Raw genomic sequence first — 144179 nt, 5'->3', positions numbered from 1 at the left:
ATCGGCAAATGTCGAACTCCTTTTATTCGCTCGCGTTCGCATGCTGCATAATTCAGGATTGAAATTAGACGACGCATGGGAGACCGTTTCAGGCAGATAGGAAGCAACAAAGATTTTCTAGGTGTGTTGTCTATAATCCCTCGCTCACGTTCGTCATTTGTCAACTTCCCCTGCCTAGCGCTTTAGTGACGGCACATATCAATACAAAAAGAAATTTTTATTTTCTATAAACACGTTTAGAATAAGCGTAATCTGCGAAAGAAAAAAGAAGATATCTGACGAAAACTTTTTCAGCAATAGGAGGGAGGGGTGATGCCAAGAACAAAACTGAAAGTGGCCTTCACCCCAAACCACATATGACTTCGTTTGGAATTCGTACGGACCGCTATCTTTATATGTTAACCATAGGTGTAAATTTAATTTCAATTCCATCACGTGCGTGGCACCACCCCAGACGGAGAACTTGCATCGGTCTGTCTCCTCTGTACGTGCTTTCAAAACAAAGTGAGTCGTGTGCCGAAATTCTTCTTTCTCGTCCTATGTTTGTGGTCTAAAACGACAAATAACATTTTCTACGTGTCATTCAGTGTTGGTTGAAGGCATTTATCAAGAAACTCGTCACTAAATTCCGAAAATCAGCGAAAAAATTTTTTTTCTGGTATGTTGCCTGTAAGCAACGCATGTCAATGAAGGCTTAAGTGAAATTGCGCGGTTTGTATTTGTTTCAGGGCATGTCCCTAGAAGGAGGCAGAATCCGCTTCAAAACGAGGAGCTGAACGCTTTGTAGATTTCTTTCATTACAAATTGTAACATTCATCGTTCGAAAATGGCACAGTGGTGCCGTGCTGGAGGCGGCCCCCGGAAGGTGATTGGTAGTTTCGGTTTCAAGGAATGTGCATGCTCCAAGCGGTTGCCGAACACGCTAACTTATTTTTTTTTATTCCTCTTTTTGTGAATTTTAAATTCCGTGATGTGCCGGAAGTGGTTGTCTTCGTGCATCCGTCGACCTTGCCTCCTCTCGCCCTTTCCACTCGCTCAGCAATATCAGAAGTCGGATCACGCTTGGTCGTCGGCCTCGGTTGTCGTTCCAAGTATGAAGATGGGAAAGATATGAGAGAGAAGCTTGATCAGCCGTGCGGCAAACGGAAGACGCAGGAAGCGAGGTCAACCGAGCATTAGACGAAGGTGGCTAAAACGGGGCATCCCATGTGTTGCGCAGTTTTGTGGTGTTCTGACACGAGGAATTCCAGTTCTGCGAAGTTTTTCAGGTTTCCTAATGACAGCAGGTAAGCACAAGTATTTCACTTTATTGTTTGAGCAGGTATTCACTTTGCCTGAGTAAACCAATTCTGGGCAATCCTGAGGGGACTGACATAGGTGCAGTGTCGCTCGACCCATTCGTCGTGACGGCAGCTGATCTGCTGTCGTGAAATACTTGTACTGAAGGTCTTTAGTGCGTGTTTGTTAGGCTATACATTTCCTGCACGCTTTGTCGACACGTACATGCAAGGCTAAGGTAAAGAAAAAATACACAGCCGGGAAGTTTTATCAAGTTTGAAGAGTAATGGTGGCAAACGGATGCATGCAAATAATTTCTTGTTGCGCCTTGATGCACCATTACTAAGATATCGTACTGAAGAAGGTTGAAGCTCTCTATTTTATCTGAATTTTGGAGCGTAGACGGTATCGTAAGCTCAGTTACCTTGCTTTAGGCTCAGCTTCGGTGTGTGCAAGTTTTTGAGCACCTGCATTATAGACCAGGCACAATGCTATTTGCTTTGCCAGGAAAATGTATATTATGATACCTGTAATACAAGTATAGAGTAATAAACGCTAATTAAGTAGGAACTGGTAATTCCTTTGCGATGAAGAGTGCTATTAAGTTTTTTTTATTAATGCTTGGCTACTTGCGCTGTTGTTGCATCAAAATAGTGCCCTAATATTCGCCGTGCTTTTCTGTATAAATGAAAATGACGAAAAGTGGGACGAAGGCAGATTATCTGCGCTTGTAAGCGCTGTAGAAGTATGGTTACTCATAGGGCATCTAGATCAAATAATGAGAGCGATCATAGGCTACTTCTTGTCCATGCAGATGCATGTAGCCAGTTTAAAATTTTGTGAGTCCTTACTTCTCATACTGTCAATGAAGGACGTGTATTGCACTGTACCTTCTTTCTGTAAGCCACAAAATGTGCGCCGTCATAACATACGTGATAGACAAGTTCCGTGTTTCCAGCCCGTGATGGTTAATTTTCGCATTCGTTTTGATCTTCAGAAATCTTTATTCGCTAATAAGTACAAATTTCAGTTGAGAATGAAAATCGTTTCTGCAGATTGACATTTTCACATTGCGTGGAGGTTTGTCTTTTTCCAGAACGGAATGCTTGTCTTCTTCCAGAACAAAAACGTTCGACATTTACTTGTGTTGAATTTTTACTGACTGACATCGGCCAGCTTTAACTGACCCACTTTACAACACACGAACAAAATTAACGATTGCTGGCTCCAGGAAGTTATTTTCTTTGCAATACCCCCCTATATCTGTAGACTAGTTGAACTGAAGCCCTAAGCTTAGCCACAAGTTAGGAACGTCAAAGGGACTACTTTCGCGAAATGACGAAATGTTGTTACCGGCTAAGATTGGTGGTTAACGACGGTTTGCTACATAAATATTTTTCATTGTATTTGCTTGGCACTGGTGTGTACAAGCGCTGTCCCATTGCTTTACAAAACGAATAGAAGCTTCCAGGGTAAACGCGGCCGAAAAAAAAAGCGCTTCGTAAACACGGCACACTTCAGCGGCTTCTGCTCCGTGATGTGGCCAATGTCGCAGTGCGGCCAGCGGACCGCCAAGAGAGCACGGACACAGCCCGCTTGCATGCGAAGCGGGAAAGGAGGGCTTCGCGTCAAGCCTCCTCCTCCAGGCGGCGCGCCCTCTCCTTCTACCTACGACCTCATCAGTGACGTCACGGAGGCATTGTTTTGTTTGTGAATTATTTCAAGTCGGATATCCAGCGACCGCCAGGGGTGGAAACGGCGCTGCCTCTGCGTATTGGTATGGGACCGAGTTTCCCGAGGGAGGTAGAGGGAGTGACCGCACCCTGGTGGGGGGCCCCTGATTAATTTTCACCAGCTCGGGTCCCTAACGTGCAAGCAATGGATGGCGCACAAGCGTTTCTGCATTCCCACTTTCATCCGAATGCAGCCGCTGCGGACGGGGATCGCACCCATGACCTCATGCTCGAAGTCATAGCGATTCAGTTACCCCTGCGTGTATTTTCATCTTACTGTGGTCCCAGGCATTATTGATGAATGAACCCCCTTTCTTCTCGTTATTTCCCAAAGTGTGGGACCAAATTTATGGACGTTCCAGTTCCTGTTGAGTTTCACTGTACAAAATAGCATTTTGTTAAAAAAGTAGGTGGAACAAAAGTGCATTTTCACGGCGGCTTTAATGGCGCGCATCTGGAAACTGGGGTCATTCTAGAAGTTTACTCCGACTGGAAACGCTGTGCAAGCTCTCCAGCTACAATTTTTAACGTGTAATATGTACCGCGAAGTAACTATTTATTAAGCTAATTAGTGAATATTTGTTAATTAGGTTTAAATGCAATTCCATGTCTTCTGCAGGAATTGTCCGCCTCTCAGAATAATCAAGCTCGAGGTCCAGAAACATTATTTTCAATGCATGATTTATGAAAACTCCCTAAAACTTAAAAATGACCGCGCCGCATAGCGGCCACGGTGACAGTCATATAGTTACCGCTTTCTTTGTATTCTTAATTAACCTGTCAGCGCAAAGCATCCTAGAAACGAACCGTATTGCGAAAAGTACCATTAGATAAATCTGGTCGCTCTCCCATAACGAGATTCTCTTTTTTGTTCAGGCTGGCTAATTGTGGCCTTTCAAATACGAGACAGGACTCACTCCTAACACTACATCCCTTGCGCACCAGTGCTACCACGTTTCTTTTGGTTTCTCTTGCACATGGGACATTGACATTCTGACAGCTCAATTTTTGTACTTTTGAAATGTTCCTTAGATCGGAAGAAAATTTGTGCCAGCCGTAAGGGTGGCGGCCAGTGGGTGGGCTTCAAATTAATGCGTTGCTGCGTTCCTTGTCCAGTCATGGTCTCCGGCGGCCGGAAGTTTTTTGCTGGTGAATCAGTGCTTGTACCGTGTTTATTCTGTTCTGTATGTCGGTCAAACTCAGAGGGGTATTTACGTAACGAGGGTCTTTTCTATGTTCGAAGTGTCGTTGTCGCCGTCATCATCGTCCTAATCATAATAATAATGTTCAATGCAGCACCAAGGCCTCTCCCAACGATCTCCAATTGCCGCTGTCATGCGCAAGCTGACACCATCATGTGCATAAACGAAGTCTTGCATTTCAGGTCGCTGTCAAGAACAACGAAAAGGCGACAAATTACGGTACGTCGATAGTCGTAAAATTAGGCGCGAAAGGCTAAAACTGGTGGGAGGGTAAAACAGCTTTACAGGAACAGCCACATTAAACCGGTTTCTCACCAGCTTTGGCGAATTCTTCATATGAACAAGAATGGCAGTAGAATTCTGGCAGCTGGACATATCTATGTTGGCATGATTGCGTGTTCATGTACTAAGACATATGCCAACGGACGTTAGGCTGTTCCCAGATTATCGTGGTGGCTCTGTTATGGTTAATCTATAGATTAGGTGGGCGGATTAGATTAAGAAGTTTGCAGGCGCAACATGGCCACAATTAGCACATGAGTGGGGTTGTTGCAGGAGTACGGAAGAGGCCTTTGCCCTGCAGCGGGCGTAGCCAGGCTGATAATGATGACATAATTGTCTGCGTTATCTATCTATCTATCTATCTATCTATCTATCTATCTATCTATCTATCTATCTATCTATCTATCTATCTATCTATCTATCTATCTGTCTATCTGTCTATCTATCTATCTATCTATCTATCTATCTATCTATCTCTGTCTGTCTGTCTGTCTGTCTGTCTGTCTGTCTGTCTGTCTGTCTGTCTGTCTGTCTGTCTGTCTGTCTGTCTGTCTGTCTGTCTGTCTGTCTGTCTGTCTGTCTGTCTGTCTGTCTGTCTGTCTGTCTGTCTGTCTGTCTGTCTGTCTGTCTGTCTGTCTGTCTGTCTGTCTGTCTGTCTGTCTGTCTGTCTGTCTGTCTGTCTGTCTGTCTGTCTGTCTGTCTGTCTGTCTGTCTGTCTGTCTGTCTGTCTGTCTGTCTGTCTGTCTGTCTGTCTGTCTGTCTGTCTGTCTGTCTGTCTGTCTGTCTGTCTGTCTGTCTGTCTGTCTGTCTGTCTGTCTGTCTGTCTGTCTGTCTGTCTGTCTGTCTGTCTGTCTGTCTGTCTGTCTGTCTGTCTGTCTGTCTGTCTGTCTGTCTGTCTGTCTGTCTGTCTGTCTGTCTGTCTGTCTGTCTGTCTGTCTGTCTGTCTGTCTGTCTGTCTGTCTGTCTGTCTGTCTGTCTGTCTGTCTGTCTGTCTGTCTGTCTGTCTGTCTGTCTGTCTGTCTGTCTGTCTGTCTGTCTGTCTGTCTGTCTGTCTGTCTGTCTGTCTGTCTGTCTGTCTGTCTGTCTGTCTGTCTGTCTGTCTGTCTGTCTGTCTGTCTGTCTGTCTGTCTGTCTGTCTGTCTGTCTGTCTGTCTGTCTGTCTGTCTGTCTGTCTGTCTGTCTGTCTGTCTGTCTGTCTGTCTGTCTGTCTGTCTGTCTGTCTGTCTGTCTGTCTGTCTGTCTGTCTGTCTGTCTGTCTGTCTGTCTGTCTGTCTGTCTGTCTGTCTGTCTGTCTGTCTGTCTGTCTGTCTGTCTGTCTGTCTGTCTGTCTGTCTGTCTGTCTGTCTGTCTGTCTGTCTGTCTGTCTGTCTGTCTGTCTGTCTGTCTGTCTGTCTGTCTGTCTGTCTGTCTGTCTGTCTGTCTGTCTGTCTGTCTGTCTGTCTGTCTGTCTGTCTGTCTGTCTGTCTGTCTGTCTGTCTGTCTAATCTGCTGCGCGCACACAGCTAGCGCTTAAAACTGGCCATAACGAGTTTAATGTCTTGTCGTAGCCTATTGTCAAGGTAACCGACAAAAAAATTAGCCATGACATCTCTAATGACAAATTGTCGCGAAACGTGTTACCAGTATTGGACCAGTGCTCTGCTTAATCTCCGCATGGTGTCTCCTTAGAGCCCCCGGGTTGGCAAAAAGAAAAAAAAAGTAGGTTCACTGCATGTCCCCGGCTCGAGGTTGGTACCTTCATAATAGCCTTCATTTAGGAAACGAAAAGAAAAAGTTTGCGACAAAATAAAGAGAAGCAAAAGGTGGGCAATTAGGGAAAGTAGTCACGTAGGCTGAAGAGGCAATAACTTTATTGCTTCTGGGACCTCCGCCGAATGGGACATCGCGCCGAAACTATCCCCCGGAGGTTAAGAATGCGGTCGTTGGCAGTTCGGGTCCTGTATAGTGGCTGTCGATTGGATATCCCCGAATCCACGATTTGTATGAGGCTAATAAAGTTGCGCTGTGAAACTTGGAGCGGCATGGCGTTACGTGAGGGGCTGGAGAAGCAAGCCAGAGCAGACCCAATGGACCTTTTCTCATAATGTAAAGATAGCTTTTCTGCGAGGCAGTGGGCAAAATGAATGGTGACGTAATAACTTTTGCAAACAGCGAGCCCGAGAGCGCAGTTTGCATGACTTTCGACACGGGAAATGATGACGTGGCTGTCGGTGTGAAACGATCCGGAAGATATAAGCCTCAGCTTGTCCAGGGAGCGGATGGTATTGATTTTAACTATTATTGACGGTGCCAATAGCCGGGCTGATAGGGGGACATTAGAAAAATACATTGCGGGGCTCGCTGGTGCAACAAAATGGGGTAAAAGGTGACTGGTAGGTATGTGCTGAAAAGAACCAAGAATAGCACGGGAAAGACGCTCACTTACGAGGGGGACTTTATCGCGAAGTACATGCACTTCTTCGAAAATTGAACACGCTGTGGCTAACAGTATTCGATAAGTATTTCAAAAGGCCAGCTGTTGCTAAAATAGAACTCTCGTTGGGTGATAGTTTGCAGCGATTAACTGTTAAGCGTATATAGGCAATAATAGTAAACATTTGTGAAATGGCGATGACTATTAACTGCTGTGACGAATAGCGTTCTACTCTCGAATAAGTGGGTCAAATGTATCTTAATGTACACTAAAACAATTCGAGAACACTGAATCTTATTATGTGTTCTTCTACATAAATCTGGTGTATTAAAGAAAATGTGTCTGATTATAAAGTACAGAGTAATACCGGTTAAGGTAATATTTTTTCGCTGCACTTCCTTTGAAGCCATGACGGTTAGCATACATGTGGTAATCGCCAGTTGATGAACTAATTTATTTAAACTAATGCTCACTAAATTTAAGCTTGTGAGAACATAAACCAATACATTTGAATGAAGTGCAGTGCATACTACTTACCTCGAGAAATATGCCCTAAACAGAGCTGCGAAAAGCATGCCTGTGACATTTAACACTAATCGACTTAACAAAAATCAGCGCTGCATTTTATTTTATAAACTAGTACAACACTTCATTTTTCCGGAGATATTGAAGGCACTCGGGTTGCCCCAATAAGTGCAGTACTTCTCGCGCGAGGACACGGAGACAAGGAATTACGACACCCAAGGCGTGCCGAGAAAAGCCCGACGCTGATTGAGATGAAAGACTTGGCGGGACATCTAGCGCTTAGTCTTTTTGACATCTTTTCTTTGGATGTTGCCTGCTTCACTTTGCCGTTCCTTATCCTCTACTTCCCTTGCATTCCACGCCTTCTGTTCGTTTTCTTTATTCCTTCGTTCATCCATCCTTCCCCTTATATTACATGCTTTATTTTCTTTCGCTTGCTTCACCTTCACTTGCTCCTACGTTTCATGCTTTCCTGGTCTCATTCTTTCGTTTGCTTGGCCCTTCCCGCTTTAGCGCCTTCTTTCTTTTCCTTCTTTAATCATTCTCTCATTAGTTGCTTCCTTAATTTCAGCTTTATTCCCTCTCTGTCTCTTTTATTTTATTGATTCTTTCTTCACTTCTTTCTTGTTTGATTTGTTTTCTTCGTTCCTCTTTTCTGTTCATATGCTTTCTTTAGGGCTTTTGCAGGTGTCAGTGTCCCTGTGCGACGTCTTCACTTTTTCTAGCCCCTAATAAGTCCAACACAAGCAGCGGGTACAGACGCCGTGATGTCTCGCTTCGACCGTCTGCAAACAGATCTGCAGTAACCAGGCCCGACTATGCTTTCACTGAGTTCTACGCTCTGCGGCGGGGGGGGGGGGTCGCTTGAGGTGCACTGGTACGTGTGGATCTGCGGCAGTGCTTGTCGGTACTTTATTCCAATCACGGTTACACAAAAATTAATAATCTGAGGTTCGCAAGTCTATCGTCTCAGAAGCGGGGTGCTGTCAACAATAACTGGTATTGCTAGGTGCTATAGGCTGTTGCCTGCTTTATTTCCCACTCATCGAGGAAAGACACATGATTGAAACGAAAGACGCCGTGACTGTGGGACTGAGCGTCAGCTAACGCCCGCAATGGACATTTCTGCCCTTCATTCTCCCATATCGGGTGGCGCATCAGCGTGACATTACGTCATGTGGGTCCGCGGTGAGTGTCTGCTCATCGAATGCTCACCATTTTACAGCCAGTGATTTAGTCTGTGTAGCCGTTCGAACCTTCTAGATGGCCGCTCTTTATTCGCGATTAGTGCATTTGGCCCTAGGTGATGCTTTGCAATGAGGTCATTTGGTGGCTCTCCTAGCGTTCTTTGTGCAGATGTCTACCCAGAAATGCGAAACTTGACCGAAAGCTGTGAACGACGAGACGATTGTATCGCGAGAGGCGTTTAATTAGTGCTGTAGAATTTCTTGCTACGCCTTCGTTCCTAGTGCTCTCCCTGTGGTTGGTTAAGTCGTTAAGAAAGACAGAATGTAAGAAATGTTAGGCAGATGCTTTGAGTGGCTACCGTGGCATAGAGAGCCGCTTGATTAGTGCCAAAGTCTGTGGTTGGTCTGAGTTTGGTGTTAATGTCACTAGTTTTTGTGATGTGGGAGAATGAGGCAGTGAAGATGTGGCTGGTTTTCTATACAACATTCGGTATTTATTTAGTTATTACACTTTTACGCATGGCTTTTATACTTTGTGGCACTCGTATGAGTAAGAAAGGAAGGGAAAGAAGTCACAAGTGAGGGACAGGGAGATTAACCAGGTTGAGCCCGGTCAGCTACCCCTCACTGGGCAAGGAATAAAGGGGGCTGAAAGGTGAGAAGGAAGAGATAAGTTGATACTTTGGACTGGCATAGACACACAAGGGCATTAGTGTTTTGCGGCATGTTGTAACTTCAGACGCGATCAGTACTTTCTGTCGTGGTGCCTGCTTGTGTGTCTGTGCCCGCGCGCGCACGCACGCACGCACGCACGCACACACACACACACACACACACACACACACACACACACACACGCACACGCACACGCACACGCACACACACACACGCACACGGGTCCAAACAGTGGCAATCGAATTAGCCTACACTCCTCGAAGACGTTCAAAGTTCGCGAGGGCAGTGCCTCTTGAACTACCTCGGGAACGGATCTTCAAAGTTGGACGCGACGCGTTTGGAGGGCGCTCATTAAATATGCAAATACTTTGCTGACTGAAAGTAGCACTCGGGTTTAAACGTGCTTGACACCTCTGAGCCTGCACTGACATTCCGTTTGCGCCTCGAATGAGATACGCAAGCGTCAATTTCTCAGGCAAGTTGTCCTCGTAACTCGTTGATCGCCCATCGAAGTGTCGCAAGAGTTCGCGCGCGCACCGTTTGCGCAAGAAAGGTCAAATGACGTCACGGCTTCTCCAAGGCACGTTGATGACGGCGGCAGCATTCAAGAAGCACCCTCCACTTTGTTCGAACACATCGATCGAGCCAAGCCGTTATAAATGATGAGCATCTTTCTGAAAGGAGTCCGGCTTCGCAGGCACACGATGAGTGCAACGTATGTCGTCGATGCCTGTGGGAAATCGCGTGTGTAGCGCACAGAACGCCCCATTCTATGACGAGGCATACGTTCCGTGACTGTAAAGGAGTTTGTGCAACTTTAGTTGCACGTAAGTGTTTCGCTGTGCCCATGCGGAGTTTTAAGTGCTGCTACGTGGAAAGCATTTCAGACGTTACTTGAGACTCGGTGTTACCCGCTGTCGGCTCTTCCGTTTGACTATGCACGCTGACTGCGCTGTAAATGCAATGCAAGCGAGCTCCACGGCCTTTTCGATGAACGGGGTTGCGCACAGTGGCGACTAAGAGACGGATACCCGAGAGCTGCAGGAACAAGGCACTGACCTCCGAATGACAATTATTCTGTGTCTCTGTCTCGTATGCGTTGATGGAATGCCACTACACGGCATATATTAATCGGCATGTTTAAAGGATCCGCGCTAGAAAAATACGAGAAAAAGAAACACGAATTGTTGTGAATGCACTGCGACAAGCTGCCCCGCACAGTAATATGCCATCAAGGAAAGGAACAGAGGCGTGAATTAAGCGCCAGTTGATGTATACACGCAGAACCCCGACGTATAATTTCAGTACACATGGTTTCCGCGCAGTGATATTTATACTGTCCGAATTGCCTTTATCAAAATTTATTTCTTTGAAACCAAACTTGCCTATACGGCTATGGGTCTTCTCAACGTGTAGAAACTTCTTGTGCGCAGCGAGAGTAATAAACGTCTCAATGTCTGCGCCTTGTAGACCTCGTTCTTGAATACTTCTCCATCTTGCTTTTTTATGTCGCTAGTGTTAATTGACCAGTACCAACTTGCTCGACATACTATGCTCTCAAAGGGAAAGACATTAGCAGAAGGGACGGGGGTCCAAAGCGACGGCATTACGATATGTTTAGGTGCAATACCAGCCGTAGTAGGAACGACCGACTTGAAAAGCAACTATTTATTCCCCGATCTCTCTGGGAGCACGATAAGGAGATTGCTAACAGAACTCATTCTACCCCTCTATCAAAGCAGCTCACAACCTCCAGGGCACTGCATTTTGTCCCGTAAGAATGATAGTCATGCGTCTTGCTTGCGTTTGCTTTCTTCAAAACTCTGCGCTCGCATATAATTTCCTGTAAAGAATGCTATGTCACGCTGATAACGCGCATGCTGTTTGTGACCCGGATTTACCGGGCGCGCAGTGGTAAAGAGACGAAAGGCAAGCAATTTGAACGACGATTACAGTTGAGGAGCAAAGGTAAGCCCCAAATGATGTAAACAGCTAAGTCTGCCGTCGCTCTTTACCAAGCTCACTGCGCCATCCGGCAGCCTATGCTGCGTCTCACGCATGATTCAAGCAATGCTATAGAAACGCTAGAGAATACTTCTCATACTCTTCGCATTCGCGACAAAAAAAGAAAAAGAAAAAATAGCACGCCAAAGACGAACTAAAGGTACAAGTGTGCGTTTTGTAATTCGATGTCAAATAAAGTATCATACTTCTACTTCGTGAACTATGACGAATTCGCTGGACGACAGGCGTCGGAGATTGGAAACAATTTATCACCGCACGATCGGAGTGACACCTATTGAGGAGCCAGCGGCCATAGCGCGCCGCGTGCCCTCCGCGACAAAAACATAGTACGTCGCATACTGGAAGCATAAAGCTGCGCCCCTGGGTAATACTTTATTCTACACAATCTTGCTCGCGCAAGTTGTAGTTGTATAGTATGAAGTAGCTCTTTTCCGTAGAAATCGCCTAACGTCAAAAAAAAAAAAGAAAAAGAAAACTCATACACTGCGAAACGCTCTCGTATGACCGAACTATACTTGCATGACTTCAGCAGCATTGCATGTTACATATGGACCAGCGTACGCATGACCTTAGCGATTCCCGGCTCCCGTAAGATGTGCGGTCGGCTGTATATGTGCCTGCCCGTTCGCTGCCTGCAACTTGGCGTCCATCAACGCCCCGAATGGCACAGATAGGGAAACGCGGGGAGAAGTTGTGGAGATTGGGGAGCGATGTGCCCGCATTCCCGGCGGTGGCGCAATTTCTGCTGCGTTCGCTCCGCGGCCGCGAGTATAGCGGCGAGAGGTGGACACGTCGAACGAGACGTCTACGAACGGCAGCCGTCTAATAAATCGCGCTTTAGCGACCAAGGCCCAATGGCGATGCGCACAAAGAAACGGCGGATTGTGGTTGTAGCGGTTGCGTGGTGGCAGAGTGGAGTTGGGGAGGGCTATCTTAAGACTCGGCGCGTTCGCGAGCCTCCCCGCTCGTAAAGTGGAAATTGATAGGCCGGAGAGGAAGAAAAAAAAAGAAAACCGGAGAGTAATGGATGATGCAATGGGATTAGACTGACAGACTTGCTCATTGGGAAGGAATTCTATAGGCTTTTGCCTTTTGTTATGTTGTTGCTGTTTTGTGGTATTTCGGAAGAACGCGTGTGCGGTTGTACATTGCCACGTGCTTTCTTTATCCGCTTGTAGGTTTGGCTGTCTGCTTTGGCACCCGTGGTTGGTGCTGAAGTGCTGCTTGCAGCACCAAACGTTTGCTAACGTTGGTGCACGTAGTCTCACAGTGTCCTCATTGCCGGCTATGGTGACTCAGCGTAAAGTGGAGGCCAGACGTCAACAACAATAAAAAAAATGTAATGTGGATTATGTAAATATGAAATCCTTAAATATATGTGTGTACGCGTGTGTTACTACGTAACACGATCGTGCCGAGAAATGCCTGAAAAGGCTATCGCTTACAGAGATGTAAACCCAAGGTTGGTTCTACAGGAAATTTTTTTTCGCTTCCGTTGGCTTGCGTATGTTAACAGCTTCAATTATTTGCTTGTTCGCCTTGTTTATACTAATTTACTGTTCTCTACTCTTTAGCGCTCTTGCAGTGGCCCTATAATAGGACTGCAAGATAAATGAATAAATAATTAAATAAAGTTTGCGGCCTCCGAGAGAAATGCGCACAGCGTTACATCTTCTACCACTTTTATGTTTACTTCTGTTTCGTGTGGTTAGACACGTGACACACACGAGGCTTTAGACAATATACAAGTGCTGGCACTATGTATCACAATCGTAGAAAGGTGGGCTGGTTGGTGCGGAGTCATAGCTATGCTTGGGAAATGTGATGCAACAATGACAAAAAAAGTAATGGAAGAAAATGGGCCGGACATTTGCTGTTATACTGCTGAAGAAAGAGGCAACACTGCGTGGCCTGACTATTTTATTTATGCTCTATTCTTTTGTCCCTATTACGTCGCGCTCTCCCAGCATCACTACGTATAATTTGAGGACGTAAAATGTTTCATGACTGCGCATCTCGGAGGCACATATGACCAAGCAAAGGTTTCTGACAACAGGCTTCCGAGCGAAGCCTCCTATGAAGCGCAGACGTTTATAGTGATTAAGCGATGACATCAAGAAGGCTTGCGTTCTTTATTTAGTGCAGACCAGCTAAGAGGTTGTCTACTGCAAGAATAAGACTCACTCGGCTGACGTAACGCAGGGGCAATTGGAGATAGCGAGGAGGGGCCACCTTCGTTCTGTAGTGAACATATTTGGCACTTAATTAGAGCAATAATAATGCATGTATAGTTATCTGCATAGTTCCATCATACAAGATATATGTACTTTCGGCTATGGCAAAATCGGTTGAAGTGTACCGTTAAAAAAAAAGAAAAGGGGCAGAGCAGGACCAACTAGCGCGGATGTTTTTTTTTTGTCTCAGGTCAGAAAAACAACAGCAAAAACCGAACTTCCAAGTAATGACGGTTGTCTGACGGTTACCATGCTAAATAACTGTCGCCAAGCTGATTAGGTTAGCAGTTCCCACCTGAAAGCCAGGATCCTTCTGTAATTGTCGTCCGTACGGTCGTTAAGGAAATAACGAAAGCGTCACGCGCACCCCGCATAAAATGGGGGCTCTTTACAAATGCACCAAAATACGCTGAGTTTATCAGCCATCTTTCATTGTTTCTCGCAGTTCTTACGCTTCAAAGATTTGATTGAGTAGAGAAAAAGAAAACAGACGGCATTGTCCAGCTTACACTTATTACCTTAGTAAACTATTAAGAAAGCAAGTGTGGGCCATTTTTCTGACTCTTAGAAACACACAACCAGCCACGGTGGCTTAGCTGGTCTAGGGCTGTTAAGCACGAGGTCCCAGGCTCAAGTCCGGGCCACGGTGTGTATCTGTATGTTCATTGAACTTTTATTGAACTTTTATTGAAATGCACACGCAAACAAGCTTGGAAAAGTAATTGGAAGGAGAGGAAGCACAAAGCAAGCAGGCGACGACAGGGAATATAAAAGGCGTAATGGGATTGGGCCTGCATTCGACAATCTTCATTGTATATTCGGTCTCCAGAGCGGATGAATTGATGACAAGTGTCGTTTGCAGAGTTGAACACGACTGCAGATCGTCTCTTCTATTCAAGCTGGAATCGAGACATGAGACATAGCGGGAACGCAGCTTCGAGCGAGGACAATACTTGGATAAAAAAAAAAAAACGAAGCACAAATGTACGTAAAACAAAAATGCACCCGTGCGCTTAAAAATAGGATCGGTCTAACCCCCTTTCTCTTAAGCCTTACAACAATTTTTCAAGGAACGTTTGCTCTCTTAAAATATATACGCACTCGCAGCGACATCCGTTCGCTGAGCTTTGATATCTACGCCTTTGGTAAGCAAGTTTGGGGTGCATTACCAACAAAAAGCAGCGTGAAAAAAACATTAAATGTGATTCTATAGACGAAGCGTCGGCACTGCTTCACTGATTGGTTGCTTCATCGCTCTTACTGCAAACCGCACTTTTCAGCTGGGGCTGAACGCGTCTCTCAGACATTTCGAGCGAGTAACAAGCAACATGATGAGGATAAGAACGCTTTTTTTTTAATAAGGCTTCGTTCGAAGGGTTATTAGGTAGGTTAGGAAGGGTTGGGGGGAGGGGCGTATTTAGAGCTGTCCTACGTGCAGCGCTTCCTTCGCAAAAGCCTATGGCTGAGTCCAAAGAAAAGCCTGCCATGGTCCGCCGATCTGGTCACCGCGTCCTTATCGATTCCTCGTACGACGACACTCGCAGCGCCTTCAGAGGGTGGTCCCCGTGCTTAGCGTCACGTTGACACTCTCAACAGACATCAGCGGCGGTCAGTCACGTGGACGTAAGAAGAAAGAGCAATTTTCTCCCACAGGCGTAGCACTGGAGCCATGAAAAAGTTGAGGTTAAATTACGGGGCTTTACGTTCCAGAGCCACGATCTGATTATGAGGCCCGCCGTAGTGGAGGAGGCCGGCTCAATTTTGACCACCCAGGGTTTTTTAACGTGCACCTAAACTTCATTACACAGTTTTTTTTTGCGCTTCGCCCCCACCGAAATGCGGGAAATGCGGCCGCCGTGGTCGGTATTCGATCCCGCGACCTCGTGCTCAACGAGTGGTAACAAAGATCATCGTCATCAATGGTGTCATCAGAGTCTTGTATGACGCCAGTAGTAATGCAGAATTAAAGTTAGAGCACGCTAGAGTAAGCTGACTTGAGGTGGCTTAAAGTGAATTAAGGTCAAGTAAAGTGAACTAGGCAGCTGTAAAATAGGTTAAGGTGAACAAAATTGGATTAAGGGCGGCGCAAATTAGTGCAAGGTGGATTAAGGTGGATTAAAATAGAGTTGTAAGAATGTATTATGTCACGCATCGCGGACGTAAACATTTAATTACAGAAGGCATACTGCCATTGCATCTAAATCACGCACGTAAGAATACCTCAGCGACTCTTTTCTTTTTTACGCAGTAAGGCGTTACTGCACAGTGAACAAGTCTTTGTCTTGTCCTGACACCTTTCCCAGAGCCGACGCATAGAACGTTGATGGCTTCAGGTTCCCACGCAAGCCTTGGTGTTGCTCCATCGTACCCGTGCATGTTTACGTGGGAGCTGCAAACGGGTAGGGGTCGGTCAACCTAACCCTATCCATTTAAGGCAGATAGTTGGGCTAGTTGGAATTTATACGAAGGCTTGTTCCAGCGCCTAAAAAAATGAAAAGAGCTGTTCCAGTGCTCTGTCTTGTCTGGGCTTCTTTTGTCTCTGCACCATTTTTAAATTCTTTTCTTGCGCGCTGGAACATGTCTGGGTCTACTCCGTACAGTCGGGCTGGCTCAGCACGACTCAACCCTCCTTTCACCCGACCGGCTAGCGTTTACCAAAAATGTACAGGTTGATTCCAGCCCGACAGGTTGACTCAACCCGCTTCTCTAGGGTTCATGTAAACGTCCTGAATGATTACGGTGCAGTTCGTGATCAGCAGATGCATTGGAAGTCATTGATGCCAATAATGGCTGTGTGAGAGGTAGCTTATGCCAATGTGCTTTTGGAAGCCACATCAAGCAATATCATTTCGGACAAAAAAAGAAGAAAGGAATGCATGCGCCAAAATGCAGAATGTAAATACCACTAAAAGGAATACTAAAAATAACACATTTCTTCTCGGCCCGTCAAGTACTCTGTGTTTCCCACGGAAATTAGCAAAAAATATTCACAAGAACTGCATGTAACCTGAAGAACTGCTATAGTTCTGAAAGATACAGCAAAAAAAAAAAAAAATAACCGCATGAGTAATCCACTTCAACAACCGCTATTGTTCGCTCGTTTTCAGTGTATATGCACAACTCATAGCATCGCTACAAAATTCCTCAAATTCACGTAATTATTGCACATAACCATTACGTACATTGCATATATTGAACATCATTTTGTGTAATGTGACAATTATTTTACGTGTAACTGTGTGCTTCCGTAGGTCTATGTGGTTATGTGCCAGTGAGTGTGGACTCGGAGAATTCTTTCGAAATGTGCCATGCATACAATTCCTAGAACTTTGTCCGGGTGTTCGGATCATCTTTGTTGACGATACGGACTCAGTGTCCATATCGTCTGTTGAAATAAACGTTTCGTAAAAACGAATTTGACCGCTTTTCTCATAAATAAATAAAAAAGAAACACGTAGAATCTCCTCATTGAGTAACCTAAATAATGCGTAAGCACTTCGTGCTAACAACGTGGTGTTGAGTGGTCCAGCGCTGGTGTGTTTGGTATAACTGCGAGAACGACCGCGAAAGAATCATGAAATGGAGAAGCGCGGTTTCGACACCAAACTGTTAAGCGTGACTTGCACGAGACGGCGTAGAAGAGACGAGTATAGAAACAATGTTCACTCGTGTTATAGAAAGCCCGCAGCGGATGTGGACGTGGGGTGAAATGACGAGGGAGATGTGGGAAATGAAGGAAACGTACACAGCGTTCTCTGGATCTTCGGTAACGGGCGGTGTCGGCATGGCGTCGTTCCTCTTGTTTGTTGCGTTCGGCAACGTGCTGCTGTATGAAGATGAAAATATTTTTCAAAGCGAAAGCTTTACTGGCCGCGAACTTGTGATTTCGCCGTTGCGGTGCTCCGAGGAGGCACATGACGTCAAAACGCACGCCTCTTCGCGGGTATTTCTGTGTCCCTCTTTCACTTTCTCCCTATTCACTACTGCGCATGCGCCACTAGTAGCACCGATCCACAGATATTCCGCCGCTGCACAGCGCCGCGCCTTCCCGCCGCCGCCGTTTTGTATAACGTCACACCGCTTTCCTCGTCGTTGCGCTCGCCTCCCCTCGCTCCGCCAGCTGCGTCGCATGCCTGATAACATGTCGGAGGACTGAAAAGGAGAGCTCGCGTACTCCGCAACCACAGTTGAGGCGTCAGTATGGACGGCGAAAATTCTGATAAGCTGGAGGAGGCCTGGAATCGACATCGGAACGAGATGAAGAGGAGACGAATCGCCCAAGAAACAGACGAACAGCGCGCCGAACGACTGGCTAAACGCCGCAACTTAGCTAGACAACCAGGCTAACCTGGACTTGCAATCAAGATTAACCAAAGCTAACCACGCTATGCCTTAGCGTTCGCTACGTATATCTTGGCATAGCCTATCTAAGCCACTGCCAATTTTTTTTTATTGACAGGTAATGGGAAGTTGGGAAGGCTGCTCATAGTCCGGTGCTCCTATGACGTCTTCGGCCATGATCCGTGCCCGTTGGATAAGTGCCCGTCGGACCTCGGAAATGCCATCGCGAAGGACGCCTTCCCACTGTTCTGTAGTGCGGGTTGCGAGAAGGATACGGGGAAAGGATGGGAAGCAATGACCGGTGCATTATACCGTAACTTGCAACGTCGTCGGGGGAAACACCATCCTGGACTAGCGTCGGGTTAGCGCGTATAGTTCTCTGCTCTGCGTAGCGTCGTTTATTTGTTTCTGGCGTAACCTGTATCCACGCTGATAACTCTGCATTCCTGTGTTTCCATCCTTCGCTAAGCGGCTGCGATCGACTTGGCGCCATTACGGTAAATGCGACAGCGCTGCGGCGAGACGAACTGCTGCGGAAGGTGGCGCAACGTGAACTGACGAGGCTGGCAAACTACTGCAGGTGGTCACGCCAGGTACACGCTGAGGGCGTTCCGACAAGAAGCCACGGCTGCTCCACAAATTTGGTGGGTGCTCGATTACGCATGTCATGTGGTGACACAGACGCGCTCGTGAAGTTTCTCGCGCCATCGTCGTCGTCCTCTTCCACAGCTGACTGACTGCAACTTGAAAGCGCTTGTCTTACACGAAGGAAGGACGATTTTAAAGTTTTCTCGTTGGGTAACCAGGGAAATGCTTGCGCACTTAAAAGAAAAGGCGATGCAGATCCCGCGTGCTCTGGTAAAGGGTGTACGAGAGACCTTAATGAGCGAGCAGAACCAATGGCGCTTTACTACAAGAGACACACTGTAGATTTCAGTGACGAGCGCGTCCCTCAGCTACCATGGTGGACCTTGCAGAGAAATTAAAACATTTATTCATAATTAAAAAAAAAACAACGAGAAATGTTGTATCCCAATACACGACGTGTTTGACTTTGCACAAACGTGTTCACAGCTCCCCAGTGCGGTGAGAGACCCACAGCGAATTTCGCGAATGAACGCGTGCCGCGGCTCCTATCTTCATTGTCAGCTAGAAGGTGGGCACGAGCACCTTTCAATGCGTTTTCGGAAATACGCATATTTTTTTGTCTGATCGTCTAGTCTTTGTCGTAGGCCGATTCTCAAGATAGTGTCGGTTAACACATTGATAAATATCGCCCGGTGGTACCCGCTCTCTTGTTCTCCTCTCTATGTATAGATATTGTTACGTAGCAATCTGTACGTTGATGAATGCGGTACGGGACAGAGCGGCTCTTCCGCCATCATCTCTCTCGGGCTGGTTTTCATTATATATGTATATATATATATATATATATATATATATATATATATATATATATATATATATATATATATATATATATATATATGCAGAGTGTCCCACATAACTTGAGCCAAGAATTTAAAACTGAAAGGCGTGTCGGAAGCGAATTGAACCGAACGCATAGTGTTCCCGATAGCCTACAACTCAGACAACTTCTTATTTTCCCCATAAATCACCAATTATCTAAGTTTAATTACCCAATTTTTATTTATTGGTTGAGGACTCCAAGTTTGATACGCAGATTTGTAGAGCACCTTCAGAAACCAGCGATCGAGTTGTTCCCTTTACAATGCGTCTCACGTAGTCCTTTTTCTCCGAATTGCAAAGAAAGCCCGCGAAATATGAAAAAAGCCACGTAACGGGAGTATTTGCGCAGTGGTATTGTGCTGCTCTCAAGCGTGCGTTCGGCGAACAACGTCGGCGGCATCGTGACTGGCGTCGAGGAAGCGGCAGGGCATTCTTTATCTCGTCTGCAGTGCTCGGCCAGCCGCATGCATTTTCCCTGCCTTCCGACGGGGCGATATCTCGTCACACCACTTGGGGGAGGCGGGGAGGGGGGTTGTCAAAGCTCGCTTGTCAAAGCAATGCGAAAGCAGCGCCACCCCGAAGAGTCTCGGCACAAATGACATCTCAAGAAGGAATATAGCAAGGCGTTCTATCTATTAAGCACCTCTTTGCTTTGATCCCAAGTTGTGACTCAGTCACGCGTTTCTCACTGTTTTGAAAGGGTGAGTGGTCGAGCCAGTGCTGAATATTGGCAGAGAATTCCAGGCTAAATATTCCGAAGCGTTTGAAGGAAGTACGAGGCCTATAATGAACTCTTTTGACTGCTTTTTAAAAACTATTGTGGCACCTATTGGATTTTGGATTTATGTAGCTCTAGATTTAGTAGATTAGTAGATTTAGTAGCTCTTGGATTTGTGTGTCAACCTTGTTGCGACTGCTGCAGAAGTCACCGTGGAACATTGCGACGCAATCGATTCGGATAAAAACAGATCAGTACTTAGCCAAGCAAAGCCACTTTCGAGTCGATGGCTCGGAGATCCCGCTGGCGCTCGGTTATGTTGGCTGTGAAACGATTTGCAGTAAAGCCGCCCCCTTTCGCTTATGTAGATCTAGCTATTATTATTCAAATCACCTTCGCCTGCACTAGCCTGCGATTTTTTAGCTATTCGTCACAGAAACATGTGTGTTTTGTTTTTTTCTTACAGTGTTTGTTCTCCCCAGGATGAAATAACGAGTTTAAAGATGCTTCAGAAGCACTGTTATAACTGAGATTACATCACATTTTATTCATAGTGTCACTATTTCAGCGAAAGCAACTTTCAAAGATGAAACTCTTTCCAACTTGTTTTGTAGTAATGTAGTATGAACTCAGAGAACTTTGCAACAACAATAACAAAAAAGCATGCAATTGCGTTAAATGAAATAACTCATGCTCAGAGGAAAAGGTCATTGGTGCATAGGTCATTGATGCTCATCATCAGCCACAGTATCTACGACTGCATTGGAGAGCGCTTAATGCAGGCGGTGCTTTCCTTTTTCCTTCTTTCTGTCCCTGTTCTCCCATGTAGGATAGCCAACCGGATGTAGGTAGAGTGAACCTGTCTGCCTCCTTCCTTATTCTTTTTCTTTTATTCATATAGCAACTTCATATAGCGAGTAGGGTATCCTCGATCATAACTACAAGCTAAAATGTTCACTTGTTTCTTTCTCGCCCATTCATTCATTCATTCATTCATTCATTCATGTAGATAATGCGCACTAAGGTATTCGCGATCACAAATCTCAATTTATGATTCATTAATTCAATCGTTCGTATAGCAAGCTCATACCAGGACATCTTTGCTCATTCCTTGCTTAACTGTTCAAGGTACAACTACCCGTTGTGGCTCTGCTCAGCAACAACTGATATTCCAGAGAGGATACGGAGAGCTGCCAAGCTGAGATTACAAAGATAGTTGTAGGCGTTCGGTCTTGCACGACAAGTTCGCTATGCCACTGCTCTAATTCTGATATGTGGAGGGCCTCCAGGCTTTAATTTAGATTCACACATAAGGCCCAGGAAAAAAACTCAGTGCCCTTCCACTCTGCGAAGAAGGATGACCAGCGAATCCGTGTATGTGGGCCCCTTAATGGCGACCTGCACCTACACTGCGGTTCGGCCCGGCATTGCACTATCTTCGGGATCGGCCCACACGCATACGTGTCCGTGTCTACACAAGGACACGATCCTGGAGGAACTAGTCTGTAAGAGCTTTGCTGTAAAAATCTTATGCAGCCCCAATGCACATGTCGGAATCTATGCTTCAGAACACGCTGCGCTGCGGGCTCATGTTAAAGAAACTCCAGAGGGCGACCAACTACACACTACAGCTCCTTCGCCGGGTGGCTAATAGGCACCACGGCATGGGTGCCGATGCCTGCACAAGTCGAAGCAGATCGCGAGAGCGATCTGCTTCGACTTGTGCAGGCATACATAACCAACAGACCCATGTACTCGACACCATATGTCAAACTCGCAGCCACGGACTTAGCCAAATTAAACACCATGATCCGGCGAAGCACAAAGGCAGCCTTGGGCCTTCCGGACCACGCGGCCACCGCAAGGCTAGAGGCCTTAGGCATGCATAACACGATCGAGGAGCTCTTAGACGCTCACCACACAGCCCAAGTCCGTCGTCTCTCGCTAACCCCGGCTGGCCGCACAGTCCTCCGGAAGCTCAGTCTCGAGGCTATCCCCGAAGTTACAGAGTACGTGACGATTCCGCGAAAGGTCAGGGGGCATATTTATGCCCCACCTCTACCCCGCAACATCGACCCCGAGTTCCATCAGGGCCGTCGGCAGGCCCGTAGTGAATCCATTTGGCGACGCTACGGCTCGCAAGATGGAGTGGTCTACACAGACGCAGCCAGACACCCTCGCGGCGACCTCATGACCGCGGTGGTAGCGGATCACAACGGAGGACTGATAGAACATACAACAATCACGGCTGGGCGAGTGGTGGAAGCGGAGGAAACCGCGATTGCCATGGACATGCATGCGGAAGCGAATACCGTCATCAGCGACAGCAAGCAGGCCATCGGCAATTTCGTCCGTGGTAGAATTTCCAAACAGGCGTACTATGTCCTCACACGACGCCCCCTAAGCGGCTTGAAAACCCTCGTGTGGACCCCCGCTCACGCGGCTGTGCCCGGTAACGCGTCGGCTCACAGTCTGGCTCGAGATCTTGCACGCCTAGCCTCGTCCGCGGATGCGGACGGAGTGAATGAGGAGGAGAGACACGAGGAACCCTGCGAGACTTATTATGAAATAGCCCATCGATATCGCTTAAGGCGTCGCGCGCTCCCACCACCGGCCAAGCAACTCGACAAAAGACAAGCGGTCGCGTTTCAGCGACTTCAGACAAACACATACCCACACCCAAAATACATTAACAAAAGCACAGGGGGCAGGGAAAGCGACAAATGTAGGCTCTGTTCAGAAACAGGAACACTCACACACATAATGTGGGAATGCACCTCGCTCCCGTTCTCTCATCCCCCCGTCAGCAGCGAGACTGACTGGACAGCCTGGCTCAGTTCCGGAGACGTCGACCGACAACTTGAACTGGTGGACTGGGCGGAAAAGGCCAAGCAGGCCCAGGGCCTTACTTGAGCCCTAACCCTCAGCCACGTCCCTCTTTACCCTTCCCCCTTTCAATAAAGTTTATCACCACCACCATGCGAAACGAAGCCTTACTGGAGCTAGTACTTGGAGGCAATGCGACTAATGGCGATGTGTAACCATTAGTTTACTTTTATCCTTTGCAACAATGTCCACGTATACCCCCACAAATGGCAAAACTTTACGCTCATACACCTTTTATGTTTAGGGACTGCACTACTTGCAGGAAATGTCGAAATGAAGAAACAAATCAGACAGGCGCACAGTCTGAAACGCCTACCCGGGGATATCTCGAGGACCACGGCAATCTATGACGCTTTTGTTAAGGGAAGAATGGCGACGGCAGTTGTATCCAGCGGCAGATAAGTACGGCACATATCTATTCGTACGTTTAGGCATTCTGTACCTCCTCTGTCACAGTGGCACATACGTGTTTTGGAGGGTTCACCAAAAATGGTTAAGTACCAAGCGGCACCCACTCAATGGCTAAATGAGAAAGAAATCGAGTAGATCAAGGCATCTATTGACCATAATGCGCTGTTTCTTTGTTAAGCAGCTTTAGAGATGCTTGTGAGCCGGGACAATATGCGCAGGATTTAGATAGAAATTTGTTTTAATCATCATTATCTTTTGTTACGTGGAACAGAGGTGCGCTTGCTGACATTACTTTGTCGATCAGTACGCAGGGGAAATGACATCTCGTTGGCTGTTGCTCGCATTTGGAGGCCACGTCCCCGTCGCATATATATATATATATATATATATATATATATATATATATATATCCACATACATATCAGCATCTATATCAGCCGCTATATCAAATCGACCAAGCTATAGCAGTAGCAGCAGGAGTGGCTGCTCACACCAAACGCGAGAGCGTAGGCGAACAAAACTTCGCTTAGAAAAAGAAAGTAAAAAAAAAACACTATAAGAAAGCGGTTAACGGGGCCACAACTGGAGGTCGTTCCACGCCGCTGCGAAGTGACTCCGACGAAGCGGCTGGGGAGGCTCATGATCGACGGTGCTTACCGTTCATGCGAGGGAAAACTCCGCGCGAGCGAGGGGCCATTCTCGGCACTGGCGCCGGCTGGGTCATTTGTGCGGGGTGCAGAAAGGACGAACCGAACCGTGCACCGTGGCTACCGTGCTGCGGCCGCAAAGAACGCTGCTTGGCTCTAATTCGTTATATTCGCTTTTTCATTGTAATGAGATCACTTCTTTTCCCTATCCTTTGACTTATTGTGTACCGTCTTAAGGGCACAGGAGCATCGGCGAAACACACGCCATACTTGGATTAGTCTTTTTCGTATCGTTGTATTTATTTACTTGGTTAGGTAATTTGTGTGTTAGCTAGTTAGATACTGTTGGAATGGCGCGGCTCAGTCCTCGCCAGCAGGCGCTAACCCTTGCCGGCCGTGCCCAACAGCGTGGAGCCGAGCCTCGAACCCCAGCTCACGTTCAAGGGTCATTTTATCCTCCCATTCATCGACTGCTAGCTCTAATGCCGGAGTTCACGTAATACTTAATTAGTAGTTAGTAGTTAGTTAGTTAGGGTTGTTGATAGAAAGGGGGAGAACAACCTCTAGGGGAAAGTAATTGTTTTTCTGGGTATGACAGGTTGGAGGCGACAGATGCCTGGTGAGTGTTCGGGTGTGGAAGTCACGTGGGAGCGACGTGACCAAGTTACGTGGAAGCGCCATTTGGAGGGCCGGGACAAGTCTCAAGATGATTGTACGGGCAGGTCACCGCTAAAACTGAGGTATAATAGCCTCTTCAGGAATTATCTGTTATAAATTAGTCGTTTTCGAAACTGCCATAAAAAAATAAGGGGGTTCACTTTTTTCCGCCTTGTTGTGTCTCATATGACTTCACTCTACATTCTCTATGTTTTTTTTTCTTACTGGGCTCCTGTTTATCTTTGGTATCAGAATTAGTGAAATATTCTTCGTTTAAGAGAGTATATATGTTATCTTGGGTTTCCCTCTAATTATGTCTTCTACATTCTCTAATATCATCTGATGATGTTATCACTCTGCTAGCACATATACGATGGTGTTTGCTGAACCTTTTCTTTCGATCTTGTGCCCTGAATATACCCATATAGTCTGTTGCCTTACACGTAAACGGGACTAATGGCCTAAATTTCTAAATAAGAAATAATCAGATATCTTTTAAACATGGAAGATCAGTGTGAACCAATAGGACGAACAGCACTGACGACCCAGAGCTGCCCATCTATGAACACTTGCTTTTTCCTCAGTACAATAGTGCTGTAGAATTTCTTCCCCAGTCACATAGTCTTATGCATGGAACGGGGCGAAATTCCGTCATAAGGTATCCATTCAGCTTGTGGGAAAAGACACCTCTGCATGTTTATTGTCGCAGAGCGCCAAGCCATCCAAACTTAGAGAACGCAACGTTCTGAGCCTAACACCGGTGGTCCGCCGATTTCGAGCGAAATCTTCACCTCGTCTTCCTCTATGCACCCTAACATAGCACACCTCTCATAACTTCAGGGGCCCACAACTCCCAAACATGTATATCACGTATACTCTTAAAACATGCTTATAGATAAGCTACGCTCCTGAATATTTTATTTATTTGTTTAATATTTTTATTACGTTTTATTTATTTATTTGTTGGTTGATTAGTGGACATGACGTGAACTTTTGTTTTCTGCTGTTGTTTGCCATCATCAGCTGTGTTAGCCTATGTATTTATCTTCTGTGTTGGTTTATTTTTGCTGAGTATTGCTACGTTTGTTTTTATTTTCACAGCTGCCGTATTCGTCTTTCTTTGTCATATATTAATTTCTGTAATTATCTTATATTTTCACGCCTCCATGTCCCTCTCCCCCATTATGCGATTTATTTGGCTCTTGAAGCAGGAAATAATGAAATAAGGTTAGACAAGGAGATAATGCGGTTTCAGCGCAGAACCAACGTTGCCCAATATTGGTTCGGTACGAATGTATGATAAACCAACCTTGGCTCAGTTTCCCATTCTAATCTTTGCGAGGCTTCTATTGGCGTACTACGTTGAGCGTCATGAGTCTGGCTTTGTCTTCGCATATTGTGAGAGCTTCTCGACTTTTAGAAAGGCAAGGGGTGTTGTGATGGAGTTGACGATAGGAAACACATAGCGAAAGGCCCATGTTGCTTTTGTACGTTCGCGTCGGTCTCCCTTTGCGTGCCAGCTCAGCTGTGCAACCATACCACTATACAGTCATATCATACCCACCAGACCCCGTCGAAGCACTTCTGAACGACGTATGCGTGCGTAGGACTGTATGTAGTTTCGTAACATTGTATTATAGTTGAAGAGTCCACCATTACCGCCAATACAGGTTGTTGTGGTGCAACGTGAAAAGGGGTATAATTTTTGAACATTCAACCTGTATACCTCCCGTTATTGTAGCCTTGGACAGTTGTAACGGTTACAAGAGAATACGATGCAGTGCTGGTCGTTTCTGATTAACTGTTGTGATATGCTTGTCCCTTTCTCGTGCAAGGTACAGCAATGTGTCTGAATGAGAATATGACTCATAATGCTATTTATTTTCCTCCAGTATTCTTATTGTTGAAGTATCACTCGATATGTCATTTCATCTTAAAATATTGTAAGCTTAAAGATCGAGGTTGCCGGCTTTAGTGTCGCCGACCTCCTAAGAGCGGTGTAAGCGACCAATTAACATTTCTTCACACCGTGTCCAGCCTCCGAAAAATATGCCACTCACCGGTTGGCGCGGACCTTGACCAAGACGCGATCCTAGGATCGAACAGACTAAGCGCAGAGCAATTTATTGCAGTTCAGCTTCCTCCACAGCGGCATGGTTACCCAAATTACTTTCAACCGATAAGTTCTCGTACAAAAATGAAATACAGCGTTAAAATGGTGTAGCTGTTACGCGAGCTTGTACGACGTATGCAGGGACTTGTCGCTACTAAGCGCGCACGAGGTAAACTGTAAAGTGCACAAGGTTATAGCTCGTTGGCCACTGGTGCTCAGAAAGCTTTTCTTTTCTTGTTTGAGCAAGCTGTGGGAAGTTTCTTGTTTTGTTGAGCAGCATACGTTGACATTAAAGCAAGAATGGAGCATCCTTTCTCTTTTTTTGGGCTAGCCGGCAATTCCTGTTCCGTCCTGCCTCTCACTGTTCTAATGAAAAGGGAAACAGAAGGGATTCAACCTCGGAAAAGGACTAATTGTTGGTCGGACATGTTGTTTGTAAATCTAGGCGCAATTAAATTACACAAAGATACATGGAACAGGCCAGGACAAGCAGTCCTACCAATTGCTTATTCATGTCGACACTAACTTACACTTTGTACACACACACACACGCACGCACGCACACACACACACACACACACACACACACACACACACACACACACACACACACACACACACACACACGCACACACACACACACGCACACACACACACACACACACACACACACACACACACACACACGCACGCACACGCACACGCACACACGCACACACACACACACACACGCACACGCATACATATGTGTATATATATATATATATATATATATATATATATATATATATATATATATACATACATATATTATGTACCTCGCATCAGATGCAGTTTAGTTTGGACAACCAGGTGGGTTATCTTTTAGCAGCGGGCACCCCTAAGTCGGTTGTCGTTGCCCTGTCTAAATCTCTCTTGCACAAGGTGTAAATCAGAGTTGGAAGAAAAAGGAATCACCTCCAACGATCGATGGTGAGACCTTTGGCTATGCCTTATACACACAATACCTCACACAATCTCAAGAAGTACAGGAGCATGGCATCATATTCCTGTGTTGTTTCTGATCCCTAACAAGTTGTTCGAGCTTTTTCCTCAGATATGCGATGGCACCCAACGAAGGTGCCAAACGAGGCATGAATCACTCTTTGTTAAATGCTCATCGGGGGTTGTACCTTCAGTTCCAATGGCGGGTGGGAAGGTTTATATCGGCCAGGCCGAATGGTGTCTAAATATTCCACTAAGGGAACCTGCTCGGAAAGCTAGGAACAAAAGAAGACGGGAAGCTTGCGCATTTGGTAGTCCATATCACGTGGTGAGGATGCAAGGCGCAGTATGGCGAGACCAGAATTTTAAGGAGATCTGCAAGTCACACGGGTGATTTCGCTTCTAAAGGCCTTCTTCGTTGCCAAGCATTCAACTATCTGCATAAGTGAGGTGTCTGGTGTTTTCCACTAGGCCGAGATTGATTTTCTGGGTGATCTCTTCGGACAAGCCCGATTGTTCCTGCTGGCACGGCTTCACAGTTTCGCTTGAAGCAGCGGCGTGTCGCATATGCTCGAAAGAACGTATAAATCCGCAGACTGTTCATAGGAATAAAACGTTTCTAGCAATGCTTGCCCTCGTCTGCTCCATCTGCCTCTGTAATTTATTCGGGCTTAGTTTTCCAGTCAGCATTCAACGTGGCACGTTCTTTCATTTGGACGCACCAATGCGCAAAGCCTATCGCCACCCGGGTCAAAGCAGACGACGTTCGCTGACATTGTTCGATACTGAATGGTCAAAGGATCTCGAAGGAAAATAGAATTTGCATCTAGATTGTTTCGCCGCAAAGGCGCTCGGTCGCCCCTCACTTCGATCCTGAGAGAAACATCCCTGCGCAAGCAAAGGCGACCCCGGAGGGGCGTCTGCCTCAGCAGGCGCTTGGTGTGGGCGACACGACGTACCTGAGCACATGAGGGTTGGACCTTCCTGAGTGTAGCCGTCCGCAGCTTAGCCGCGTGCGGGGAAAGAGGGATTCCATAGGGGTTGAGCCGATGTCGGGTGTTAGGACATTTATGGCGCCTCGGCTGAGGCAACACGCCTCTTTGGCCTCCACTTCACGTAGATGGCACTCCCGGACTAACCCACCCGGGGGAAATCGGTGGTTGCCTTTTCCTATCCTCCTTTTCAATCTTCCTCATTTTCTCTCACTTTCAGTCTTTCCTGTCTCCTTCTCACTTCTGAATTTCTGATCCTCCAGATAGCTAGGGTTAACTTTGAGTAAAATAAACAGCCTTGGTTATATCATATTTGGTTATAGTGGTTGTGCACAGCTGGCGTTGGCAGGCCTTGTTTATTTACAAAGCCTGTCGCGTCCCCTTGTAGGGCTCTTCGGTGGGCGGCTAGCACCATTGCCGAAGACGCCCCAATTTGTATGGCTTCCTCTTTCCCCAGACTTGTCATAAAAAGAGGGCGTACCGATGAATCTTTCGACTTTTTTACTAAGTCCACTGAAATTTTCCCACGTTTCCACGTGATTCACAGTGAGTCCCCCGACAAGACCGTAAGAACAGCATCACCTTTCATAATCGCAATATGCCTGACTGACACTAAGCCCTCGATACAAAGTCACGAAAATGGCCAGTGGGCACATCCTCCTCTAACTCCGCGATTAAGCTCAATATGAAGATCAGCTAAAACTCGTCTCGTTTGGCGACACCAAAATTTCTGTAAGCACTCATCGTTCAATGAATGTACGAGAGAAGTAGTATCAGGTCGGGGCCTGCGAGAGGTAGTATCAGATTAGGAATTAACTGAGACAGAGCTCCTAGAAGGCTGGAAAGAGCAACATATCACGAATGTGCAGCGAATTAAGATCCGACGAGATGACATGGAATTTCCGACGAAACACCTCATACTTGCTTTCTTTATGAGCACGCTCCCAGAACATATCGAAACAGGTTAGGTCAAAATGTGAGACCGTACATTCCGAACCCTCGAGGCTGTTTCTAGTGTCAAAGATTCGGTGACGGCTCTGAGAGCTGCCGGGGCCATATCACCTGTGCAAAGTGCGCGTCGCACGACCACCCTACTGATAACTGCAACAATTCACCCCACTGTGCAATGTGACTGTGAACACCCGGCGTATTCTCGCTCCCGGCTCTCATGGAAGGAGGAAAATAAATTATCACGCTCAAAGTAAACGAAAATATTTCCTTCAAAGAAGCACGAAAACGCCTTTCATTGATGGGGCCTTCTATCTCCGAAGTTGCACGGCAGGGCTCAGTGTCACAACGGTTCTCGGCGGCCATTCGGACCACGCAAAGTAGACCGGTAGTAGCAACACTCGCCCCCACTGAGGGATCAGCTAGTGCTGTTCCGCCATCCAGCAAGAAGAGCCAGCATACCATCGGACCTGCAGACTTTAGGACTTCTGGGGCTTCTGTTCGTGTAGAGAAGCCCGAACCACCCGAGAGCGTACACCGCGAACGGGCATTCAGCGCCTCGGTGGAGGTGGTTGATACAACACCAAGTGTATCGGCGTTTCAGGCGCCAAAGGATCGGCGCAGCTCTGAGGAGCGCGCCAAAGAAGAGAAACCCCGCATCACGGGGTCCTGAAGGTGTCCTGTGGGCTAACATAGTTTTCCTCTCTTAAACACATAGCACAAAACACTTTCACTATGGATACACAAATACTATATTGGAATGTTGGAGGTCTGCTCCAAAGTCTTAAGGACGTTAAAGAACTCCTACATAAACATAGTTCAAAGTTGCTGTGTGTTCAAGGGACACATCTAAAACGCACAAAACAAGCTTTCTTCGTGAGTACGCCATCTTCAGAAGACACCACCACGAGGCTAACGCGTCGTGCGATGGTGTGGCAATCGTTGCAGACAAGTCTGTGGCTTGTCATCATGTGGCCTTGCAGACAGCCTTTGAGGCAGTGGAAGTGCAGGGAGTTCTTTTAATAAGTTGGTTACTGTTTCTTCCATATACATACCCCCAAACTATCACCTATAAAAACAGGTTTCTATAACTTCATAAATCAGCTTCCTGAAACCTACATACTCCTGGGTGGTTTTAACGTCCACAACACCTTGTGAGGAGATCCCTGTTGTGACGCGAGAGGTCGGCTGATAGAACATTTCCTTCCGAGATCTGTTGCATGCCTATTTATTAAGAAGGAGCCTATCTATTACAATGTACAACACAACTCAGATTCATCGACAGACTTAGCAGTTGGCACTTCTTCTCTTCTGCCTGACTTGAAATGGAATGTCGTCAAGAATACTTTTGGAAGTGACTACTTCCCAGTCACTCTAAACTGAACTGTACAATGTGAGTCTCCACCGCATATCTCTCGCTGGAAGTTATCCTTAGCCGATTGGAAACGTTTTAAAGAATGTACTTATTTATTACGACATTTTTAAGAAATTGCAATATAGATGATGTCATATAATATTTTACTCATTCTATTATTTACGCAGCGCAAAAGTGCATCCCACAAACAAGTGGTTTTTCATGCAGGAGACGTGTGTCCTGGGGGAACGAGGGTTGCAAAGAAGCACTCCATCATACTTCGTCGATCACCAAATGCGGAGAATCTAATCGAATTCAAGCGTATAAAATCACAAGGGAGGCGCACACGACGACAGGAAGAAAGAGAAAGCTGGGTGAGATTTCTATAAGGTATGACTTTTTACACAAAAGAGAAAAAGGTATTGGATGGTGTAAGAAGCCTAACGGAACAGCAAATTTAACCATTACTATTGGTGAATGATAAAGGACATAGCCTGAAAGACCAGACCAACGCTCTCGGGGAGTATTTCGAACGTGCTTCCAGCGCCATCTATTATTCGAAGTCATTCCTAAAATACAAACAAATAGCGGGAAGTAAGGCACCTGATTGTAAGTGTACACAGAATGAGCCATATAACCATGCTTTCAGTATTGCTGAGCTGAGAGCTGCCTCAATCGCATGCAAGAGCTCTGCACGGGGATCTGATATAATAATGTAGGAAATGATTAAGAACGTACACGCTGATATACAATTGACACAATTGGCACTATTTGACACTATTTGAGTTGCCGGGCACCTTCCCTTATGGAAAGAAGCGATTGGGGTCCACGTTTTGAAGCAAGGTAAAGATATTTCGTCGGCAGCAAGTTACCGCCCAATAACTCCTACAGGTTACCTTTGTAAGCTGTTTGAGAAAATGATTAATCAGCGACTCAAACATTTGTTTGAACTAAAGAAAATGCTTGATCGCTATCAATGTGGCTTCCGAGAAGGGTGGTCCACAATCGACCATATTTAGCGCATCGAAGGAAATATCTGTGACGCATTTGTAGAGAAAAAGATTTTCTTATCCATATTCCTCGATACGAAAAAGGCGTAAGACACAACGTGGTGCTACAGAATCTTGAGACAGTTGTAGGAAATGGGCATCCGAAACAATATGCTAAACCTAATAGAAAGCTATTTGTCCAATCGTACCTTCCGCGTCAAAATCGGCAACGTTTGTCACGTCCACTTATCCACTCAAGGAGGCGTGCTCAGTCGCACACCCTTTATAGTTAAGATGACCACACTGCATACTTCATTACCACTGGCCATTTTTTATTCCATCTACGTGGAAGACATTCAAACGGGCTTCAAATCCTGTAACCTTGCAGTGTGCGAGAGACAAGTACAGCAGAGCTTAAGGTGTCCACGTGTGCAGACAAAAATGGATTTAAAGTAAACCCCCATAAAAGGTCATTTGTTTTTTGACAAGAAAGACAAGCTTGGTTGGAGATCCTTTTGTAGAACTGTGTGGACAGCAACTACCTGTAAACAAAAGGGACAAATTTCTAGGTGTTACACTTGATTCTAAGTTTACTTTCATTCCACACAAAATATCTCAAGGCGAAATGTTTAAAACCAATGAATTTATTGAAAATACTGTCTCACAGAACATGGAGTAGTGACAGAAAGTGCATAATGAATCTTCACAAGAGCCTCATTCGATCACGATTACACTATGGTGCGATAGTATGCTACTCTGCCGCCCTGAGCACACTAAAGATGCTGGATCCCGTCCACCATCTGGGCATATGCCTAGCCACAGGCACCTTCAGAACAAGCCCCATCGAAAGCTTACATGTAGAATGGAATGAGTGGTCACTTCATCTGCGGAGATCATGCATCAGCTTCACATATTTCCTCAAAGTGCCCTCCAATCTTGAACATCCGTGTTCTAAAACCGTTAACGATGCGACGTGCACTGCACTTTTCTCTAATCGACCCTCTGTGAGGCAGCCGTTTTCGCTTCGTGTGGGGGAGCTTAGCGCGGTAATGGATGTCCGACTCTTCTAACATCGCTTAATGCCTCCAGCGAAAGAGCTACCGCCTTGGGAGTGGCAGGCGATAGAATGCGATATATCTTTTGTAAGAGTTACAAGTTACGCACCAGAGCTCGAAATTTGAAATGCATTTCCAAGAACTTCAATCGGAGTGCTCTTGTTCTGAATTCTATATCGATGCATGAAAGTCGCATGTTGCCATGTGATGCACGGCTGTTGGTTCCTCCCCTCCTTTTCTGAATCAGGTGGATTGGGCACCCATACAAGTATCTTTACTGCAGAAGTCTATGCAGTACTGTCTGTGGTGAAACACATAGAGACATTAAAACTAGAGAAAGCAATAATATTCACGGACTCGTTTAGGGTTGGAAAACACTAATGCTCCTAAGAAAACACAAAATTTCTGTTTTCATAGAATTTTACTCATACTTGTGCAATATTTCATCTCGTAGGCGTGTGACAATACGCTGGGCTCCTGGCCATATATGCATGGAAGGTAATGGGCTAGCAGACCAAATGGCCACATCAAATACATCGCAAGCTATCAAACCTACCGCCGCTATTCCTGCCACAGAGCTCAAGCCTTTCTTGTGAACCAAACTGCGAAGCCACTGGCAACCCTTGTGGGACATTGAAAGAAATATTGAGCTGCACTTGATGAAGCCAAAGCTAGGTTTCTGGCCCTCCGTTGCAAAACCACGACGAACTGATGTCGTATTCTGTCATGTGAGAATAGCACGTCAGCATACCTAGCATACCTCTAGCATCCTTCTATTGTGTCCCTCTCCATTCCGCTACGTTTATAGGTAAAGAACCCGTTTTTAACACCACAGCTGTCTTAGGTTTCTCGAATGATGTGGTCTTGCATGTCAGTAGCCCAAAAGTTTCGTAGCACATCCTCTCTCCAGAGGATGCTGCCATGATAGCAGTCCTTGTATAGAACACGCATTCAGGTCTTGCGCTTCAAGGGCTCTGTTAAGGCAGTAGTGCTTTTTCGTATTGTTTTGCCTCTGACAAATTTTAGTATATCGTAATTCTTTAACAATGTATCTTTCGTGTCCTTGACATGCTTGATAGTAATTGCCATAATTTTATTAGACGTAGCTTTTACGCAGTTTGCAGCGACCGTCTTGTAGGCCCCTTTACAGCCCCGTCGCATCCATTGCTCGTTATTCATCGTTTCTCTTCTAACTCATTACCCCTGGCCTGGCGCTCCTTGGTCATACTTGGTCCTTGCGCCTCGAAACACTATATTGATCATCATCAACTCAAAGGCGAATGAAGCTTGCGAAATGCGCTAGGACATGTACACTCCAATGTTCATTGAAGTCGCCCATACGCTGTTAAGAAGCCGATCCCCCATTGGGTACATTCGGTTCAACCAAGTTCGCCTGCACCTACTGCACCTATTCACCCAGCGCTGCACCTAGGCCTTCGAGTCTCCGAGTTGGAGCGGTGGCCTTGCACCTGCCGCCCTCGATTGCACGGTGTGCCAGGCCAGCTGTTGCCTCGGTGCTGGGCACCTTTTCTGAATCCAAAGAACTAATTACTTCAGACACCGTTTTCCTTACTGCCTAATTTGCCTATACAAGCAAGAAGGAAATAAATAAATAAATAAATAAATAAATAAATAAATAAAAAGAATTAAGGAAAGACAGGAAGAAAGGGAAAGGCTTCAGTAATACGTCCGTCTCCGAATTTATTGATTGCGACTGCTGTGGGTTCCTTAATCTATATGCTAAACACACTAAACAGCGACATACTAAACGTATATTTAGGCGCTGGACGAGGTAGAAGGAAGCAAGTGCAACCCACTTTTACGCGCCTAATCTCGTCCCATTTTAGTTCCAGTTATACTCGGCAATGTTATGCGAATACTTACCACTTGCTCAAATAGAACACGTTCCCAATAAGATCACGAAAATGTAAGAACCGGCTTTCCGAACGTTCGGACCTTTAACACGGTAAATTTGCATACCGATAAATATGTGATAAGACATCCTAGTGAAATACGACGGTTACCAGAAAAGTGCCGTTACACCTGCACCAACATTTTGACTGGAACAATATTCCACTCCCGCGAAACATTTCATATGGTACTTGCGTTTTATATTGGTATACGTGGACAAATATATGTTTTGTTATCAGACATTCTCGCCTTTATTTTATTCTTTATTTCAGTAGAACCTATACGTGCTCCTTTTTTTGACCACACAGCGGCAAACGCAAACACCCTATGCGCAATCATTGTAAACAAAAAGTGTGCCAAGCAGTAGCAAAACAGGGACGTGACATCTCCTTACGGTGAAGTAGATTGAATATCTTTGGCTCCGCACCTTCACGCTCGAGAACGAAATATTGAGTGAAATTGCTTGCGAAGTGGCTTGCCCTGAAAAAGTTTGCGCTTCTTCCTGGCACGTGGGTTACTTGACGTTTTCGAGATTTCGTCTTCCGTCGAACCAATTTTACTTTTTCACTTCGAGGTTCCCGAGCCACTCGGGAGGAAGACGTTAAATTTAATCACCTTCCACGCGAGGAGCCGAAAGTTTGCGAAGTTGGGTGGTGTCCCGGCGAACTCGAATCTTTGAAGCAGCAGCAGAGTTTGGGGAAAATTCCGTTTCTCGACCGCGGCATTTCGCTTCGAGAAGCTATGTACTCACTTCAGGAACGCGTTCAAACTTGGCACTTCGGGAACATTCTGCTGAACGCTTCTAGCTCCGTCCCATTCTGCCTTATGGTTTGCAAGGGTAATTTCACTCAGAGCGCCTTGCATTTGTTTAAACCGGAATGCGTATTTTGGAGCTGCGCGAATTGGCTGTGGAAAAAGAAATAGGAATTGAAGAGACAGCAAGAAAAAAATTACAGAAGTAATAAACCATTATTTCCTAGAGTAAAAAGAAAAACAAGGCCAGTTGAAGTCATCAATTATTCCTGCTCTGAATTCATTTACTACGATCGCAGCGGGTTTTTTTACAGCGGGCACAGTATTTTGTTAAAGAAAACGTTTCGTTTGTGATGCGTGTAACGTTGTTTCCGAGCTGGCAGTCGCCAGCGTGCTCCTCCCTATCCCATTTCTCTCTATCAGGCTTACATATGATTTGAAAACAAATAATAGTAATATTCGCTATGGCATTACCATCTATTTCCTTCGCTATTCCTGAACGGGCACCACCGCTCTCTGAGTCCTTGCGACGCGCAAGAGGTTTAAAATACGCGAACGTCGCGCATTAGCTCAGTGGTTGTATCGTGGTTCAGTAGTTGACGCCTTCGGCTGTCAATCACATATTGCCCGAGGTGTAGAAGGTGGCGCTGTATCTGAGTGCCACTATTCCGCGTCATGATCGTAAAAACAGTAGAGTTTTCTGCAGGAATTGTTACAGGAACTTCTAACACTGCAGTCTGACTGTCTCCGTTACCCCGGGAATGATGGTTTGTACGCGCATTTAGGCACTCTTCGTTCTTGCGGCTTGAAAACATTCTTTTGGCGTTAAAAAGGTAATAACGCTTTATCCTTTTAAATTTCCAGGCACTCATAGTGCTCGGAATCATGTCGCAGCAAGTCAACCACTTTCTGGGCATTTGTATAATAATCGCGAATATTTGAATTTATAACTCGATATGATATCAAAAAGGGTCAATCTCCAAAGTGACAAAGCCATTCAGAGTCAGAAGGACGAAGTTTAGGCAAATCAATGCAATGTCCATTAGTTACATGATAACTGTAATTTTCACCACAAACGTTTTTTTTTTTTCATTGATGTATAATTCAAGGAGAGATTTACGCATTTAATGCTACTCCTCTTTCGAGCCCAATGAATACTAAAAGCACGAAAACTCGCCGTAAATGCAGTAAACTATATGGTGTAAACAGTCCCGGCGGCGAAAACGACGGGTAGTTGATAGCTGCCTCAAATATGATACTTACAAGTGTGGAAGGTATGTCGAAAATTGGGCTTTTGTCGGAAAAGGAGGCCGAAAATATCCACGACGTCAGCGCCAAAAACTACGCAGCAGCCGCAACTCAAGAATTACATTTACACATTGGTTCACACGACTCACAGACGCCAGTTGCTCTTTATACAGCACTGCGAATGTACAGCAGCAGCAACAACAACGAAAAATGCTCTTCCACACTAATATCGAATGTGGTACTGAATCATTTCTTTAATGACAGCGGTTGTCGAAAAAAAAGTGTGGCCTCTGAGATGAATAATTCTTATCCATGGCCATGAAAATCAATTCACCGATGCTTACAACCATATCATGCAGTTTAATGCTTAATGCTACTCTATACCACAGAATAAAGCAGTGTTCATTACAGAAAGAAAGATAACGCCCTATAAGTTACCTAAACACCGCTATTGGGTCATTATCATCGCGAAGTATATAATCATATCTAAGAACATTATTTGAAGCATTCCATTTTTCATGTATTTTCGATACCAGCCTCCTTTCCCAACTACCCACAACCTCTGGGCCCGAAGTGGGTAAGAGCATGCAGTCATTTGACGTACTATCCAGATGCTTGGACACACACATCTATACAAATGAATATATAAATTTGAACATATTCTTGCACACTTTTCGCGCTACAATAAAACTGACGTAATGCAGCTGTTATAAAACACGATTATTGTAATGGAACTGATGGCACCCGAATCACTTTGGCGTTGTTTCACGATTGGAACAAATGCCCCAAAAGCCCGCGAACGTGCTAGCTCGTGGCAAATTGCGGTATAAAATTCGCGTGCAGATTGCCAATCTGATCGCTGCTTGGTCATTGCTTATGCACATCGGCCAGGTGTCAAGCATTGGCAGTGTCGGGGATTTTTCACATTGCTTGCGAGAACCGAGGAGAGATTTGACGGCAGCAATCCGTGGCCCGACGAACTTAGGACAATCCCCAAGTGCTGCTGTACACTCGAGTGAGAACTGACAATGCCGTATTCTTACCATCCTCGTTTGTGTGCCTATTTGCACATATCGCGTGTGTGTTTTGTGACGTGTTTACGTTCCCTTGCGCATGCGTAAACAACAGCGCTTGCTTGCCTTTTCACCTTTCGGTGAGCGAAAGTCAAACACTGCCGGCTTTGGAGGCTCGAAGTGTTATTCTTGCTTTTCTACGGAAACGTCCGACGACACGCATGCGATAGGATTAGGGCAAAGTTTCCAACAAAAACACGAAGCGTCCATAGTGTTTACGCGGGCCGTATTTGTATGCGGGGGCTCAGCTTGTGTTCGTATCCAGGGCGCTACGCTTGCAACTTTGGACGTGAGCACTAATGGGCCCAAACTTTGCGGAGCGGTCGATACAGGCGAGGTCTTTGGTTGGTTGGTGAGATACACGGATCACGGCTGGTGCATGTGTTCTGTGTTTTGTTGCTTGGAGGCGTTTTAATTAGGCTTAGCTTCTATGAGCTTGATTATCAAAATACAGTAACACAAGAAAGCTGCAGTTTCGTTCCGGCGAAAGCGCTATGGTTAGTTTACGCACCAGCACCAGCGTTAAATCAGAAAAAAGATACACGAGAAGACATTTCTGAAAGGAGGGATAAAGCGCGCCTTATTTAACACACATTTTCAGAGCATGAGGTGTCTTTTTCAATAGAATTCTATGTGAGCCCAAGCTTAATGCACAAATGTGCTCAAGGACTTCATTTACTCCTCGATGACTTCGAATGAGCAACTTGCCTGTTTGTGCACCTTGTATCTGGAAATCTTCCATTTTTCCAAGTGGCTTTGTTGTTTAAACGAGCGGCTTGGAACAAGCTGATTACATGGAAGAATAGAGATATCTTAAGACCCTCAAAAGAAACACAATACAAAATAAAGTTTGTGTCAACGACTCCTAGACAGCGACTCTTCAATGAAAATTTTAAGTGTGGGTAAGAGTAGAAACACAGAGGTGTGTATCCGACGATCTGAGAGCCGTGACTGCCGTTCTAGTCCATGGCTGCTTTGCTGCTAATGCTATTGTGCGCCTTTGCTCAGAGAAGTAAGGCAAACAAGGCGTCAGTAAGATGATGTAATCTTATTCTGATTCAAGTGTCAACAATTAAGGCTGAAGTCAAGAACATTAGTCAAGTATTGGTACTGTTTCAAAAGAAAAGTCATTTGAACCTGCAAAAGACAGGAACGGGACAAGAGAAATTGTTCGGTTATTATATTCCTTCCCTATGGTGGCTCTGTCTTCAAAACCACAATTGTTAGATTGAAGAGGCAGATAAAAAGTGGCAGAAGAAGATGGGATAGATGAAAAACGTAAGACAGATACTCCCCCAGAAGCATAAACGGTCGACCGCAAGTTAAGCAGGTCAGCGAGGAAGAACAATCGTCCTCAGAAGTTGGGGAAATAATGAAACTATTTGCCATTATATGCCCGTAATTGATGACCAGATAACTACTGGGCGTTGTATCCCCCAATCAATGACCAGAGTAGTGTTTATAGCCGCTCATTCTGAAATAGGGATGAATAATTTTTTCAAGTGTATGTATCGGATAGTTCCTGTTTATATTTTTGCTTTTAATTTATATATTTTTGTCACGTATGAGCTTTAGTTGCTGCTTATTACCCGAGTATATCAAACCATATAAAGAACTATTTGTTTGTGGACTGGCGCATAAGTATTCTAATTATTTGATTCGCCGAAACTCTGATGAGAGCTGACTTAAATGCCAGGAGCTTCTCGGCTTCTGACGTTCAAACTGAGTGAAATTGGTGCAAGGATTTTGCTGTAAGTTATGTGCTACATTGTATATATAAGGGACATGAACTCGCGTAATCGCTGCCGCGATAACTTTGTGCAGGCGTAAGCGAAATGAGAAGGAACAACGAATTACTTTTTAAAGAAAGACTGCTTGCGACACATGGATTTGAATATCGCTAGTTAATTGGTAACGACTCTATTGGATCTTGAACATTTAACTCTAATAAACATTTTTCTGCATAGCATGTGTCGTTAGTCATCGCAGCTTTTTGAAAACAGTCTAGTAGTTCCTTGTCATATTGCCCAAGGGGCCCCAGCTAGCACTTCGAAAATGTCTGGTTTATCTATGTCCGCAAATCTGCAGCAACACTGTGGCAGCTGTGTTTTTCTGATTTGCTCTAAACAGGAATAGGACAGATGTTGACAATGGCACGGAGTATGAGTACACGTCGGATCACTCCGTTTTGTAAATCATGTCATCAGCAGGATCAGCAAGTGCATCAGGACCCTGAAGCACATCCGGTAATACGGTTCTGCCCACTCTTGCAGACAACTTCCGTACATTGCCGACAAAGAAAGCCGCACTAGCGCATGATTTTTTTGCCATGTCATGGGGCACTCGGTCCGCTGAGATCCAAGAAAAACGGTGACCAGGATTGGAACGACATTGTGTACTTCCTACCTGGGACGCGTTGCGTCAACAAGACAATGATTTGAAACTAATCAGTCTTTGCTTCTGTTATCACTCGCTTCTTTATTATATACACGTAAACACACACAGGCGTCCTTTCCTTTGTCAGGGCCAATGGCGACGTGCGGTACCAGTTTAAACGTCCACGCTTCGAAGTGTCTTAGCGCGCACACACTCTCCATCCGATAAAACTACACTGACGTCAAATCTTGCAGCTTGCCTCTTCAGGAGTGGCCGAACAAAGGAAGCCTCAACTAGACCCGACATTTCGACAAGGCAACTTGTCTTCCTCAGCCATCCGCTCAACACTCCACCTCGACTCAAAAACGTAAACTGTGGTGCCACCTCTAGACAGAAACCTTCACTGCGTTTCAGTGGCTCAACCGCTACAGATATTGCTCAAAGATTAACCCGATAGCTTTAACGTTCCCGTGTCACAGAATATCTGGTGTCGGTGCCGGCATCGGTGGTGTTGTCCCTGAGCGACAATTTGCGTATATATTTAGGTACACGTATACGCCTCGCCTAGCTATATGACATGCGGTATATGCGGCTTATATTGCCGCAACATTCTATCTCTAAAGTTGCTCATACCTTCTATTACAATCTGGACAAAGTTATTCTTCGGAATTTTTTGAATGACAGTCTACAGACAAATGCCATCAAACAAAACACCGAAAGCGCGTGCCTTTCATGCTAAATGTTCTCAGGCTTAAATATTAAAAGTGCGAAACAATAACAGAGACCTGAAAATGATATTTTTTTGGCGTGGCTTTGCACTACCTCCTGTATCAGCCAATGCAAGAGGCCGCGCTTCTACCAGAAAGCTTGCCTTCGTGCATGCCGTTCGTCACCAGCGTTTCCCGATAAACAATACGGTTACATAAGCTGCAGTGGCCGGGAAGTGTCAGAAGTAGTTTGAATGCTATCGCGTTCCACTCTAAATGGCGAAGCTAAAGCGACCTCCAGATTTTTAATAATGAGGTACTCAAAGCATCTACCCGAATGCGTTGGAGTTATTGTCACTATCAGCTCCTTGTAGGTAATCAACGGAGAACTTTCTTCAGATTTGACGAGGACCAGTGCCCTTGTCGACACGTTGGCTCCTGGCTAATACTGATATTCCCAAATGGACATGGACTGGAAATTGTATCTCTACTGTGCTTCAATAACACTCTACAGTGATTCCGTACGGAAAGGAGTTTCTTCAGAGGCACATTTTAACTCCAGTGCATTCGAGTAGACACCGAGAGCATCTCAGTCAGTCAGTTTTATTCAGAAATAGTTGTAGCTAATCAGTGACGCCCAGTGGCAAACCAGTATAAAGGCAGCACTACCATCAAAGCAGTTCGGTCGAGGTGTTGCGTCGACGGAGCCAACGTTCGAAAATAAGGAGGTAATGTTTTCCTCGTTCACCCATTATTAATTACCTGAGGTTCTTGGCTTCCTGTGAACAATCTCTTTCGTTTGAAGCACATGTACCATACATGGAGCACGCGCACAACAAATGGATTGTCCTCGGGGTCGTCCCGGAGTCTCTCCTTGAAAAAGATGTAGTCTTAACGTCACGCCTTTGGCTGACCATTGTATTTGCATACTGTCTCGATTCCGCCTGCTCAGCTCTCCTGGAAGTCACTTTGCCTGCAGCTATTGTTGGCGCTGTTCTTTTTCCCCCACCATTAGTCTCTCTGTTGTCTTTCGTCAGGCATGATTCGAACAGCTCCTGACGTCTTGATAAGCTTCTCTCATTTTACTTTCTGGGTGCATTGTTTTCACAGGCTTTCCTAGTGATAAAAAAACGTAAATTTGCATCCTTGAGTCTTGTTCATCAGGAGTGGGTCAAATCACCAGCCTCGATCCCACGTTCCAATAAACTGTTGTTGTCCTGACGAAGGCAAATGCCACTGTTGATCGCTTCCACTATCGATTGAATTGCTAATACTATCCTGTTTGAATAGGAGCCGCTTTAGGTCCGTACTTGTATGCTTTTTGCAGGATTTTATGGAGTTCATGCAACGATAGTGTCAGATTTCTGATAATAAGTGCTCTGTCCAACCGCTCTTTCATTCAGCGATAAGTTAGTCAGTAGTTCAGCTGGTTGTCTGCATAGATGGTGAATAACCCATCGTAAAACATCTGGAAGTTTTCTTCTGAATTTCTGAATAAATATTTCGCGATTCGCAAATATCGATTCAAATGTTTTCCAGAAAAGTCATGCTAGAACGCCCCTTTAGCTCTATGCCATTGCCGCTCTTGTTACCTTTAGCCTCCCTTTCTCAATGCCCATAGTCAACCGACTCGGCTTCTAGCGCTGCTGTGAACAGAAACATTTTCATTTAGCTACGCTTACTATTCCCTGCACGTTGTGCTGCTACATAACAGCGGGATGAACAGTCGGTAGTTTTGTCATCCGGCCTTTGAGGAACTGTGTTCAATGGCTATCCAGGTGTCAGGCTCGAATTAGCGCAACTGCAAGCCTATACACTGAGCCAATCAATCACTTCCAAAAGCAACAAAGTCTGTGCGGTCTCCAATTCACGCCCGTTGAGTCACATACTATTCAACGGCAACTTCGTGAAGTTTCCCGCTTTAAATACGGCTACATTGTATCGGCATTCAGTTTATTTTTTGTTTTCGCAAATCGACTGACTTGAGGAAAATAAAAACACAAACACTAGGGAGGAACCATAGTATGCACCACGAAAGCAGAAAAATCAGAACTATTTGGGATTTAAATGTGAAGGATGGGTTATTTTTGCAGTGTGCCGCATTCGAATTGTAGTACTATAGCGCTAGATATTGATATATTGTTTAGATAATAAGTAATGTTTCTTTTTTGTGGTATTCCGACACAAGTTGCATGACTAACGCATTTGTGCGCACCTTTTATTGCGTTATCGCGTAGCTCTGACATAAATTATTTATGACCTTTTGAATAACCAGGCTGTGTCACATTCAAAGTGAAAGACACAATTTTAAATGCACTCTCTCGGTAAGAAGGTACAAACAGTAATACTTATAGGCTTCTTACACTTGTCTCTAGACTGTAGTGCCACTGAATCTATCTCCCCAATTGATGCACACACTCACGGGAAGCTAGCTTTGTTATTACGCTGCTTATGGAACAGATTAAACTTCCCTTTAGTGAGTGACTTCGCAAAACAACGGTATTTGATACTGGTACCACTGGTAGAATCTGAAGTACTCCGAATTACTTACGACCCGTGGCCGTATCACAAGAAAGGCGATCGAGAACGGCATGTAGCCGTGTTACCTTTCACGTAAGGAGATGGCGAAACGTTATTTGTCAAACAATGCTGTATATTATCAGATGCTACACAGACGTCGTTGCTTAAGATGAGATGATTTCTCACGCACGCGGCATAAGCAAACAACTATGATGTAGGTTGTACCTGTGGGGCATGCTTCCGTCAATATTTCTATCATCTCGGCTTGGAGAAGCTGGAACTATCGGAACTAAGGTCCGCACTTTCCTCATTGAGAGTTACTACTTGAGTGTTATGTCCGTGGTTGCTAGGGGTGCCATTGCTATGAAAAAAAAAGAACAAGCATCTCGGAGTGCACAGGGCTTTAACCCGCCGGTGTGTCTTCGCTTAGCGCTGGTGGCGGCGCTGTTCGCTATATCATGACAGAGAGAGAAACTACATCGGTGACATCTCGTGCGTTCTTTTTGCAGGCATGACTAGATCTCATTGATAGACTCCTAGCTAGGTCCTGCTTCTAATAATGCTGGAAAAGTATATTTAGATTCTCCGCAAACACCAAAGGGACATCTCAAATTCTGTGGTACTTCCGGCAATGTTTGATGCTTCATAGCCGAAAACAAGCTGATCAAGGCCAATGTGCGCGGCTAGTCTTGGATCTTCCAGGTCTGGAGCGAACTATCGGAATGGAAACCATGGAAACCTCTGGGTAATCTAGTCATACTTGACCATCGCTGAACTTTTAGTGCACTATTTTCAAAGGGCGGAATAAACCAGTCATGAGTGTCATTGTTCTGCAACTGGGCGAGGCATCTACTGGTGGCCAAGATAGCTCACTTAGGTCACTCTGCTCACGAGTGACCAAACATTTCAAACACTGTGGTTAGAAGTCCGGCTTCGCAAAACATCAATCTGTCCTTGTTGAATTAGGCCGGTCGGCTCCTGATGGCTAACACAGCGGAATTAATTGTTTTGACCATAAGTGACAGTCACCAAACGTTTAGAACACCATGCTGAGAGCACCGAAAGCATCAGGTATTCTAGTCTTTCTGTTGCAACGTTTCCTAGTTCTTCTGCTACACTATATGTGTGACGTGTATCGGCCCCAAATATAGCGTATGTGTTGAGGTCAGGCATAGCATTCGCCATACCTTTGGGACATCATAACTAAAGGCAGACTTGAACGTGCCCTTGGTACTGGAAATAGGTCCTGACGGGTAATCATCACAAAGGCAGGATGTGTCTCGTCATTCCTGCCATTCATTGCCATCACCGAACTTTTGGGTTACAATTGCCTAAGGGCCAAGTGACAGGGCCTAAACGTGTTCTTCGCGCTTCAGCCAGGCATGATGTTTCTTGGTGGAGAATGTGGCGTTTCGAATCATTCTGCTCATACATGATCACAGTAAAGCACTCCAGCATGCTTTTGAAATCAGGCCGTCTGCAACACATTTCCGCCTCCCATTTTGCAACCAGCCATAACGTATCTTGGTGACAAATATGGCAACTGGGATCATTCTGGTCAAATGTGGCAGTTGCTAAGCCCTTGGTACGCTACAACTAGAGGGCCCACATAAGCAAGTCCTTGTTTTTCAACTATATATGGTGACAACGAGGCGCCTTTGGCTATCTTGGTTATAAATTACCGTCACCAAATTTTTGGTACAGTATAGCCTAAGGGCTGACTGAGAGGGCTCTAACACGTCCTTAATTCTGCAACTATGCATGACGCGTCTTGGTGACAACGCACTTGTGGTCATTATGATCATACGTGACCATCTCCAAACGTTTCGACACTGCGACCCGAGGGAAGTCTTGAATACGCCCTTGTCTTTCAACTATGTTGTGGCAAAGGTGGCCTCAATGGTCATTGTCGTCATACTTTGCAATGGTCGAACATTTTATGACACTGGCCGTTGGACTGACTGCAACAGACTTGAGCGTGTCTTCCTCCTGCAGTTAGGTGTGACGCCTGTTGGCACGGTGTCTGTAAGGGAACGGTGTCTTGTCATTCTGGTCACACGTTGCCGTCGCCAAACTTTTGGGACACTATGGCCAGGGGTCCGACCGAGCCGGGCTTGAACGCATCCTTGTCCTGCAGCGCCCTCGGTGGTAGCAGCATGGGAGCACCACCGCGCTGCGCTGTCTCGTACAGCTGTTTTTGCATGATGGCCAGGGAGACCTTGTTGGCTCTGAGCAGGTCCGACATGCAAATCAGCTCGCCAGTGTGGCCTCGCTCGTTGTCCGAGTCGTACGTTGAGTCGGCGTCCGAGTCGGAGTCCGCGGCCGCAGTCGTGTCATTAGCCGTCTTTCCGGACGACCTCCGGGACGACTTGACGCCGCTCCTGGCCGCGGCTTTGGCTTGCACGCGAAGTTGAGCCGGTGTCAAGGCGTTGCGTCGGAACCTGCATGTGCAAGGAAGATGTGCCGCTCAAATTCGGATTTCATTCGAACATTGCAACGTCACGAGCTTTCTACTGATACGTCACCAGTTAATTGCTGAGAAAGCTTTATAAACAACGCTTTTCATTCGAGAGATCAATGTATTTCCCTTGCGACGTTTTGAAATACTTCGTGCACATTTGCTACTGAGAAAAGCAAAGCTACAGGGCGCCCATTGGCGGCGATGCGGCGTACGGTGAAGGTCATTCAGGAATGAGACATAACTGCAATGTAATCGTTGTGAAATTTGCGTGTTTCGCACGATAACGAACTTGGAAGTGATAAGTTCAGTGTTTAGGTACGTGTGTTTAAAACAGTTTAGTATTCACAGCAGCAATAAAAGAAGCGTGGTAAACAGAAGATATAGGTGTTATTTTCCCTGGTCATTTGTCCTAATGTGGTTTCTTTCATTCCCGATAAATAGGAAGTACAAAAGAACGAAGCTAAGTGTACCTGTTTGGTTTCTGTCCCGTCTTGCGCTTTAGTCTGCAGGTGCAGTCAAGCCTGCGGATAAGCCAATTCAGTAATTGCTTGATGACGATGGATGTGACGTTGAAGAGGCTGTAGATACAGCAGCAACCCGCTGATAAGATGAGGAAATTTGCCACGTGGTACCAGCTTGTCACCTGCGCCAGAGAAGCACAGAAAAGATAGAAAAAAGCAAAAAATGGGAAGGATTAGAATTGAACACGGGGGAAAAAAAGAAAAATAAATGGTGGCGGCGCTGCAGGTGGCGGCGCACCTGGCGCCGCCACCTGCAGTATACTTTGCTCGCGTTATCGATGCACGTTGCGCCACCGTCCGTACCAGGTCTTGTCGCCACTGTGCTGTCGTTAGTAGTGGTCTGATCAAGTTTCATGACATTGATAATGACACCGGGCTGCGTGGAGATGAGCACGTGGCACAATGCTTGCGCATACTTAGACCACTCCCACAGGAGTTTCTGCATAAGTTTTCTTCTTTCTCTTTATATGCGATAGTGTCATACAGGACCGTAAGCGGTGTTCATTGTTGTAAAATATAGTGGCCTGATTGAGCAGGCCGTGTAGTCAAAGGCATGCTTGGGCTAATCCTTATATCTATGTAACATGATAATCCGCGAGTTTTGTCTCTTTATCTTTGAAGCAGTTGAACTTTGCGAATAACTGTCCAAGATATCGAGAATGGCAGAATAATCTAACAATGTATCCGCTTCACAAGGAATATTTTACCCACTGCTTACCTATATTTACACTCCTGAATAACCTTTTAGTGCTGGCTAGATGATAGAGCAGTCACAGGTAGGTCTTAACGGAGGTGCCATGCTCAATATCCTACAAACTTCACTTCCAACAAAGTGAAAGGGGCTAGGACATTGCTAGTCAATGACAACAAGCAGGTACTCTCCAAAACTGTAGTGAAACCATTGAAAAAGGACCAGAAAAGTAAGTTTTGAAAGGACAGAAAATTAGGGCAGTTTATTTTTTTAAGAAATAAAAGTGATTGTAAGAGTAGCGAACATCACATCTACATTATATTGTGCTGCTTCTTTTCCATCTTCACGCTTTAATTTTTTCGTATGCCAACTCACCTAGAATGTGAATTTTATGAATTTCCTCCTGGCCGTCTCAATAAACAAAGGAAACCGTCAAAGTTTTCAGGGTTGTTCTTTGGGACCGTGACAAAATTATATTTTTCTAAGTTTTCGACTGACTTCATTTAATGATTAGTGGATGATGCTCCATGCACTTGTTTTTAGGTTATCATTAGATGTCATCACTTCTGCTGATCCTGCACCTGATCTTCCTTCTAATCAACAGTGTAGGATAATATTGCGTTTACCTACTGGGCATAGAATGTTTGAAAAGTGCTTTAACATATTCCTTGCAAAATCTTTCCGCTGTATTTTGAAAGGAGAGCAAGGTAGCATTTTGCCACTTTGTTCAAATGTAGAAGGTAGCCAACAATTTAGTAGCCAATATTTATACAATTCATAAAGATGACATTTGGGCTGTTTGATTGGTCGTCCTGATTATACTGAATGGCGGAATGATAGGACGGGAAATAATTCGGGTCGACGAGATGGGGCAGTGTGGCCATATGCGTGCAAGTGTGCCATTGTTAGCGCGTACCGAAAAGAAGTGAGATTGTTTTAACATTTCAGGGGCCCTTAATGTGACGTAACATAATTGCTGTTTTTCTGTAGTGCAATTTGGTACGATCTTGCTTTCATTCGTCTTTTTTTATTTCGTATTGTGTTTTCACATCGCACAGTCCGTATATAAATGTGCATTCTGTGATTAACAAAAAACCAGCTGGAAGTCAGAGCTGTGTATGTTGTTCCTCGCTTCCGTTCGTGCTCTGTTTTACGCTGTGAGTACAGTCATCATACCTAACCCGAATAATGGAGTAAAAACTCTAGTGACCTAATTTAAGAAAAGTGACTGTAAAGAGCCAGCAATAAATGGTTTCCATGGACGACCCATTAGGCTAACACATTCAGAATGCTTCGACCAGCAGACTACAGTGGCGTCCACAGAAATTTCCAGGAAGGCGCGTAAGGGAACTTCATGTTAAGTATGATGGAAGCTATATACTCAGAGTTCCCATACGTGCGCAGAATTTTGTTCACCCATAGTGAAGAATCTCATATGCGCCATCAATCCCACGTCCAACAATTCCACTGAACAAACGGTCATACCACATAAAAATATGTACTTTCCCATTTGTCATGTGGGATTGCACATCTGGGTATCAAATATAGTACAATTTTCTGCTGCAAATACGTGACAACAGAACGTGCATTACAATGCGAGAGAGAGACAAGACGAGACGGAGATAATACAGCGTTTCGTCTTGTCTGTTTTGATGTACCGTATTTCTGCTCGAAAATAATACCGCAAGTCTAACTAATTGGTCCAACAGCACAATTTCAGCACGTCCCATCTGCATGTGTACGTGAATGTTCCCATATGGAGTACGGAATTTTTTATAAATGGGCAATATGGGTGTTTATCTTATAGGTGTGATCCTGCTCTTTCACCGTATTCAACATTTTTAGGTGCTTTTCGTCATTCCACTTTGGTTCGCCATGCGACGAAAGGTAGCCAGTGCCACCTAGAGGCACCAACCTGTCCTTTGGAATTATGTCATTAGGAAAGGAAAAAAAAATACCTGCAGCTCCAGAAGTCCAGCGGCATCGGTGACCTCGGCCTCACTGGAGACGTCGTCATCGTCCTCGGTAGTGACATTCGCCGTCGCGGAGGACGCCCTGAAAGAGAGCTTCTGCCCGGGCACCAGGTCTCCGAAGCCGATGGTTGAGAAGGCGACGAAGCAGAAGTAGAACGACTCCAGGTATCCCCACTGTTCGGTGCGAGCGTAGAGCACCGACGCCGAGGCCGAGAGCAATGCAGTGGCCACGAACAGGCACAGCATCACCCAGTACACCGAGGGCTTCCAATCGTCCAGCCGGTCATCGAAAGACAGCTGCGATTTGTGTGCGTTGAAGTCGAAGAGAGAGAGAGAGAGAGCGAAAGGCAAAAAACAAATTAGTGGTCAAGCATATGTTTTGTAAATACGATAGAATCTGGCCACATGCTCATTTGCTACGACCTCCGTAACACAAAGCAAAATACCGTGTTAATTTCCTGAAATAACAATAGGATGGATTTCGAAATTGCCCATCATCGTTCGAAACCATTCGTTGGCCTCCTGGTTCTCTATCGTTTTATAAACATCAGCTTAGCCTAACTAAAATTTTGGCGCATGCGAGGAACGCGCTTCTTGTTTAGCGACTATTCGCAAGCGTAGCCCAGACGACAAAATTATGTTTTCACCCGAAAATGACTCACTCCATGTAAAATTGCAGCTCTCCAACACTGCAGACATGCCAGACGGGAACCAGAGTCTATTTTTCACCATCTATCACAGATGGTGAACCAGAGTTCATCATACACTGAACAAAGCTCGCCCTTCGCGTAGCGTTTCCCGAAGCAGTTGCATGCATTTGTAAGCGACATGGTCCGCATTGTCTGCTGTCTCGTGGCTGCATATCGACCTTCCCCGGCTTCGCGAATTTGAGCAAATCTCAGCTCGCGTTTCAAGCCATTCTTTGCTTTCTTATAAAAATGACTATTGAAATGGTGTTGGCATATCGTTGATGAATTGTTGACTCAATAGCCTTTCAACGATACGTCAACAAGTATTGAAAGCACACAGCAATAATTCAACCATAAAGTTGTTGAGTAGTTCACAACAAAAAGCCGTTAACTAAATGCGGTTTCCGCATAGTGGAGTACTATTGAGTATTATTAACCAATTGTTGAGAAGTTCAGAACAATATATCGACTAAGCCTCGCTTCTCGTTTCTGAGCGAAATGTTCACCGCTTGCTTTGGTGCTCATCACCGCCACTAGATGCTGCTTCGCTTCGCGCTTACGAGTCAACATGTGATGACGTTCTAAACCGTGTATTCTGAACCGTTGCGTTCAACCGAGCCCACCAGCCAAGCTTAACTGTCGCACAGCCGATCAGTAGTGATAATTTGAGCCCTAAGTCATCGTGATCCATCGTGCAAGGCAGTAGTCAGCACCCTTAAAGGGGGGGGGGGGGGGGGACCGACAGAAAAGAAGCTTCGCTGGGAAGTGAGTACCCTTATCATTATTGTGTTTGAACATTATTTGTACTCTTACCTATTTTATTCTTTTCCTTCCTTTGTAAAGCTGCATATACTGTGATCATATTCATCAGCCTTTTTATGTTAATCGGATAATGACGGCTTGTCCAAGGGATCTCCGATTACACCTGTCTAGCGCCAGTGGACCTCATCATACGAGCATTTTTCTTCTAATTTCATCGCACTAGCTAATCCCTTGTCATCCTCGACTGCGCTTTCATCGTGCATGAATGCACTATGTAACTAAACAAGATCACTATTTATTTGTCTTATGCGTTGTTACGTAGGCTCCCAATTCTACTTCCTGTAAGCGTCAACTAGAATATCCGTTACGCCCGTTTGCTTTCTATTCCACATCGTTGCCTTCCCGTCTCTACACGTTACGGACGTGCCATAGCAGTGATATAGGAATATTATTTCGCCTGTTTTCAGGAATTGGCCCCGGTTATGCCTAGAGTGTCACGGTACCCCGATGGTACGAGAAAACACTCGCCTGTGAGTCTCTCCGGTCGAGCAGCCCTCGCCTTCGTAAGTCCCTTTCGTGCAGAGCCTTGAGCAGGCACGCAAGCAGCGTGATAATGCGCTCCAGGAACAGGTTGAAGAAGAGAATGGCGCCCGAGCAGCCCAGAAAGCCGTACGCCAGCACCAGGCTCCGGCCGGCCCACGTGCACGGAGTCGTCATGCCGAAGCCTGCGAGTCCGGAAAAAAACGAGTCAACAAAAAGATGAATTTTTTTTCTGATACGAAGAGCCTTTACGTTACACTTTTGAGACGGAACGTCGACTTTAGCACACGTTAGCTGAAAATACAGCGCTGAAGTCGTTCACTGCAACCAAGGTTGTCTTCGCCTGTCTTCGCCTCGGTGCTGTCTATCTTCGCCTCGCCACTCTCTTCGCCTGGGTAGAGTGTTGTGTACAAGGCCCACATTAAACGTCACTTGGGAGTGGGCTGTCGCCTGGTCAATATTGTCTCCGAGTTTCAATTGTTTTCACGCTATTTGTACTGAACACAAATTTTTGAGCAATGTTCATCACCCTGCATTCCTACATATATATAAATATATATATATATATATATATATATATATATATATAGTTGCGGCTGAGGAAATCACGCTGGCCCCGACGTGTGTTGAATTTCCACATGTTCCACTGACGTTTCGGCTGCTGGACCAGCGGAAACGTCAGTTATGCCAAAGCCACATCCAAATCCAAAACCAAATAAGTCAAAGGTAACCGCGAAATTGTGCTTTTAGCCTTTCCCTATAGGCCGACCGACGACTTATAGACAAAGAAACGCAGGCTAGCGATTCTTTCCTCAAGAGAACGCTGCTCTTATAAGATGCAAGCGAAGACAAAGAAAATGAAACGACAGAAATTCGAATAAAGCAAGGTATACCTGAACTAGTCACATCACAGACAGAGCACTACACAAATTCTTCTGTATGAGAAGAATTCTGACACTGCTTTGTGAGGCATATTATAAAAATTTCTTATATAGTCACGAATGGCAGACACTTGACGTACTGCATAATTTAGGCCGCTAGGAATTATGAAAGAAGAAAGTCACTGGGACGTAAAGCAGTGATTTGGGCTTGTTGGTAAGACATCGTGAGGCTTATAGCGCGTGAAAACGCGCTATAAGCCTCTCAGTGTGACGGACTCCAACTTCTTACAGATAATGGAGAAGAAATTAGAATGGCTTGTTTGTCAGTCCGAAATCACGTTCGCGAAAAGTATGTTGTCAGATTTTACAAATACTGTAACATGCTATTCTATCGTATTGTCCATAAAAAAAGCTCGACAGCGGCTAATTATGCTCGCCATCAAAGATATATATGCTATCTAAACTAGAAATCCGGTGTTCAGAAAGTTAAAAAGTTACATCAGTAGGGCTTTAGCATTAACTTGGATTCGTAGTTAAGCAGGGTTAATGGCGCAAACGCAATATGCCGCAACAACCCCCAAGTGATAGATGTTAATGAAAGATGGAAGTATACTTGTTGCATTACTCGAGCTTGCTTAGAAATCCAGTGTCATTTCGAAATTTGAGAGCGTCCACCAGACACTTGACGCAAATTTAAAGAGAAACGCAGGGAGAGATACAGAAGACAGAAAAGGCACGAAGGTAAACCAGACGCTCGTCCTTTTCGCTACCCCGCATAGGGGTAAAGGGATGCAGGAATAAAAAGAGAGATAGAGAGAGAGAGAGCAGTTTCATGCACAGGACAGTTGAGCGTAAAGCTATACGCAATGTGTACAATTTGTTAACCTATTTTCCTCTTCGCACTTCAATAGCACGGTACATGTAATTAAAATTTGTGATAATAAAAGTGGTCCTTTGCATTCATGGTGTAGATGCGGTCGTGTTTATTGCTCAATGAATACTTCTTTGTTAGATCGCCATGTCGTATGCGCAGACAGTGTAGAAACACTTCATCGCTTCGGGATATCCAGTTCAGCGCAAGTCGTAGCCGACCCAACAGTGCACCCTTCTTGGTGCCAGATGATTCCCGAGGTGCCGTAATTACAGGCAGTCATTCCGGGTTGCCAACCGCGCTCGCTTCCGCTTCCCGCTGCGAAACTTCCTGAAGTCGGACGTGACGAGGTCCCACACACCATTGGTGGCACGAAACGCTTCCTGTCTGCTCGTGTATGCGTGTAGTTTGAGTGCGCGTGCGCCGTGGAGGCGGTGACGGATTCAAAGCCAAACACGTCCGAGCGATGCAGTCATGCAGTGCCACCAGCTTGATGGGGCTTGACCGTAGACGGAGCATCCGAAATGGCCAGCGGGGAAAGAAGTCCTTTCTAACAATACTCGTGAGCGCTGACATTTGTTTTGCCCTTGCGCCTGCGAGCTAGCGACTTATTTGTTTGCCATCGTGAGGCTTTTCTATTGGTGTATCTAAAATAAAAAAGAAAGTTCTTTGTGAGCCAGCGCCGGTGAGAGCATTTTTTGTTTCTTCGTCCGTCGAAAGGTGCCATGCTTTTTTTACGCCAAGCTTCTCGCGACGGGCGACTTCACAAGCACCGTGTGGAATTTGACACCCCAGGGAATGTCAGACATCCAGTTCGGCCAAGACCCCACGCTTCTCCGCTGGAGCTGCGTCTTGTGAGGCTAATGAGTTCGTGCCGATGTTGTCCGTGCTTCTCCCTTTATTACACCGGCGCTGTGAGCTGACGCTGCAAGTGTCTCTCTTTCACGTTGGCTCGTCAGTCGCAAGTCCTCGTGAAGTAGACTTATGGCTGATATATATATATATATATATTTTTTTTTTTGAAGTACTTGTTCTGTTTACCTTATAGCATCGCTCAAGTTCTTTACGTTTCAGAGGTAGTCTACAGAATTCCTAACTATATCTGTGTATGTCTTCGCAGTTTATATATACAATGAATGATAAAAAAGGAAACAGAGGGGCCCAATCTTTTATTAGTCATATGCTGAGAAGTCAACAAACACTGACACCAAGGATAGTATAAAGGAATTTATGTGCCGTTCTTAAGTGAATTCGAAAAATGATAATAAATAGAAATGAAAGTGGATGGTAACATAACTGGCCGCAGGTGAGATAGCAACCCTCGTCTTCGCATTACGCGTGCGATGCTCTTACCTTTGCTTATCATTTCTTTAATTCAATTAGGAAGTGCAGAAAAATTTCTCTATGCTAACCTTGGTGTCACTGTTGGCTTCTTATGCTATGATCAATAAAAATAGGGCCCGTCGGTTTCTTTTCTTCTCATTCGTTACATAGCGAGGGTCTCGAATGCTGCAGCTCTGATGCCCTCAGGTAGCATATGTGCGGGTTTATTGACCAGCTGCCTTCAGCCAAAAAGTTCATGTAGACGTGACGCAGAAAAAATTTGCCACATCCGCCGCCAAGGCCGGGAGCGGTGGCGCTGGCTAACACCCCCAGTGTTCATTCTAGTGGCTAAACCTAGATACTCAGAAAGCGGATAACGAAATGGCGCCGCGGTAGCTCGACTGGTAAGAGCATCCCACCCGTAATGCGAAGACGCGGGTTGGTATCCCGCCTGTGGCCAGTTATTTTTCATCCATTTCCATTCATTTATAGTTACTGTAATTCAGTTAAGAACTACAGATAATTTCCGCTGTGCTGCCTTTGGTGTCACTGTTTGTTGACTTTTTGATGCGACTGTATATATATATATATATATATATATATATATATATATATATATATATATATATATATATATATATATACACTGCTCCGCCATTCAAAGGAGATTGTCGGCCCTCATACTGGCGGGCGCAAAAAGCGCCGGCCGACTTGAGGGCCGATTACCGGGAAGCCAACACCAGTCATTACGGGTCACAAAGCCCTCGCTTTCATTTTATACCACAATGCATCATCAGCTCGGTGTCTCCAGCCCCAACCAGTGGCGCAGGGAGGCGGAGTCTGCCATGAGGGCCTACACTATCGCGTTCGAATCGATGTGCACCGCACATTGCATTCAGCCGGGTGCGCTGCCGTTTCCGGGCGGCGTCGGAGGCGCTGGCTCGGCGCTTCCCACTCGCGGTGGTTCGTGATAGCGACCACCAGATGGGGCTACATGCAGCGTCAAACTTGGCACGTTGGAGAGCGCCGTAATCGAGGCAGGCAAGTGAGTGTACCACGTGCGTCTTCCATCTTTTTTTTTTTTCGTACATCACGGTCCTTTAATAAGGACGCCGACAACGTGATTACGTAACTAGTGGGAAGTTCAGAGGCGTTGATTCGGGATGTTTCCCAGAGCACTCTGGATTTGTAAATTTTGGCCCTAAAGTTATTACTTGCGACTGTAGTTAATTAACTTTGACTATGTAGTTATGCAATAAGCAGAATAAAAAATATATATTCTGACTTGTTTCGTAGAAAAGCCAAATGCATGCATCCAGTTGCGTCCTGCTCTACAGAGTGATTTGACATATCTTCCAAAATAAGGTAAATTTAGCTAGGACACCTTCTACAAAAACACATATGCTGAGCACGAGGTCGCGGGATCGAATCCCGGCCACGGCCGCCGCATTTCGATGGGGGTGAAATGCGAAAACACCCGTGTACTTAGATTTAGGTGCACGTTAAAGAACCCCAGGTGGTCAAAATTTCCGGAGTCCTCCACTACGGCGTGCCTCATAACCAGAAAGTGGTTTTGGCACGTTAAACCCCATAAATTAATTAATTAAAACACATTGCGCTTGAGTAATGGATTGAGATCTATGTTGCGAAATTGATTTAAATTATATATATATTTCATTGAAGGCACTGAAGTGCCTTGAAAAAAGGCGCAGAACAAATGTCGACAGGTCGGTTAATTCTTTTACGCTGTTAGCTCTCGCTGTGCAACGTCAGTCATGTTTTGTTACCCGCCATCCGTCTGTGAAGCTCTGAGCTGTCGATGCACGCAAAGTACTCGCAAGGAATTGCGAAGAAAGAAATAAACTTGATCTTGCGCAACGAAACACGAAGTGGTCCGCAAACAAAAAATGAAAAAAAAAATTATGGAGAGGCAAGTGCTTTTGGGTGAGTGGCAGTTACACACAAACCACGCATCTCAGGGGAAGCTAATCGCTTAAAAAGCGAGGCTTGATGGATGGACTGGCATTTTCACATCGCCTTTTTCCCGCATCCAGGAAAAGCGTTTCTCCGAAAACCCTCCGAGGCCAATGGGCGAAAGAGACGTGTTTGAAGTGGGCCGCATGAAGCTGTTCAAACGCAGTGCATCTGCAGGCGGCTTGGCGAGTCTCTACCTCAAAAAAGAAAAGAAGAAAGAAAGAAAAAGAAAATATGAAGACAGTTATTGCTCCAAAATTTCGAGTGTCCCACACCACGGGCGTGTTCCTCCGGGTACGGAGGGGAAAGATTGAGTGCCTAATCTTGAGGGTTGCCGAAGGCATGAATTGCAAAAAAGATCCCACAGCCCATAGCGGCGATGCATTCTGACGGCTGCGTTATGCCTGCCAAAAATGATCTACCGAACAGCCACTAGACCATGCATGGGGCGGGTTCTGTTCTGCCTATCTGCACTTGGGGCAATCAATCGATTTATCGACATCATTGTCCAGAGGCAAAGGCTCAACGGCTATTTTTGGAAAAGGCACCCCGTAAGTAACCAGACGCGCATTCAAAAGGACGCTGTGGTTCAATTCGTTACAAACTTTCTCGCAATTCATGAGCTTTTGTCGCATTGCGGACGGCTTAACTCAGATATTTGCTCTAGACCACTTTAATAACCTTTCGGGGACAAACTTTTCTCAAAATATAGCTAAGTGAACTCACAAAGAGAAAACTTTTGCGTTCACATGTATTTCAATAGGAAGGGTAAAATATAAAGCGTACTCTGAAACGCACCGCTGTCATTCCAAATTACTCAACGTAATATTTTGGTCAATTTTTTGCCAATTTTAGTTTCTTTACAGAAGCACATTTCTTTCCGCGTTGGAAATAAGTAAAAAGAAAAGTAGGCCTAGAAATGAAACAAGTTAGTGAAAAAAAAGAAAAGGCGTGTTTTGAGAAACGCTTTGATGCAAATGCTGACAACGAATACGAAACTGTCGCGCTTCTATAACTCAGTCCCTGTTGTTCGGTCTCGCTTTGAGGACACAGAGCCGAACTGCACTGGATATCTGCACCACTTTGTATGTTTCATTCTGATGTCCGCATCTATTTCGGATATGTTGTCCGGCATCTTCGAGCGCTCCAATCTTATTCGGCAGTGGCAATGTCTTCTGGTTTTAGCAGTTTATTCCCTCGCATTATTTTGAGTGCCTCTGGCCCTCGCATTCTAAGGCGAGCATAGATTTATTGACTCGACAGGCAATCGAAATTGTCAGACGGAGCTACGAATGTCGTGTCTGCTTGTTCGGTTTCCACGCGCTAAACTCGCGAAATATTCAACGCACGAAACGCAGTGGACATCCTTGCAGTGCAGGTTTCTTTGCGTTCCGTGTTGTCGCTTTTCGCGAAGGAATATTTTTTTTCGTTTGATTAGAAATGCACCGACTGCACTGTAGCTATCGAAAGGGTTGAGCGTGATGGTACACAGACAGAATCGATCATTACAATGTCAAGAATAGCAGTGCGAGCAAAAAAAATCGCATCACCACCGAGTTATCACAAATCCTGTTATTACCTGCGGTAGCAGTTAAAGGCTCTAAATTTGGCTCACAGTGTTCGTTGTCCACCGTATCCGTTGCGTTTTCGTCGCTCATCGACAAGTAGTACTCGTTATATTGTTGTTGCGAGGTTCAGAAAGAAGCCTTTTTTTTTTTCGCGGCCTACTTACACGCCATTTTGTTCAGTGAACAGAATCAAAGTGGGCGTATCAGCCTTCCGTGCGAACCTGTTTATCGAGTGTTTCATTCATGGAGCAAGGCGAGGCTGCCGATTCGATTTCCGAGACGGCCGCATTTCGAAGAGCGGCGAAGTGCCAAAAACGTTACCTTGTTCAGGTTAGGGTGCAGGTTAAAGACAAGTTGTGCACCATCCGGGGCTTGACGTGTCACAACCACCATCTGATTATAAAGCAAGCCGTGTAGTGCGGGGACTTCAGATTAATTTTGACCAGCCGGGGTGGTTTAGAGCTCACCGAATGCACAATGCACTACATACCTTTTCGCTGTCTGCCACCATCTGAATATCGCCGCCGCTGTTGCTATTGAACCCGCGACCTTAAGCTCAGGAGCTCAACGCCATTGCCACTAGGCTGCCCTGGCCGGTAGAGCTAGAGTTAGCCAAAATTATTCTGGAGCCGCGACTACGACTTGCCACGTGGTCAATTGCGCACCTTTTCATGACATCGAACCGGTCATTATTTTTTTCTTTTTGTACAAGACGTTGATTGAAAAAAAAAAAAACAGATTTCTGACCCCGTAGCAGTTAATCCCCAGGTCCAATAATTTCAAGGTATCACGCGGTTCGGTAATGTTTATTAGGTGAACGTTTTATCGGATGTGCACAAGTCAGCCGGCCGCAAAAGTTCCCGAGACGCTAGTTAACACGGCGAATGGGAATTTCTGCTCTGTTGACGCACGGCGTTTCTCGTTTATTTATTCACTGGGTGGCTCATAAAGGCTTGGTGAACACCTAACCTCTAAATTGGGGTGTTTTAGCTTATAGGCTTTGCGGTAATGCAGCGTTTTCGTGAATTGCGTGTCCCGCCAAAGTTTACCAGTCGGATTCACATCTCCACAAACAAATCGACGAACCTCAAGCAGTGCCAAAATCACGGTGTGTCGAATCGTGTAAATTCACAGCAAGATCACGAAGACGCAGTGCCATTAAATGTTCAGGGAGTGGAAAATTATTTTGAGCAGTATGTGTAAATGACGCTCAACGCTGCTATTCTCGAGAGTGCAGATTAGTAAACCAGAAAAAAAAAACCCGATACGAAAGGTTGGTGGCAACACCGCTTTGAATTTCCATCACCATGTCGTCGTGACGTCATAGGTGTTCACGGTTTCTGCTCGCACCTATAGATAGTTTTCTGTAGGCAGAAATGAACTACGGTGTATTTCTAACAAAAAGTCAAAGACAAATGCATGAGTTCTGGGAATTGTTACTGAGCATAAGCAGCCAAAATACGAGAAGACACATTGAAGTGACTTTTGCGCGAACTGCGCGTGGAGGGGACAAGAAAGGAAACACCTACGAGAACACACTATGAACATATCATTTATTTGATAATACATAGAGCATATATACTGACGCGAATGCACACCTGGTTAGTCGAGGAATGAGTCTATCTGCTATCTAACGTAGCCAGGATCCTTATCTGTTAGGTCGATTGATGGGGTGCTGACGCATTTGTCTCTTCCGTGGACTGCGTGGGCCTCAAATATTTCGCGTGTGCGGCGATTCTTGTAGAGAGAGACATAGAGAGAGAGAGAGAGAGAGAGAGAGAGAGAGAGAGAGGTTTATTTACAGAAAGGCAGAGAGATGGGCCTGAGCTTTAACTTGATCTGGCCTGCTACTCTACACTGGGGAAAAGGGACGGGGAGGAAAAGGGCTGATGAATGATGATGATGGTACGAGGAAGAGATGCGTCTATAGAAGTTCACACAGTTGTAGCATCTCTAAAACCGTGCGTGGCTTTCTCCAACCCAGTGGCTTGGAAAAAGGCTGTAGCGGCACTCAGGCGATTCTTGTATGTTTTCAATATAGTGCTACGCGCAAACTCTGGTCTGCAGCCGCTACATGACGACACATGCAAGGACAGATTGCTTGCTCGGCCAGTTCTGAGTGAGCCACGAATGCTCTCCCAGATAGCTCTCTCTCTCAAATAAATCATATGTTGATAGTCTGCGCTCCTGCTTGTTTCCTTTCTTGTCCCGTCCTCACCCGGTGAGCGCACAAGTCAATATGCACCAACAAGCCCAGCTAAAATCCTTCTTCTCTTTTAAATGGATCACGTCATACTGGCGTGCCGGGGCTAGGGTATCGATGTGAAAATGAAGAAAAAAAAAATACGTATTGGGGCCTTTATTTTTTTGTTGCAGTAAGGAAGTTGTTACAGCGAAAATAACTAAAATAGAGTTTCAGTAACTATATCCCTATGAACGAATTTGGTGCATTTCTTCGGTGTTGCTTTAGGAGCAATGGAGAAAGGGCTAGGATGGGCAGGCACCTCGCTTCGGCGTACCGGGTACGCCTGGCGTTGAATTACTCAAATATATGCGTCTTCGCTCATGTTAGCACGTTCCTGTGGTCATTCTGTCTGTGTTTGTGTGCGCGGTGTGTTCCACGAGTGAACACCACCATGTGTACATCAACATGAACACTCAAATGCTTCTGAACAAAGTAGAAACACTTCTTTTGTTGTGCGTATGTGAACTTTGGAACTGTTGTTACTGTCCTGTTTTCTCTGTTCTTTGTATACCTTGAGCTCATCTATCAATTAAGAGAAGAGCTGCAGCCTGCGCCGTCTAAGAGGCAGCCGCACCTCCTTGCATACAGTAAATTGTAGGCATTCTGAACAAATATGTAGGTGCAGCCTGCTATTTCCTGAGGCTTCTTGATACCAATTTCTTCCCAGTGCATGTATAGTGAAAAAAACATGCTATTGCATTGAAAAGTCTCTTAACTATATTGAAAAATTGCGTATTACAATAGTTACCTTGACACAGTATTCAAGGTTAGTTAGCGTTAGTGATCCACATTTATCGTTGTTTGCTTGTGAATGTGCTCAAATAATTGCATTCGAAATATTCATTGCACTTGTTTGTAGACTTAATGCGCAGATATGGCCGTGGTATGTGTGTGCCTACTCAATGAGAAAAGGGCTCTGATAGCTACTATACTTTCCCGTTTGTGCACAGTTATTTAAACAACAACGAAATTACACTTGGAATTCACTTTCGCGTCTGCCTTTGTGAAAACGTTTTCCCCGAAATTCCCCTATCTGAACAGCCAACGTCCAGTCCTATTTTTCGATGACGCACACGTGGAAAGAGTTCTTGCAGAGCGTCTTTCTTCTAGGCATCTGCAAGAGACAGCACGTTCCTGGCTACCACTACGCGAATTCAAAGACATTCCATACCGCATGATTCGGACTTCTGCATTATGAGCCAACTACTTTTAAGGCGCTCGCATTCTTTGGTAGAAACCGACGTCACGTATTGAGCGCCTGCTAGGAAAATCAATATGCCATCTTGAGTGCGGTTATTGCAACAGTGGGCGCCTAATACACTCATTCTGCAGCAGTTCGAGAGAGGAATGCGCTCACACCTGACAGAAAGCTACAGCGAGAGGGAGATAATTATTTTACATCAACTGTGGTAAGATGCTAAGCATGCGTTGCTATTAATTGGAATTTTTGAGCTGCAGCTTATGTATGAGGATATCTTGTATTTCTTCCGAAGTAAGATAAGTAGATGAGACGCTCAACTCCTTATGGATAGCGCATGAATCCCTCCATGTTGAAGAATCTTCCTGTCATTTAAAGAAATGACCTTTGGCTATAGAAGAACTGTTAGACAGGTGACGTTGCGAAGGGCAGCTTCAGTATGGCGACGAATTTTTATTGTTATGTTTTTTTGATAGCAGTAGCTGTCGAGAATAGTGCTTCACGCTTTCGCGATGAACGTCTCTGGTAGCGTAATCATGTTGTACGTTGAGTTTGTGGTAGGGTTACAGTTACCGCTGTTATGGACATCGCTTCCGTTTCATATGGAAGTTCCCTCTGCAATATTCTATAGTTATCCCTCTACGCATGGACGCCAAACTATTCGCATTGTGCCCATTTCAACGTGAGGACAAGTACATTGACCTGCAATACCTACTTTTCTATAGATCTTGTATGTTGAATGCTGTAGGGATATCGAGGCAGTGAGCGCTCCGTCGTACACGATTGCCGCAGTGTGGGCGGCTCAGCAGATTGGCGACAAAATTCAAAGTGAGCTACGTGTGTCGTCACAAGACGATTTCTTGTCGTCCGCAAAACAGTGAAACGACGAAATGATTGAATGAAACCATCGCTCTCAGATGCTGCTGAAGTCTGTAGATTTCCGGCACAAGACGCGGTTTCAGATAATGCCGCACGTTAAATTAGGGTACTACCCAGTCATCCAGGAAACAACACGATTCACGCCTCTCCACCATGTCTACGGGTGGGATGTCCAGACAGCATGCTGGATGCTATGCGTCCTCACGATTACAGCCTTTCGCCCACCCTTGAGGCCAAGCAACTTGTTCAACACTCCGTGGAAGCTCACTGGTTCGACTACCGGCCACGACTATCGCATTGCGATGGCGGTGGATCGAAAAATACGCTCGAGTAACGTTCTTATGGGTACACAATAAAAACAAAACTCCAGGTGTTTAAAACTAGCCTTGAGCTCCCCACTACCGCGTACCTCTTAGCCGGCGAGCTGCATAGGGACGTTATATTACCCACGATATAAATGTTTCTACGCTGTTCATGGCAGCGCCTAACAACGAAGCTTGCGTCCACTTTGAAAGCAAATCGGGATCTCTGCCTCAGGACTGCTATCAAGTGGCCTATGGTCTTATGATTTCCCGCACGAACACCAAGGTTTCAGGCCAACTGATTGCCTACCGCTCTGGTAATCCATCTAGACCTTTCATAAATACACACGGCCGCTTCGTTGTAATCTCTACAGTAATCTGCTGCCCTGACATGGTTATCCGCTTATAGCCCCGACGTGCGGTTGTCGGCCCTTGTGACGCATTGAGCGTGTTCTATCCCGAGACAGCTTCGCGGGTTTTACGTCAGGAACATACGCAGAACCAGTGGCACTGCTCCCATATTCTGCGTACATGCCACTGCCATCTCCTGCCTAAGTTCAGAAATATTCTGTCTGAAAAGAAAGAAGCGTAAAGCAAGCGCGAGCATGGAACATTTCACTTGAATAGAAGTGGTGTGTTGTGCCCATTGTCTTTTTCAACTGGCTCCTATATTTTCTTATCACTGGATCCTTTTAACCTTTTATGTTCATAAATTAGTTTAAATGTCCACGTTACTGTTTGATGAAGAAAGCGTCAGTGGGAAACTTTCCGGCAGAAAGAAGAAACAATCGAGTAATATTTTTTCGCCGTAGTCGGGAGTTTGACGCAACATGGCCATCTGGCCAGTGAAAATAGTTCGAGCGTGACGGTTCTGGTGTGTCTGAAAAGCTTATATTTTTTAGTTAACGCAAGGTCATTTGATTGAGCTAATACTACAGCTTAATGCCGTGGATCAAAGTATCTATTAACAGAGTAAAACAGCAGCCATTTTCCGGCTGATGTGCAGCGATTAACATGGCCGTAACATATGACATTACCTTCCATTTAATCGAACAATAAACCAAGAATAAGGTTTATTAAGTTCCCTTAAGGACAATATCCCACTTAAACAAATCTAGCATTAAGAAATGCTGTTGCTTAGGGTGTTTTACCTTCTGACGCAGGCTTTCAACTGTAAGCAAAGCAAACAAATAGGACAAGGCTGTGAGAAAAAAAAAACTGTTCTGAGTACTTCGACCAAGAACTTTGAATGTTCAGGAAATTTCGCTTTACCTCGCGTTATTCAAGCTTTCAATGTACAAATGTGCCTCAACGGCAGACCAAGCTTGTCACTCCTGATTTCAGCTATGTCACTCGCTGGCGCCTTGGATTTATGGAGTCATAATTGTTTTGGCTCTTTTACTCAAGTTAACAGAATGAACGGCTGCTAGAAAATCTGTTGTTGAAATTTGTTGTTCTCGCTACATGACTAGCTTTATTATGAATGACATAATGAAGCTTTATTTGCCATTGAACATGGAGGAGGGCGACAAAAAATGCTGTAAAGAAACGGCTTGGAAAACTTTCAACGCCCTGACAACAGATGGCAGCGACATGTCAGCAAAACACACAATAAAGAAAACTAAGAGTAAAAAGACAGTAGAGGCATAAATTTGGCGCAGCTTGTCAGCAAATACAAAAAACAGTGCTAGCAGGTGTGCATTGACACATACGTCAAATCTATAAGGTACGCTGCGAAATTTGTCAACAAAAACAATGGTAATAACAAAAAAACAGTATATGTCACATAGAAGTACCTTGACAAAAGCACTCAAGAACAATTTGTATAAACAGAAGTAAGCAATTTACGTAATGAATAGTCCAGCGAAATCAGATTGTTTAACTACCGAAATGTTAATGCCCAATATATAAGGTTCATTCAACAACCACGGCAAATTATTGTTCACTGATTATAAGCCATACATGTAAGGGCACGTCGGAACTTTCCAAAGTTTCAACTTTCCAAATGAGGCAAAAAAACGCCGTATATATTATGGAAGGGCCACGCGCTTTGAACAGTGATGTGACAAAGGGGCCCTGACAGGTGATCTGATGAAATAAGCATGTTGACAATTTGGAGGTGCGGACCATCAGCACAAATTGAAATGCGAACATGGAATAACTGATCAGAAAGCCTGTTACGGATAATTACGCATAGTTTAGATGTGCAATCAATCGGTAGCCCATTTCCGAGCTGGCAGTCGTTCCAAGTGTGGATCATGTAGCCCAAATTAGGCGACTAATAATGATGATGATGATGATGGTATCCTCACGTACTGTTTAATTTTGTGTTGTCGCTTTCCTGCCTCTGAACGCCGCGCTCATGTATTATTTGATGTCCAGCGCTTGGAGTTCTGATAGCTAAGCTTCGGATCTGTCAATTTTTTTAAGTAACGTTAGGATCAGCTGTCACTGTAATGTGGTCGAAGCGGCCGACATTCAAAGTCATAGCCTGTGAAGGTCACGGTCACTGAGACACCGCGAAGAATTCACTGTTGAGTAATCATCGCGAAGACGAACCTGTCTGTCCACATTGAGTGCGTGCCGTTCGCGTTCGTTTCCATGACATCGAGGAATTCGACGGCTACCCGAGTACTGGCACTTGTAGCCGAGACCCCCGTGTTTCCTAATGATTACGTGCTCTGGGAAACGGCTGACGTAGGTCGAGAATGTCGTCCAGTTTTGCCTCCTGGCAAGTCGGAAATTAACGCCCCGTATTTAATGATGAGTGATTTTCTATGATGATTGTCGCCGCAGGTTTTCTTCAGGAACTCTCATCGTAGTTGCGCTTCTTCGCCTTCGTGTTAGAGGAGCGTTGCAGTTTAATGTATGCTGACTACACTTTATAACAACTTCTATACGTATTTTATACTAAGCATTCCATATATCCAATCAACCACAAATGTTTGCGGGGCGTGGAACTTGCGAAGCAGCAGAATTTTCCTGAGCACTGGGCTCGTGGCCTCGAAATCAATAGCTTCAGTATCTATGAGTGCTTGCGACCTGCACCATAGTAAATCCCAGGAGCCATACCTAACACAAATTCACATATGTAGGTCTACCCGCATTTCATACACCTCTGTGGCTGACTGCACGTATTGTATAAAATGTATTGTGTACATTTATACAAGGATAAGTAGTCTGAAACCACGAATTCTGTGAATACCAGGCGCTCACTTCTAGCCTTGCCTGCTTTATAGGAGGACATTACGCGTGGGCCTAACGTTACACAGACATGCCACCGCCTGCACAGCTAATGATTAAGAAGATTGCTATCTCCCAAGGCGCGTCGCTTCAGGCCGCAACTCTGTCTCGACTGACCACAAGTCGGGGCCGGCGACGACACAGTAACGATGGCGACAATCTCGTACCAAAATGGCTGCCTCTTACTCTCTCACTCTCACGGAGGTAAAGTTTCGGCGGGTCACTGCGATGTGCAGAGGTCACCCCCCCAAGCAATAAAGCGATTGGCTCGCCGGAGTAGACCACTACTTTCCTTAATTAACTATCTCTATCCTTCGTGTTCGTTTATTGCGGTTCTTCCTTCCAAAGGCTAGCTCCCCTGGAGACATCGATCTGGAGACAGAGCTGCCCTCCCTTGGGCAGCCGCCGGAGGGCAAATGAGTCTGATGAGATGGCACTCTGTTGCGAAGTTGCCCACGAGTTTGACGGCAATTTACCACAACTATTGGCGCTACTATATTCTCACCGATTTCTGTGGTGCTCAGTAAACTCGATCAAGTCAGCGTAGTGACATGTCCACACTGCTATTCTCGAGGCGATTTCGGCTGGTGGCGTACACTGTGGCACTGTTGTCACCGCAGTCACATTGTGGAATACATACCGCTGCCTGATGAATTTGGTTTCATGAGATTATGCACTGTGACTGCTGTTGCTATGAATTCAACAGGCTGATTTATTAATAATTTTAGACTAGAATTGTGGTTTTGCTGTAATAATGGCATACTTCAGAAACAACGCTCACAGGTGTACCTTTACTTCCATCCATCTCGAAAACAAAATAGACAGTACCCTTTTTAGTTGGAATTATGATGAAGCGTCACAAATTAACCCCTATGAGAATAATTTTGGCATAAAGTGCAGCAGACATTGCCGTTAAAAATTCAATGTCACAGCATAATCTTCCGTCCATTTTCGAGCATGTGCTTTTAATTGCTGAGTAACTAAGTTTTCATTTATTGCACAGTCTACTTTCCACCGTCTGTTTTTGATTTCTTTCATAAAAATGATTGAATCCCCAGCAGAAAGCTCGCGAAAACAGTAATTATTGGGAGTAGGCATTACTATGGGAAAAAGTAATATTTCACTATCACTAACAAGACGCAGTACGCCGAATGTTTAATGCACGCTGCACTTTTCCTGCCTCTTCATAATTTACAGTTACATCCCTCATCGCATCGTTCTTATTTTCCTTTCAGTTTTCCGTTGCACTGGTTGAATACTTTTGTTTTCAAAGAAAACGGCATTCTGTCATCCTTTAATTAGCTGAAAGAGCCTGCATATACGTAACTCACTCACTCACTCACTCACTCACTCACTCACTCACTCACTCACTCACTCACTCACTCACTCACTCACTCACTCACTCACTCACTCACTCACTCACTCACTCACTCACTCACTCACTCACTCACTCACTCACTCACTCACTCACTCACTCACTCACTCACTCACTCACTCACCCATACTTCACGTGAGTGCGACCAGGATGGTGAAAGGACAAGAACCTTAAGACCGCAAACGTCGGTGGTAGGTGCTACATGCTACGCAACTAAGGTCTCTTGGTCTTTTGGCTGGTTTTTCCTTATGGCAATATTTTGAAATCCTCAAATTTCCTAACACTGAGAATTCAATCGCACCCGTCCAGATCCGATAAACGTGGTCTAGAACGTGCGCAGTGGAGCCTTCGTGGGGACAACTTCAATTTGGCAAACGCATCGCACTCCGCGACGTGCCCGACCGGCACGACGTCCCCTTCCGCTTCGTAAATGGCTTCGAACATCACAAACGACATTTTGAAAATTCGCGCCCTGGCTAACGCGCCTCAGGTGTGACATTGACAAATTGGCGTCGGTGATGGATTTCCCCGAGAAAGCCGCTGCAAGCCAGAACAAGGCACTTTTTCTAGTGGGCGGAGACTAAACGCTCGCCCCGTCTTCGTCTTCGTAGTTGTTGATGGATTGATAAATGTTGCATCGTTCGTTCGTTTGCCGTGGATTTCTTCACCGCACCTAGCGATGCTATCGCTCGTAACCCCGAATTACGGCGCCCCAGGCACCGGGAGGAGGGTCCGAGAAACATTGATTTAGAAGACGGGCCTCAGCGGTGCCAGAAGATTATTGCTCTTTGGCTGGAGCCTTCCTGACTTTCTCCTTTGTTTCTTTTGTTTCGATTATAGATTGCTTTCTTTCAATCTTCAAACGTTCTCTAGCTGATTGATCCGTTCGTTCCGTCTTTCCTTTGCTACGTCTTTCACAGGAAGGGCGGGCTCATGTAATGCTGGTTGTTTGGCCCGTACTTTATGGTACAAAAGATTGCGGCATATTCAACGCACCTTGCTGGAAGCATTCCTTAATTGTCTAAATAATGCTAAAACCTCATTAGTTTACGTGTTATCGCTGTGTCAATGCACGGTCATGGTAAAGGCCCTCGCCCAAACCACATTGTGCAAGCTGCCCCGTCGGGTTTGCTCGGATTATCACACATATTGCATATCGTGTCCATGCTATTCAAAGCGAAAGGCGTGCAACTTCCCGCCTTCTTTCTTTCATTTGCTTTCTTTTTTTCATTCACTCTCTGACTTCTTCATTCATTTTTTGCGAGTTCCTTCTCGTGCGTTTTTGACAGCGATGACGTGCCTAAGTTGTAGTTGCTGGATCTGTAGTCCCTTGTCGAAGAACGACACGCGATGTGCATACGATATACACGTCTGCGTCATTCTAAACACCATCTTGCTCCGCTGACACAAGACTCCCAGCTCCTTGTACGGCTGTGGAGTTCGATACCGAACTCTGGGAACGATGTGGGAACAAAGTCGGACACGCGTCCACGTCTTGTTGGGACACTGGCATACAGACGGAGCCATCGATTATTCTCGTCCCCGAGCCCTTATAGATGGTGAAACACCACGGAGGAAGACCGATGAGGAAATGCAGTTTCCAGGTTTGTGCATTAAGCTTTTTTTTAATGAGAAACAGGTGAGAGGCAACGTGATTATGCTCTCCTTTATTTGAACAGTGACATGCACTACAAGTTTTGGAGATGACCTGGAAGCTGTATCACTGAAATCCAACAAATACGACCCTCTATAGCTGCGACATAGAATGTACAATGGATCAAAAGTGGTTCTCGCTGCAAATTTGAAGTAAGACATGTCCTTGCCGAGTCAAGCTGATGTTCGTAACTGCACCTTTTATTCTTTTTAGTTTAATAAAATTTTAATGTGCAGGAATATGACATGCTTTCAATATGTCTGATTGGCTGCAGAATGTTTATGGCAGCCAGCTTGCACGACAAGCAGAATTTTTGGTGCGCAATAGGGCATATGGCGTATTTAATGTAATATTTTGTAGCATCTAGAGGCTACTACACCATGGCAAAGATTTGGGCTAGCTCTGTGTCATTTATAATCTAATAAGAGCGAGTCACTTGAGAGACGAACACATAGGTGGCTAACAGAACGCTGTGTACATCACTTCTATGTTCGTCCCTCGGTTTATGTGCCATTATAAGATTATTAGGCTGCAACAAACCTACATTTAAAATTTGATGCAACGTGCCATGGTATCGTGAGAATTCTGCTTTTTACAGTGAAGCAGTTAGCCTTTCGGTGGATGGCATTTTTCGTGCTCGTCCATGAGCATAAATTATTACCATCAGCAATGGCTCATACCCCCGTAAGTACGAAAAATATACAATGACTTGTACCCCCGTAAGTAAGAAAAAGATACAATGGCTCATACCTCCGTAAGCAAGAAAAAAATGCAATGACTCACACCTCCGTAAGACAGAGTCTACAAGCGCTCAGCATAGTAAAGCGAACAGTGCAAGCGATCATTGAAATCACCCGCACAACTGACAGAAAAGCACGTATTTTCATAACGAGCAAGCTCAAACGGAAACATCCGAACCATCAATAAAGCAATGCATGCCCTCCTCAATAGTTGTACGGTTCGTTTTGCAACGCCTCCCCTGTTATCTTTGTTTTCCCCTTTCCCTTTCCCCCGGTGTAGGGTAGCCAACCGGACATGATTCTGGTTAACCTCCCTGCCTTCTTCTTATCTCTTTTCCTCCCCTTGCAACGCCTTAGCTGCACATCAAGTTTCGCAGGGCCGGGATGGCGAGTTATTTTTAATAAGTTCCGTTCCCGTAAACATTTCTGGCCGACTGCATTTGCAGTTTGTTAATCTCGATTAGCACTCTAGGTGGTAGTATTGGTAGTACTTAAGCTGTTGAGAAAAAATAAAACATCTTGTGTCTGCGCCGTATGATGGCGTTGTCATCCGCACTGAAGCCGTGGGCCTTCGAAATGTACATTTTTGCCACGCTAGCAAATATGATTGCACTTCAGCGGGTGTCAATTTTACAGTACGCTATTATGCGGGAAACGAGACAAATGTGACAGGTGTGCCGATTGGTAATTGAGTGGAACACACACAGATACACACACGGATATATATATATATATATATATATATATATATATTCGTCGTTATATGCCGTATTTTTCAATAACAGTGCAATAAAGCTAGAAACGGTATCTAGCTTGCATTTAGTGCAAATAAATGAATTGATTTAACTACCGCATTAAAATGATCAATAGTTCGAAGTAAGGACAAGACAGCAGTGATTCTTTAATGGAGCTTTAATGGATGTTTCGATTACAAAAGCGGTGAATAAAAAAGAAGACAAAATAAAAGAGGAACCTCGGACGAGCAGTACTATGATTTTCTGCTGTGGACTGGCCTTTGCATCCCGCTTGCAATAAAAACAGTACAGCAGTTTACCGCACAATGAGCACCGGAGAAGTTCTAATCGTCGTATTATAAACACTACCTTAAACGGCACATAGTCCACCTAACACGGAATACTAGCCAATAAATTTATAATGCTGGTAAATATTCCCCTTATTACTTTTTCTTTTCAAAAGTCTACCAAGCAACGCGTACCGTGTGGGTGTCATCGGGTCTAGTAACAATAGATCCGAAATGAAAAGCACATTGTTTCTCGAAAGTGACAAAAATTGAAAGCGTGTCATGAACAATTCTTCAATGAATATAAACTTCGTCAATTTCTTCGCGTATGGCTAATCGTCTTTCGTCGTCGGAACTCTCTCAAATGTTTTGCACCCCAAAACAGTTTTTTACGCAACCTAATCGGTTAACGTTACGAATCCTAATCTTGTAAGCTATCTTTTAGAGCGTTTTTTGCTCGGAAGAGTGCGGCACGCTTGACCACCCTGTAATGCAATGTAGAACGCTCTATAAGTATTCTCTTTTTTTTTTTACTTCGTTTCTCTCATCGTGTCGATTCCTGTACAGTGAACAGCTTCTTCATCTCCAGTTTGAAAATGTCTGAGTGTTCAAGAATCTTAGCGTTGTTGCGGGCAAATGAATGTGTAATTCCACGGCGCAGCTCATGATCAAATACATTGCGATGTTGTAGTGAACTGCTGAAAATTCGAAAGACATATTCCTCATGGCAGAAACATGCAGTGGTGACTCGCCCCTGAAGACACCAGCAAAAACAGTAATGAGATGAAACTACAGGCCTAATTGAGTACCTGCTCACTTACTCTCTTTCAGTCCCTAGGGCGTATAGGTTATGCCCGAAGCTATCTGGAGCAGAGTGCTTAAAGTGAGGAAGACGTGTCGTTGCACAATGTCCTATATCAGGCGAAGTAGAATTGCTGAGCTACGATCATAATGTTTGAAAGGTTAAAAAAAACTGCTTATCGCGCATTGCAGGATAGCAGGCGCACTTCAATTCGATAATGGTGACTTTGGCTCCGGGAATAGTTTAGTTTGTTCGCGTTTATTGGAAGCCACCGCAAGCAATGCCGCTCTATAGTAAGACGTCATTGGGTACATTGCAATGCGAAGGCTAAATAGCACTAAAAGACACTCTTGAAATAAGATACTACAACAAAGCAAATCAAACATTTTAAGTTTGTGATGCGTATTTGCGAAATGCGTTAGAAGAAGATACATTGAGTCCTAGAACAACAAAGATGGTTATGAAAGATGTAGTGAGCACACACGCAAAATCAAACCTCGGCGCTTCCTCAAGGCGAATCATTCGTAGATTCCTGTCAGCAACGTGTTAAATATAAAGACGAGAAGGTTCGGTAAAACGCATTTGACGATCACTGTCGATATTATTAATGCGATTTAGAATTCAAGCAATTTATCGACGCACTAGCCCTAAATATTACACCTTGCTTTACAATCTTTAGAGCTCATTTTAGGATTCCAGGTTCCTTAGCGATTCTAAATATCGCACGTTTATTTAGGAAATGGAGCGTGCTAGCAAATGGTAATTGTATATGTTATGCAAAAGAAGACGGTAACGACGTAAATGCTCATACAGAATCACACAAATGAAAGGTACTCTGAAGAGGGCGCTTTAGCTCGGATGCTCCTATCTAAATACACGTAAAAGGAGAACTTATTTTTCTCGGCAATCACTGCACCATATATAACGAGGTTTGTCGCATTTTAAAGAAAGACTTCAAATCTAGTGACTGTTGCTTTCGAATTTTTTATTTAGGCCTTCACTTTTTATTAAAAATTGGCAAAAATCGAAAATTTTCACAATACGAAACTATCAAGTTTACAACTCGGTAACTCAGCCACTAAAAATGATAATACAATTCTGTGAATCGCATCTAATAGTACATCTAAAGCGGACAAAACTGATATGCCACACTTGAATGCAAAAAAAAATAGAAATATGTAAATACAGGTTTTGCGGAATCTTCGTACACAACGTAACAAATTCACGTAAGCTGTAAAATGACATATCGAATTTGTCCGCTTTTAATGGTCTAATGGATGCAGTTCACTGAACCGCAATATCTGTTCTTGATGCAGGGCTATGAATTTGTAAACTTCGTGCTTTTATTTTTTTTTCGAGCTTTGGAATGTTGGAAATTATTTTAACGAAATTCAGGACCTGAATCGAAATTCTGCTTCCAGCAGTCACTATAATTGAGCTTTCTCTCACGTATGCAACAAATATCATTAAATTGAGTCCACGGGTTATCTCAGAAAAACGTTCTTGCGTTTTACATGTACTTGAATAGGCCGCGTCGGAGTTGGGCCCGAGCTAACGCTACCTCTTAAGTACTTCTCTGCAGCAGAATTCACCAATTCCTTGTTGTAGACTTCCTCACTTCTGTGTAGTTCGATGTTCTTCACTCAATGCCAGTTCAAAGCTCATGTTGAGTTCAGTTCTTTTTATGATGAATGGGCTGCTTTGGTTGCCGACTGCGCTTGTCGCCTCTTCACCTTCTCTTCTAATAGGGTGCACACTTATACATGGCGATTGGCCAAGAATGAGCATGTACGCACGGCACATACGCGGTAAACCATGTTGTCTACAGAGAAAGATACTCAAAGGGACTTACCGAGTGGGCCAAGGCTTTTTGGCCACATGCACAGCCACACACACTCATTTGCCCGTATTCAGCGGCCTCACTTGTAATACCATCGTGTATAGAGCAACAAATGTATCCGTACGCTAAGCAAGTCCTGAATGCAGTTTCGTGTGTAATCTTGAATGCGGTCATTAAGAGGGAAAAGTGCTGCGCTGTGATTGAGTCGCCGTGCGCGTGCGCTTGTTCACTTGGGTTTCGGCACATCTAACATCGAATGAACTGCGACGCGATTACACGGGATTCCTTTTCAGACGTGAAGCTAAATTTTCATTGCCAGCTGCAAGAACGCGCGTTCTCGCGCTTATGAGTGAATGGTTGCCATGCGACGCAGCACGCGTACCAATAGTCTCAAAGGGCTGGCTTGCACGATTCAAGCTGGTAAGGGCGTAATGTGAAATTGCGAAGCTCGCGTCATGCTTACAAACAGAGTTCCCAGAAGACTTCTGGTTAAGCCTTCAGAAGCAACGCAAGTTAAAATAGCCTATAAACTCACAGGACCCTCCACCTGGCACCAGTTTTCTTGGGGAGTTCGAGTGTTTGACAGTGAGTTGTGTTGTTAGGTGCAAAAAAAAAAAAAAAAGCCCACACATGAGTTCGGCGCATGGTGCACGTTCTTTATATCTGAAAACATCAAGAACATGTGTCTACAGTATATGCGGCAAAAAACTTCTTTTTTTTTGGCTAACTGGACTCTCTAGAATACTGACCTGAAGTTCTCGGGGGTCATGAACGCACTGCTGCCACATCGCGGATGAAAAAGATCTGCTGTGGTAAGGGAACAGGGTGTTGGTAACAAACTGTCAAACATCTTTTAGAGCGCAGCTCTTGGGTGCCCGTTCCTGTGTTTAGCTTCGGCCTCGGCGTAACCGATGAGGGCATGACGAATATGATCAGAATGCCATTCGAGATCGAATTCGTGCTCCTGTCACCATGTGCCATTGGGAACCGGACGAGCTGTCCACGAAACTGTCCTTACACCTGTGCTTGTCGATTTCTGTGGGATTTTGTGCATCCCGCTGACTCCTAGGTGGGTGCTGTCCTTGCATTAGTTTCACAAGCCACACAATGCAATGCTGTCGTGGATGGGGATGACAGTGTACGCGTCGCAAACAAAAAGTTTTTCTTCAGAAACATTGATAATTTTATTGCTTCCCTGACAGAGTGTTTACTGTCCTTCTAGTATGTACGTGCGTGTGTTTCAATTTAAGAACAAAATCCCCGAGCACTGCATTTCTCCAAAGCTGTAGGAAAAAACAATGAAATTTCTTGTAGCACGAACGAGGTTTTCTGGGGACAAGCCGACGTCCTTGACCCACAACCACTCATGCATCCTAATACGCTAGATGATTCCTTGCGCAGTTTGTCTGTTTTCACGTACTCCGCAACACCTGCTCACGGTTCACGTGAGATGCGGTTATCTTCGATACAATTTTTCAATGAACCGACCACCCCTCCTCCCTGCCTCCATCCACTGCTCGCTTTCCGATCTTTTTAGCACATTATTAAAAGAGAAATCTTGCCGCATGTCGTCTGAAATTAATGAGTCTAACCATTAACCGCAGCAGTTGTGCCTAGTTAATTAAAGACGGCAGCGACACGCCTCCATCAACAGAATTATAAGTAAAGTAATAACTCAATAAACAGAGTGCTGAGCTGCATATATTGATTCATCATTTTTTCTGGAGTCCTTGATGCCGACCAGCCATGAAGCTTTTCTTTTACCCAAGGAACCCCTGCAGTGTTTTGAATCGGACGTGAATGAGGCGCTAAACTAATTTGAGAACTCTTATTTCTTTTCTTAATTGAACGGATCATAATAGAGCGGTTTAAAAAACCAGTGACACCGTGATACAAACAGAGGACGGCAGAAAAGATTGCGGCATAGCGTCATCCTCGCACTGCTAGGAAGAGTAGTAGAAATAATCGGTGGTCTATGCGAGTAATAATATGGGTGGCCGACAAAGGGAAGCGCTGTCGAGGGCAGCTGGGACTTAGATTGGGTAATGAGTACGGGAAGCTTGCTTGAAGTGGATGTGTTCAGTTGACAAAAGAGAGGGGCATATAAATAAAGATTTTTGGCAGAAGAACTCGCCACGTAGCAGGCTTAGGACAGGCTGAAATCTTTGTCTAGGATGATACGATTAATAAGGACAGAAGGAAGAGAGGTAGTTTAATGTAAAGTGTTTTTTGGATGGTAAATGGCGAACAGAATTAAATGGAAGATGAAGATATCAGCCCGCCTAGATGCAGAGCTTGCTGCTTCGAATGAGTTGTTTCAACTGACAGGATGAGGCATAGAAAATCAACAGAAGCAAATCAGCGCAACAACAGCAAAAGCAATTAAGCAAACAAAGCGAGCAGAGATGACCAGCAACAGGTCCAATAATGTCTTGACTGATTTAAGTGTAACAGCAGGGATATCGTGACGGGAATTGCGTCCCCACTTCTCTCTCAGTTTTCCAGGAAATCTCTTCTCTGCATTCGTCCTTGTGTATCGAGTAAAATCTGCGGCTGGCCACGCTGTGGTGTAGCCATGGCAGTGACGCAGCAGGTGCTCAATATAACCCTAATAGCTAGCAGTCACCCTTCGAAGGTACAAATTGCCTTCTAGAGCATCCCGATACTAAACAGTGCAGTTGGGCTCAATAAAATGTATGGCAGTAACACTCGTAGACAGACGTGGTCATTACGCTTGAATGACACTCCTCGACAGTTTTTGAGACGCGTAGCCTCGTAATCAGTCGAGAGACGGCGCTGCGCCTAGCTTTGTTGCGTGGAGGATTGCTCCGAGCCGAGACCATTTAAAGGTGACTGTGAGCGACAAAGTGGTAAAGACCATACGCGTTTAGAAGTGCACGAGTATTAAAATGGTTGCAGTTATTACGAACCCTTGGTACACTATACTTGTCATATTCGTGGGGCCACTTGAACGAATCCCACGGAACTTTCCGTACACGTTACTAGAGAGCGCTGCGATCGCTCGGCTACCATTGTAACAATGATTAGCGTCCGAATTTGTCTGATCCACCTGCTTGTGACTTCAAGACTGTTTTGCGGGATGTTTTTTATAACCTTTTCTCTGCTAAATTACTCATAAGTAATTTTCCTTTTGTAATTTCGTAGGAGCAATAAGTTTCAGCTCACACGCATGATGGTTCCACAGCTCCGTTTATAGTGCAATATTTTGCTGAAAATTGCCGCCTTTCCAAGTCAAAAAGCCGTCTGGTATCAGAAGGGTGATGCACTGGCCAAATTTATCATGCTTGCTGGATGAACCGCCATACTTCCCACCGCTATGGACCAGAGCTCCGCCTGGCGATTCTTGTAGGAAACTCTCTCTCTCTATCTCTCTTCCCCACAAGTTGGAAACTGAAGATTCGTAGTCTAATTAATACGCGGTGAATTTCTTTTGTTAATGTACTTCGTTTGTATTGAAGGATAAAAGATTTTGGTGGCGTGGCTTCGAAGTTATAATAGTTCATACAATCTAACCTTCATCACACCTTTCTTGGTCATGTGCATGAGAAAAAAGATAACGATTTTGTCGAAATGACGCTGGTCACTTTCCCTCACTCTGCGGAGAATAAACGAATGTGGCGACGTGTCTTCGTCCACGGCGCATTCATCCTCACCAGGCTAATTAGGCCCGCCATTAAACAAAGGCGTCTCTTAAAGCACTCTGATTATATCGGCTATTGTGTGCGAACCACAGGGACTGCATACCCGTGAGATTAGGGCTTTTTTTACCGACTGATTTTCAAACTTCGTTAGCTTATAATTTAACCTCCTGAGCCTCCAACTGCACTTCCCTTCTTGCAGAGTTCTTTTTTTGTTTTACCGTATATGGGTTTGTTTGGAACTTGTTTTGTTCATTTCGTGGCCAGTCAAACTTCGTTCGAACCTTTGAAAACATAATATGCCCACTCCGCAAATGTAAGAAACGCTGGTGTCCTATTGTCTCTTGATGCTACGATAACGTTAAAACGAAGTCTTTTTTCCCTCGTTCTCAACGGTTCAGCGTTCGTCGGTCGGTCAATACATATTGCAAGTAGCTCCGAAGTTTTACACGCTAAAACCACGAGATGGGTATGAGGCACGTCATGGTGGAAAATTCGGCATTAATTTTTACAACCTGGGGTTTTCGGACGCGCACCCAACGCACAGGTAACGAGCGCTTTCAGAGTTCGCACAAGGGGTCCCTGGGGGCGGTTCAGTGATTCGAAGCGCGTGCTATTGCGTTCGCACTAAAGACACATTTTTGCATGCATAGTTTCTCGCCGAGACGTTTCACCGAGCTGGTAATAAGCAAGAAATCGAATTTACCGAGGTCGAAAGAAAATAAATCGGTTGTGTAAGTTCGAGCAAGCCAGTCTAAATAAGCGCTGCGTGCTGACTTCAAAAGTAATGAGAGTTAGCGCATATATCTTGCTTTATTTGAACAGTAAACTATGGTATAGAACGTGTATATATAACCTCCCCTGATATAGGTACATCTGATGCACACAAACCTCTGCTATACCTTCTACTTTGATTTAATTCCTGTCCGCGTAAAACGATCAATTGCACGCACGTAGTTGCATCATCGTGGCATGTTCTCGCTTTGCTGAACATAATTTTTTACTGGTGTTTTGCCTTCACTCAGCTGAAGATCCTGTCAATGTTATAGCTAGTTGAACGATAATTTCTACTTTAATGCATAGGCCACTCTCGCTTTATTTGAAACTTTAGACATGCAACTGGACATCTTTCGCAGTATCTTGTATGTACCGAATGAATGCGATAATGTTCTCGCTTTTGGTGGACATGTCAACTAGAGGGCCCTCTCACGCAACGGCATCCAAATCTGAGCCACTTGCTGCGTAGCCCGCTTCACTATTTAGTTGACAGTTTACTGCGATTAGTTCATGTGTTTCCTTTTCTACTGTAAACAGGAAACGGGAGGAGTTTTCGGTTTGTAAGAGGACACCACAATTTTTTTTTGTCGCTGAAATTACGAGCGGGACCGTCCAAACGCTGTCCCTATGTTTTGCGGTTTCCAGTAAACGGAAAAGCTTTCCCAACCCCAGTGGCGCACCCTAGCGTAAGGACATCACAATGTCCACACTGCCTGACTTTCGAAATCAGCGTGGGGAGCATTTTCTCAGAACAATGACCCCCTCGGCGTAGTTGCGGCCACGGAGACCTATCATTTGTCTCCGTGGTTTCGGACACGGTCCTGCGTCGGGAACAGAGCCCTGTTTTTTTAAGTCCCTTTCCTCCACAAATGGCTTCCGCCGTAGACCCCAGCTGACGCTCGCAGTTTATGTTCAAGCCCAGCGTACAAAAAAGAAAAAATCTAAGTGCAAGTTCAGTTGCTGCGGCGTTCAGTATTCGGAGGTCTTCAAGATTATCAAATTGAAATAGGCAAGCTTGTATCATCCACGAGAATCCATTTTGCAGGGACACATTCAAGTGCCTCCACCCGATTTTTCAGGGCCTCAAAGTGAGGCCAAGTATTGGCAAAGGCAGGGATAGGAAGGCCAGAATTGACGAATACACCATGAACAGAACGTCACTTGGTACTTGAGAAACACCCTACGACAACCACCAAAAAACGCATACTCATAGGTTAAAGAAATTACGCTTCAAGCGAAAAAAAAGTCTGTGAGTCCTGCGGTCATTTCAGATATTCAGTGACACCCCTATTCTGCAAAAGGATAGACAGTTGGGCGAGTTGGTACGGTAACATGATCTTGGCTTCTAGCGCGAAATGAACACGGACTCCGGCTCCTTTCTGTGTCCGTGTTCACTTCGCACTAGAAGCCAAGATCATGCTACCCCTATTCTGGCTTGGAGGTATTTATGGTGCGCATAACATCCCAAGCTTCGTATGTATTTTTATTGTTACTTTCGTATTCTCAACACATATTTGTTGTACTTTGTACTCTGAGTGAGAAAGGTGACACTTTATGTTAACTTTATCCGCGCCCCGGACCATCACAGCTGTACATAAATTCCCTAGTGTTCGATGGGGGCTTGCATGGCGCAATTGACTCGGGCAGCGTCTATAACCGCTCAGTGCTTGATTTGAGCATAGCAGAGCTGACATTTAAAAGGGCGGGGGTGGAAGGTTATGATGATAGGTTTTCGATACCTCGACTTATAGTGGTTACATGTACAATTATGTTATTTCTAGGAACTCAAGAATGCATGACAACAAGGTTAGTATATAAGGTCGGTTTTTCGCAAAACGCCTCTACAAAGTATGCTGCTCTTTTTACAATGTTAAAAGCACATTCCTGAGGTTTTACGTGCAGTTGTTTCAAACCGAAGGGTTCTCTAGTGTCTCTTTAATGAGCACTTGACGTGGGGTAGCATTATTTCTTCTCCATTGTGCAGCTGATGTTGGCTCTTTTCAGGACTCTTCACGTTGTTTCTATCGAGAACTAAACGTATATTGGCTAGGTTAAGCTTGTAAAATGCGCTCCAGCCAAAGCACTTATGAAAGCGAAGGGCAGCCTGTACAATGAGGTTAATAACAATATATAGGGATGCGCAAACCATAATTGATTTTAAATTGAGCAGCTTTGTAGCTTCTTTTAAGATGAGCGCTTTAGCGCCATACAGTTAATATTTTTTTAACCTTGAGCTTTGTCATTGGATGCGTTCATAACTCCGTACGTTATTTTGAACGTCATAAAAGTGCAAAACGGTTGCACTAAGCCCGTGGGACGCACTTCACCCAACGCTTTCGTGTGGAAGGTCGTGCACGCTTTACAGGGAATATTAGTAGCATAAGCGCAGGCGGGACGCCGGAGTCCATTTTTAAACAAGTTAAACTGCGTGGTTTGAAGAACCAATACTTCGCAGTGGCTTATGAGGGACCTTGTGTTGGAAGGTGCCGCGTTGAATTTGATCACCTGGGATACATTATTGCACATCTAATATAGCCTAAGTACAAATGCGCTTTTTGCATTTCGTGCCCATCCAGATGCTGCTGCTGTTGCCGACAAACACGCCACATCATGCTCCGCCAATGCACTAAAACGCTACGGCGTAATTTTAAGATGAACTTTGCGGTATGTTGCAAAACGACGGCGGGTAACCAAGAGTTCCTCTGAATATATTTTGTCCCGCTTTTTTCTTTATTGGTCCTACGAATTGCACAAATGGGATTTCGTCCCGTGTCTCTGTTTGCCACCGTGTTATACATCACGGCACATGCTCTATTTGCGAAGAAAAAGATGGTGCATTAAAAATTTGCTTTCATTGTGCAGGCTATAAGGATATCGATGTGACAATATCCTGAATATGAGAGGACTCTTGCAGTATTACATATCTTTAACGTTGCCATAATAGCGTTTTCATGTATCAGGTTTTATTGTACCTGTTCTAAGCAACTGCTGCACTTCTTATCACTGTACTACTCTGACTTGGACGCAATAATCATCAAAATGAGAGTAAATATTGAGCACGAAGTTGACCACAACGAACAAACGGCGCGTCCTTATTGGATCCACCGACTGCTAGCGCTGTCTCAAAAGGATGAAGAGTTCTGGGACAACAATATGGGAAATTTTCGCGTACCTTGCCCTCCCCATTGTCTCCATTGTGAGGGTCTTGTATATTTTTTTTCTACGATGCTTTTCTTTATGAAAGTTTTCCTTATAAAACTTACACGAGTGCGCGCGAGCTTATCGTGAACTCATTCCGAGTAAGTTTGGGGCTCAAGAGTTCTTCCGAGATGTTCGTAAATTGAGTGCCATTTACCAAAGCTCCTCTTCCTTTCTTCGGGAGCATTTCGACTCAAGGCGAAGTCTTCAAGGAATATTTTTTTAAAGAAGTAAAGAAGCAAAACTATATCTCCATGAACAGAGAGTAATGAACAAAGGTGTCGACAAGCGAGCAATTTTTGGAAACAACTTTACAAAGAATGCTAATGGGTTTGCTCCCAATTGAAAACCTGAAACTTAAAAAGCTGATTGAAAGGTAAAAATATAAGCAAAAAGAGGCAATCGAAGCCGAGGAGTTGGCATAGAATGTGGAATTTTACTTCATTCCGCCCTCACGGTTAACTCGTTCGTTCAGCGAAAATTATTCACCGTCCAGCACTATCTGTGCATCGAGCGGGATCGTAAAAGTGGTTGTGAAACGCTCGATGGAACTTCAAAGTTTAAGCGGGCAAGTCCCACGGGAACGGGAAGACACTTTGAATTCCCAACAAGCGAGGACAGAAGCGCCAGTGCAGTAAGGTGCAGAATTTAGTCAAGCGCGACGCCTAACAAACGGAGCCTAAGTTAGCTAACTATAGCTAAATGCACACGATGCAGTCACACAAAATTGGGACGTACGAGTCCGCCACTTTTGCGAAACAAATCAGCAAATTAAATGTTTTTTTTCTAAAGGGCAGCACATCACCTGAGTTTGTGCAGTTGGCGGGAAAGGCATGCGAGATGCGATTCCGGTGAAAAAAAAAGCCCAAATTTCGCCCAATTCTAGCTTGCAGCCAGTCAAACATTAAAACGCCATGTTGGTCGCGCATGCTTTGCATGTAGTATATCTGAAGTCCAGGCTGCGAACCCTAGCTTAGAATTTTACTTCTATTTTCCCGTTCTACGCCACGTAAACTCTAGTACATGTGCTTTCAGCCTAACTTTTGACGTAAACTTTCGAAGAACAACTTTTACTTCGTGCTGTAGAGAGTTCTTAACGTTTTATGACTGCTGCGTACAAAAGGAATGCATGCCGCTCGTAAACAAGGGGCCGTGCTGAAACGCCCCATTGAGCACTAGCCTTTTTTTCCTTAGTGTACTCAGGGCACAGAAAGCTTCATATTGCGAATGCCATTCAGTCTGGAATGAGAAGCCGCGGTCATAATAAGGGGCTGAGATCTTGCAAATAAATCAAGTGAATGAAACGATGACGTTCTTGTTTGTTTTTATGAGAAGTCAGATAATGATAGTTTTGCAAGTCCCACTCAGGGCGAAATCAAGAACAGATTGCGAATGCGATTCAGACTGAAATGAGCGGCTGATGCGATAATTAGGCATAGGGATCCTGTAATTAGGTCGCTTTTTGTGTAAATGATGTGTAATCTGTCGGGTTTATTAATTTTTTTTTAGAAGTCGCATAATGATATTCATGCAACCCACACGTACTACCGAAACTACAGCTGTGATTTGCAGTTGGATTGCGATGTATTAATGCCATGACTGGGTATTTTCCTTTGCTTTTCTGCGCTATGGCGACAAAATCAAACAGAACCGTAATAACAAATGAGAAAGAAATACTAAACAGTCAGATCATGCAGCACCTAAGCGAACGTAATGAAATACCATAAGCTGAATTGACACAATATTCGATTTCATTGCCCGGCCTGCTTCACGTAGCATACATTTCAGTTTGTCGTTGAATGCAGTTGCATATTACGGCTGCAGTAAACGCGTCACCACATTTAGAAGCCCTCAAGTGCGCGTCCTCTTGCCGCTGACTGTCCAGCGAAGCAACATTTTTTGGAGTGAGTGGTATCGTATACGTATTCATAATAATGGCAGCTTCCGATGGCGCAAATAACGTATTGCAGTCATTGCCTTGAACTATGCGCTTCTCTGTGCTGACTGTCTTGCGTTCTCCATCGTATCTGGGCACTAACGAGTCTCTAGCTGTAAATCTCAGTTTTTATTTAATTTCTCGCAAAAAAGGTCATTACGAGAAGCCGTTAGCTGACGGCCAATTTTGGTTTCTGTCGAAATTAATTTTTTTTCGTGGGACTTATTCTAATTATTTGAAACAATTTCGGGATGTCGCATGCCAAACTCACGATATGACAATGAGGCACACCGTACACAGGAAGGGTATGGATATTTTTGACTACCTGGGGTTCTCTAACTTGCACCTAAATATAAGTACGCGAGCGTTTTTGCATTTTGCATCCCATCGACATGCGCTCGCCGCAGCTGCGATCGAACGTCTGACGTCGAACTCGACAGCGATGCACCATAGAGATTTACCTATCAAGGCGGCTAAGCCTTGCTCTCTTTCTTTTGTATTCATCTATCGACCTATTTCAAGCTCATTCCTTTAGCCCGTCCAACCGCTCCCTGCAAAGCAGCATGCAGGCGAACATACGCCACCTTAGCACATCGCTGACTAGTTGACATGAAGGGATCAAAAATAAAGCTAGGCATACAATTTATTGCAAAAGGCAGACTGCCTTTACACCGTTTAGAGTTCCAGAATGGGAGCCAAGGGAAGGGAAGCACAGTCGAAGACAAGAAAATTAGGTGGGGTGATGAAATGCGGAAATTTGCGGGCGCAAGTTGGAATCAGCTAGCGTAAGAAAGGTGTAATTAACAATGCAGGTGTAAGCTAGCGTAAGACAGGTGTAAGAAGGGAAGTGCTTTATCCTCTCCATGTTCCTTCTTAGTGTGCTGTCACTGTTGGCGCTTCATATTTCGAAGTCTAATGAGAGATCGCTGGGACATGCGTTCCTCCTGCAGTGGACATAAAAATAGGTTTATGTTGATGAAGATGAAACACTCGCAGTGAAGTTGAAGTGCCACCCAACCAACTCATTCCCAAGCCCTGCTAAGAACTCTGCTTTTTCAATAGAGAGCCTTCTCTCTCTGTAGGCTTTCTAGACGGGGAAAGTATGTCTATGAAGCTCTGCCCTATATATGCATGCAACTACTTCGTGCGAAGGCCATCGCTATGGGATATATACACATGGGGAAGTCAGGAGAGGTACAGGGGAGATTTCAGGGCGTACTCAAGTTCACGCTCCTTTTTTCTTCCCGGAGCACTAGCGAATAGCAGCGCCAAGTGGACACGTAGAAGAGGACGTGTACGAGAGTGGCAGTCATCCAATAAATCGCGCTGTAATGGCGGAAGCCCAATGGCAAACGGACAAATGGGCATCGCGGATTGTTGGAGGGCGAACTTAGTGAGTGCGCAGAAAGGCCTTGGGAAGGCAGAGGGGAGGGGGAATACGTGCTCGATACGTTTGCAGGCCTTCCCTCGTAAACCGTCTAGCAATGGATAAAGGAAGTGGAAGAAGGAATGATGCAATCCGACTGGACAGCGACCGTTTTATTGTAGGCTTGCATCTCGGTTTCTCTGGTGGTTCGTTTCGTAGCTTTCGTGCATCTTCTTCGTAAGGAACGTTCTCTTGCAATGATACGAAGCCAACCGACAATCGAGCGAAGATAAGCATAGGAGAAATTACCTGCTTCTTTATTTCAAATGTGAAATTCCCTTAGAGGTAATCATAAAGTTTGCTAATTACTTAATTCGCTACGTAGTACATTCCTAAGTAACGCTAACGTCCTCAAGAATAACTTACGAATGAAGGTTAAATAAGGACCGTACACCTCCTGCAGAAGTTGTGCGTTTGGTTTGCGCAGCTGGCCGAACTGTCTTGCACTTTCATTTTACTTTTCCTTTGTTTGATAATACGAGGACTATCGGAAATTTTACCCTCCTTTTTAGTGATTATTAAAAGCAATTAGTTTGTTCTATGTCTTCCTTAGTTTGCCTGTCTCTTAGCGTCCTCTAGTTGCCCGATCATCCGGCGCGTGCAATAAGTAGGCTGAATATTTGCTGTGTGGGAGGTGATCATCGGAAATAGAAAACTAAAGTTGGTGTTCAGAAAACGACAACCTAATATATTAAAATAGAGGTGAAGAAAAAAAGGCTATGCATATGCCATCTTTTTTTCTCTTTCGTTTCCAAAGGTACTAGCAAGCGGCGTAACCTTGAAAGGACCAAAGTTAAATATAAATACGGTGATCAGATCGAATGTGATCCATATTCGGGTGTCAGTCCGGTATCCAAGAAATAAAAAGAGAATGCAGATGCAGTATACAAACTGAAACTAAGGTAAGAGGTCTGCAAAGTAAATTATGGATTATAGGAAGTTGTTTTAGAAAGCCCTGCTTGAGGAAGGAAGGGTTGTAGCATACACGAAGGAGCTCGACGGCAAGAAAATAAAAATAAAAATAAGGAAGTAACAACACACTTTGCCATATCAATCATGAAAAGACACATACGCTTGATTACACTGAATTGGAGCTGTGTTTCGTTTTGTCTTTGGATAACGCCATTATTTCTTGGCACGAATGTATTTCCACAGACCAGAATACAGATGTGGATATTCCATTACCAGTTCATTTTAATTCACTTTGGGCACTGGTTTTAGTTTCGGAAGCAGTTCCTTCTGTAGAGTGCTTGTAAACTTCTGTCACATAATGCTTAACCCACTGTATCGCCATGGCGGCTGTCTTCATGTAAGCGACATTTTGTGTGCTTAAGTGTGATGCTCGTTCTTTTAGTTGTCTTTGATCCCTTTGACGTCTTTGATTTGACCTGTCTTTGATTTCCAGTGCGAATCATGGTTTGCCTTAAGAGGGGCCTGAATCTCTGTTAAGCGGATTAGATTTCACTTTTTGTTCAGACCTCCTCCATTCAGGATGGAAATGAAGGTATAATATCAAATTTTATTGAAAAAGTTACGATATCAGAAAGTTGGTGGCGCAAAGAACCGGAACACCTTGAATGAAACAGACTTTATGTTTGGAATGATTTTAGTGCGTAAAAGTATTCGATGATTTAGTGTACACGTGCAACGTTGAATAAACAAGCTGTGCGGTATATTCCTCCATTGACGTTTGAAGACGATGCTCAATGATAATCGACGTCGTCATCGTAACCACCAACAATATTATCATCATCAGTATCCTTGTACACGAATCACTAACATTTTCTTACGATTTAGCACGATGGTCATCACAAGCCCCTTTTCTGACTTCTCATGATCGTTGCCGCCACTATTATTCTAGGTTTTATCCACAACACGAACAACGTCCTTTTTGGATTATAATAACCGTCACTACCATCCGTTTCTAAACATAGGCCACAAAATATTTGTCACAGCGACGCGAAGATTGCGCCAGCACCACCAGTGTCTATGCCAGCGATGTCTAGAAAGACGAACGAGCAACACGTGTTATCCATTAGCGCGTGGTTATCTGTTCTACCAAGAGTTATTTGTTCACTAGTCTCGTGGTCGAGACAGCCACGCATGTCGAGAAAGGGTGCTAAGTAAGAAACAAGGACTAACAAGGCTAGATACCTCGACAGCTCCGAAGGAGGACAGGCGCTGTTATCCGATCCCACCCATATTTGTATCGATCTCTCTGGCGTTCTTCTTTTTTTCTGCTGTGGCTAGAAACAAGCCACGCACTTTCGTTCTTTCGGCCCTCTGAGCGCCGCTGCAGAAGCCACGGTGGCGCCAGTGACATCATCATCGACGCGGAAGCCGATCCCAGCTCGTAGCCAAGCCAAGCCACTCTCGCGTCGATGGCCCGGGGATCCCCCTCGACGCTCCATTAGTCCGGTTACGGAGCCATTTGTTGGGAGGGCCACTACGACCGTCGTATCTTTCCGGCTTGCTCGGGTGTCGTTTGTGCTGCCACCTTCACTTTCTATATATAGTTGCCAGTGGCTTTCTCCTTTATTTGAGCCACATATCACACTCTCTATGTCAGTACTACTTATCTGGTGTGTCTTAAACGACGAATGTAGTTTTGGTAACGCAGTGCCATCCACGTTTCCAGAAGAACACACTTTGTTTTGATCATCTCATACTTTACAGCGAAGCTCCTAGTGCGACCGGACGCGCTAGAAAAAACGTTATATGCCTATTTCCGTGGTTTACTGAAAATGAAATAAGTTCACTAACGAAGTTTACATTTTGACTTGATGAAATGTGGAAAAGGCTGGCGGTGGGATGCAGCTACAGCCGCTTGAAATATCACCTGCAACACCCTTGCCCATGGTCGAAGGAACTCCAAGGAAGCACGGCGGCTTTGATATAAAAAAATCGGCTTAATAAATACCAGTAATTGGTACTGTGATTAGGTATGCAATTATTCATATGTAGGCGCCACCGTCCAGTCTTGAAGCCCCTTCAACCACGGGCACCGGTGTTGCAGGTCATACATTGCCCGCGACTGTACGTTTTGAAGAGTGTGTGGTAATTAGGGCGTAATAGAAAACTGTTAAACCCCCGTTTTCGGGCTGTCTGAAGGTGTTATATGAAATGCTTACAAATATTCCTGTCAGCTTCAAGAACATCGAGCCGTAAATAAACTTTAATTCTTCAGTAGATTTCTCAGGAAAATGACTCGGGAAGAGCCCAGCTTCTCCCAGCAAAATGTTCGCGAAAGTCTTCCGGCGATAGGCTCGCTACGCAACCAGACCTTATCGCTTCCACATTTGCTCCCCAACTTTAGCACTCGAATTTTCCTGAAGTACAAAGCTTCGGATACGCTCGCGTCGTTTCCCTCCTTTCGCATTTGGTCAATGCGCGTAGATGCGAAGTTTCAAACCGGAAGGCGTCGATTCGCGTATAGAACACTGGCGATCCGTAATGGCTTTCCAAACGAGCGACCCCATTTTTCCTGAACTCCCGGTGGAATTCCCTCGCGTATTCGCGCCCCCTTGAATGCGCGGGCAGCGGCGCATAACCTCTCAAAGAACGCAGGGAAGCTTTTCAATGACCGCCAAGCGTCGAGAGACTGCAAACTATCCAGCAGAGCCCGACACGTTCAGCTTGGGTCGCGGCCCAGATTCCAGTCCACTTTTGGGGAACGCCGCTGTGATCTACTCACATACTAGCTACACAAAACTCAACACAGGGGCCATCTATATATGCTTCTGCGTAGCATAATCTGGCCTAGCTTGGATTTTTGCGATGCTCCTGTAACCTTTGCGGAACAGTGAAGTACAGATGCTGAATATATGGGCACCCTGTGTTCGAGAGTAGGGCCTGCTTATATTAATAGTGATGTTATATCATTAAACTTCTCTCTCTCTTATCCCATAATTACTTGTAAAAAGTGTTTCAGGGCTCCTTTATTAAGGCAAACCTTTCCAACCATTCTGTGCCTGCCTGCCTAACCATTAGGCCGCAATTGCACATATATTTACATCGTGTCAAAACCCCACCTTCCATTTTGAGGTGATCTCTATGTGTTGGTGATTTTCATGCTATGGCACATACGCCCAACGAGGGATTGCCCAAGAAGCGGGTGGTGAACTTATAATGAATAAGAAAAAAATGCAGAAATTCAAGGCATTGCAAGACGTGTCACATAGCGTAGCACTAGCGCACCAGAACACATGTGCGGACGCTCGTTTCCTTTAGTTAAAGAGGCACGAATGAAATCGGCAGACTTATAACATTTCATTAACCGCTTCTCGAAATCTTTGTTTCACAAAAATTCAAGAAGCAACCGTGCATGCTTAAGCCTCGCCTTTAAGAGTGGAACGCAATAGCATTCAAAAATCCCTCGCGGCGTTTCACGCTTCCCAGCAACTGCGGCTTATGTAACCGCAACGTTTCCCCGGAAACCCTGACGGCGAACGGTGTGCACGAAGGCAAGCTTTCTGGCAGAAACGCGGCCCCGCAGGGCACAGCGGCGCCAGAAAAAAAAATGACATAATTTCCAGGTTTCTGTTATTGTTTCGCACTTTTAATATTTAAGTCTGAGAAGATTTAACACAAAGGACATGCGTTGTTGGTGTTTTGTTTCATGATATGTGTTTGTGGGCTGTCATTCTCAAGACTGCGATGAATAACTTTGTCAAGAATATAAGACAAGGTACGAGAAACTTTAGGGATAGAAATGTGTGGCAATATAACCCGCATATGCCTCGTGTCATAAAGCAAGGCGGGGCATATATATATATATATATATATATATATATATATATATATATATATATATATATATATATATATATATATATATATACGGAAATTATCGCTCACGGACAACTCCGCCGGCGTCGACGCCGTCACCGGATTTTCTGCCAAACGCTAACAATTGCATTGCTCAATTTCTCAATACGTGTTACATAAAAGTGTTTGGCCAAGCAGGAGAGAAGCCCGCGAATATAGCAAGGTGCCGTGGGCGGATTCATGTTTTCGCGGGCTTCTTTCATGCTTGGAAAAACACATTTATGCTGCACATATTTAGCAACGAAAAAGCAGGATCGGGAGTTTTTCATGTTGCTCTACAATTTTGTTATTGACACTTTTCATCTAATTGCAATATTTAAGAAGGATATTAATTATTTTGGACAAGTTATCAAACCATGCGCAATGCAAAAATAAAGTTACCTAAGTGTCTCCAACTCCAAGCGACGACAAATAGCATTACTTTGATTTTGTTCATCTACGTGGCATTCGCATATTTTTAAACGTTAGCCCAAGTCACGTTGGACAACATGTATATAAAGAAAATAAAATTGCAGCAGAACCCATCTCAGGATGGCTGTCCACGGCATCGCGAGTAGCAGTAATCAATGCGGCGACACAGAGTATTGCCGAAGGCACCTTTATTTACAATTTGCAGTAGTCATTCTGAGATTTCCACTGCTTCGGCAATTTGTGGCAGATACCCGTCTTCAGGATCAGCCCACTTAGCTGAGACACTCGTTGGCCAGGGGCGGTTATCACCATGACGGCATGACGGCCGGGGACTGTAGGACGATGACTGCGTCTTCATACAGTCACTGTGACGCCATTGTCGTCGTTTTGCTTGTTGACATCCGACTGTCCTCACGCCCTCGACGTTCTGGCAGAGCCATCGTTTCAGAATTGTCATCCATTGTCTTCGAATGCATGCCGATTCTGAAATGATGACTCTGCGAAAACGTCGACGGTGTGAGGACTTTTGGATGACGACAAGCGTAATGACGACGATGGCTGACAGTGACTGTATGACGACGACGATATGAGAAGAAACGAAAGAGGAAGGCGAACTGAAGACCAGAAGACCACGACGGTGTGACAACGAATGCGTGACGATGACTATTACGACGGCGTATTTAGCGACGGTGATGGCATGCCAATGCCAGTATGAGCACGACTGAATTACGACAGCATGATTATGGAGGCGTCATGGCAAGAGAAAAGCTCAAATTTTTACGTTATTGAAGATAGGCATCAAGAGGCTGCAGAGACTGGCAAAATGTGGCTAAAATAGGCTAAGAGAGAGAGAGCGAGAGAGAGAGAAAGAGGAATGGAGGGGCGAAGGCAGGGATGTTAACGGGAAGAGCTTTTGGTTTCCTAGCCTGAAATAAGGTAAGGGTAACAGGAAATGAAAGACGAAAAGAACAGCAGAAAGATAAAGGAAAGGCACGAAAGAAAAAAATTGCAGTTCGAGGGGCTTATTAGAGAGACTATGGTTCTCAAGGACAAAGTAGGCTAAGAATACTAATGGTACTATTAATAGTGACACCATAACCTGGCGTTTCATTTTAGACTTTATAAATTGAATATTCACATGTGTATAGTCGTATTACTTCTACTGGTAACTATTTCTTGCCAAATCATCACTGTCATCGAGCTAGCGTTTGGTGCGAAACTGTCTACACATTTTTGTTTTCAATGTTGTCGCCGTTTCTACAGCAAATAAGATTACACGAGCGTTGCAAATATGGTTGTACAGTGTATAAGATATTTCACGATATCGCGCAAGGTTTTAACACCACTTTAGAGAAAACAAGAGTCACTGAAAACTTTTCCGAGCAGCGTAACCAGGCGTGGCTCCCAGGTGACAGTGGCCATTTGCCTTCCATGTCGCCATCTTCACTTTGTTGGCTGAGAATCGCTCGTCAGATAACACTAGCTTGTTAATGGATGTAGTTGGAGCTTCTTGCAGTTCTTCAACTGGGTGGGCAAGCCTTTGGACTCAGGCTCTGTGAAGCCCAACCACTTTATTACTTGAAGTTTTTTCTCGCTCTCTCAAATGGACGGCTAAAGAGAGGACTTCACTACGTTTTCTTGCAATATTCAAGCACGTAATAAGAAAACATGGTCTCTGATAACGGGATCATCGTTAGCGCAACTTTTGAGCTGGGTGAGTGGAGGGAAGTGCGTGGTAAGGAAAACTGATGTAGCAGAAGGCTTCGCTTGTCGGCAATGGAAAGTGTGTTTCAAAGGCTTGAAGCGGTTACGTTTGAGTTATTCTTCACGTGGAAATAAGGTGCGAGCACAACGACGAGTACAATCTCGCACGATTCGAGATGCACTCAACTTCTCTTCTATAGCAGCTTGTTATTGAATATGAAGTTCCTCCTTGCCCCAGACGAAATCATGTCCAATGTCTACGTACCGAAACCGCCACAGTCTCATTCGTTCTTCTTTATTGAGAAAAAAGAGCAAGAAGTACTCCAAAACGGGAATTGGCATTCGCAAAGAAAAGGTTTCACGTTATGTTGGATAGGAAAAAAATGCTTGTTATCCTTTAAAAGTCAGGGTGCCAGAATAAATTACAAAGACGTATTTTCTAAAAAAAAAAGAAAACCATACTAACACCTCGTTTAAGCAGAAATATTCTTTCCGGGATGCTTTGAAGTTTTGCGACTTTCAGATGAGCATACCACCAATCGTCCAAAAGTTGCATTGTAAATGTAAATATCTGTGTGTTGAAGACAAATTGAGTAAGAATGGTAGATTGTTCAAGCTTGAAACAGTTCTTGTAGAAAACAACACCGAAAAGACAAAGCAAGAAGTTGCCCAGTTTTCCCTACTTCACTTTGTAGGTTAAGAAACTGCGTACGCAGTTATTCACCAGTGAATCTTCAAAAAAAAAAATTCATTGACTTAGCCAATTGCGTTTACGTGAGTAGAGCAAACAATGCCGTTTCTTATCATTAGAATAGATTTCTCAAGTGCACCTCGTGATTTCATTCCGTGCACTTTTCGGATGTATGTTCAGTAGGCTAACACAGAGGCAACCACTTAAAGAGAATTTCAGCTCTGAATCAGTTAGATAGAAAACCCTTTACCTTGAACAAGATGTTGGAACCATGGCCTGGCATATCGCAGCTACAAAGGGCCACAAAAGCGCTGCTGCTATATTTGAAAGCTACCGGATTGAGTCCGCGGCTGTGATCCGGTCTGAGTTACCGAACGATATCCCCAGTGGACTTTCTATTCTTTTTTTAATCTTTCCATCCCCTTTTCCCTTTCCCCAGTGTAGGGTAGCCAACCGGGCTCAGTCCTGATTAACTTCCCTGCCTTTCATTTATCATTTGCTCTCTCTCTTTCTCTCTCTCCATACGACCGATCGAATTGTGTACCAAAAGCACTATTTCCGTAAACAGCTCGCTATCTTAGAATAAACATTTATTATCATCTGCTTAGTTCTTCTCAACTGCGGAGCGCTTTCTTAAGCCATTTTCTCTTACGTTCGCTTTGTCGAAAGGGACTTTTATATCTTGCTAATTTTGTTGAACCTCCCGGATGGTGTTTCCTCTAACTTCCACAAAGCTGACGAACAAGTATATCTTCAATACGGTGTTTCGTCGCTACACTGTGTCGACACAGCACTACGTCAAACGTTGTAAAATACCTTCAAGCAAACGCCTGCCTGCTCTCCGCTTGGAAGCCTTTCCTAGGAGGATGGGTCACGTGAGCAGCGCTAGCCAATCGGGCATTCGCGTCGGCGAGTCTGCGAGTTGGTGGTGCGCGGGAAAAGAAAACCATACCGCATTTTTTTTTATAGTCTAGACCTTTTAGTCTAGACCACACTATAAGTTGGTTCGCCTTTTAGGCCACACTTTGGTTCGCATTTCGGCAGTAACGGCACTTCTAGCTTTTTAGACATAGCGCTGGCGTTTTCTTCTCCAAGTGTCCTTCAAGTGAAGTGTAATTGAGTTGGGAAGCCTCGTAATGCAGCTATTATGAACCGGTTGGCTACGCATTTCCGGGCGTCGGACCATCAACCAGCGTATTTCTCTCCACACTTCGTCGTATGTATTGCTTTTATTTTTTCTCTCCGATGACGATTGAGCCTTACACTATTGAGGAGCGGCAAAGACCTGCGATGTAATTATTTCCGGCGCGAAGCGCGGCGTTTTGCACCCCCGAGAATGGTCGCAGAAATAGCGTTACCGCGACGCGAGCGTTTCCTCATCGATCGAAACCCCATTCCCTCTTTTTTCCCGCCGAATTCTTCACTACCCATAAAAGCCCGCGGATTTAGGGATCATTCATTACACTTGAAATCCTCCGCGCACTTTCATTTCTCGACAGAAAAAGAATGTCGGAAGAAAGAAGTCACAAAACAAGCATAACGGCCAAGAAGAACAACGCAATAAAATGTCTCGTTTTTCCCGCGATATATCGCAGTGCGGCAGAGCACGAAATGTTTAGTTGGCACTATTACGTCGCGGAACAGGTGGCCTGGGCGATAGCAAACTCAAGAGTATTCCAAGTTTAAGGTGCGGGTGCAGTTATAGATAGTATCGTCACCGTGTCGTGACGGCGAACGAACAGAAACATTAGTAAGAAGCAGAATGAAGAATGAGACTCCATTATGCGAACTCAATTCATTTGGTTCATATTCGCCAGGATTGTACCATTCCATTCACTGACCTGGAGCGCGTCAGTGGTAGCCGCAGTGCTCTCCCAGCCGAGCTGGAGGCACAAACTTGCGATGCTTTCGAAAAACGATGAAGTGGAGAGGATATTCACAATTCCAGCAATGCGCACATCCGCATACCTCCATGCACGTGGGGTGTGTTGTATGTCTTCTTCGTGGAGCGAATATACACTAACCCGCCGAGCAGCTCCGACCTCCTTAGCCCTTAGTGTATTGCGCATTGTCATGCCGCCACCACTGCATGGTTTCGTGACTACAGTCATTCTGTCTCTCTCTTACTTATTTATTTGCTTGTTTGTTTCTTTGTCTGTCTCTCTGTGTCTCTGCCTGTTTGTTTATTTGTTTGTTTGTTTCGATGGAGCGATAGTTGCTGGCTGGCCAGCGTGTTATCGTTTCTGGAAGGAAACAGACGAACAGAAAAGATCAGGGGTTGGTGCATGGAGTGGCCGAACGCCCTTCCCAGTTTTGTTTAGAGAGTGTCACAAGTTAGCACCAACCGTTCGAACGGAAGACTTCCCCTCTTCTCACGTTTCTGCGAGAGGCGGAATCGATTGACTCGGCACACACGCATTCATGAACAAAGGAATAGATTCTCGGGTGAAGTTAGTTCGGGCTAAGTCTGCCGCTGCTTAAGCGCAATACGTGCTTCAATAATCCACCGACCAGAAGCACGGGAACACGCTAAAGCTTATCACCCCTAACTGATATTTCATTATAGGTAAGAAATTTTAGGCTTTATTATAGGCTGCGCCATAGTGGCGGACTCCGAATTCGTTGTCACTATCTGGGACTCTTAAACGTGCCGCTAAATACTAAGTTAACGACTGTGTTTGCGTTTCGCCCAACCTGAATGCGTCGCCGGCGGGGCGAGGACCGAAATCGTGGCCTTGATCACAGCGACGCAACACCACACCCAGAGAGCTACCAATGGCGACTACCGCAAGTCTCTAAGTACGCAAAACCATGCACCTAGATTGGGATGTCTCGTCAGCTGCGCGCTCGTGCGTCAAGGGCAGCCCTGTACGCTCTCACTCATCGCGACAACGTTTCTATTCTAGTACAAACGCACATCGAGTTTTCTGTAATGTATCTCCAAGGCGGGTCAAGTGCGCCTATTGCGCTATAAAGAAATGCGTGACTGATGGTGGGATCTAACCTCTGTCATTTAGCACAATAGTCCGATGATCTAACCATCTCACGCGTGCTTCTCCTTTGCCATAGTTTGAAATAGTTTGCTGTTTGAAATGATGGGCGCATGCGTCACCGGCTAGTTTCCCGCATTATTTCCCCATGAAACCTAGCGCTCTGAGATGCTGTGTTAGGCTGCAATGCCTTCAGGATCGGCCCACATTCTTGGTCAGACAGATACCCCCAAAGTGGGTGCAGTCGAGCTGTGATTCTATACCATTAAAAAAAGAAGAAAGGTGATTCCGCCTGTTCCGACTTTATTTGTTGGGGCAGAAATAGACTGCAACATGGGACGCGGCCGTCTTCTAACTTACAACTTCTTTGCGACGCACAAAACTTCCTTCCCGTCCGCTCTATAGTACTGCTTCCTGTGGACTTCGAAATACCTGCACTGAAGCAGCTGCTCTCCGAGTCTGTGCGGTGGGCAACACAGCGCCCGAGTTATCAAGCTCCAAAACTGCCAGGTCCTTTATCTTTTAGTGAAACTGAAGCTTATGAAAGAGACATGTATGCTTCTCCGATTGTACCGCCGGCCTGGGCACACTTGTTGGATGAATTTGTACGTTTACCCGAGTTTTAGGTGAGTGTGTAGCGATGTCATCCCCGATAGTCTCAGTTTTGTTCTCCCCGTATTAGAGGGGAATATAGCATAGCGATAGAACAGTGGGGTGAGCAGGTGCAACTTCCGAATATCCATCGCTACAAGGGCGTTGAGCTCAAACCTCAGTGGTGCCATTGGCCCTTTGGTGAGGAGTGTGAAGCTGACGCAGAGAGCTGGCCGGGTGAAAGAGATACGATTATGAAGGCGATCCTCTTCTTCCAGCTAATGCCAAGGAAGGACAGATGGACCCACCGTACCTTGCTTCGAGACCGTGTAAGTCCTTTCGCAGTAGAAGAATCAGGCACGATATATATGCGGCTAGTAGAGCACACAAAAGCACAGATGAAAATAGAGGTAGTCACACGAAAAATGAGGGAACAAAGGTTGAAGAAGCACAGCACTCAGCTTCCAGCCTGCCCTGCTTCTTTCCGGAACCTTGCTTTTCGGACAAAGTGTTCTCCCCACTAAAAGTTTATGAAGATTTAATAATTTTACCGAGTCTACTTGCCGAAGCAACAAGAACCAAACGCAATAAAGGGAAAAGAAAGAAGAACTCCAATCATACTGCGCCTTCTGAAGTCAATTTCTAGCTTGGCATTACTGCGCCTTATCTATTTTCTTTTTATCCTTCCCTTCTCTCCCCCTCCCTTCGTTTTTATTATTTCTGGCCATCTATCATGAGTTCGCCGTGATCTGAGAGTACGAGACGCGTCAGTGTGCAATCACAGGTTTTGTTCTTCGCAGCATCAAAGGGCCTTTCAAGCCGAACCCTTAAAGGATATTGTAAACTAAAATGCACTTCCGACGCCTGTAGTTCGGGTTCAATTGTTCTGCTTGTCTGATAAATCAAAGGAGTTCAGAGCGCAGAACTAAGTGCTTTTTAAAGTGCTTTAAAGGCAGAACCTTCGACAACAGAGGTGGCCTATATATAGTCAATGGCAAATTTCTGCAAAAGGGAAAGTGGCGGAAAAGCACTCCTGAAAATATGCCCGTGTTATCATCCGCCTTAGCATAGGCTGGGGAGAGAAAACATTACGGTGCACATTTTCGCGAGAATTTCTTAGGAGTTCAGAATAATTTTTGTAAAAAAACAGTACGTAAAAACATCGATCAGTACGAGGACCACAGTTTCAGCACAGCCATGGGTCATTTGCACTTGCGGCCATATTTCCCCAACAATTCCTTGCCAATATGCACCTCATGAAAAGTATTACCTTCGTTGCTTGCCAAGAGCATCCACACACGGAGACGAACTGGAAGAGCAAACAAAGTTTCCAGAGGACTGAAAAAACAAAATCTGGACCATTGGCTCTGACACATTGTATTAGATTTGCATACGGATTGCATTCCCGATCGGCGCTCGAGTTCGGAGCGCAACCTTGAGGCTCTGTTTGCGCACGTCAGTCGCGGGTCAAGTGCCGGCGTGGGCAGTGATGCCGATAGTGTTGCAGAGGGCAGAGTAGAGGTCCGATGTCAGCGCGGCAAGGTCCAAAGGCACGAAGCTAATCCTTGATCGATGACCTTTTTGCGCAGGCACCGCGAAAAGAGGTAAAAATTCTGCCACAGTAACTGTTTCTTTTTTTTTCCTTAACTTCTTGTAGTTTGTGCTTGATTCCAGTGTGCAGGCGAGGGCAACGCTAGCCATCTGGCTCTCGACAAATAGAGATGACGCCATCCGCAATGCTCGATTGCGTACGCGTCGGATATGATGCATATCCTATAACAAGAGCACGGTCAACAACAATAGGCAGAACCCATGCGAGGTTTGGCGGACGCATATATTAGCGGCATTCTGTCACATGACTTTCTTTGTTTTGTTTGATGATCTTTGGGGGTGACTGCTAAAGAGTAGGCGTCTATAATTAATTTATAGATATAGAATTGAATGTTTCAGGTTATTATTTAGGTGCGTGAGACATGGCAATCACGGATGATGGATACCTTAATTATCACTTTTTTCTGATTGTATGAGGTGTCTGCAAGGGCCAACATATGAGGTTAAACAGTGGGAACTAAGAAAGGACATTGAAGGAAGTGTGTTCTAATAAGAATGATTGGTATCCGATCAGAATGAAACGGTCTATAGACATGCAGCCCTTCACGCCTACGTGTGATCTATTATACATGGGCTTGCCAATTTTATTGCTATAGAAACTACATGGACACCCAAGGCGCATTTCTGCTGTTGCGTCGCCGTCGCCGTGATGTTTACTATAAAGTCCAAGGGTGATAACACCGTCGCCGCGTGCCCTATGCTGCATGTGCATACGCGGGGTGCCGACGTGGCTCAATCTCGGCCGCGCGAAAGGGAGCAAAGCGGAGAGGGAGCGCGCCCTCTCCCATTCCGAAGCTCTTCCATGTAAGAACACCCTGTATTTCAAAAACTTGAACGGACTCAACATTTCGCTGCTTTTTGCGCAAGTGTTCCTAAGAATGCTGCTAATAATTAGTTTGTTTATTCCCCTGTTTTCTCCAACAGCTTCTGTTCTTCGGCTGCACACTTAGGTGCACGCAACACCAAATCTCTTGTCACGCCCACCATACTGCTATACTATTCAAGCGCGCTGACGGTAATTTTTTGTTGCGAAAAAGGTTAGCCCTTAAAGCATAATTCTTTATGGGCATATGCGCATTACATGTGTGCTGTGAGGCCTGTGTTGTGCATGGATTGAAGAAGTGTTTTGTGAAATCTGTTACGTGTACAGTGGTGATAGCTGGCTGTGGCACTGAAGTGGAGGCTGGCTTGCAGTTGGATACGCGAGCGCTCCTATTGTGAGGATGACTGCTTCTTGGGCGAGTTGGTGCTTGCTTAACATGATGCTTTCTAGCGCAAAAAATAAAAAAAAGAAAACAGAGAGAGGCGAAAGGAAAGGAAGGACGAAAGCATCATGTTCTGATTGTAAGCCTGGACACGTCCATATCAGATGGTACGCATCTGCCTCCATCAATGGGACGGAGAAGTGTGGACACGTAGCACCCGTTGGTAAATGCAACCTGTTCCGCGTTGAGATCACAGCCGGTGTAAGGGCCACCCCAGCCTGAAGCCTCCTAAGCCGATCTTCCTCCGCCCTAGTAAGGTGAGGGGGGAGGGAGCAGAGACACGATGGGATAAGCGCGCGTTTGTACTGCCGGCGAAAAGTTTAGGGGCTCGGAGTGAGTTAAGGGGCTGAGGTGGGACGGGAATATGACGGTAATTGCTCGTCAATGGACGTATGTGTGTACGGATGGTCTTATTGGCCCATTTCTTCATTTAGTTTATATGCTTTCGTTAGCCAGGCATATAGTGCGAGAAATCGGGCAGCGAAAGTTGCCGACATTTCCAGTATCAGGAAATAAATCAGGTAGAGTCAAGAACAGCTGAAGAGTGGAATCGTCTTCCTGAATTTGCTACGGATATGCGATTTAAGCCCGACGCTTACCTAATCGTTAAAACATTTCCTGATATCTGCCGCGTTCTACTTCTTTGTGTATCCCTTTTACGGATTTATTGCATTTCGTCGGGGTACGTGCTTTTTTTCATCATTGTACCTTGTAATTTCATGTACAGTGAAACCGGTTAATAACGAACCTGCAGGTACAGCAGATTACTCGCAAAGCTTAGCGATATTCAGGAAAAAAATAAACCCCTTAAAGTGAACTCGACATTGCACGTGCCGAACCCTTGGTACCTACAATTTGCGCCGTAAATCATAAAACTTAATGAAGGTTCCTTATACGCGCTTTTGCACATATCAAATTGCATCATATATCGTACAATACTTAGCGCACGAACAGCGTTTTTTTTTAAATAACTGGGTTTCGCTGCACCTCTGCACCTCCCCTCTTTCTAGTACTTCGGCGCTGAAGGTATAATATAGAAATAAAGTGAATAATGTTGACCCTTACAGAAAAAAATAAACAAGTTTTTGTATGCCCAGTCGTCAGGTTATCGTATAGCCAAACGCCCGCACTAGAAAAAGAAAACAAGAAAAAAAAACATTGGGCCTGCGAAAATGCGTTTACATAGGCGTGCCCGTTGTGTAAAACGACGGCGGAGGGAGTATAAGCCGTGATTTTGCGAAAGTTGTGTGAGAGAGATCTTCTTCAGCGCCTTGCACAACATAACAAGAAATAGCAGAAGTATAATCAAGCATACCGCGGCGGAAGAAAAAAAAACGTAACTCATATTTCAGCAGGAATTCAACGCAAGTTCACAAAGTGCACGAGTGGAGGCGACTTTTTTTCCTCAGGAGCAATTCGCATAAATTCATACTCGATGCGCACAAACACCAAAAGAATTACATTAGCATTGTAAATGAGCCAGTCTGTAGGGTCTTGTACGAGAAAGAGCTCCGTAGGTCAATTTTGTGTCCGGGCGTCGGATGACCCTGTTCATCTCACGGGGTTTAGTTTGTCTTATTGCGTCTGTTCTATTTCTTGTTCCTCCCCGAAAACCTTTTTCTTTTACTTGTCTCTTATAGGATAAGAAATTTCGTTTATAAAACTACCACGTTTCATTATAATAAAGTTCTGCAGGGTACAGGGATTGATTCAACAGAGACTATTCGAAGCAGTCGAAGCAGTGAAGAAAATACCTAAAAAGCACCGGTCCTACATGCGCGGCCGAAAAATTTGAGCTGTTGCTATACAAACCAAAACTAAAGGCGAGACCTCCCAAGAAGCACATCACGCAAACCTACACAGACAAACAACTCAAGACCCAAGAGGGGCAACCCGTGCCCAGAATCGAGAAGACAAGGATGTTGAGAATGATCATAAAAGCCAAGGGCACCAATGGAGAAACCATTCGCAAACTCGAAGCCAAAATTTCTCAGACGACGCGATTCATCAAGAGAATCACCGCCAGCACACCACAGAGGATGCGCGGCTGAAAAGAAGCGAGACGGCCTGATTAAGAAGGTATATGAACAAGTCATTGGACTCATGCTAAGCACGAGCACGGAGAAACTCCTAGAGCGGGAGTGCACAATACGCTAGACGAGCTAATAGAAGTGCAACGTGTTGGCCAACGCGAACGCCTCTCAAGAACATGGCGGGAAGACACATCCTAGATAAACTAGGCATCCGCTATCACACACAGCATGGAGACCAACGGGCCATACCCGAGGAAATAAGGGCCGAACTCACGGTACCCCCACTACCAAAGAATATGCACCGTACACACCACGAGCGCAGAAGAAGAAGCAGGACAAAGAACATGACGAAGAATTGTGGAAGAGACAAGGTCGTGGTATTTGTAGACGCTGCATGCTACAAACACAAACGTCGCTTTGTCGCAGCAGTACTTAACCCCAACAGACAAAGCAGCGCAAGCTTCACTGTAAACACGACACGCATCGAAACAGCGGAGCAAGCGGCTATAGCGTTAGCCATAGCACAAACTAACGCATACTACATAATCAGCGATTCCCAGACGGCAGTAAACAACTTCGCGAACGGCCGGATCTCAGCTGAGGCGCTATACATACTCAAAAAAGGCAAAAAAACAAAGACAGACAGATGCGTCCAAATCCTATGGATTTGGACGCATCTTGGACGCATCTATGGATTCTGACGCATTTGGACTATTTGGGCGCCCACAGCCCCGACTCAACGGGATAGGACAACTCCAAGGTGGCGCTGCACAACGTAGCTCGACGACTCCCTTTCCGAACTGCGGCGAACGTAGGCCCCTCGACAGGGCCCTCCGAGGTATGGGAATGGGAAGACAGAATGACCAGGTTCAACGACGTCACCAACCATTACAAGATGCAAAGATGCACTTATCTACCACCCCATTCACAACTCAATAGATCGCAAGCTGTCCAGTAGCGACAACTACAAACCTAATCATACTAGAGTCCCACACCAGTGCAAGCTATTTGTCCAGAAATATACACAACCGATAGGTGCAAAGTGTGTGGCACCAGAGCCACGCTAGAACATACGCTATGCGAATGCCAGGGACCAATACACGAGACATTGAGAGAGATACTTCCACCGACAGCCTCGGTGCGTGATGGCAGGCCTCGCTGCTCAGCTCGAACCTGGAAGACCAATTTTGGGCAGTCCAGCGGGCCAAGGAAGCCGCCGAGAGGCAAGAACTCTTGGCCGTAAACTCGGCACGTGGCCCAGCCCGCTAACTCGCCGGACGCGAATCGTTCTGATTCGAAATGAACATTTTCTCAATCACTCAGAGCCTAGAATGCGGATACATAATAATGATCTCTCTTTTACTGTTTAGCGATACACTGTTTTTTAAGAAAATGCTTGTTCATAAAAGAGAGAAAACAGAAAGAAGAAACGCCAACCAAAAAATCGGGTAGGCGTTATAACGGTCGCAGCCGCAGTGGGGCACGGGAAACGTCTTGTACGTGCTGTAGATGAAGTATGGGCACTAGAGTGCATAAGTGCAGTAGTCACATGTACAAGTTATGTGCACGGTGTCTGACGTAACTTGTGCCAAAAAAAAAATTATGCGAGTGCCACGTAGCTTGACAGAATAAAGGTAATGTTGTTTGCAGACGCTTGGAGCAAGTGAGCCTATGTTCTGCGTTTTGCCTAACTGCATAAGTCATTGTTAGTGAATATTTCTTTTGAGCTAATAAAATCAGACCGGTATTCTCAATCAGAAAATTGTGGGCCATCATGAAAAATTCCCTATGCATATTTCTGTTGCTGAGTACGTACTACGTAAATGTTTCTTCCAAGCTTTAAAAAAAGCCTGTAACACTCGAGAAAGTATGACGTGACTGGTCGCGCGACATTTTTGCCGCGCTTTTGTAGGCTTCTTTCATACTTGGAAAAAAACATTTATGTAGCGCGTATTCAGCAACAGAAAGATGCAGGAGGAATTTCACATGATGGCCTGCAAATTTTCTGGTTTGCAATTTTTCTCTGCTTATAATATTTGAGAAGTTAATTAAACAACACTGTCAAATTATATAATTAGACAGAAAAACAAAAGTTAGTCTGACCTTCTCCAAGCAACGGCAAGCACAAGACCACCTTGGTCCTGTCCAACTTCGTGGTACTAGCTTATCTCTGAATTTAGGCACAAGTTACGTGTAACATATTCATGCATTAGAAAGCTCAGGTGCTTAGAGAGTTGCGGTAATAAGGAAAAAGTTGCGGAACTCAGCTGTAGAAGAAAAGTAAGAAAGGCGGTAAAATTAAGCTTATTTTTAATAAATTAAAAGTGAATAACGTTCTCTATGCCCGGAACGAGGAAAGTAACGAAAAATACAAGTGTGGCAGCGAACCAAGAACAATCACTGACTGACACGAACAGAAAAAACGTTGATGTTTCAAAACAATTAACGTAAACGCAAGAAGCGTGTTGAATAAGGAAGAAGCACAAGAGTCGATAATTTTGTATTGTGAACCCGATCTTATCGTGATTAAGGAGATATGGCTCTGTATGTCTGATGTAGAGTTGCTCCCACGGGGTATTGTATAGTTAGGAAAGACCGACGAAGAAGAGGTGGAGGCGTGAATATCTTGAATAAACAAAATATAACCTTCATATTATAGCAGTTCCAGGTGATAGCGAAAGCGTTTGGATGAAAACAAAGTTAAGTAATTGCAGTGTCCTTATTGTAGGCGCATACGGGGCACCAAATACGACGACAGAGCAAATTCTTCATCTCCGTAAAGTGATGACTTCTAATTTTAAACAGGGCGACAATATTGTGCTTTTGGGTGATTCCAACCTCGCGTATATTGATTGGAATTCATATTCAGCTCGTGAAACAAACGGTGCACTCCGTGAGCACTTATTAGAAATAATATTCTGTTACAATCGTGTTCAAATACTACATAATTATACGTGGTTTCGTGCATCAAGATCTTCCATTCAAAATCTTTTCTTTGTTTCTAATTCTCTAAGAAGCTATATAAATGAATACGAAGTTGATGAAGGTTTAGTTGATCATAAGATTGTTAGGCTTCCGTTTAACCTGTCTCCCCTCATTGGATAAGGATTTACCGAAGCATATATTGAATTTCCATGCCGCTGATGATGTTAGCATACTAGACAATCTTGACCATTCCTTTGATGAGTTCACTACAATATACCAATACTAAGCTAATATGAACAGCTTGCGGGAACACTTTTAGCCTGTGGTGGCACATTGCATTGAACACTTCATTCCTAAATCAAACAAAAGAAGAAAGCAGAACATTTTATACATAAACAGAGAAATAGCTCATTCAAAGCGAGGAATCCGCAGGAAATTGAAAGCATGTTCCAAAACGCTCAAGCCCGGAAATATTGAATACTCTACGTCAAATGAGGAAAGAAGTTGGGTTGTTCGGGATTGGAGGCATAAGTTCTACAACACAACTGACGAGCTACGCCTATGTGAACGCCTCGCGCGAGACTAAATTTAGATCCGATTGCATCATGCTTGGCGTGATGACGGCGCCATCTGCTCATGCGACGCATGCATGTTCGAATAATCACTTCTTTTTCTCTACGCAACGATACCAAAGTAAGGTGCGTGCTTTGTACGGTTTCAAAGATATAAGCCATGGTGCTACATGCTATATAGCTACATGCGGTTCTGGCAATCGACCCCTTCGAACCAATTTTGGAGAGCCTTTACGCTGAAAAACTAAGAAACACTCTGTCAAAAGCGATACACGAAAGTAGTAAATCGTGCAGGGCGTAATTGAGTGTTCTTTTTATTTTACGACTTTAGAATGACGAAGCAGAAGTAGCGAGGACTTGGCGAACATAATAAGCACGAGCAAGTGCTTCGTAAACTTCAGGAATCACTTAAAATGCTTATTGAACGTCTGCCGAGATGAAATTCTTGAAGCACAACATTATCTTACTGTAGCGAATCGCAAGTCAGTGTCATATTGCAGGATACATCATCTGATGATGTCAAGGGAAGCGGGGCTCACCCTGTTTATATTAGTTTTTTATCCCACATGATGGCACCGGGAAAAGGGCTGCAGACGTTGCGAGTTTCTTAGTGACCATTCGACTATCGTAAAGCTCGAACCTAAGGGAACACTGGAAATGCTCACTAATTGAGCTAGCAACTCTTCGGCGTTTTCCCTGTTTTGCGGAGCTTCTGAGTCTTGAGCAAGTTTTGTGTAGCGCCGAAGCAATGTCTGTAATGAGCAGAGCACGGCGGAAGCATTGAGCGCTCAACCTGGGCGACTGTGAAAGCGATGAGTCCTCCCTACTTCGTGTAGTGCTTCCGCCAGGAGCTCTGCCAGTGTCCGTCCCCCCTCCATCCTGTCTTTGTGCTTGTCATTGTAGGCGCGACTCGGATGGAGTCAGAAAGGTTGCTTGAAATAGCACAGGTTATTAAGCTCCACGGGAAGGAAGTATGAAGACCGTCAATCTTGGTTGGTTCTTACAGGCCAGGATTACGTTGCTTACGGTGCAGAAGCAGCTTCGTTCACTGCGACAGGATTCCTTAGATGGACTGCATTTTACTTGTTTATTTCTTTTCGCTTCTTTAAAAGTGACGTAGGCTTTCTTATCAGGTATTTCTCTTTCCGATATCGTTTGTAGAAGTTCTACTGCAACACCGCCTATCGTGGGGGTTAGCAGTATTTGAAGTAAATAAAAAAATGAATAAATAAATAATAACCCATGGAATTTAAGAAATCCTTGAACCATACATGTATGACGGCTTGGGGTATCTTAGGTAGGTTAAATATATAGAGATATATGGACAGGCGGATGACCAATCGAGCGAGCGGCCAATACAGATATTTCAAAAGAGATAGATAGATAGATAGATAGATAGATAGATAGATAGATAGATAGATAGATAGATAGATAGATAGATAGATAGATAGATAGATAGATAGATAGATAGATAGATAGATAGATAGATAGATAGATAGATAGATAGATAGATAGATAGATAGATAGATAGATAGCACTGACTGACTGACGGATGTAACTGACAAATAGCTGTGTCTTTGCAACTTGCTCATTTTTGCAAATAAAAGGTATATAAATACAGCAATTCATAACGATTAGGCATGTGTGCATTGTCTTATTGCCTCCTTCATTTTGGAAAATAATATAGACAGAGAAGGAGAAGGAGGAGACAAAGGAGAGGAAAGACAGGGAGGTTAGCCAGTGTAAGTACCGGCTGGCTATCCTGTGCTGGGGAAAGGGGTAAAGGGAATAAAAGGAGAAAGAAGAAGAAGAGGAAAAAAATGGAAAAAGAAAGAAAATTCACACAGTAACGCGAAACTACGCGCTACAACGTTCAGAGGCGGTCGCACAATTCGCATGTCCTTAAAAACTTCAACAAAGCCCTTAAGGCCTTGAGTGCCGAAGCCCGTCTGGACCAGTGTCCTAGAGCTTTTTCCTCTGTAAAGGGGCGATTGTCTAGTTTTGCGAGAGCGGTCACGAGCACTTTTCTTCGCACTGCGTAACGGGGACAGTCACAAAGGAGGTGTTCAATCGTCTCCTCGCAGCCGCAGGTGTCACAAGTAGGGCTGTCGGCCATTCCAATGCGGAATGAATAGGAGTTTGTGAATGCCACGCCGAGCCACAGGCGGCACAGAAGTGTCGCTTCCGCTCGTGGCAACCCTGGTGGTAGGCGGAGTTGCAGACGTGGATCCAATTTGTGGAGACGCGCGTTCGTGAATTCACTGGTGTTCCACAGATTCTGTGTAAGCTCGCGGGCGAGGGAGCGAAGACTTGTGGCTGCATCTGTTCTTGACAGCGGTATGGGTGTAATCTGGGCCGACCGGGCAGCGTCATCCGCACTGTCATTTCCTGAAATTCCACAGTGACCCGGTATCCACTGGTAGATGATGTTGTGTCCCTTGTTGATTGCGTGATGGTGGAGTAGTCGGATGTCTGCGACTAGTTGCTCATTTGGTCCATGGTTGAAAGGGGACATCAGACACTGAAGAGCTGCCTTTGAGTCACATAAGATGGACCATGAATGTGATGATTTGTGAACAATAAACTCCAGAGCAGCACGGATAGCTGCGAGTTCTGCAGCTGTCGATGATGTAATGTGAGATGTCTTGAACTTGAGGGTGACGCACTCTGCGGGAATCACCACTGTTCCAGCTGAACTATTAGAGGATACAGAACCGTCTGTGTAAACGTGGATGCGTCCTCTGTGCTGTTCATGTAGCACTGAAAGCACGGTTTGTTTGAGGGCGAAAGTTGACATCTCCGTTTTCCTTTTGATACCGGGAATAACAAGAAGAGCCTGGAGTGGATGGAGGCACCACAGCGGTTGAGATGGTCGTGCTGCAGGCGTGAAGTTCGACGGTAAAGTTCCATGGTTGGCGGCAATAATCTTGCTAAACGCTGAACGAGGTCGAGCGGCAGGAAGGGAGGCGAGATGATGCGATGGAAGTCGGGCGAAGTGCCTGATATGCATCCTTAAGGTGTCGACTTGAAGATACGTGTTGATGGGGTGGTCATGCGCGATGGCTATTGTTGCTGCCGTGGACGCACATCTGGGAAGACCAAGGCAAATTCGCAGAGCTTGAGCTTGTACAGATTGGAGGGCACGGAGGTTGGTCTTGCCGGTCTCACCCAGTACAGGTAAGCTATAGCGCAGCAGACCAAGGAACAGTGCGTTATAGAGTTGGAGCATCGCACTCACAGACGCACCCCATGACTTTCCCGCAAGAAATCTGAGCACGTGGGTTATCATGACTAATTTCCTTTTTAGGTAGGAGATATGAGCACTCCAGGAAAGGTCTCGATCGATTATCACTCCTAGACAGTGACAATATAGACAGTGTCCAAAACAACACCTGTATGACGTGTTTGCGGTTCGTGCAATCGCTTCCACCGCATGTAACCAGCCAACGAATATACAAGATATGTACCTGTTTATACCGAGGGCCTCACCAGTGGGGCTAAGATTTTGACGCCGCCTTTCGCCCGACAATTTAGGTCAATAAAGGCAAATACAGCTTGGTAAGTAAAGTCACAAAAATATTTGGATCCACAAGCAACTTAGGGAACGCAAATCTTTGTACTAAACATCATTCCCACGGTAGCTGAATGATCACAGCGCCGTGATTCCCTCTAGTGATTCTTGTGGGAAGCTCAATGCCAACACTCCGTAAATGGGTCGATACGGAGCAAAACGCCATGGGTTCACGATGAAGGAATTTATCTTCGGTTGAGGATATCCGATCATGTCTAACGCAATCAACGAGGCTTGCGTGGCTCAAGGGGATCAGGTGGCAAAACAGCACCGGCCGCGGACAGGTGAATGGATCAGCAGCAAGTGTGGCTGGTACCGTAGGTAAACATGAAAGCGCCGAACTCATCTCCGTTTTGTGTTTATTACACGGTTTTCTTCTGCTTGCTCCATGCGTGCGATCGCCAGCTGCATGCTCTTTTATTTTTTTGGCATTCATTGCTCTATTCTGTGGTACGAACTTGCTGCCACACTTTTAGTAAGGATAACCTTTACGAAAGCCTACTCATTCCTTATTGGAATGGCCGATACACGCCCATCCGTGAGTCATTAAACTAAGAATGGACAATTCAACTGGTCTTGTACCATTGTCATTACTACGGGATCAAGCGCGACCTTTTTCGGACTGCGTAAAACTAGTCGGATCTTAGAGGATTTCCCGAGACTTATGGACCTGGTGCTTTGCAGGTTCACGAAGCAACAATGCATTGCTAAATACACTAGCCTCAGTGACCTTTGTATGCGTGAGGAGCAGACCAACGTATTCACTATGCTAGCGCTTCCTTTTTTCCCATTTTAGGCAGACTGCAGTTAAGTGCTGTAAACTCGGTTTTTCTTGTCTGTCTGTCCATTCCGTTACGCTGAGTGGGTGATGTCGGGTCCTAGGTGTGTCTTAAGCACACCAATTTCATAGAAGAGTGTGAATCACATTCAACGCTTACACTCTGATACCTCTTTTTGCTAGCTTGCGTAAGTGGATATATGCGCTACTGGCTATGTGCCGCTATTCAATTAATATCCCGGACGCCAACTTGCGTCACTGTCAATGCGCCACTGAGTACGTGCCGCTATTCAATGGATGTCCTGGACACCAACATGCGTCACTGGTTATGTTCCACTGAGCATGTGCCGTTATTCAATGAATGTCCTGGACACCAACTTGCATCTCTAACTATTTTCCAAAGAGTATGTGCTGCTATTTAATGAATGTCATGGATGCCTACTGGTGCCACTGACAATGTTCCACTGAGTATGTGCCACTATTCAATGAATGTATTGAACGCTAACTGGCGTTCCTGACAATGTTCCACTGGTTATGTGCCGCTATTGAATGAATGTCCTGGACGCCAACTTGCGTCACTCACAGTTTTCCACTGGTTATGTGCCGCTATTCTATGAATGTCCTGGACGCCAACTTGCGTCACTGACAATGTTCCACTGAGTATGTACCTCTATCCAACGAATGTCCTGGATGCCAACTGGTGCCAATGACAATGTTCCACTGAGTATGTGTCGCTATTCAAAAAATGTATTGGACGCTAATTGGCGCCACTTACAATGTTCCACTGAGTATGTGCCACTAATCAATGAATGTATTGGACGCTAATTGGTGCCACTTAAAATGTTCCACTGAGTATGTGCCGCTAATAAATGAATGTATTAGACGCTAACTGGCGTTCTTGACAATGTGCCACTAAGTATGTGCCGCTATTAAATGAATGTATTGGACGCTAACTGGCGTTCCTGACAATGTGCCACCGAGTATGCGCCGCTATTCAATGAATGTCCTGGACACCAACTGGCATCACTGACTATGTTCCAATGAGTATCTGCCGCTATTCAATGAATGTCCTGGACGCCAACTTGCGTCACTGACAGTTTTCCACTGGTTATGTGCCGCTATTCAATGAATGTCCTGGACGCCAATTTGCGTCACTGACAGTTTTCCACTGGATATGTGCCGCTATTCAATGAATGTCCTGGACGCCAACTTGCGTCGCTGACAGTTTTCCACTGGTTATGTGCCGATATTCAATGAATGTCCTGAACGCCAACTTGCGTCACTGACAGTTTTCCATTGGTTATGTGCCGCTATTCGATGAATGTCCTGGACGCCAATTTGCGTCACTGACAATGTGCCCCTTAGTATGTGCCACTGTTCAATTAATGTCCTGGATACCAACTTGCGTCACTGACAATGTTCCACTGAGTATGTGCCCCTATCCAATGAATGTCCTGGATGCCAATTGTCGCCACCGATAATGTTCCACTGAGTATGAGCCGCTATTAATTGAATGTATTGGACTCTAATTGGCACCACTTACAATGTTCCACTGAGTATTTGCCGCTATTCAATGAATGTATTAGACGCTAACTGGCGTTCCTGACAATGTTCCACTGGTTATGTGCCGCTATTAACTGAATGTCCTGGACGCCAACTTGAGTCACTGACAATGTGTCACCGAGTAGTGCCTCTATTCAAATGTCCTGGACACCAACTTATGTCACTGACAATGTGCCACTTAGTATGTGCCGCTATTCCATGAATGTCCTGGACGCCAACTTGCGTCACTGTCAATGTGCCACTGAGTATTGCCGCTATTCGATGAACATTTTTCAAGTGAACATGGGTCCCTTGGAACTAGGAAGCGTGCCAGTTCTCGTTCCCCGTGGCTCAAGTAGGGGGGCATACGCACACCCCTTTTGTGCTTAGGGCAGTGCAGTCTTTTCCTGTTTTTATGTTCTTTTTTTCAAGACTTCAAATAACATTCCGGCTCGTTTGCTAGCGCTGAGTATTTTCTACTGGGCATGTACCACGGTTACTGACCCATAAGTAGTGCAACATTTGCAACCAATACAAGTTCATCATAAGTAGGTGAGATTATTAACCACAAACGTCGCGAAATGTCGCAGCATGGATACGCCGCTAATTTTAGAGCGAAGTGATTAATGCTACCTGAAGCACGTGGAAACATTATATGCCAGTTTTCGCGGTTATATAAAAAAATCAAGCCACTTACGTAGTCTATGCTTTCAATAAATGTGCGGATTGTTTAAGACGATAGAAAGGAAAATTTTGAAATGTCTGTGCTAAATTAGGTCTATATAAAAACTGTAAAGGCTTCGTTTGCGGACCGTCTGAGTTTTATACGAAACGCTTAAAAAGTTTTTCCTCTTCTGTGAGGGGGCCTGCATAGGGCAGAGATATTATACTTAATTGAAATGGGAGTCATTATATAGTGTCGTGTGTCAAACGATTGAAGTGTCTAGCGCAAATACGTGCTTTGTAAATAGTAAATGAATACTCGCCTTCCCCAATTTTTATGCCTCATGCACTGCATGTTGTTGCTCTTTCCCGTTATCCTTGGCGAACTACGCGAACTACGGTACTTATATTTGGTTGAAGTAGCAATCATGTCTCCGGATGTACTCCGAAATTTTAACGTTAGGGGACTAATCAACAGCATTACAAATAATGATTGAACTCACGTTTTCTCGCCGTTTCAATTCGTAATACGAACTTCACCCGCTGTTCTCGGTGAACTGAGTGAGGTAACTTGTTTCTGTTTTGTATAAGTAAGAGCCAGGTAATGGGCGATATGTAGGCAACATTCAAAGTTGGTGGGTTTGATGCAGTTTTTGCACTCAATTCCCTATGCAAGTGCTCCGCAGTGTTATGGGTGTCCTACAAGTGCGCAGAATTCATCCAGTTTTCCTTGGAGAAAAAAAATTCCACCGAGTTCATATTTAGCGGAAACTGAGAAAAGGCTGTGGCACATCTGTTTGCAAGGGTGAATGCGTATGTAATAAGTACTGCCTGTGCAATAAATTTAAGAAAGTGTCCGGAAGTGTCATATTGGCTGTTATCAGCTATGTTTCGAAATAACCTGTGGTAACTCTATTTGAAAATTTTACGTTTGCTGGAAAGGCGGGTCATGTTCAGTGCAACGCGCGGCAGAACTATAACTGTCGTCGCCTGACTAGAAGCGTTCCAAATAATTAGTGAACCCTGCTTAAGCACGAATAACTACAAAAAAGTGTCGTGCCACTAGCTTTCTTGCTTTTGTTTTGTTTCAGCATCATATGAAGTTCGTAGCAGGTTTTCATCATGCCCTGGATGATATAAAAGGCACATTGTTTATGTTTGTTTACGATTAGAGGAAGGTCAAGAAGGCGGGGGGAAAGGCAAATTATGGCCTCAGCGGTACATTACGTATGCAAGCTATCCGGGCCTTTGTGACTGCGTTTTATGAGCAATGCAGTATTTAACCGGCTGCCCTGGGTAAACAGCAAAAGCCAACAAGATCAAATGTAGTGAAACTAAGTAACTATTATATGCAATATACTCACACCGTAAAATTCTGTGGTATGATTATTGCATTATAAGTTTTTTTCCCAAGTGTACACGACGGGTATATTCTGGCAAGTTTTCGAAAGGACCAGACATATAGGGGCAACATCTTAAATGGTGTGATTTATTTACAGGCAACTGATATTTTAATTAAAACCACACACACTCACACACACACACACACACACACACACACACACACACACACACACACACACACACACACACACACACACACACACACACACACACACACACACACACACACACACACACACACACACACACACACACACACACACACACACACACACACACACACACACACACACACACACACACACACACACACACACACACACACACACACACACACACACACACACACACACACACACACACACACACACACACACACACACACACACACACACACGCACGCACACACGCACACACGCACACACGCACGCACACACGCACACGCACACGCACACGCACACGCACGCACACACAAAAACGCAGTTTCGCTGAAAATTGAGCTGTTATTCTGCAAGGTTGACACCGGTCTTTCTTCTTTCTGAAATGTTTTCGGCAGAAAACAATCGGTTTGCCAATTTTTCCCACATTGCGAAGCCCGTACCCCTTAAGCTAGCTTTGTCGTTCCGCTTGGACTCCTCCGCTGGCGTTTCACGTACGTGCGGGTGCAAAATGTCGGCCCCACGGCGCGCGCGCGGCAACTCCCTGATTTTCAGTAGAAACAGCGCCACTACTGTTACCAGGCGTCTCACAATGCTGGCTTGATAAGCGCGGTCAATGGCGTTGCAGTGGCGTCCCACCTAGAGAGCCTACATGCAAGCGCGGTCTACATGCAAGCGAAGCGCTGTTTCAGTGTGGTGACAACAGCAAAAAATTTTGACCGCTAATTACCGCCAAATTTGTTGAGTAGCCATTTTGGTCCCCGATCTCCCTCGAAGTCGCGGTGCATTCCACCTTTCTTTTTTGTCACGCTCTGATGTACGCATGCCGGCACGCCATCTATTAAATTTCTTTAATTTAGTTTTATACCAATGCACACATGAAACCTGCACGCATCTTTAATATACTAGTTGGCCTCTTATTTCATTTTAACGTACCAAACTTACTTTTTTTTTTCTGGTGCATGTCGCGCGACACGTTTAAAGCAACAAGTTATAAGGCACGGGGGCGTGATCGTAGCAGCATTATCTGACGCTAAGAATGTGAGCAGCATTCAGCATTGCTGTTGCCTTCCACTTGTACGTAACATAAAAAGTACATCTTCCGAAGTGTGCGGTTATAAAGACTGCGCTTACTAGCCTGCTTAACTAAACCATAGACGTACCATGTACTGCGCTCAGACACGCTATATGTCTCTGGCTGCTGAGGCCAGAGTTTATTAGAAAACGCTAATTAATTTCACGTCACCAAGGGCTGCGGGAACCGTGGTCTGTCGGCTGGCCTTTCACCATTTTACGTCCCACATCCTATAACTTGTCGGTAAGTTTAACCCGCCCAATATAGCTGGCGGTGACAAGTACCCCTACAAAACCGCGCTTCGCTTGCATGTAAGTTCCTTAGTTGTACATCGAAGGTGCGCGAGCCGAGACCGACGGGAAACCGTCGGCCTTAGCTATCGCCCGGTCCATTGTTCGATAACGCCACCCTCACCCTCACGTCTGCTGCCCTTAGTGCTCAGGGCAGTGGTTACGTACAGTAGCTTACTCGGAACGTTAGCGTGCTTATGGAGCCGTTCGCGCATCGCTCACGCCGGCAGCGGAAGAGGCGATTGAGCGTAGCGTTTGACGGGGCGTCCACTTCGCTTCGCTGCTGTTGCAGCCAATCCGAGTCTGCGGAGGCCCTCGAGCCCTCGCTGCGTTAAAGACACGCATGCATCATCTAGCGAGACCGAACGACAATGGCTGGCACCGACGGCGTTCTTGCGCCTCGATGATCGGTATAAACAAAAAAAAAAGAAAAAAACAGAAAAATTGGGCAGAAACCATATAGGTTCATTCTCGGTGCAAGCAAGGAGCCCCACGCACCCGTAAAGTTATTCGCATTTTTTTTTTTTGAATGAAACAAATTGTGAGCCTTTACGTGCGAGAACCGCAATCCCATTCCGAGGCACGCCGTAGTGGTACACTGCACATTAATTTTGACCACCTGGTTTTTCTTTTTTTTTACATACTCCTAAACCTAAGTACACGAGCGTTTCTTTCTTTTTTTTTCTTCTTGTACATTTCCCCCACATTGAAACGTGGCCTGCGCCTCGGCAATAGAACCCACGACATCGAGCGTGGCAGCGAAACATCAAAGCCTATAGGGGCTCCCCCACTTCACCGTTCCGAGCCGCCTTCAGCGAAACTCTAAAAATTCCTATCACTTTTAATGCTTCGCCCTCGGGCTGAAGTGCCATTTTTCGTGTGACTGCTTCGGCCGAGGAAGCACGATGCCGATGAACACAATAAACACCTTTGACAGATACCATGGAAAAAAAGCGATGATAAGCAATGAAACAAAAAAGAAACGCCGGCTCCATCTGCCCTTTGCGATCCTTCCTTGTTTTCTTTTTTTTAGTACATCCTAAATATTCGGGTCGCTGCGCTAAGCCCCCTAAAAACTGCTTCCGTTAACGTTATGCGTTAACCCCTCGTTTCATTAGCGCACATGGTAGTAAAATCGGCACGTGTCCTTTAACTGCCGGAAGAGTAAGAAGACGACGTCCATTTAGAGGCTTGGAAGTTCTGGAAATTCGCGTATAAAAAGTCAATCCTGCCCTAAATACCAAACACAAGCTTTGACCGACAACAATGCCTGAGAGTAGAAAGCCGGCGGCTATACTACGACTAATCATTAGTGTTCCAAACGAGGTGTTGTCTCCTTTGTGTGTCTTTTTTTCCTTTTTACTTTCTATAACGACATCGCTATCCTCACAAGGCTCAGGCTAAACGCGGCGATATTTCTTGGCGGCAAAGACGGCGTGAAAGGCAACGAAGCCAAGAAAACGCATGCACACAGACACACACACAAAAAAAAGATTCGTAGTAGATGCATGGCTAAAATGCCTTTTCTTGGAGCGCGCGCTTGGAACAGCATTAGCACTGTTGTGCATAGCGCTCTTCTGGTGCGTAATACATCTGCTTTCTTTAAACTCCAGCGCGCACGATAGAGGCGGTGCTTACGCCAGCCGGAAGAAACTGCCGCCACGCATTCCACGGTGCTCTTCATAACCCGGCACGTTCTTGGAGAATGGCCGTACAGAACGGCCTGGTGCCGTGCCTTTAGCGTCGTATTTCGTGCGCAGACTTTACACACTTCAACTCCCCGGCATAGACTTGTTTGTCTTTCTTTCTTTGCCCATAAACGCGGCGACTTGCTTAGGCTGAGAAGCACTCGTGTGTTTATTGAGTGAGAGGTCGAATTCTCTCCGAAGTGCGATTTGAGAGTTCTTTGGATCAACTTAAACAGAGGCAAACGACGTTGGAGAAGTGTTTATGGATTCTAAAATTACGTGTTTGTAAAAAGAAAACAGTCAAAACGCTTGGGAATAATTCAGTAGGCCGTATGACCACACCATCGGTGCTACTTGGACAAGTAGTTTTTAAGTTCGCTGACGAAAATTACATAAAGCCGTGCTTGTCAATGCGAAAGCACAAGTGCTGGTTTGGCCCCATCTTATAACTTGTGGTGCATCTTTTTTTGTTTCTCAATGTCACCCTTTCTTAATTTATGTGCGACATACTCCTGCGAAGCATACGCCATTGATTGCAGTTGTCGATTCATTTATTTCTTCCTGTCTTGTCGTGCTTAAACCAGCGCTGCTAACTGATTGGTGTAAGAAGGCCGGACAAGAATGTTGTAAGCTGCTGTCTGAAAAAAAGCGAGAAATTCTGAAATGATATTAAGGAGCATGCACTCAGCATCGATCGATTACGGGAAGATTAAGTTTGGTGCCATTGGTTTTTGTATCTCTCGGTCGGCGAGATGAGGGAAGGTGGAACAAAATCTTTATCAAGAAAATTGTGTGGGAAAAGGCTTACAGCAATCGCTACCGACGTTGAGATGAGGCTGGCTATATGGCTTTTGTTTCATGGTGGTGGAGTCAAATTCAGTGCGGAAAAAGTTGTCGATATAATGGTACAGTTTAGCTTGACCATAAACGTGCTGTATGTTACGGAATCTCAAAACACCAGAAGAACAAGCATGCACAGCATAAGCTACCTAGATAAAGGAGTTTCAAGGCCGCTTTGTTCCTTTTATTGCCCTCTCCTGCGCCTATAATTGTCCTCCTACATAAAGCACAGTTATCCCTCTAAAAAAGTTTTAGACCTTTATGGACTAGGTACAAAATAGAAAAAAAAAATAAACGTAGGTTTTCTTTGTGTGTCACCAAATTTATTATCACTACCGTATGGGAAATTATATACCGTGGATTAAATCCCTATTCATGCATATGCTGGCCTAAGCCATGTGACGTAAAATAACACAACGATAGATTGCAGAATATGGGGGCGCTAGTGATTAGTCTGGCTACTTGGAAATGCCGCCTGATCGCACTAAGTCTATAATGAAAAGTAAATGGCGGGAGAGCGCGAGGGCGAGGAGCCCGACAGCTAGATGAAAGAATAGCGCGACCTTGAAACAAGATGGTGCTCATCAAATGACTCTCTGATAACCTAGAGCCTACAAAAGTACAATTTTTAGGTATCACGTTCTACGCTCAAAGGCGTCGGCACGCGAAATTATGGTTAAGTAAAAAAAAACTTGTCTTTTCTTTTGCCACTTCTTCGAGAACGATGACGCGAATCAAGATACGTTTGAAGAGTCAACGCGTGGGTGCGCCTCAAATATAACGAAGGGTGGCATTGAAAAATGGCGCCTTGATGAGGTGCACGACATCATGTTCCCTCCAAATCGCCTTGCTGCCTCAATGCTTACACGTATTGAGGCACATACAACAGCTACATCACTAAAGCCGGTGTCAGTGCTCAAGTAGAGAACATTTGTAGAGAACATCACGGCGACGACAACGACACAAATATGCCTGGAGTGTTCATATAATTGTTATCGCAACAAAACGTGAGATAGAGAAATAAAAGCAAATAGAGAAACAGAAAACGAGGAGGCGTGTGTAAAGGCAGTTATTCAAAGAAAATGATTATCTACCCAATCAAAAGGGAGTTAATCATACAAAATGACTTGCTACGTATGCGTAAAGAAAACGAAGGAAATGAACTTTAAAATGTGTAAGTACAGGCGGAATACTTATTACTTCTTTTGGAGTCCCGCGATAGGAAAGTATTGCAACACAGCCGTGCAGAAAACCCGTAATCCTGCTTGGTATACTCTTGCGGTGTTGAAAATTGTACATGATGAAGGAGATTTCGACAACGTATAATGCCATGGGCCACCATAGAGAGAGAGAGAGAGAGAGAGGGAAATAACTTTATTGTTAGACCGAGCTTCTTGAGCCCAAAGTTGGGTGGCCTCTTCAGTTCAGGTAGCCATGGCTCGATGCTGCCGCCCGAGCCCTGTTCACCAACCGTAGCTGGTTGTCAGGGTCTTTCGTCCCCAGCAGAGCCTCCCAGTGGTCGTCCAATTGTTCGTCTGAATCCACTTCTTTCTGCATGTTATCGCCTGGTGGTGATCATGACGGTGGTACTTCTCGATTATTCCTGCACCCCAGCACCATATGGCGCAAGGTGTTGGGCGTGTCAGGCGGGAAGAACTTGCTGTCTCGCCCATAGGTGCCCGGATACATGGCGTGCAGCAGTGTTCCATGCGGGTAGGTTCCAGCCTGGAGTCTTCTCCAGGTTACCGCTTGTTCCCTACTCATCGTCTTATGCGCGGGCGGGTAGCGACGCCTCTGCTTCCTGTAGTGCGCCAAGATATCCGAGTACTACTTGAATATCCGATCATCATCCTCGTCACAGTCGTTGGTCCGTGTTCTCTGCGTGTCGGAGATGGCTCGGCGTGCATGATCTCGAGCCGCGGCGTGCGCCGCCTGGTTCTGCGCGAGAGACTCGTGCCCCGGCGTCCAGAGGATTTGTGCTGCCTCTATCTCAGTGTCGTTCAAAACCTGAAGTGCTGCCTTTCCGATCCTTCCGTTTATATACCTTCAGCATGCTTCTTGCGAGTGCGTCACGAGGGTAACGAGGGTCTTGCACGTTGCGATGGCCAGGGCTAAGCCCAGCCCTTCCACTGTGCTCGGGTTCTTGGCACGTATGGATGTGGCTGCAATTTGTGCGCCCTTCTCGTCGACCACGCTGACTGCAAATCGGTCGTTTGTTCTGTACGCAGCTGTGTCCGTGTATCTCACATTTTCTTCTTTGCTGATGGTGCGTTCGAGTATGTGCTTGAGCGCCTGTATTCTCGCCTGTCTCTTTTTCGTGTCGTACTCGGTATGCGTGTTTCGGGGAGTGGTACTTATGTGTAGCTTGTCTCTGATCTCGTGTGGGGTACGCTGAGGTAGGTGCCTCTCATCCTCGACTTGGTAGCCGAGATAGGTAGTAGATCTTGGTAGCCGACATGGTAGCCGAGATAGATAGGTAGCCGAGGAAGTAGATCAGTTTTATGAAGATGTTGAATTAGCGATGAGAAAAGTGAAAACAGAGTATACAGTAGTATTGGGGGACTTCAATGCAAAAGTGGGGAAGAATCAGGCGGGTGAACAGGCAATCGGCAACTACGGTGTCAATTCTAGGAACGCGAGAGGTGAGGTGCTAGTAGAATTCGCATAAAGGAATAAGCTGAGAATAATCAACACTTTCTTCAAGAAACGTAGCAACAGAAAATGGACCTGGAAAAGCCCTAATGGTGAAACGAGAAATGAAATTGATTTCATACTTTCTGCCGATCCCAGCATAGTGCAGGATGTTCAAGCAATAGCTAGGGTAAAATGTAGCGACCATATGTTAGTGAGGGCCAGGATCCACCTCAATTTAAACTGAGGAAGAGTAAAATTGGTCAAGAAAAAAGCAGGTAAACTTAGAGGCAGTAAGGGTAAAAGCGGACAAATTTAGGCTGGTACTTGCAAGCAAATATTCAGTCTTAGAACAGAGAGATGATGAGGATGACAGAGGTCATGAATGAAACCGTAAGGAGGCTGGCTTCAGAGGCAGCAATTGAAGTAGGAGGCAAGGCACCAAGGCAACCAGTAGGCAAGCTCTCTCAAGTAACAAAGGACCTAAGAAAGAAATGACAAAGAATCAAAGTGTCCAGCTCAAGAGATAATGTAGAATTCGCGGAACTGTCAAAACTGATCAACAAGGCGAAAATAAGTCATATTCGAAACTATAACGTGAGAAAGACTGAAGAATCCGTAAAAAATGGACGCAGCCTGAAATTAGTGAGAAGAAAACTTGGCATAGGACAAACAAATATGTATGGACTAAAAGATGAGCAGGGTAATATCATTAGCAATCTCAAAGATATAGTAAAAGCAGCGGAAGAATTCTATACTGACCTTTACAGTACCCAGACGACTCAGGAGCGCTCTATTCAAAACAATAATGAACAGTATACAGAAACTCCTCCTATAACTAGAGATGAGGTCAGAAAGGCCTTGCAAGGCATGAAACGGGGAAAAGCGGCAGGAGAGGGTAGAATAACAGTCGATTTGATCAAAGATGGAGGAGCCATAATGCTAGAAAACTGGCGGATCTCTATACGAAGTGTCTATCGACTGCAAGGGTCCCAGAAAACTGGAAGAATGCAAACATTATACTAATCCACAAGAAGGGCGACGTTAAAGAACTAAAAAATTATAGGCCCATTAGCTTACTCCCTGTATTATATAAAATGTTTACCAACATTATCTCCAATAGAATAAGGACAACACTGGAATTTAGTCAACCAAGGGAGCAGGCTGGCTTCAGGAAAGGTTACTCTACAATGGATCACACCCATGTCATTAACCAGGTTATCGAGAAATCCGCAGAGTACAATAAACCTCTTTATATGGCTTTCATAGATTGCGAAAAAGCATTTGATTCAGTAGAGATACCAGCAGTCATAGAGGCATTGCATAACCAAGGAGTACAGACCGCTTACGTAAATACACTAGAAAATGTCTACAGAGATGTCACAGCCACCTTATTTCTACACAAGAAAAGTAGGAAGATACCTATAAAGAAAGGGGTCAGACAAGGAGACACAATATCTCCAATGCTATTCACTGCGTGCTTAGAAGAAGTATTCAAGCTATTAAACTGGGAAGGCTTAGGAGTAAAGATTGACGGCGAATACCTCAACAACCTTCGGTTTGCCGATGACATTGAGCAACAATGCAGACGACTTGCAACAAATGATTGACGACCTTAACAGGGAGAGTGTAAGAGTGGGACTGAAGGTTAATATGCAGAAGACAAAGATAATGACAAATCACCTGGCAAGGGAACAAGAGTTCAAGATGGCAAGTCAGCCTCTAGAATCTGTGGAGGAGTACGTTTACCTAGGTCAACTAATCACAGGGAACCCGGACCAAGAGAAGGAAATTCACAGAAGAATAAAAATGGGTTGGATCGCATACGGCAGACATCGGGAGCTCCTGAATGGGAGCTTACCGTTATCATTGAAAAGGAAAGTATACAATTAATGCATTTTATCGGTGCTCACATGCGGCGCAGAGGCTTGGAGGCTGACAAAGAAGCTTGAGAACAAGTTAAAGACCGCACAAAGAGCGATGGAATGAAGAATACTAGGTACGTATTGCGTGGACAGGTGAGCTCTAAATCCGAACATGGTGTTTGGGACGTGTCCGTTGTCTTCGAGGTGTTCGATCATGCGGTTGTCCACAGTAACGCAGGTTATGCAAACCACGGTAACACAGATGATACGGAGTGGGCTTTAAATAGAGAACCAGATTCAGGCTCTACAGACTAAAATGACACAATCGGGAGAAAGTTTCAGTCAACGCATCCACATGCTAGAATAAAGAGATAACGCTCGCAAGAAACCTAAGTACCCTGCGAGAGAAGCCAAGATAATGCAGACCCTAAGCAAACAAGATGGCGAGGCTAACTAAAGAGAAAGATGACTACAAGCAACACTCACGGCTCAAAATTTGGCAATAGAACTGTAATTCTATCCGAAGTAAGAGAAGCAACCTTGTACAATTCTGCACGCAGTTTGACCCAAATATCATAGCCTTTCAAGAAACCGAAGCTGAAGACTTCAAGGTCAATGGTTACCTCACTCACGTCACCGACGGTAAAACGAGGACAGCAGTCCTGACCAAGAAGGCCATCAATGCTCAACGACTCGGCATTCAACACCGCATCAAACGCACCCTCGTCGAAATCGTACCCAAGAAAAAACAGCAAAGCCTCTTTGTGGTAAACGTGTACAGCTACAAAGGACCACCTAAAGGATCTAGACAAGCTAATACGAGAGGTGAGCTGAGCGAGGGCAACGGGCTGATAGTCATTGGAGATTTTAACGTTCCGACGTTTCACTCGCTTCCGCCGAAGGTGATCGCCGCCTATTGCCTGACGCTTCCTCGTAATTCGACATACCGTGAGCACACACTCTCAAGGATTCCGCAGTCGTTGCGTACGGTGCAAAATAATTATGGGACAAAACAGCTCCTAAACTCTGCGCAATCGGAACTATCGTGCATTTGACCTACCAGATGGCCCCATCAAGGCCTTGCCTAAAAAGAATGGCATTTGCGATCTTCATTGCATGTGCAAGAGAACACTGGTTCCATAGCTTTCAAGCAGCTCTTGTAAGGCTTTAGAGGCCACCTTTCAGGTCTGCAAAATAAATAAAGAGTAAGTAAATGTCAAATAACAGAAGAAGAAGAAAAACGATCATAAGAAACGAGGAAAGAAAGACAAAGGAAAGAAAACCTATAGAGTCAAAGAAGAAAAAATAGTAAGAGTATGAAGGAATGAGTGCAAACGTGGAAAGGCGCCCTGTGAACGGTACATAACCAAGTAAGCAAACAGAGCGCCGTCTTGTACCCCTTTCCTTGCCTGTGTTCCCTTTGTAACGCGTTTTTACAAGTGCTCCATGAATAACAAATTCGCCCTAGTTCACACCATCACGGAATGAAGGACAAAAGAAATTGGAAGGAATTAAACATCCCGTAAAACGCGTATGAGCTTTCGCATTATCCATGACGTGCAGTGATCGTCGCCTACTCGCGCTGGCAGACTCGACGTCTCTCGGTCGCGGACGCAGAATTTGCACGCGTGCAGCTAGGACGTAAACGCTGTTCTTTCTCCACACGAGACGCGTCCCGATATTCTGTTTGGAGCTGCAGGAACGCCCACGTGTCCTTCTTGCTTTAAAAAAACGCGTGCCTGCAACTCCCTCTCCCCTCCCCGTCCCCTACCCCCCCTCGCTGTAGCGTGGTTTTGTCAAAAACAAGCGCACGACGTGTGGCGATCACTTCCGACTCGTCCAGCCTCTTCCGCCCGAGAGGGGGCGTGTCGCGCACCGTCCGCGAGCCCTGCGAGGCGCCGAACACGACGAGTGAGCTGACACGCCAAGCGCGTATAGAAGGCTCGGCGACGCTGTCAACCGGAAGGACACGTATCCGATCGTGCCGAAGGCGTCCCGGATCGGGATCGATCGCCAACGCTCGCTCGCGAGTCTGATCGCGTACATCGCTTCAGCGGCAAACGAGCAATTTGTCTTCATCGCCTCTGTATGGATATGCTCCGAGCCGCCGCTGGGACGGTCGTCCCAGATCTGAACGCAGTTTGTCTTCGTTTGTCGCGGCTTTGCCGTATTTGCCATTTGCTGCGTGCGAACAAATCGGCGTTGTCAATTCAACCCTTCAATGGCATTTATATATATATATATATATATATATATATATATATATATATATATATATATATATATATATATATATATATATATATTTATGTGTGTGTGTGTGTGTGTGTGTGTGCGTAATTTTTGTGTGGCATGCGTAGAGGAGGTGCTTGGACACAAATTACATTGAATTTCGCTTCCCTACAACAAGCCGTCATTTTTTCAATGCCGGACGTATTTGTCCCACTGAGACTAAATGGTCCTTCAAAAGGCGAGGCAAACATGTACGACTGGCCCCATAGGGTATCGAAAGAAAATTATTTCTCAGAACATGCCCCGTGACAATGGGGGAAATACACGAGGGACAAAGTGGTACAGCAAACACTACCCATGACAAAAAAACATCGTGCGCGATTCATACGTCCAACGCTAAAGGAATCGGCGCCTTTCTCTACGTGCAACGTTTTGCACTTGCAATGGCAATGTTGAGTTTTGCGAACAAGCTACTGGGGCGTCAAGATAAAAAAATGGGGGTTTGGAGGAAGGGGGTCTTACTGCACGGTAAATGTACCAGTCTAAATGCGGGAAAGACGAACAAGTTAACGAGTATCTTCAGATGCTTTCCCTCGCGACCAATCGTGAGCCGAATTCGGAAGGCGTCACACGGTAGTCTCGACATAATACCCACTTTCCTAAGTATTCTCGCATGAAGTGCTGAAACCTTACGATAGGACGAAGCAAATAAAAAAACGAGAAAAGTGCGTTCCGGTGCTGCTGGGAAGTGTTTGCGCGCATATCACAATTTAGGACGTATGTGGCCCGCTGTCCTGCAAAGGCTTTTTTAAAGGAGTATACTCTCGCATTCATTTGAAGTTGTAAATACTCTACCACACATTTCTATTTCCTATAAGATTCCGCGTGGCAAACGTAGTGGCTGGAAAATCAATTTTAATTCGGTTGTGAAACTCTAGTTATCTTAGTTTGGACACCGAGGCAGTCTCGGAATGACAGACCTGGCATCATCTACATTTTTTTGACGTCAAGACAGGAAGACTAGAAGGGCAATTTTCTGTCATTGTGTAGGAAAGACACTAGATATCATCGCTTTGCTCGTAAAGAATCAAAAAGAGACCGCCACAGCGTGGGAAAAGAATTCATAGTAAATTCTGTCAAATTCGGTGGATTTTCTGTGCCAAAATCAGGATTTTATTGTGAGCCACGCTGTAGTCTGGAAATGCGGATTAAGCAATAAACTTCTGTAGCCTGCAACTAAATCGAAGTACACTAGCGTTATTGCATATTCACCCCACCAAATTGCGGTCGCCACCGCAGGGATCGAACCGGTAACCTCGATCTTAGTAGCGCACCGTTTTAGTCACCGAGCTGGTGCTTCAGTTATCACTGTGTCATAGCGAGTCTATGCTTGAAGACGTCTGCAATACGCCTACGTCCTCGTTGGCCAAAATGAAAATTTACTCACAGAGACGATGGTTATATAGTACATTGTTTAGTTACTCTCTGACGCCTGCCAGTGCTTTTTCTGGGGCCCAGAGGGAATTGTAAAATCACTCGACGCAAAAAAAAAGTCAAGTCAGTAATATTACGTAAGTACTGCTTTATAAGTAAGCTTTAGCTCGGGGCTAACTACAAAGTTCCTCTTCAAATACGTGTAAAACACAGAAGTCATCTCATGGAACAACCAACAGGGTGATTAGAATAAAATTTGCTGCAGAAGGGTAAATGCAGGAATAGCCGGAAGCATAAGTTTGATTGAGACAGTCAGACTTTTTGAAAAGCTGTTTAAAATTGGTAATTCTGGAAAAAAAGAACACTTGACGCCGAATGTTTCCAAATCCGCAACTGAACACCGAAAACACATAACACACTTCCGTAAAACACATCTATTGATGTATGACTTTCTACATATGACTTTAGGCCTTACGGAAATATTTTACAATACTTACTAGGGTTTCGCAAAGTTCGCACTAACAGGTTCGTTGTATGTTCGAGAGCAGTGCATATTACATCAATGTTATGGGCTTTGGATGCAATAATACTTGTGTATACATAGTGATCATGGCCTTATAACTCAACTACGGGCTCAAAAGCAGTGTATATTTTTTTTAGTTTTGTCTTCTTGAACATATCTTATTAAATACTGGACGGCCTAAATAAAAAATAAGCAGTCTAAATTGTCTTTTCTTACCTTTTTTTAAATTGCAACCAACAATCAATACCGCTGTAGTAGTCACAGAGAAAACAATTTCTCCGTCTCGATGCATTGAGATAGGAACTTGTGCCGTCAAGGTTCTTCTCAGAGACAGTATCACGGCTGCGTTTGACCTTGCGAGAAAGCAGACGCTCACACAAACCTCAAGAAAATGGAAACGAGTTGCAACATTCTGGCTTTCTTCGCGGCGTGTCCGTTTTATGTTTTCTCACAATGTCAAGTATGCACCTACCATACCAACAAAAGAAGTCGAAGGATGGCACGGCTGGCAGGTTGGCGGTGCGTTTGAGCTGACCCCAAAAGAGCGCATCTCTGGTTTAAGTGATTTACACAAGCCTGCCGCGTTTGTGGAGATTAGAAAAGTTTGGTAACAACCATCAACACTTAAGCGGCAGTCAGACATTTCAAGCAGTTACGCGCAAAATGTGTGCTATATTGTTTCGTGATAGTTATGTATTGTCACGTTGTCGTGTCGGTGAAGAAGAGGACATTGCCAATGGCGTGAGTTGAGATAGCATGTTATTGGGCGAACTTATGCCCAGAGATATACGAATAACACTCAGAGCAAGATGATAGCAACGAGCATGATCGTACATTCCATCGCAATCGCTGGCGCTTGCCCACGTTCCAGAATGTACAGGACTATTCGCGTCGCGCGCGCATTATACAAAATCTATTTCCGTAAGGAATCCGCGACGACATTCGGGAAAGTTCCGATTCGTGAAGACGCGTCTTGTACCAAGCGATAGTTTTGTAACGCAGATTGACCTGTCAATAACTATACCGGAAGCAAGATAAACAGTGTGTGCGTATCAGTATTGTCCCGCTTTGTAAGGACGAGACGATGACGAAACACTTAAGTGAAAACAAAGAATCATCTGGTCAGGCCGGGTCTGTGCCCTCAAAGAAAAGCTCTGACTCAGCGGCTGGCGATTGTGGCAAGCAGAGCAGCTGTCGGCTGATCAGAACAGAAACGCCTTTTACTCGGTCCCTGTTTGTACTTGACGTAGAGTTTCTCGAAAACCCGTACATACAAAGGGCGATGTTTAGGAATCAGATGGAAGCCTCGCGTTCATAACATACGTAGATAGGGTGATAGCAACAAGACACCGAGAAAACACTGGTAGCCGCGACTAGCACAGGTAATGCAGAACACGCGCTTCAAGACACAACACACTAAGTGGTTGCTCGAGAGGCGATAATAAAAAAGTGAAGTGAACGTATCACGTGGCCGTATCATTCCTGACCATCTGCACGCGCAGGTGCTGCACATTTCAGCATTTATCGCACATCACACACGCAAATAAACTCCGATTTCAAAACTTTTTTTCTATTAGTTCTTTTTTTCAGGCTACCGAACTTTCCTCCAACAAACTTCTGTTTCTGAGATGACAAGCAGTAGAGAGGACCTAGAAAAATGCGATTACTATTATTTTTTGTGCACCTATCCTGACAGAAGCAAACCTGGCGCTCTATGTAAATAGGGGCTCTACGAAGCTCCCGGCTTTCGTTCACGACTCGAGACTCGCATATGTACAAAAAAAAAAGAAAACTCTGGCGTGATTCGGAGTTTGAGATAGGACGGACTTATGCACGAATGCGAACAGGTCGGAGGCTTCACGGATGTCGTTAACGCGTACATGGAGAACAACGGCATGGCAGATGTTGGGCGAGTGAATCGATCTCGCGTAGTACCGAGAAGATGGGAGATTTGGGAGATTTCGCAAATGCACGTTAGGGGTCGGAATGGGAGACACCGGAGGTGCGAGTAAAGATTGATTTTGCCATTATGGCCTTTCCAAGCAAGCTGGTGCCTCCACGTCGTGCCATCTGTCACAAAAGAACATTTCTTCCCATTTGCGATGTTATTCCCAATAATGATAGCGCATCTGAACTGGAAATGAATACCAAAAGAGAACGCAATGAATACAGGAATGTATTTGCAACAATGAGTCAAGAAGCAAGCTGGGTGGTAGTTTACGGTCTTATCTGTGGCAAGGAAAATCCACAGTGATCGCTCACTTCGGACATCTACCGTAATTATTGGAATGTAGTCCGCGGACTAGACGTGTCGAAATGTCGAAATTTCGCGTGGTGCAGACTATGTAAAGGTGTGTACCTTACATTTAGCTTTTGTAATCACAGACGCACTTGATAGAAACAAGGCCTGTCTTCGCCTAGGAGGCTTACAGTGATAAATCACAGCAATGTCCGTCACATGGTGTAACATTATGCGTTCTAATAAGGAAACCTGTGGTCGTACTCTTCGACAATTTGCTTTCTTACGCACTGTACAATGATGATACACGCGTACATTAAAAGAAATTATTTTTATCTGAAGTGCTTCCCTCAGCCGCGTACACCGGGTGCGGAGTGTACTAAGGAATATATGGTAGTTAGAAAAGTGTGCAGGCAATGCTTGCTGAAAAGAAGTTCATGGTTTAGGCCATCTGCTGAAAATCGATGGTGTGGCCTTGCGCGATAACGGAGTATGCCTGCCCCTCAGGGATTGCCGGATGTGATGGACTCGTGTATGGGATTTGTCGAGCTGGATTTCTAGTCACTAGTGCCATCGCCTTAGTCCAGTGGCAGATTGATGAAGAAGGGCAAAGTAATCCGGATTTCGGTGTGTGGACAGATCGATGCTAGCTTGATATAGAATTTGACTATTATATTGCCTTCAAGACGATATAATGGCTAATAGATTGATTTTGCAGAATTTCACAGCTTGTGCGCGCATGTATATATATGATGTCACAGTCGGTAATGTGGGAAGAAGAGGAGTCTGATGGTGGCCTTGGAGACGACAAAGGAGAGTTTAGTATTATCACTGTTCTTTGCTTCTTATATATATATATATATATATATATATATATATATATATATATATATATATATATATATATATATATATATATATATATATATATATATATATATATATAGCTCCGTGGCTTTTATTGCAATTGGCGTTGTCCTACTTTCCCTTCACTCACACCTTGTCCGTGCACTGCAAACCTGATTCTTTTCGTGCTGTTTATACTTATTCGACAGTAAACAGAATTAACGTGTGGCTAGGGCAAAAGAAAAAAAAATCAAGGCACCAGAAAAATAAGTGCGTTACATATTTATTTTAAACATCTTTGCCCGTGTGAATAGTTGGGCGATTTCTTTTTTTTTTGGCTTTTTCAGGACATTAGCTTCAAGCTATCGTCGTGATGGGATGAATAAGCGAAGAACGACAGATTTCGAGACTTGACAACGGAAACCGGCGATTAATTCTCTGGAGGAGCATTCTTATCAGGCGAGCATGCACATGTAAGCACGTCTCATCTGTAACAGTTCTGGGCACAGCACGCCGTCAGTGGTTACTGCTATCAATGCCCAGAATTTGTTGTTGTTCTCACCTGCGTCCCACCCCTGCCGTAATGTTACAATACGCAACTTCTGCACAACGCGTTGTTCCATGAACATTCATCGTGTCGTTTTCTTTACTTTTCTGTGTATTTTAGCGGGTGGTACCACCTACCTATCATATACAGTGGGACCCACTACTGAGTGTTTTGTTGTTTTGTTACGCTTACAGATTTTTTTTCTTTTAGTAGACGAAACTGTATTGAACATTTTCGTCGAAGCCGAGAAATTCGCAGAAATGCGTTTCCGTTTTTCTTTTACGTCATGCAGACATTTCGAGGGGTGGGGGAGGAAGAAAAGAAAAAGAAAGAAAGAAAGAAAGAAAGAAAGAAAGAAAGAAAGAAAGAAAGAAAGAAAGAAAGAAAGAAAGAAAGGAAGAACTTTAGCCATAGAGAGGGACAAAAATTTTGACCTGGCGGTGTTCAGGCGAGTCTCTCTAAATTGTTTATTTCTCTTCTTATGCCCCCCTTGCATTGCGATCGTCGCTCCTCCTATCAACCTTTCAACGCCATCGCTCTTCGGAATTCGCTTTCGATATCGTCCACGAGACAAGCGCGTTGCAGACGCGTCTCCCTCTCAAGAGGGGCGTCCGTGCATTGCTCGTCGAAGATACGCTCAAGGTTGCCCGCAGTTCGGAATGAAGCGCGCTCTTCTATTTTGCATATTGAGAGTTCCGAGCTCACTCCCAGGAGAAGGCGCATCTGCACCTAAAACTTTTAAGGGAGCACGAATGCAGCGCGCGTGCCCCTTTGCCTCAAAGCGTCTTTATTTTCTCCTCCTCTCCACTACTCACGTGCCCTGGTTTTCTTATCTGCCATCCTTCGTCCTTCAATACTTGCTTTTTTCTTTCTGTTTTTTTCATTTACTTGTTCTCTCCACATTCAACTCTGCGATGCTCACTTCACCTCCTCCCAACCTTCCCCAATACGGTTCCGCTCGTGCTAAATTCTTCGTTCTTTTCTCACTAACTTAGAACCTTAATTGCGTTCTTCCTTTCTTCTATCTTGGTTCTTTACGTTCCAAGTTGCTTATATAAACTTTACCCCAAACTTCCCGTCTTGCCTCTCCTTTTCCTCGTTCCAAACACATTACGGTGATGGCGAGGTGATAACTCGATTATTCTTGTCGTGCCACTACCTCTCATCATGACGAAAATATTTTACAAGGACTGAAACCGAGAGCCGCCGCTGTTGTCGTCGTTGTTGCTGTTGTTGTTGTCCTCAGTGGCGGCGCTTCTGTTGTGCTCGTCTTTTCGTCGTCTTCGTCTAGTTCGAGCTGCTACTTGTCAAATATGAACTCTATTGAACTGGGCCTCAACATTCTGGGTATTGTCTTTAGGAGGCTCCCCTCTAGGAGATTTGCATAAGGATGTCTGCGCAGCTGTTCAGAAGTTTCCTGTCTGATTTAGGACAAATTCTTTGCTAACTTTCTAAAGCGGAGTTATATTACTCCTTTTTTGTATGTGATATCAAACTTTCTCATTATTATTTGTTTTCTGATTTGATTAACGTTGCTTCCTAATTTATTCGATTCGTGGTCGATCCCAAGTTGGTATGAGCTACTCATAACGGCAAACCAACCAATCACCACACTTTTCTGTGGCAGACAATGGAGCATGAATGTAACATTCGGTGAACGTAATTATTTGGTTGCCCGACATTCACAAAGCCAGAAAGACACTCCCGACAACGTGGCATCCCTCTGGTGCACACAAGTTTCTACCACAATGAAATGGCGGCAACGCAAGAAGTTACGCGAGCCTACACCAGACAGCACCAGACCACGGCGGTCGGCTCGCCAGGCTGCACCAAACTATTACGTTGTGCACACTTTTTGCCACCAGAATATGGCAAAAATTATTTAAATTCTGGGACTTTACATGTCAAAACCCCGATTTGATTCGTAGGAGCGTCTATAGTGGTAAACTACATATTAGCTCTGACCATCTGGAGTTTCTGTAACGAGCGCCTGAATATAAGCACATGGACATCTCTTGCATTTCGCCCCAAGCAAAATGCAGCCGCGGTCGGCATCGAACCCTCGACTTCGAGCTCACCAGCGTAGCGCCTTAACACCTATAGGCTCTCGCGCTGGTTCCAGAATGTGGCATTGCGACGGTAAGCACCAGGCAGTACCTGAAGACAGCAGTAGGCACGCCACCTAGCGCCAGACTTCCCCAATGCGCCCAGCTTGCTGCACCAGAATACTGTTCATGATTATATTGCGCTCAGTTTTACAAGCAGGATATTAAGGAAGGACAGGACGTGGACGGACGTAGCGCAAACTACCAACTGTTTCATACTGTTAAAGAACGCGCTTATATACAAGGAGATATGGTGCGGGGGGGGGGGGGGGTACATATAAAAAGATATGACAAGGTGACGACATGTGATCATAGTTCGGGTCAGGCATACATCGTTCACATGCACGAGCGCATGCACGTGCACCAACTAGCCCCCTTCATTGCTTTACAGAATTGTGATTGTGAATATCTCACAGAGCGAGGCCGTAGAAGACGGCGCACCAAAATGCCGTAGACCATTTAGGCGCGCACAGAACTCTGCGCCAGACTCTGCTTCCGTGCAAATCATTTAGACACGAGACTATTGTCGTGTTTACGCTAAATATCCTGACACCGTTCGGGGGCTTTTCAGCTAGGAATTGTTTAATTCCTGCTTTCTGGTTAAGCTTCCTCCAGCAGACATGCATTTCTTTAATCTTCTTTCTTTGTTTAATTCGCTGTTCCCTTGCTCGCTTCCTTCAAGCCTTCAATACTAGCTTCCTTTATTTCTTGTTTGTTCTATCCTTGCATTGCTTTCTTCTGTTTCTTCTCTCGTTTGCTTTGCTTCCTTCCGGACTACTGTGCGACCTTCCTTCATTTGCTCGTTTTTAGTTAGATTTATCTCATCTTCTGTCAGTGCGCTGATTCCTTTCTTGCTTTATTGTCGCCCATATGTCCGTTCGACCAATACTATGAGTTGAACAGTTAGAGGAGTGTTTTATTGAAGCACGAAAAATGAGAGCCTGAGGTAAGGGACAAAGACGCGGCTAAATTAGAACGTATTTTCTCCATACCCCTTCAATCTTCGAAGAGATGCAGCGATAGATCTGCGAGGTGCAGACGAGAGAAATAACGACGGGTTTGTACGACGCAAGGACCCGCAGACCCAGAAATGCTCGGCCACAGATCAAAAGGCTCTGCGGTTAGGAGGCAAAGAAGTAATTCCGCTCAGAAGTCGGGCAATCACGAAGTCATTTCGCGTTGTTTACCCAATCAATGACGGGGAAAGTTTCCAACAACGCACTTCCAAGCCGAAAGCAAGGGATTACGTTTTTCTGTCTTTTTTTATTTGAATCTCTGCTTTCGTTGGTGTTTGGCCTTTTGTGCCGATAGCCTGGTTGCTTTAACTCTTTCTGATAGTGAGGCAAATGGACAGTAAATTGCTTGTCGGCTAGACTGTGGTCGCGTAGATCATCAGAGATGCTACAGTAGGAAGCTTTGAACGTCGCTGGGAGCTTCTCCTGGCAATCTGGGACACTGTCGTTGCTCCGGAGAGTCCCAAATGCCAAACACATTTTGGTAACTCGCTGCTTCTGTGCGCGTGACTACACAGTTTCCGGGTGCCTGTTTTAGGACTTGCCAATAGAAAGGTCATCTCGCGACGCAATTCGTTACTTGTGCGACTTTCAGGAGATGCATCGTCAGCCAGAGTGTTGTAAGCTATCTCAAGCAGACCAAGTGTTTTTTGCGCTTGTCAAGAATAGCCCGAACGAACATAAACTGAATGCGCGACCAAACCGCAAGCGAGCATTTACCATTGCGTAAGCGATATTTGAACCGCCCCCGAGAGCATGCGATCCTTACAGTCCAGGTTTCTTCGGCAATAGCTAGCCATGGAAAAAAGCATATGCCTCACTGATTCAAAAAGAAATCACCGTGACAGCGGCTCCTTAGCGTTTGCTGCCAATCTTCAATTCTCAAGGTATAGCGAAATAATGGGCACATCAGAGAAATAAGAAAGCGCGGGGATTGACGCTTAAGAAACAGCATAGGCGAGTAAACGTGCTCTAAATGAGGGTGGTTTGGATCCACTATGACATGCATACAAAAACATCTACATGCACTTAGCACGTAGGACTCTTCACACTAAAGTGTCAAGCAGATTCCCTCTATATCCAAGATGCGATCATCAATCTGTCTACACTCTGCGCTCAAAGCCGTGACAACGCGAAATAACATTGACACGCGTACCTCTCTGCCTTTTCTCGGTGAGCGCTAAAAGTGCTAAAGTTATTAAATGCTAAAGTTATTAAAGTGCTTAAGTTAGTTCATTAGTGCTAAAAGTTGTCACTGAGCGGAAGACGCGCCTCTCAGTATCAGAATTTTTTGTAATGTTATCACTGGTTCTATCTGTCGGCTATGTTTTTCCCGAGCCTTGTGTAATCTCACATGAACAGCGGAGTACATGTTTAGGACTTACGTGAACTCTAACGCTCATGCTTGAACTTTCGACGAGTCATGCGTAAAAGCCGATGTGCTTGGCCAGCAAATGAGCTTTCGATGATCGTCTCCTGTACTCGCCGCTATCGCTGCGTTTGAACGTTAGTTTTTTGTGGGCGCAAGTTCACCCTGCAAAGTGTTATTCCGACAATGATCGAAACAGACACAGACGGCGAAAATTCATAAAAATAAGACGTTTCGGCTGCCGCACGGGTGCCGAAAAGTCTTATTTTGATTAGCTTTCGTGGTCCGTGTTCGTTTTAATGGTTGTCATGTATGTTCCCGACCAAACGAGTTTCCATCCAAATTTTGATTTCGCAGTGTTAATTTGTGACTAGCAGTTTTGCCATCGTTTTATTTTTCAACATCACTACAACGTGACTATATGCATAAAAAGATCTAAGTATCGCCGTTAGCTAGGTTCTCCAGGGAGGTGGTAAAAATGCCTTCTGCCATTAATCCAGAAATAATTATACTACCGGTAAAATAGAGTGTTATAACATTGCCCTACTAGCTTTTAAGAGCTTCTAACAGGTTACAATAAATATAGAATAAAAAAATAGAGGTTCGCACTTTCGAGGTTCAAATTGAAACTCAGACTTGAATACCCACCGCCGGCATTGAATGTCTCGCCACTCGCGTGTGTGCAAAAACTGCAGAAATTTTGAAAACTCGTAAGGTATGTACGCTGATACAGCACACACTGTCCTCTAGTCGCTGTCAATACCAGTGAATTATCTTCGGAGAACCAGAATGGCCCCGAACGTCACAAATTCTACTTACAATGAATTAATGAACTAAGTTATGAATTGTGACTTCTTACATCCACTTTTGCATTGTCGAAGGAAGTCACCAGATAGCCATCCCGCAGTACGGGTAGCCAGTGCCGAAACTTCGCGTCCTAATCGTAGCGCCGTAACTAAGATCCTAGCAAACGGAGGAAACGGTTTTCAGTAGAACGTGCACAGATAATATTGATGCACATGCGTCCAGCTTCTCACAAACGATGGACACCGGCACCCTGGAATGTTGCCGCACACGCACTCGTTGCAACGCCCGTGTCCATGGACACAAATCTTGGCTGGACGCTGTCGGCCAAAGAAAACGATTGAAGTGCGTGCCCTTTCGCTATCCTTCAACATGTCGTGGTATTTTCGTGGGCTCCCAACCGGACGGTGTTAGCATTTTTTTGTGGCACATTCAACCTACCGTAGTGGAGTCTTTCACTGCACATTCATAATGTAACGCCTCTTTTTAAGCAGCACAGCGCGCAGCAAACACGGGAACATTAATTAATTGATGACCTTGTATGCGCCCAAACAGCACCGAGGTTGTTGAGGGACGCCGTATTGGCTAGCTCAAGGTTAATTTTGAGAACCCGGTTTTTTTTTCACGCCCACCCCATTCTCGGTATAGCTTTCTCTTCTTTTTTTTTTTTTTGCTATCAGCTCTGCCGCAGCGGCTTTGTTCGAACCCACGACCAAACACGGACAAAGATGCACCGCTTGAAAAAAGGACGCGCGCAGGACTGCTTTCCGTATCCCTTCTTCATCCGTGAATATTTTCGCGATTCTCGACCCATCTTGGGTGGAACCAATCAACTAACCCGAATCAAAGTTTTCTTGAAATCTGTAGCGCTTTTGCAGCAACGCTGTCTTTGGCTAGGATGTGGGAAAAAAGATGTGCGCAGGATGTTGAAAAAAATTCATGTGGGCCGACCCTGGTGATAGTGCAGAAAGGGTCCAAGCTCAATGGCACATACCCTTCAGGGCTCTGAGACCTGTTAACGCGTCCTCTCCTGGGCGGCCCGAGCCTCTCTGCTCGTACAACGAGATTTGCAAACATAATTATCTGTCAAGAAGACTCCTGCCTTTGCAGCACTCCTCGCTGTGCAGGGCCCAGGCAGTCACTCTCAGATTTCTGCAGACAAGCCCTTACCCAAGCCCCGCGGCGCTGCACACAATGTACCCCGAACGGTTCCCAAGCCCGGACTGCCCTTTGTGTGATGATTATGCAGACATCGAGCATGTACTATGGGGCTGCGCCTCTGCTGGTCCCACTTTCACCCAAGAGGAAATGATGAAGCTCATTAGGTCTCAGGACCAGACCTCTAAAATCCTGGCAGTCCAGATGGCTCGCGAGAGGACCGTCAGGTTTCGCCTGATGGCCCCTTAGTGGGCCTAGCCAGGTGATGTGGTGTTTGCTCGCGTATATTGTTGACCAAATAAAGTTGCTTCACTCACTCACTCACCCGCCCTTGAATGGCGCTTGTCACACGTGGGACCCACAGAAGTCCCAGGGCACGACACTATACAATGACGGAAGAGTTTTTAGGACTCTATGCGCCGGACGAACGTTGAGCAGCATGAAATTCTCCCAGAGCTCGTTCACCACACTCCAGCATCCAAACTGCTGTGGGTGTTCCTCACGCGTCTCGCAAGATGTGGAAAGACCTTTGTCCTCCGTCTGATGATGGAAATTTACAACCGATATTGCAATGAGAGGCCCGACTCCGAATATAACACCTACGTTGTGCGCGTAAGCGCTGTAAAGGGGGCGGCGTAACTAGGAGAAACGACCGTTCTTGCGGCGTGCAAGGTGATGCGGCACAATGATGGAGGGCTCCGCGATAGTGATCTAAACACCGTTCGCCCTGCTGTCGCCCAATGTGAAATTTGTGATCATTGACGAAGTGAGTAGGTTATCCGCGGATACCTTCGACCCTGTCGACTCGCGCCACCGTCAAATCACATGCAAGTACGCTGAACCATTCGGAGGCCCGGACGGCGTCGTGCGGTGAGCTGAGGCAACCACCACCTGTCAGAGCGAGTGAAATTTTCAAGCGCGCTCGATGACACAAGATCTACCAATTGTGCAACCAATTGCAGTTTGCCATAGGGACTGTAAGGCAATGATCAATATGGGGACCAAGTGAATGGAATTAAAAAAAAACAAGACAAAGGTTAACAACAAAGTTATGCCTTGTGTGTTCTTTCAACCTGTTTAAAATAACCACCAAATTAAATAATTTAATATATAGTTAACAAAACCCACAGCTTAGCTGGCCATCTATCTTCACACAGTGGATGGGCTCTGCATTTTTATTTGCCTCCTGTTTGTCGATGCACGTTTTGCGAGTAGTGGCAGTGCTAGTCGTGATCAGCACGGCTGCTGCTAGTAATCTTCACCCTTTCGATCTGAACCAATTCATCGGCACCGTTGCGCCTTCTGTATCCTGCATCCTTCGCCACCGAAAATGCAGACCTCGTCAGGCCGATTTCTTTAAGGGCAAGGTGAGGGGGGCTTTTTGTCTGCTTTCTCAGTATCTGCTCAAGTTTAACAAAGAAATATTGTTATTATATAGCGAAAGCCACTCACCGATCGTGGACACCACGGTCCCGACAAAGTAGAAGGCTCCGACGAAGTCCCAGCGGGGCCTCTTGCTCGGAAGCAAATTCCGGGAGGACGCGTTGCCGTGCTCCTCGAGGAGCCGGACCACGTCTTCCGGGTCCACCGTGCCATTGTACTTGAGCCAAAAGTCGCGCAGCACCTGGTTGTAACGTTCGCGGGCCTCCACTTCCCCGGGTCCCTCTATGGCCCTGAAGAGCAGGGCGCCTAGAATCATGTACACGAGAAGCACCACGCCGAGAAGCACGAAGCGGGCGTTCTCCTCGCGAAGTCGCAGCAACCGTCGACAGCAGCCGCCCTGGCGGCGAGGCAGGTGCCGCTTCATGCAGCAGTACGGAGCCAGCACTTCACTGTCGCAGGTCGTCGCTGGTCTTCTGCCGCGTCTGGCATGGACGGCGTCGTCATCGCGGATGTGCTCAGCCAAACGTAGTAGCGTAGCACGTGCCTGATCATTACCTCAAGAAGACGTCGTGAATCGTTCAAGACTCTAGCACGATGTAAACGTGAGCGCGGATGAGCTCAGCCAAACGTCGTAGATCAGCACACGCCTGGCCATTACCTCAAGAAGACGTCGCGAGTCGTTCAAGATTCTAACACGATGTAAACGTGAGGTACTAAGCAGTACACCATTCGCCGCCGCCGTCTACTCGGAAAAGTTTCACATTGAGACGCTCGCGTTATCTAACGTGGGACTTTGGATAAACGTGGTCTCGGGGAAACGAAGCGTCGGCTAGGTTCTGCAGATGTGGTCGGAGGAATGCACCTTATAGAATTACGCGCCATGGAGAGCTGCTTCGAAGCTTCAAGCAAGGAAATTGTATTGGAGAGGATCGCGTTAGCAGTCACTCATTTGAGCGCGCTGTTCAAGCCACAGAGAAAGCAGTGTTGTTGCTCGACCTATTGTTCATTTTCAAAAGGTTTGCGTTCTGTTATTGTCACACTGGTCGAAAAAAAATCTGGGGTTGCATTATAAGGACATATATTTATAAGACCTAAATGTTACAACTGCTCGTCTGGCTTTTTTCTGAAGTAAGCGTGGTATTCCAATGTCTAGCTGGGGGTTCTTATTAAGACGTATACAGTGGCCTCTTTCGCTGTTTTCAGCGTTTTATCGAGGATCTTCTTCTGTTTCCTGTATAGAGTTTCAGCACTATTTTTTCATGCAGGCGTTGTGGCAGGATTATGGCAGTGTTCTCGAACAACATACTTCATAATTTTGTTGAATACAGGAATGTGCAATGCCATACTAGAGATCCTGACTTTGCATATTTGATAACATAAGCCAATATACTAAATGGCATGTTGAAAACTTGTCCCTGGTTAGCCAAGATCATCTGCATACTGAAGCCCATGCACACATCGTGAAGTAAGCCACTGATTAGCTCCCGAAAAAGCGCTGATGTCGCTCACCTGCTCAGGTGGTAGAGGTCCAAATTTTTCATTGGGACTTGCAAACGTTCTTGTTGAAAATGACCTCATGGAAACATGATGCGCTCCCGAAGGTACGTTTGACTGCTTGATTAAGAAACATTCAAGGTTTCTTCAAGAAACCTTCAAGAAACATTCAAGACTCAGACTCTCGCAAAGCGTGAAGTTTGTTTTACGACTGTTTTAAGCAGGTATAGCTCAATGTTTACTTGTCAGAGAAGGATTTGAAACACTTCAGCCATAAGATTTGTTCTTCACAATTAATGCGCAGACTTTGCTACTGGCTGCCAGCCTTTTGTAGCACGACATACAATAGCAAAACTCTTAGGTGATGTTTCCCATCATGTGAGCAATGAATTTTAGCAGTGAATGAAATATGTGTCACTTATCAGTCTACATAGACCTATGTGACCTAAATGTAGCTTTACGCAGTTTCTCGGGCATTTTTGCATGTACTAAATGTTGATGCTAAAAATTTAAAGGAGTATGTATTTGTCGACAAGAACCTAACAGAAGAAATGAACGCCTGTCGATCACACCAAAATGTTGACCACGCGCTGGTAAAAGTTTCTAGTCGGGCGATATATTGGTATTCGCATTCGATCCCTCTTTTCTAATGAGCATTCAACGGTGGAGATCACGGTGATTCTTTGGTAGTGATGTACAGATGGTTGTCAATGCTGAATAGTACATACACTTGGACGCGATCGTTTTCCATCTAAGCTGAATAAATATTTCAAGATTTATGGAGAGTTCTATTCCTAACTCTACCTTCTGGGCCTACAAAACTCTACACAAAGAGATCAGTTCTTCAAAACCACAGCCACTATTATCTTCTGTAGAAACTTACGCAGCCGTTTCGATCTTCCACAGCTGCACGTTTCTTTCACATGGCAGTAATGCATGAAGCAATTAAACCTATCTTTCAACTTCTCTCCAGAGTGTTGAGCTCATCATATCGTTCCTTGTCCTTTAAACCAATATTCCGCTCACGTATGCCCCGCTGCTTATGTAAATTGAAACTCGACAGCGAATAATTATCGACAGTGTTAAACATCTTGCAGAGACAAGCTTCGGATGTGCTCTTTCTGGCAATGTTGATAGTAAAAGGACACATTTGCGGAAAGCGCCATAGCACTACTGTGATTGTCTTTCCATTGTTATCCCAGCGTTCAACCATTCTTTGAGTCTGCCGTAGTGTAAAGTGTATTTTGAAATTTCTGCCTAACCTAGCTTTCTTATGGTCACGAAAATCGAGTCTTCGTGAGTTCAGGACCAGTCAGTGTACATCCGTGTACATGCCGTTCTAAATCCGAACAGCTGACGCACTGAGCTTCAGTGGCAGTGATAGAGTTTCAATCGTTTGGGTGAGAGCTATTCTTCGTATGTATCGCAACTCGAGTTGTTTCTTATTCTAGCGGATCACCTCTTTCACTGCAATGAAGTTCAACTGAGATATACATCCACAGATTTCTTCAGAGATACATATTCTTGATCTTAGACTTATGCATGGGCAGATTTTACAGCGGCATCCGCAGAAGCGTCAAAGATAGTAATTTTCTTGACGTAAGTGCCTTCAAAGAACTGTCGATGATGGAGATACTTCAAGATGCTTCAAAGCAAAGTTTGAACACTCAACTTTACATCAAAGGTCTCCGACATCCTTTCTACTAAGTACGCATTGGTTTTCATCTACGGTTTCCACTGCCAAAGGTCTTGTGCGAGTGGGATCGGCACAGCCTGCAGCGCGCTTGCCACACTTGGCCCCTCAATCATACATGGAGTTTAGCAATGCATGTTAACTTTAACGACATCATGTCGGACCTCGCTCCGTTCGATAACAGGTATTATTCTTTTTAAGCTGAACGCCTTATGCGGAATCCACGAATTGTGATCCAAATGTGAAATAGAATATGTGCCTCGCTGGGTAGAAATGGGCACGAAAAATATCTGCTAAGTAACACCTGGAAACAGGTGCCTTCTGGCGTATACAAGCCGATTCGTTAGAGAGCAATGCCTTCCAATAATGTTTCCGCTTTGAGTTCAGGTTAGCCGCTTCTGAATTCGAAAGAGACAGAAAAATGGGGGTTTCGTCAAGTAGGTCACACCAGTGGTCATCGGCCGGATCACTGCTGGAAACAGCGGACGTATCCTCGAAAGGAAGTTCACGCGTAAAGCACCCAAGCACCACTCCACAGATCGCGCACTGCCCTGCACCAACACAAACACAAACGCACACACGAAACTTGCAGCGTTGACACTCGAGACGTCACAAAGAAGAAGCGCACGGCAACGTGCTTGCAACACCGCTGCTACGCAAGCGTATCCAAACCTTCACGTGGGGGAATAAGCGAAAAGCCGCCTCAATTCACGCGCGACCACTCCACAAGGATGCCGGAGATCAGCTGGTTTGGAGGGGCAGCGTCCCAACACTGAGAGGAGGCTCGGAGCGCTTTCCGTTTCCGAACGAGCTTCCCTCGTGTACGTTACTTATTGCGCGAGTTTTTTTTTCCCCTCCTTCCTCTCAGATGCTCGAGCGCCACCCCACTCAAGCCGCGAGCGTGGCGCCATCTTTCGCGTTCTCACCGAAACTCGGAACTGAAAACGCGCCCCAGCTTTCAGGCCCGCGGGTCATCTATACTCAAGAATTATGTGCTGATCAGAAAAAAAAAATGGGCGAGTTGGTATGGAAGCATCGCTAACTTGGAGCGCGAACTACGAGGACAAAAGCAAAAGCACGAGAAGAGAGAAGACAGCGCTGTGCAAATTATAGGCTGTTGGTCTTCGGAAGACAACGAGCTGACTGCCGGGCTAGTTAGTTAACGATCACAGGAAACCAACTCATGCAGATGAGACGAATTGAGAAGTAGCACACAGAAGACACCAGGCTCATTAGCAACTTTGTGTATCTATTATCATGCTGTGCATTTTATGTAGAGACAAGGCAGCATAAATAGACCAAGAAAAAAATTAAAAAGGAAGAACAAGCTATTAGAGGAAAACGCTTCGCATACAAGGCCAATTTCGTTACTTAGCCCCAACAAGAAAATCCGTGTCCTATTTGAAAGTACCAGGGATGGAACGTTAACCAAAATAGGTGCGATCAACCTCGAAAGCCTCTAATATTTCTTTGGTGCATTTGTCAGGGGGTTTATGAAAAGCTTCACACTACACGGTCGTACACGTGTGCACTGGTCACAGTGCAATCCAAAAGTTTCACATAATGCCGGTTTTTCAACGTTCTTGAGTTAATTTTCGCAGCCTGTCATTAACACGCCTGTCAGATTGGCCGACGTATTCTTCTCCACACGGAAAAAAGGGAAAGAATAAACTAACTGCAGGACGCACTCAGCAAACTCGTTCGTGTTCTTAGTGATACAAACACTTTGCGAGCGCTTGTTACAACTTACCTTAGGGCATAGAACCATTAGCTTGCTCGTACATGTAAAAAAAGAATTGAGTCTAAGGTCCACACTTTCGCCAATGTTTTTAAAACTCTGTGATATATTGTGCAATTAACATAGTACAACCACTTTCATTACCCTGCAGCCTTACCATGTAGCGCTTGAGCTGGTTTCCGGCGCGCTTCCTAAGTAACCTCCCTGCCAAAGATACTCGAGTTTAGGGATATGCCGCCGACAATAAAAAGGGACTACTGCGCCTGCGATAGCTGTCCGGGGCCACATTCAGTGGTCCGAAAGTCATCAGCACATTTAGTTACATAGATGATTATTTGGTCACCTTAGATTGTAAATCTCTGAACTATAACTCAGATGCGCCACTGGTTCCTGAGGTGTTTCGAGAGTGCTTAAGGCCTTTGATTTTAACGCATGAGACGCTGGAAAAAGGCTGTCAGACTTCATGACCTAAAGGCTGCATTGCACCCTAGCCATGTTTGCTGGTCGTATAAACCAAGAGGCAACAAACCGTTGTTCCCGTTTTTCTCGGCGCATTCTAAATTTGTAAAACGAGGTATTGTTTCACTTTGATTTCAGAACTCGATCAACAAGTATATTGCCCAAGCTGCTCCGAATATCTTCCAGAGACTGGTTTTTCACCTTTTGTCTGTAGAATATCCGGCACACGGTCTAACACCAGGGTCAGGGAGGTTAGTCAGGAAGCGCAGTTACACCAGCTGAAATTTTACAAGACAAGATTGCAGGAAAATTGACGTTGTTGTGCTGCCTTACTTCGCACATGAAATTGCGCAATCTCAAAAGCTTTGGCGGAACTGTGGGTCATGGCGTCATTTTTTTTGACTGAATGCGAGTAGTCGATGTTTAGCGTCCGCTATGTTCTTTTCTACTCCCTGATTCTGAGTTATGCGTTCCCCAGAGCAGATGCCGTCGCGTGGCGACAGCTATAAACTAATTCATTCGCCTGCTTGTTTTGCCTTCCCCTCTTCTATTCACGCAATGTCCCTCACAAGGTCCACAGTATATCACTGCACAGCCCACAGTATATCACCGCACCTGGAATTGCTCACACCCTACGGGATGCTCCACTATTTGTTCACCGTGCCTCCTGGGAGGCTGCGCTGGCCAGCTTAGACCCACAAGAGCAGAGACGGTTGATCCAGGGGGCACGCGGAGCGGCGAGAGCCAATGGGGCCCTAAAATAGAGGCTCTATACTACGAGGAAGCCGCCTCCACCCCCACCCACATCAAGAACAAATGCTTTCTCTGTCTCTAGCTCCCTTGCCGTGCTATTTCGCATCCGTTAGACTTCAACGAACTCGCCCAGCAACACATTCTCTCTCTAACAGCTGAGCTAACCAGGAGGCTAGCTGATCGCCGTGGGAGTTAATCGGCAGGTCCAAATGCACCATCCCGCCTCGGTGGAAAAGCATCGATTCTGGGTTCGAACCCCAGGCCAGGACCAGCTTTTTTTCTTCAGTTGCGACGCTTTCCTTCCGAAGAACACTTTCTGCGATTAGCATTCTTTGGGGACTTGAGCCACATCGCAGTATATTTGTCTCTCCGTAGCAGACCTTCTTCACGTCAACTTGAGTCATAGGTAGTTTGTTCATTGTCAAAGGATAAAGTGAAAGAAAAGGTAATATATCAGTCACGGCATCGGGCTGCGGTGGTGAGGGAACCGGGTTCGGGACAGATCGTGGGGCACGTTTTAATGGTATTAGCATTCTTTGGGCATTTCTGCAATTTGTCGTACGTACGTTAGTCTTCAACCTCTTTAGCGCCTACTTGAGTCATTGTACCTGCAAGACTGGAGCGAATTTACTTCCTTCGCAAAAGGTCGTCAATCCAAGGACATTCTTTCTTCGTCATTTTATCGCAATCATGATGTCGTTATGCAGTCGAGGTTTCGCGCTGTTGTCATGTCATCGCCGTCATTGCGTCATCGTGAGAGAGTCGCTATCATGAATTCGCTGTCATGCCGCGAGCGTCATTGCATCATGGTCATAGCATCGCCGTCATTCCTGCTTCGTCATCCGGTTCTCTTTACATCGTCGTCGTCATGCTATTGCGGTCGTAGACTCGTCGTCGCCTCATTATTGTCATGTCGTCGCAGCTACGCTTGTCGTTATACTATCGTCTTAATTTAGGAATCATCACCTCATTGTGGTTATGCCTTCGTCATCATACCACTGTTGTCATTCCATCGACGTCATTCCCAGGTGTGTTCGGATAAAGACAGACTAAGGGGGAGAGAGGGGGTGGTCCCGAATATATTTAGCTTTGAACGAAATTTTTGCATGAGGGGCGAAGGTGTCTCTCTGGTAAGGAATCAACCTCTGTTGTATGAAACTTAGCGTGGGTTTCCTGAAAAGAATATTGTCACTAAAAGTCGCAATGAGCGTTTTACCAACATGCAGATTCACAAATTCGAAGGCCTATAATTCTAACATGAACACATTCTACCCCGACCAATTTTTTTCGGTGAATCTGAGCCAATAGTACCATTGGGCCAAGGAAAGTTAAATTTCGGTCACTCACAGTATCTCTTTGAAAGACTTTCAAAATTTGGCTCTCGAGCAATTGCCTCTGACTGACCCCAAAATCAGTAGCCTTTTTGGGCCATTTTAGCTAAGGCAATGATGCCTAAATATAGTACTGACAAATCTTCATAAGGTTTCTCGCAAGCTAAAAAAACAAGCATGCAACTACACTTTCGTTATAAAATCCCAAATATGCCAAGGTGGCAAGTATTTCGAAAATTAGAACATTTTCGAGACGTCTTCGAAAAAATAATCACAGCCGAATTTCATGAAAAGTTCATAGAACACCCACTCAGGACTGATAAATCTAGTAATGCCAAAGCAAATTGAGTAATTTTCTGTTAAGTAAGAAAATTGAGTCCTTTTTAAGACCCGTGTATGATCATCGCCACTATGTGTCTCGTTCTAATATAAGATAACACTCATAATAACTTCATGAACTATTTCGTTGTTGTTGTTGTTTGTAGCAAAGAGGAGTGACTAAGATTGTGCCTTTTTTGCCTCTTTTAACCATAAAATGAGTTGTGCTTGAGTTTTCAAGACTCCTGAATGCGTATTCCTACCACAGTGCTTTGAGATAGCAAGCACATGAGAGCGCGTACAGCAAATTTTGAACACTAGTCGGAGGAACCTATCTGAGACATTGATCTCTAGTTACA

The 144179-nt window shown here is 45.1% G+C and overlaps 1 protein-coding gene across 1 annotated transcript; it reads right to left on the bottom strand.

Moving 5' to 3' along the window:
• Positions 1-40557: 40557 nt before the first annotated feature.
• LOC126543659 (potassium channel subfamily K member 12-like) lies at positions 40558-139986 on the bottom strand. Its single transcript, XM_050190766.3, has 5 exons — positions 136104-139986; positions 51333-51529; positions 49339-49650; positions 46639-46811; positions 40558-46148 (listed from the first exon to the last, which is right to left on the bottom strand). Exons 1-5 carry the CDS (start codon positions 136456-136458, stop codon positions 45761-45763), a joined length of 1425 nt encoding a protein of 474 aa, XP_050046723.2. The 5' UTR covers positions 136459-139986; the 3' UTR covers positions 40558-45760.
• Between the last annotated feature and the right edge of the window lie 4193 nt (positions 139987-144179).

This window comes from Dermacentor andersoni, chromosome 10, assembly GCF_023375885.2.
Source record: "Dermacentor andersoni chromosome 10, qqDerAnde1_hic_scaffold, whole genome shotgun sequence".
Lineage (NCBI taxonomy): Eukaryota > Metazoa > Arthropoda > Arachnida > Ixodida > Ixodidae > Dermacentor > Dermacentor andersoni.
This window is presented reverse-complemented; position numbering and strand designations above follow the sequence as displayed.

Excerpts from the sequence above, each read along its gene's own strand:
- LOC126543659 (XM_050190766.3), bottom strand. The coding sequence starts at position 136,458 with ATGAAGCGGCACCTGCCTCGCCGCCAGGGCGGCTGCTGTCGACGGTTG. Across the intron at positions 49,651-51,332 it reads TCGACCGGAGAGACTCACAG|CTGTCTTTCGATGACCGGCT; the intron begins GCGAGTGTTTTC and ends CACAAATCGCAG. Across the intron at positions 46,812-49,338 it reads CTGGACTTCTGGAGCTGCAG|GTGACAAGCTGGTACCACGT; the intron begins GTATTTTTTTTT and ends TCTCTGGCGCAG.